Genomic DNA, 111,856 nt, shown 5'->3' on the forward strand with positions numbered 1-111,856 from the left:
ATAGCTAGTCGACGGCAAATTATTGTTATAATGTTGCTAGCTACAATGTCGCAATATTTAGCCACCAGCTTGCAATAGATTTGTCGTTTTGTAGTTTTTGGATAGATAGTTACAGTAGGGAGTTATTTGAATGTCGTAATGGTATCGCTGTGTAAAATAACTGCGGTATGTAACTATCGACTAGCTATAGATTTGTCGTTACCTTGTAGCTAGCTACAAAGCTACGATATTTAGCTATCGATGTTTTTTAATAATATTTTAATCGCTTCAAAGCAGTGGTATATAATTGTCAACAAGTCGTAATAAAATCGCAATGTTTAAAGTTGAATTATAATCTTAAATATACTTGAACCAACCATTTTACTTTATTCAAATACTTTAAATTTAAAACTTTGAATACTCTAAATTCAATTTTACATCATAAAAAGTTCAAATGTAAAAAAAAAACTTGCTCAAAAATCGCTAGAAAGCTAGCTAGTTCCTAGCTAGTCGCTTGCTCATTTCTCACCAGGACCATTTTTTAATTTAATTTCAATGACAACAGATGAGATTTTGTGATTATTTAACGGATGATAAAATAATATTTTCTAAAAAGCAAGACTAAGAATGTGCAAAATTAAACAATGAAATTGACTGAGTGATTTAACGTTATTTATAAATTTTACATCCAGACTAAGTAATATAAATTTAGAATTGCAAGGAAAAAACAAGACAATAAATGAAATGATCAATAGAAAATTATTATGCTAATAGAGAATCTTCAACATAACTATTCAAATCGCTTCCCAAATTTATTCGTTCACCAGCGAAAATAAATTCTATATTTAAACAATCATCTACTTTTAAAAATACATTGCAGAAATCATAAAGGCAATTAATGACATTAAGGTCAGATTTTGCAATTTAAAAAATCATAATCCAGTCTTTTTCTTTTGAAAATAATATTGAATACCGTAAAAAAATGCAGTTTTGCTAAATGACGCTCTTGCTGTCTTTAACACCCTCTCTACCCTTCACCTTTGTACGAGTTCGTACGTTTTTGGTTAATCTCTCCTCTTCCCATACCTACGGGCGTACTTTATGGAAGTCTTTCTTGTCATGTAGAGCAGGTCCAACTACAATCCATTGCAAAGCTAGCAACTTTAGCAGATGCTAGCTTTGCAATCAATTATGTGTCTGGATTCAATGAAAGGTCAGTAGTGAATGATTATCCAAGAAGACGTAAGGTATTGGACTCAGTGAGTGGAGGCGTACGGTAAAGGGCTCAGTGACGTTGCTCAGGAGACGTAAGGTAGAGGACTCAGTGGGTTGCTATTCACAAATATTAGAATATCAATAAAATTGCGATAGTTCTCCGCAGTAAATAAAAGTATTTTGCTAGAGTTAAAATTCCCTGGAGACCCCAAGCTGTTACAGAAGTGAGATTTGATTCAAGATCAGCTGCCTGTTTTAAACGAGGCAAGAGTATAAAGTTGATTCGTCAGCCACTTTAAATGTAAAATTGTAAGGAAGATGATTTATGTGGGTAAGAGACAATACAGGACCAAGGATTGGATTTGCCTACCTAGAAGATACTGGAAATGAAGAAGAGTGTTGGCCTTCAAGGATAACTTAAAAACTGCGATTAGAAAGAAATAAAACTTAATAATCTCAAAATCTTTTCCAGATGTACCATATGAAGTAAGTTATGGAGAAGACCACCATTCTAAACGTCATTGAGAACTTTCAATATGTCACAAGCAATAGCTGTTGCTTCGCCGTCTTCATTTAATGCCCGTCAGTGGTAGAACGAGATCAAAAACCGTATTTATTGTCCAAGATAAGTTATTACACTCTTGATGAGATGTTAGAAGTTTGTTGATTGAAGACACAAAGATAATGCTAATAATAGAAAGAAAACTTATTGGGAAATAGCTGGAGTGGTCAGAGTGTTCTCCAGAGTTTTTAAAAATTAAAACTACAGATGCTACTTTCCAGCAGACAGAAAACAAGATTCAGTCATATAGTTTATAAAAAATTGAAGTAAGTTCTAGAGAACATTTTTTTAAGACTATGAACGGAATATAGCCTGGGATACAAGCCATGCGAGAATTTATTTGAGAAATTACTTTAGCAACGAAAGCCGGAATGATTTAGATGTCAATGGGTTAACATGTTTAACTGGAATTGGAGGAAGAGTATCATCATTAGATTTAAGAGTCGAATTAATGGAAAAATTTTTTGCAAATAGTTTTCCCTTATCTTTGGGAGGCTAACTTGTGAGATAAGATACGAGATTTAGTAAAGTGAGAAAAATGGATCTTAGTTTCAGACAGCACCGTCTGTTCAAGACAGCACTGTCTTACAATGATTTCTTGCAATAATAAAAAGACGTTCACAAGATGTTCACAAGACGTTCACAAGACGTTCACAAGATGTTCACAAGATTTTTATTAGATATAGCCCAAAAAGGTAAAAACTCAATTTGCTTCTCAACTCGATTTTCAATCCGCTTGAAGGGGGAGGGGTTAGTGGTATCCTTCCCCCTCCCACTTAAAGCGTGGCGTAGTTTATAGGCAAGTTAATTAGTCATTTTGTTTTATAACATCGCAGCTTTTGTTTAAAAAAAAACAAGAACTAAGTTTTAGGAGAGATGGATAGTCAAGCTTATCCATCTCTCCTAAATCTTAGTTCTTGTTTTTTCAAGATAGTTAATGCATGCATAGTAATACAAATACTTCGAAAGTCATAAGAATACTTTCGAAAGAAGACTCTTTTTCTTATAACTATGATGCATGACATTTAGCAGCCAAGTCAAAATGTGATTGCAAAAGCTTGCTCCAGCAAGTTCAGGTGTAAATATAAATGTTCTTTTTAAGCAAATTTAGGAAAATATTTAAAAACCCATACTGAGAAGGAAACGTTCAAATTCAATTATAGTAAACATAAGTTTTCATTTGAATTAGTTCTTACAAAATGCCTTAAAATAGACTCTGGTAAGTAGCCATTTAAAAGCTTTTTTTTGTAAATATCATTACTCATTCAAATCAGATCTAACAAGACACCAGAAAAATACTCACTTGTGGAAAAACATTAAATTTTTATATATCCTACATACCTATATTTTGTATTGCAAATACAGGTATGCAGCTAAATCAGATTTAAGTGGACTCTAAAGTGTCTACTTAAATAGTATTAGGATAAAATTAAATGCTTTTATAACAAAATGTTTTTTTACTAGTGTGAGTTCTTTATTGTCTTTTTAATAAATGCATTTAAATGATTGAATGCATTTAACTTAAATGCATTAATTAAATTTTAAGTGATTGAATGCATTAATCATAAATGCACTAAAGAACTCAGGGAATAATTACTTTATGTTTATATTTTTTTACTGGTTTATTAGTTTATGTATTTAAATTAATTAACAAACTAAAAAATCATAAAAAAAATTAAGTAATTAAAATAATAAAAACAAAATTAATAGTAGTAAAATAACTTCAGGTACAATCAAAACTTTCAGAATATTTGGCATTAAAATATCACCTTTTTTTTTTGCGCTATATAAAGTCTTTTCTGTTCATAGTTTATCCAAGACATTCAAGTCAAGATGTGTTCACAAGAATGTGTCTAACATATACATATATTATAAACAAGAATGTGGTTATCTGAACATGAGTCTTTGACTAGAACAGATCATCTAAATGATGATGTGTTTAATAAACAAAACAAAGATGGCAAAAAATATTGAAATATATTGTAAAAGTATTTTTTGTTTTTGAATAGACAAAATTTAACTTTTAGAGGTAGCAACAAAATACTCTTTGAACTGAATAATGGTTGTCCATTATTATTTTGTATGTTAAATTAGCAGACCAAAAGTCATGTGTTAAAGAAAGTTTCTTAATTTTTATTTAAGAAACTTTCTTTAACACCTAACCAATTCAAGTTTTTTAAATATAATATAGTTATTAAGAGAAAATTATGCAAACTTCTTTATTGAGAAATTAAAAGAATTAGAAATTAAATTGTTTTCTGTTCTATGACAACCCCAGTAATATTAAGACTTTTTAAGTAAAATATTTAAAATTCAGTTTAAAAGCCAGTAACACTTAATAGGAATATTGCTTTGAAACTATATAAACTGTATAAACCCTAACCCTGAAATGCTATATTAAATAGATAAGTCTGAATTATGAATTTAATGTATTAACATCAATTCTGCATTAATTGTCACAAAAACTTTATAGATTAAAAAAACTTTTTAAATTCAGTGTTATTTAGATAGAACTTATAAAGAGCTCAGACAAGGCAATTTTTAAAAATTGTTTTTTAAAAATTGCCAAGCACCAGCATCCACCATATATAAAACTTATATAAGCATATTAAATCATATCGAAATTGTGATGAAAAAGCTGTGAAAAAGACAGAATGACAGCATTGAATGAAAGTTTAACAGCATTCATCAAAGTAAAAGCATTGCAAACTCGCTACTGAATACTTTTGTTATTTTAGCTCTGTAAGGGTCAACCAATTTGCATATTTATTATTTTTACGGTATAAGTATTTTCTAGACTATAGTAACAAATTTTAGTATTCAAGTTTGTTATTCTGGAGCCATTTATTCCATTGAATTATTTTGAATTAAAATATATATATATATATATATGTATATATATGTATATAAATATATATATATATATATATATATATATATATATATATATATATATATATATATATATATATATATTAGGGTGTCCCAAAAAACAACATTTAAAAAAAATATATGCAGAGACCCCCTAATGTGTTCTATCTAATACAAAAACACTAGATTTAAAATTTTTTTGAATAGAAAATATTTTAAGGGGTCCCTCAAGACCCTCGAATATTTAATGGGTCCCTAATATTTTCAAAAAAAAAGTTTTATAAAAGTATGTCAACCTGGTACTCAAATGAAGCAAAATTATATAAAAATTACAAAAATAATATTTAATTTGGAAAAATTTTAACTTATCAAAATTGTCATAAAAATACATAAAAACTGCATTTTTTTGTTTTTTGGTAAAAAACGTAATTTTTCATGTAATAAAACCAAAAATAACAATTCTATATTAGAAATCTATGTATATATATATATATATATATATATATATATATATATATATATATATATATATATATATATATATATATATATGTATATATATATATATATATATATATATATATATATATACTCTTGCTTGGTCATTTTTAAATTTTTTATTGTCAGGTTAGTTTTATGTTGTTTATTTTTAAAAAATTTTTTAAAGACCAGAAAAAGTTAAAAATTTTAAACCAACCCTCAGTCGATGTAGCAGCAGGCAATAAGATAGTCAACATAGTAACAGTACCTTGTAGCAACAGGCTATAAGGTAGTCAATGTAGCAGCACTTCCTTTCCAGCAGTAGGCTATAAGATGCAGCAACACTCCGTGCATGTTTTACAGTAAAAAATAAATATATAAACATTTAGAATGTTTTTATTAAAAAATAAAAAATAAAAACATTCGATATGTTTTAAAAACATTCCAGTCTTAATTTGTATTTTAGTGGGTTTTTTTAAAAAAAAAAATAAAAAGAATTTAATTAGTTTCCTCAATTAAATTAATGTGTTTTGTTATAAGCTTACCTTGATTTTGTCAAACTAAATGTCATAGAGTAGTTAAGTGCAGTTTTTTATACAAAAATGGTAAGTTTAAGACCTTTACGATAGGAATATATAATATATATATATATATATATATATATATATATATATATATATATATATATATATATATATATATATATATATATATATATATAAATTATAGAAGTACTTATATCCAAAAAACTTTTTAAGCACCAAAAATGTTAAATTGTTAATGTCTTGTTTATGAAAATAAACTTTTTTTTTTAAAAACATTAACTTCCAACAGGGCTGCAAGCAACCCCTATTATAGTCAGAAGTTGTTTAAAGAGAAAAGATGAACTTTATAAAGCAAGATAACAATTAACAGATGACTTCAAAGATTGTAAATTATATGAATCAGGGAAACAAGATAATGGGAGCAAATTCCAAATAACTAATGTGCGAGGAAATAAACTATACGAATAAGAATTTTTGGAGCACTTAGGAACAGTCACAGTAAAAAGATGACTCTTGATTGAATGATGAGTAACACGAGAATTTTAGTAGATTAGGCTGGGGTATATGAATTTGTAATGCATTTTCTCCAGTTTAGAATGTTGAATGCTGGATCTTCTTGACTCAATGCATGGCTTTTGCCTGTGTCTCTGTTTTTATGAATAGGCAACTCTTTCTGTTATCTCCTAATGAGGTACAGCTCTAAAACTCAGTTTTATGGTTTTGAAGTCGACTGGTAGTCAGGTTTCTCAACTTTGTAGTAGATCTCAGAGAGGCTGATTCCATCAACAGCTGTAAAGTATTATAGAGTTAAAAGTATTATAGTGTCATGTTGCACATAGATGGTTATTATGTGCAACATGACAATGTTTTTTTTATATTCCTCTCCTTCATCTCAAGACCGGACACTATTTGATGTTATTTCTGATCAAATTGGCTTAGCTCTTCTCTTTATCCTTTAGCCAATATCTTTGTTGTTGGTGACTTTGTTGCTCATCACACTGAATGTCTTGGCTCTAGTGTCAGTGGCTCTACAGGCATTAAGGCCCACAACTTTTGCCTTTCTCAATCTCTGACTCAATAAGTCAACTTTCCAACTTGCTTTCCAGACAATCCAAATCATTTGCCTTTTCTACCCGACTTATGTCTTGTTTCTGGTTCAAGTCAGCGCTCAGTTTCTCCACATCTCATTCTTCTTCATCATCAAAATCCCACTATCATCGTACCTCTTACAACTACCTTAAAGCTGATAAAGTTGATTGGGACTCTTTCCATGATTTACTTCGTGATGGCCCTTAGGTAGAAGTCTTTCATCTTCCTGCTGACAAATGTGCTTCTTTCATAACTTCTTGGATTCAGGCTGGCATGGAATCTTTTATTCTCTCTCAACGGTTCCAAGTCAAGTCTAACTCTTCTCCATGGTTTTCCTTTCATTGTGCTGCTGTAATTTCCAATCGTAACCATTACTTTCATATCTATCAGCAAAACACTTTTCCGAAAACAGACGTCTGTTTACTATTGCTAAAAATCATTGTAAAAAAGTTTCTTCTAACGCTAAAACTTGATATTCCTAGGTCATGAACTCTTGTATTTCATCTCAGAAATTAGGCTCTCCTAACTTCTAGATAATCTTTAAAAGTGTCTATAATAAGGGCAACTCTGTTATTTCACTTCTCTTGTATGGTTCAGATTTTGTCACCTCATCTAAAGACAAAGTTGAATTGTTTGCTAAGAACTTCTGATCAATATCATCTTTTAATTTTACTCATCGCCTTTTACCTGATATAGCCGACAAAAAGGTTATTTCATTGCCTCATGTTTGTATCACTCTAGCTTCTTTATCTAAAGCGATTTCCTGCTTAGACTCTTCTACAGTTTGTGGTTTGGACAGCAAATCTGTTATAGTCTTGCAGAAGTGTTGTCCGGAGTTTTCGTCTATACTTTTAAAACTATTTAACAAGTGTATATCTGAGTCTTGTTTTCCAGCTTGCTGGAAAGCGCCATCTGTTATCCTTATTTTCAAAGATTCCGGAGAGCGTTCTGACTCGTCTAACTATTGTCCCATTAGTCTTCTTACTATTATAAGCAAGGATTTTTAGTCTTTAACTTACTAAAACTTAATCTCTCGTCTTGAATCCAATAACTAACTTTCTGATCATCAATGTAAAATTTGACCTTCTTATTTTACTACTGATTTGTTAACGTTAATAGCTGATATGTTCTATCGTGTATTAGATAGATGTGTAGAGATATTAAGGCTATTGTTCTCAACATTTCTAAAGCCTTTGATAAAGTTTGGCATGTCACTCTCTTCCATATGTTCTCTTCTTACGGTGTATCAGGTAATTTGTTTTAGGTTATTGATTAATAAATCCTTCTTTACCAATTGTAGTTAAAGTTGTCCTCAATGGATAGCACTCTTCTTCCTATCCTTTAAGTTCAGAGATTCCTCAAGGTTCTATTCTTAACTCTATATATTTTTTTAATTTACATTAATGATCTTACAAAATTTCTCCTATTTAAAATGGCATTGTTTGCTGATGGTACAACCATTTATTCTTGTCTTGATAAGAAGCCAACACTCTCTGATTGCTTAGAGGGGCATTTGAGCCTGAAAAGAAGCTCACTTCTGCTACATTATGGTGCTTTTAGTGGCTGGTGGAATTTAACTAAGATAAAACCCATTTTTTTCAGCCAATCGTCACTGCAATAATTTAGATCTTCCTATATTTATGAATGATGATGTACTCGGCGAGTCATCTACCCTTTATCTTCTAGGATTAACTCTTATATCTGATCTTTTTTGGAAACTATATATGAAATCCATTCCAAAATTATGATCTTCTAAGGTTACATCTCTTTATCATTCTTGCTACTTTTTTACTCCGGATTCTATTCTTTATCTCTAAATCTCAAATCCATCCTTGTATGGAATACTGTTGCCCTATCTGGGGCAGATCTTCCAATGATGCCTTTTCTTCTTTTGACAAGGTGCAAAAATACATTGTAAACATAATTGCACCTGCTCTTGCAGCCAACCTCCAACTATTATCACATTTTTGTAATGTTGCTTTTTTTTCTCTTTTCTGTAAATACTATAATGGACACTACCATAAAGAGCTAGTGTCTCTTGTGCCATCTACCAAAGTTCATTTTTGTGTTACTCATCATTCAGTTATGTCTCATCCTTTTACTGTGACTTTTTCTAAGTGCTCTAAAGATTCTTGTTCCTCTAGTTTAATTCCAAAGAACATCTGTTCTTTGGAATTTGCTCCCTTCATTTTTTTTTCCTGATTCATATAATTTGCAATCCTTTAAGTTTTCTTTTAATCGTTTTCTTGCACTACAACTTTTGTCTTCTCTCTTCCAGTAACTTCCAACTCTAATAATGGTTGCTTTCAGCCTCCTTGAAAGTCAAGATAATGAAGGAAAAAAAAACAGGTGCTAGCTCTTTAGAGCAGCACCCATCATTGTATTATAAAAAAGAGAAAGAGAAGCAACATACGAGAGAAACATAAGAGAAGCAACATATGTATATATATGTGTGTGTGTTTGTGTGTGTGTGTGTGTGTGTGTGTGTGTGTGTGTGTGTGTGTACATAAATGTATATTTGTATGCATGTATGTATTTATGTATATATATTTATATGTGTAATTATTATTCACATGTTTTTTTAGTTTTTTATGGATATTAAAACATTCAGTATAATTTTGATGGTTTTATTTTCTTATTCGTGTCGTAAGAGTGATTACAAAAGGATAATATTCGGAGAAGATGTGAAAGAAAGAATGAAACAAAATTTTTTGATAGCATTGAATACAAGTAAAGCAGATGAAGTTGAATTGTATACTAAAATGCTTGAGGAACACAAGAATCAACACCTTATTCGACTTCAACCTGAAAATGTATAAATAAATTCATTTAATATTATTATTTTAAATATAAGCTCAATAATAAAACATCAGTTTTTTTTACATTTTATGTCAACTTCTTAGAAAGTTAATTGTCATTCAATTTAGTACTTATTAAATAAAATAAAAAGTAGGTATTGTTAGAAAAGTTAATTTTGTATAATATAAAAATGTGTAATATTTTTCATAAAAATATTTTCTTTTAATAAAATTAGTTAAAACTGTAGCACAGTTGAATATATTCTCTAACAATTATACCATATACTACTAATTTTATATTATATATTATTAGTTAGTTATACTACTAATTTTATATTATATATTATTAGAATACCTAGGGTGTTAGGGTTCGAAATAGGTGTCTGACATCATTGTCCTTTAGACCATTTCTAAGCGCCACTAGAGGGGAGCAACCAACCTTATTAATTTTTTTCAGAAAATATAAGCAATATTTAGTTACCCCCTCAGACAGTTTTTAAAAATGCTTCAGGAGGTATTGATAACTATTTTGACCTCTGATTACTATAAAATGACCTCTGATTACTATAAAATCATTAGTAATTCTGATTACCATAAAATCATGTTTTGCTAATGTCAAAACTTTGTCTATTAAAAATTTCATAATTAAACATCTACCTGAAACTTATTTCTCAATTGATATTTTTCAAAAAAATGTCTCGCAAAAAGAAGATTAAACAATTCTAATCAGAAAATTGATGAAATATCTGCAAAAAATTTTATTGCATATCTATTCAAGAATTAGTAAGTAGTTAAGTAAGCATTTGAGTAAGCAAGTAAATACTTGAGTAAGCAAGTTATTAAGTAATCTACCATCAAGTAAATTTATTAACTAATGTTTACTTAGAAGACTGCTTAAAAAATAAAACAAACTCAATATATATATAATAATATATATATTTCTATATTATTATGTATTTCTATATTCTATATATTTTTTCTGTATTTTTTTTATTAACGATATATATTCATATTATTATTTAGTTATTTTTTATTTATTTAGAAAGTCGGACAATCTCAAATTATTGAGATTGAAAACAATAGGAAAACATCTGTCAAGCTTACAACATTGTCAAAACGTCGTCCTTTGATTTTTCAGATAGATAATTTCTTATTTGATGATGAGTGTGATTATATTAAAGAATCAGCAGAAGCTAAAGGATTTATAAAAAGTAAAACATTAGGAGATTTTGATGAGGAGCTTTCGACAGAACCTACAGCATATGATCTTTTAGGAGATATACCTTTGGCAGACTGGGATAACAATAATGATTCATTTATAGACCATCTAGAGGTAATTTATCTACTATAAAAGTTTTATCTACTATAGTTTAAATATTCACTGCATTAAGTAATCTTTTTATGGGCAAGAATGCTTAAGAGGAAGCCAAAGAATGGTAAGTTCATGAATTTATCATTCTTTGGCTTCCTCTCAAGCATTCTTACCCATAAAAGTTTATAAATATTATAAATATTTAAGTTTTCTGTAATATAATTTAAATATTTATAACATTTGTAATATGTTTATTTAGCTTCAATCTGCAATAAAAAAAAATTTTGATGTCCGCTTAGGATCAATGATGATCAACGAAATGTAATTATATTTGATTATTTATCATGGCTTACAATATAACAGGCCTTGCCAACGCGCGGCTTGCGTAAAAAACTGGAGGCAAGATAGTTTTATATTTGAAAAACTAACAAGCAGTTTTACAAAATATATACGGGGGTGGTTTTTTTTTGTAACAATAATAATTATAAAACATTAATAAATAATTATTATAAAATTAACAAAATAATTTTCATTAAAAATTTTTTTTAATAAAATTAATTTAAGTTGAATATATATATATATATATATATATATATATATATATATATATATATATATATATATATATATATATATATATATATATATATATGCATAAGTTTAATATTTGCATAAAATTTACAATAACCAAACACCCGTAATCATTTTAACTAACTTCCAAATTAAAAAAAAAAGTTAGTTGAGAGGTGAAGGATTAAGCAAAGGATTTAATTTAGTATTTAAAAAATGGTTCGTTGATGTTGTGTAACAAATTGCAATGGCAATTATAATCCTCAGAATAGAGTTGAAACATTTAGACTTCCAAGAAACATTGAAGAACGAAACATTGGATTGTTATAATACCAAGAGATAATGTTCCTGATACTAATAACACCGTAGTGTGAAAGACATTAGCCAAAAAATTGAAAAATGTGAAAGACATTAGCCAAAAAATTATTCAACTGTTACTGATTATGGAAAGCTGAGACCTCGTGATGCTCCGTCAGTATTTGATTGTATAAACCCAAGCTTAGCTCTTACTGTACCCATGCCACTTAAAAAAACATCAAAAAGTCTTAATAGTGTTCGCTGGCAAGAAAAGGACGAGTTAGCAATATTTAATTCACAAGAAAAAATAGAAAGTATTAATGTTTTATATGAAAAGTTAAAAAGTAATGAATTTAATTTTGCTATTAATAATTATTTATGCAATGATATATTATATATTCAGTCTTCAGACTTTTTTAAAGGAAAGTGCTATTGCTAGATTTCTTCTTTGCATATATAAAGATCTCACTTTTGAAGCATTTCATTGTGGAGTTAAAATTAGTGTTATGACTTTATCATCTAACCGAGTTTATATTATGAACAAATTTTCTCATATCCAAGAAGCATTAAGATTTTTAAATTATTGTGAAATAACACCCAAAAAAGAAGTTGTATATCAACAAATTTTGTCAATGAATAAAATATGTATTGGGGAAAAAAAGTATCCAATTGAAACAATTGTGCAAGCATTTGAGTATTTTTCTCTTTCACGATCAGCCTACAATCGCATCAGAGAAGATTTTGAACTTCCAAGTTTACGTACTTTAGGAAGAATTACATCTAAATGTAAATCTTTAGATGATACCACTTATATCAGGCATATTTTCTCTAATCTTAGAGATGATAGACAAAAAACATGCATTTTACTTCTTGATGAGGTTTATGTTAAACCAATGTTGCAGTATCATGGTGGCATAGTATTTGGTAAATCAGTTAACAAACCTCATCTGTTAGCAAACACAGTACTGAGCTTTTTGGTTGTAACATTGTTTAATGGATCAAAATTTCTTTACAAAATGTTACCAGTCAGAGAACTTGATGCTGAGTTTCTTTTTGAACAGACAACCCTGATTTTTGATGCAATTAAAAATAATGGGAACAATGTTGTTGCTATTGTCTGTGATGGTAACAGAGTCAATCAGAAATTTTATAACTTTTTTGAAAAAAAAGAAGCATGGTGTACTAAAGACAATATTTTTCTTTTATTTGAATATGTTCATTTATTAAAAAGTATACGTAATAACTGGATCACAGAAAAAACTCAAGAACTTGAATTTTATATTGATGGAGAAAAAAAAGTAGCATGGTGGGTTGATATTATTAATTTGAACAAGCTTGAAACGAAAAACATTTTCAAAATGTCTAAATTAACAGAAGTTTCCGTTTATCCAAATCCAATTGAAAGACAAAAAATTATCACTTGTCTGCTAGTGTTTTGCGATGAAACATTGTCAGCATTAAAAAGTCATCCAGACCTGCATGAAAATGAAGGGACGATTATTTTCATCTCTAAAGTCGTTGAATTTTGGAAAATTTGTAATGTTCACAGTCCATATGCAGACATTTGTTTGAAAGATTCTAATCGAGCTGCTATTGCTTCTGCTAATAATGACAATTTAAGCAAATTTTCTGCAATGGGTGATTTTGCAATACAAATGAAAAAAATAGAAAAAGGAAAAAGAGTCAAATTACTAACAAGAGACACTGCTAATTGTTTAGCTCAGACCTGTTATGGTTTGGTTCAGTTGTCAAAATATCTTTTAGATACAACTCATCAGTATGTATTATTAGGCAACTTTACAACAGATCCATTAGAAAAGCTCTTTGGAAAATTAAGACAAGGCTCAGAAGGAACTTATTTTATTTCCGTTCAATAAGTTCTTGAAAAAGTAACTATATACCGTACTTAGTTGCTATTAAAGTTTGAGAAATGTATTCAGATGTGTTAGCCAATCAGTCAATCAATTCAGATCACTCTTGTCCAAAATGTAAATCAATCAATTCAGATCACTCTTGTCCAAAATGTAAATTTTTACCAAGCTAGGGTATTTGCAACGTTATTGACAATTTACCTGCTCTGTGTGATTCAATGACTGTTGATATTAAAATGTCATTAGTTTATATTGCTGGGTACATTATCCATGAAGATGAAAATCCAGATGACATATTTTATTTCTATGAAGCGTATGGAAATTTTGTAAAGGACATAAATCGAGGAGGTTTACAATTCCTGGTGACAAAGTCTGTCAATGGGCAACTTACTGTTACATTCTTTTTTATGAAGTATATAATGACACTTGTCGGTCATCACTGTGTAACCTCCTTATGATGCTATCAGAATTTTATTCATTAGGTATGCAAAGACATCATGGATTAACAATGACAAATATTTTATTTAATAATTATTGTCGACTCTATTCACCTCGTTCCCACAAGGAGCCAAAGCAGAAGTTGATAAAACTCAGCGCAAAGTAAAATTTTTGCAATGTTTTTAACAAAAACTGTAAAATAGTGTTTAGTAAAATATCTAAAAAGCTTGTATTTACTTTTTATTCTCTAAAGATTTTATCTCTTTTTTCTCAAAAGTTTATTTTTAATACTTAAAAAACCCATTAATAAATTTTGTGGTAAATGCTAATATGAAATTATTGCAAAATATAAATCTATATATACTAAATTGTTTAAACATAATTAGTTTTAGATACATTTAAGTTAATTTAAAATTTTTATAAATGTTATTCGTTAGTTATATTACAATCTTAGTTATAAACAAAATTAAAAAAAAAAAAGAATAATAAATTCATCTTTTCACTTTTTATGTTACTTTTAGTAGACAAATATTATATTCATGCGAAAATCATCTAACTGAAAATGTAAACTATTGCAAAGTAATATTTTTAATCTTGCCTCCAGTTTTTTACGCAAGCCGCGCATTGGCAAGGCCTGTTATATAGTAAGCCATGTTATTTATACTTAAATTATATGTAATTTTTATTTATTATATATACTTTAAAGATTATATTCATTTTACATTTAGTTTTTATCTAATATTTAATTGTTTGTAATTGTTTTAAAATTGAAAATTCTTATATATATATATATATACATACATATGCAGTTATATATAAATATATATATATATATATATATATATATATATATATATATATATATATATATATATATATATATATATATATATATATTTATATATATATATATAAATATATATATTTATATATATCCCTAAATCCCTATATGTGAATGTATCTAAAAAAATAACATTTAATTAGAAGGATACCTTAGTTACAATGTTACATCTCATTACGTGTTGTTATGTAATACGTTACGTCTTGGTTACATAAAAATAACTGACATTTTGCACGTAGCGTTACGTTACAGTGTTACGTAAAATTTTTCATCTTGGTTACATAACAATAATGGACATTTTGCACGTAACGTAACGAATCTCGTTTTTGTTACAATACATATAGTAACTTTAAAATGTTATAGAGGATATATACATATATATGCGTTTATATATATGTGTTTGTATATATATATATATACATATATATATATATATATATATATATATATATATATATATATATATATATATATATATATATATATATATATATGTATATATATATATATATATATATGTATATATATATATATATATGTATATATATATATATATATATATATATATATATATATATATATATATATATATATATATATATATATATATATATTGATATTTAAGGCTATTTTGTATTATAATAATAAAACAAAACTCATAGTCGTAAAAGAGTGCTCAATATTAAAAAGATACTTCAAATAGAGCGATATACATATATACACTTATACATATATACACGATATACATATATACACTTCGTCAAAAATTTTCAATCTTTGTTTATACGAAAAATTCCTTATTTTAACATATAAAGGTGATAACTTGTTAAATAAACGAAATGAGTTGATTTCAAAATGCAGACACAAAAATAAATTCCTCTTTATTTTTTTTGACACCGGTGATTAGCTAATATTTTTTTTTTTCTTAGCGACGTTAAGATCCCACTACACAGTATTTTGTAATTTTAGCGGTTTTTTTTGTTTTTGAATTTGTATTCAATGGCTGATGATTGCCGTATAGGCATGAAACTTAAAGTACCATAGATAAAGTTGTTCTTTCTTCGTTAATATATATGTATATATATATATATATATATATATATATATATATATATATATATATACACATTTATATATATATATATATATATATATATATTTAATATATTTTGTTGTTACCCTCAGTACCAGGAATTAGCTAAATGCTAATGTTTATAATATAATTTAATATTGCAACTCTGAGTTTCATGTGTTACCACAATCATCAAGCAAGGAGTAAAAGTTTAATTTTGCCACAATTTGTTTTGTGGACATTATGGTTTATATTTGTATTTTGGATCGTTACGGGACGGAAATTGATTAGTTGTTAGGTTAATAATATTATTAATTTGTTTTTTGTTAGCTAATAGTTGTAAAATAGTTATACATTTAATGTTGTTTAAAATATTTATGCGATAATGTGCATTATTAACATATTAAAAAAATTAAAATTGGTATTAAAATGTATATAACATTATGAAATATATTGCAATAGCTGTGTGAGTAATTTATTAGTTAGCCTAGAGATATAAGGAGTAAAATAATAATATATAAGTTATTTTTAGTTGTTAGTTAGGTTTGTAGCAAGCTTTGTAATTTTTTAATAAGAATTTGTTTTCGTGGCGGCACTTAGGTATAGTTGCGGTTCTTTTATTTAGTAGTTCCTCAAGTTTCGGATACGATATAATAGCAAATTTCTCATAAAGACATAGCGGGAACCTTTTGGAAATATTAGAGGTACAGACTTGAGAATAGACCATCTTAGTATAGGGGTTTCGTTAAAATTGTTTTTTAAATCCCAGACGTAGTTTGATAGAGTGGTAGACTTTTTGTATTTAATATTACTGAATGATAATTTGTGGTTGTTATATCTGGTTTTCCACTCACCTTCCGTTAATCTGATATAAACTTGGTTGGGTTGGTTTTTTGCTGGGATGATGCATTTATATTTAATATTTGTGGATTTGCACTTACCATTCAGGAGCTTTGTTTCAGAAATTACATTTTAGATCATTATTTTCAATTCTTGGGAAGATAATTTTTTTATTGTGGTTTTTTATTATTTTTTCTATATTTTCAGTCTAACTGTAGCTTACCTTAACAGTGTTTCTGTTTAAGATTTTGTGAAGTTTCTGTGTCTTAGGGAAGTTTTTTTCTAATAAATACAAGAACATTTTTGCATTATTTGTGGAGACGTATTAAATGGGGAGGGGGGGGGTTAAACCATATGATATTGCGTTTACGATTTTTTTGTGGTGTTTTTTGTTTGATCTGACATTTAAGGGAGTAGTTTTTGTATCCGTATTTGTATTATTTTTTATTAAATGGGGGGTTGAACCATATAATATTTCGTTTACAATTTTTTGGGGTGTTTTTTGTTTGATCTTATATTTAAGGAAGTAGTTTTTGTATCCGCTATTTTTTAGTGCTTGTTCGTATTCGTTTTTAGATTGATTAAATATAACTTCACTTGAGGAATTTTGTGAAAGTCTGTTGGATATTGAAGTAGGTAAGTGTTTGGTAATTTGGTCGTCTGTTATTGTGGTGTGTTGTTTTGCAAAGGAAATGGCTTTATTAAATATTTCAGTAGTTATAGATGGATAAAATTCATTTATGTCAAATTGGAAGAAGAAACAACTATTTTTGTCTTCTATGCCATTAAACCAAATAATAATGTTGGTGTTTTTCCATTGTTTACTTTTAGGCTTTTTCTTATGTGTTAGTAATGTTTTAGATTTTTTTGCTTATTATTCCGATTTCGCTTTTTGCCGGTTAATGAGATGGCAGACAGATTTTGATTTGAATTTTTCTTAATTGTCTTTCAAGGTGATAATTGCTGGAGATTTTGCTAGGTAATCTATTTGGTCACTCAAATTTAATTTCAAAGCTATTTGGTCAGCTCCTAGGTTGACTGATTTTTCTAAATTTTCCGGTGCTTTTTTATAGGTTTTTGTTACATTTTCATTCATCAGTTTATTGTGACTTTCAGCTGACATTTTATATAGATTATTGGTTTTATCAGCAAATACGTGAAGTTTTTTGCTGATTACAATTTTAAGAATATCTTTATTTATTTTTGTTTGAAATTGATCGTTTATATTTCTAAATTTAATAGATTTTACTAAATTTAAAAGGTCATTTTCAAAGTTGTTATGCTCGGTGTTGGTTTTTATTTAAAACCATAATTATCGTTTGTTTCATTGTTTTGTTCATTTTTTGGAAAGAAATAAGTTTTCCGACAAACTCTTTTTATGAAATTTTTTCTATTAATTTGAAATTATAATTTGTTTTTCCTGTTGTGGGTATGTTTTTAAGAGAATAATCAAACTGGATGTTATCCAATATTGAATTTTTTTTATCTTTTTTAAGGGTTATTCCATATCAAATCACCTAAAGGCTCCCAGGGTACCACCTCAGATTTGCTTTAAACTTGACCACACACAGATCTTATGAAAAAAATACAATCCAGAAAATTTCAGCTTGATTGACCAATTTGTTCAAAAGTTATGATTGAATTAAAAATGACCAAAATCCGAAAAATTTGTGTATCGGGAGCTTACAGCAGCTTTTTTCGATTTTTGACAAACCATAACTTTTAAAATAATGATAGTGATCATCTGAAATTTTGTAGGGTAATAGTTTTTCACCCAAATAATCCATTATTGCAGTTGTTTTTGACTGATTTTTTACAGTTTTTGAGTTATTGTACCTTAAAGTTGCTAAATATTGCAACATAAATATTTTTTCGAACCTTAACGTGTTACAGTTTAATACTTACTTACAGAAAGTGAATTTTTTTGTTACCTTTGTGTACTTAAGGTCACCACTTGTTAGAATAATCAAAATTATGCATTAAAAATTAATTTAGCACATGCAGCAGGGTATTGAAAAATCACTTTTTTTAAAAATTATGATAAATTAAATTGACTTTGCTGGCATAGAAAATAGCGTAAACAGTTGAAATAAATTATGAAACTTTTTAATGGTGAGGTTCTATATATAGACAATCACCAAAAAATTTAAAGACCTATACTCTATCTTATGACATGATTGTAGCTTTTTGAGAGTGATGATATTTTCAAAAGGAGAATGTTATTAGACTATAAGCTAGCCTTATTTCATAGTCTAATAATTAGTCATAGAGATGACAGTAGTATATTTTTTATTTATCTGTGAATGAATATATTCAGCTTTTTTTTTAATGACATAATGTCTTAATTTGTACTAATAATAATGACATAATCAGTGTCATAATCAGTGTCTGATATTTGTTAGTTTCTTTGAGATTTAATATGTTTATGTCTTTTTTAAACTTTTAATTAGTAATAAAAATAAAAAAATAGCAAAAAATGACAGAGAAATGTTGTGTGGGGAAAGTTTTAAATGAAGATTGCGACAAAACGTATTATTGTAGAATGATTGGAAGAATAAAACTAAAAGATATTGAGAACGCAGATGTTGAAGTTTTAATTCAAAGAATTGCACAAACTTTTGAACTAAATGAGGAGATATGTTTTCACCATGAAAAAGCCTATATTTCTAGATATGAAGCACTTCAAAAATACTGCTGTGATCCGTTTAAAGTCCACAAGAAAAAAATTATTAAGGGATTGTGTAAAGTCGATATTTTAACAGCCAACTTAAGATCAAACCTGGTCAAAAACTTTGCACTAACTGTTTGAATGAATTCAAACTTGAACAAATTATAGAAAAATTTAATCAAGAAGATGAAGACAAAGATGTTGATGATGAGGAGTTTAGTTCTTCAGACAGTTTTAAATGAGTGCTTCATTACTGAAAATATCACCTCAAAAAAAAATAAGTAAACATGACAAATTACAATATGGAAAGCAAAAAGTTAAAAAACTGGAAACAAGTATGACAAATCTAGTAGCATCAGCATTGGATATAGACCCAAAAGAAACAATATCTGAGAAAAAGCAAAATTGCATTAACTGTATTAGACAAACTGATAGATGCAATAAAAAATAAAATGAAAATAAGTTTAAAGGAAGATAAAGTTCAACTACTAACACTAACTCCTGATAGTTGGTCAGTTGAAAAAAATTGCAAAACATTTTCAGTTTCAGAACATCTTGTTATAAAAGCTTCAAAGTTGAAAAATGAAAAAGAAATACTTGCTAAACCTGAGACTAAAATAGGGCAACCTTTGGAAGATATTGTTAAATAAAAATTCATTGAAATTATGAATCTGTGTTTGAAAAGAATGGTTTTGATTTTGATGATCAGATCACATATAAACAATGTGTGTCAACTGACCGAACTGCACTTAATACAGTCCAAATCTTCTTTATCAAAGAAGCACAGTCTTCCTACTTATCAGAGGCAAAACAAACATTAGAACAATATACCTGCATTATTCTGATGGATTTTGCAGAAAACTATAGTTTTCTTATACAAGATGCTATACAAGGGTTTTACTGGCAAGCCGATCAAGCTACCTTACATCCATTTGCTGTTTATTAGAAAGATGAAAAAGATCATCTTAAATGTGAATGCTATTGTTTAATTTCTGACCATCTTTGTTATGACCAATCAGCAGTCCATTGTTTTCTCACAAAGTTGCTCCCTATGGTCAAAATCAAACTACCCACAGTGAACAAAGTTAAATACTTCAGTGATGGTGCTGTGTCACAGTATAAAAACTACATATGTCTAATAAACTTAATTTATCACATAGTAGATCACCAAATAAATGCTGAGCATCACTTCTTTGCTACGTCACATGGCAAAAGTCCATGTGATGGAATAGGAGGTACTATAAAAAGAAAAGCAGCAAAAGCTAGTCTACGAGCAGCAATTACAAATCTCTCAGCAATTCTCACACCACAAGATCGGTTTACAAAAAAACATCAAAGGTGTTAACATATTTTATCTTTCAAGTTATGATATCAATAACCATGAAACAACTTTTAACCTTTAGAAACGATATGAAAGGATGCGCACAGTTCAGGGAACAAGAAGCTATCACTGTTTTGTACCAGGTGGAGAGAAATTGTTTTTACGAAGAATCTCTAGTGATACTGTCTATGATACTCATGCGTTAAATGATGTTAGTTTGATTAAAAAAAAATCCTTCAAATTTTTAACCTGGTAAATATATTGCATGCTTTAACGATGAAGAATGGTACATAGGGCTTGTGGTTAATATATGTAATGAAAATCAAAACGTTAATGTGAAGTTTATGCAAAGAAACAAATTAAATATAAAATGGACAAACAATGCACGATCAAGTCAGTGTTGGGTTCCATTTGACAATATAATGTGTCAAATAAGTGTTCCATTGATTAAAAGTAAAAGTGCTCGTGACTATTCTTGCTAGTAATGACTATGACAGTATTATGAGTTATATAAATCAGAGATAAGCTAATTAGTTTCATGTATACATACTTTTTCTTTTAACTGATTATCTTACTCTTTGAATGCACTTTTTTACAGTATAGTTTGTATAAAATTTGAAGGATGAATTTTGTATCTGGTAAGCAGTATTTTTTTGTTCTCCTTTTGAAAATATCATCACTCTCAAAAGGCTACAGTCATGTCGCAAGATAGAGTATAGGTCTTTAAATTTTTTCTGGTGATTGTCTATATATAGAACCTCAACATTAAAAAGTTTCATAATTTATTTCAACTGTTTACGCTACTTTCTATGCCAACAAAGTTGATGTAATTTATCATAATTTAAAAAAAAAGTGATTTTTCAATACGCTGCTGCATGTGTTTAATTAATTTTTAATGCATAATTTTGATTATTCTAACAAGTGGTGACCTTAAGTACACAAAGGTAACAAAAAAATTCACTTTCTGTAAGTAAGTATTAAACTGTAACACGTTAAGGTTCAAAAAAATATTTATAATGTTGCAATATTTAGCAACTTTAAGGTACAATAACTCAAAAACTGTAAAAAATCAGTCAAAAACAACTGCAATAATGGATTATTTGGGTGAAAAACTATTACCCTACAAAATTTCAGATGATCACTATCATTATTTTAAAAGTTATAGTTTGTCAAAAATCGAAAAAAGCTGCTGTAAGCTCCCGATACACAAATTTTTCAGATTTTGGTCATTTTTAATTCAATCATAACTTTTAAATAAATTGGTCAATCAAGCTGAAATTTTCTGGATTGTATTTTTTTCATAAGATCTGTGTGTTGTCAAAGTTTAAAGCAAATCTGAGATGGTACCCTGGGGAACTTTTAAAAAACTAGGTAATTTGATATGGAATAACCCTTAACTTTTAAATTAGCGGTAAGATAAAAGAAGTAATTATTGTGTGTATATATATATATATATATATATATATATATTATATATATATATATATATTTATATATATATATATATATATATATTTATATATATATATATATATTTATATATATATATATATATATGTAAATTATGTTAGTGTATTTTACAAATAGAGTGCTCAATGTTCTTAAAGAACAGAGCAATAATTAATTAATTAGTAAAAAACACTTATCTAACTTTTATCTTCGACTTGAAGTTTCACCATTGCTGGATCATCAGGAAGAGTAACTCTTCCTGATGATCCAGCAATGGTGAAACTTCAAGTCGAAGATAAAAGTTAGATAAGTGTTTTTTACTAATTAATTATATATATATATATATATATATATATATATATATATATATATATATATATATATATATATATATATATATATATATATATATATATATATATATATATATATATATATATATATATATATATATATATATATATATATATATATATATAAATAAACCAAAAACAATCAAATGGCAATATACCCTATTAAAAACCCTTTTAAGCATCTTCATTCAATAATTAATAAGGAAAATATTGAATAAGAAAAATTTGAACTTCTACTTCAAAATTAAATTCAAAACTAAAATGTGGTTAAACTATAGTTTAAACTAGTGTTGTTACGACTTTTAAGAAGCTCAACTGTTGACTAAATTGACTAATATATTTTCAAAAGTTAACTAAAGCTGACTTATGAACTTATATTAAATTTTTTGAAATTATATTTTGAATGACTAACACTTTTATGAAATTTTTTGAAAACACTTTTATGAAATCGAATAAGTCTACTAAAAGTCGATTTAATCTAAATGTGAGGGGGGAGGGGGTAGTTAATAAAAGAAATCATGTAATTTATGTAAATTATATAACTTGTAAATTAATGAAACAAAACAATATGAATGCCACGCAAGATAAATTTTGCTAGGTCCCAATTATTTTATATTGTGAAAAAGTCCCTTTGATTTCTTGATAAATATAAAATAAGTATAAGTCTAAAATAGTAAAATAAAAGTAAATTTAAGTTTTAAAATAAACTTTTAAATTTAAATATGAAAGGTCTCACAATTTATTATCCTTAGAGCCCTAGTTAAAGAACGGATCGGCATTGTATGCAAATGTTTTTAATAATCACATGCAAAGACTGCAAAAAAAAAAAAACACTTAACTATAAAGTTTTTTAAGTATAATAATTATTGTCATATGTTATGAAGTTATTTAATAATCTAAGGTCGTCAAGAAAAATTTTTAGACCATAAAAAGGGAGATGCCAAAAAGCCTTTTTTAACAAATTTCGAATAAAGTATCTATGACAACGTTAGAGTTTTTTGAATACTCTATTATGTTTTATTTTATTTTAAAAGGGTTTTTAATAGGGTATATTGCCATTTGATTGTTTTTGGTTTATTTGTGCTGGAAGTACCTATGTGGTTTGAATGGTCTTAGGGAAAATTTATTAGCATTTTCTGTTTACACACTTTAGTTGTTTTTAGTTTTGTTTCTGGCGTTTTTATTTGAATTTTAATTTATTATTTGCTTTCTTTAATAAAAACTATTAAAAGTGGAAAAACCTTTTTTTGCAAACCGTCTTCAAATGATCAGTTGTAAACCCAGATATACAGAAGCTAACTAACAATATTTTGGATTTAAAATTAAGCGGGATATTAAAAAAAGAAATTTGTAATTTTGGTTATTTATTATTTATAAAAATACTAAAGAAATGAAAAAATATGTTAATATAGTGAAAATAGAGAAAAAGTATAGAAAAATTGTGTAAAATGAAAATAATATTATTTGTACAAACACACACCCAATGAATCTTTCCCAACCTCTTTTCAGGCCTGGTTGTTTGTATATTATTTTTTAAATACTATGTTAGAACTTTGATTCGGCTAGTTACTTACTGTTAACATTACGAATTGTTAACTTTGGCGGAATTTAATTCTAGTTACCATACATAATTACCAGAAGATGTTATGAAGCTATTTTCAGTATATTATAAGTTACTTTTGAGTTACGTTGAGTTTTAAGGTTACCACAGATACCGGTACCGGTAACTAAAAATAATTTTTTTGGAAATTGCTGAAATCCTTGAACCCTTAATAGAACTTCAAGAGAGTAAACAAAAAACTTAGTGCCAGATTAGGAGAGAGGTCGTTGGGATGGAGGGAGATACTATTTTTTTAATTTTTAATTTAATATGAAAGGAGGGGAGGGGGGATAAATATTTTATTCCGGCTTTGAAAAAACTACGCTCTACTCAACAGTCATACTTGCTTTTTGTTAACAAAATAAAATTAAAAAGATTTGTAATGTTTAATCAAATAAAAAGATATTAGAAATACATATATAAGTACTATTATTTGACTAAATCGACTTTTAGTCAATTAGTAGAAAATCCAAAGTCGATTAGATCGACTATTAGATTTTTCAAAGTTGACTAATTTCGACTTTTGAGTAGTCGACTTTTAGTCGATTTAGTCGAAGTCGATAACAACACTAGTTTAAACACTTTTTAGTTTTAAATTTGCATAACGTAAGTTTAAACTTTAGATTTAGAATTTAAGAAACATAAAAGTTTGTGCGCTTTTCCTAAATGATATAATTATGTTATTTAATAGTTATAATATGCAATTCCCTTAAGGCCTCTAACGCATGTATATGAAATCATTGTTGCAACGTAAACGGCTCATTACTCTCTAGTGGTTATTAAGATTAGATTTACAGCGCTTTCAAGCAATTATATTTATACCTTAGCAATCTATTTGTTACATAACTCTAAAATGTAACTAAAGTTATAATAATCTCCTTAATCGCTCGGTAACCTAAGTGAAGTAACATGTGTTACAAATTTACTAATAACATAAGTTACTAATTTATTAATTTTTGTTGTATGCGTACGAGTAAAAAAACTACTTGCTTTTTAGTTTGAATAAACATGTCAAAAACAAATAAATCCCTTATTAAGAAAGGAATAAGAAAACAAAGCTTCGTTTGGACATATTTTGAAATAGACTAATAGAATCAAACAAAGTGCAGCATATGTTGTAAGATTCTTCTTTACTACAGTTCAACCAGTTCGATGCAATCCCATTTATCAATTGATCATTGCATCAATTCAAAAATATCTAAAAAATCAACAATTTTACTCAACGATGACAATATATCCAATATTGAGAATGTAAGTAAGTAATAAGACAGGTCATAAAAAATTAAACAAGTTATTGGTGAACTTTATTGTTTGTGCTGATCAGCCGATTTCGATTGTACGTCATCCAGATTTTGTAAATTTAGGGAGTTAAACAAAAGCTAAAAATGCCATGCGTAAATACAGTGAGCAAGAAATTAATTTCATCAATTACGGACAATCTAAAATCAATTTTAATGCTAGAATTGAAGGGATGTCATTTCATTACAATTACTTGTGATGGTTGGTCATTATTGAGTAAAAACAGCCACCTCGGTGTGACTTGTCATTTTATTGACAAAAATATGATTCTAGTTGACCGAAACCTGGATCATAGGTTTATGTCTGAAGTGAAAACAGCTGAATATTTATTTAATACATTAAACAAAATCTTCATTACTGAATGGTCATTCAGTAATAAGATTTTTGCATTAGTTACTGACTCAGGTGTAAACATTTTCTCTGCAATAAATAAATTTGATGATAATGTTCTTAAGATTCCATGTGCTGGTCATTGTTTGAATGTTGTGGTTAACAATCTTCTAAACACGAGAGATATAAAAGTAAAAAAAATTAAAAAATGGGTCAAAGCGTTACAAAGTAAAAGATTACAACGGTAATGGAAAATTAATTAATAAAGAAATTATAGAAAGTGAAGTTAAAGAAATTAAAAAAATTAACCTAGGCAAATTAGAAATCACCTAGGTAATTTCATCCTGCAGGCACATTATTGGCTCATTTAAGCATTCGGAGATGTTACAAAAAAAGTTAAGAGAAGTTCAAGAAACACTTTGATATAAAACTAAAATAAAGTTAGTACAGGATATAGCTATTCGCTGGAATAGCCAATTCGATCTGATTGAATGTATATTATCTAATAAAACTGCGTTGGATATGATAAGCATCGAATACCAAAATATAAAATCTTTCCACTGCTGATGAATTTAAGGTGCTGGAGGATTTATGTGATTTGTTACACCCAATTAAAAAGCTAAAAAAAACTTTTTACTGGAAAGAAACATATTATAGTAACATTTCTGTTTCTAACATTGTATTCTCTACTAAATGTAATACTTGAATCGCAACCCATTTTTATAGAACTAGTTAAGACTTTTCAAAAGGAATTATTAAGGTCTCTAAAAGGGTATTTTAAATACATTTTTGCTAATGATTTTTTCTTAGTTGTTACTTTTCTTGATTTCAAATTTTGTAAATTTGAGTTTATCAAAAAATATATCCATAGATATGAATGCATTACAAAGACAAATATGTTTATAAAAACATTTTATGAAATGCATCTAAAAGAATCCAAAGAGATCGATATAACAATTGAAACAAATTGTTTAAATAACACTTTAAACTCATCAAACAGCTCAACTGACATAAAAACATTTTAGCAATCGTCAATGCCACTGTTTGTAAAATATTACTATTTTAGTTAACAACAAAAAACGAAAGCCAATCAACTTAATTGAACTAGTAACAGATAAATCGTGTTGTAATTTAATTGAAAACAATGATAAACTTGAAAAAGAAATAAACGATTACAGTCTGCAATGCTTTCTGAGCTACAAAATAGTGCCATCAAATTTTTCTAAGCTAATCAAAAATTGTTCCCGGTTTTGACACAAATTGCTCGGGTAATATTTTCAGTTCCAGCGACATCGGTGCCATCAGAATGCCTAATTAGTTCAACCGGTTTAATAGATCCGGAGCTACAGAACCGGCTTGCGCCGAGATTATTAAAGCAGTTAGTTTTTATTAAAGAAAGCAAGTAATAAAAAACATTTCTTTATCAAATAATGTTTTGTTAAAAGAGTTCGAATTGAACTGAAATTTGTTTTCACTTATAATTCTTAGTAACTTAAAACACTTGTATTCTTTTTTGTTTATCTGATGAATTTTTTTACAAACAGCTTAATGAAAAGTTGTTTTCTTTCAAGTCTTTATTTTCTTTTCCAGTCTGGAAAAAACACCAGTATTCAATCATTGAGCTGCCACCAGGGCAGGCGCTACTAGGTGTCATGTGGTGGGGTGCAATTAAAATACTTGCTAAGTAAAAAGTAATGTCCTTGTTTTTTGAAATTCGACGACTGACTGCTCTAAAAGGTCTACACTTGCTGGCTTCTTTAAAAGGGTAAATTTTTCTGACTAAATGCACAAAAAATGCATTTAGAAGGAAAGGGATGTGAATAATTTTAAATTTAAGTAATCTTTTCCTGTCACTGAATGATTTAGAATTTGTAACTAAAGAGAGACTAATTTCATAGCATGCAACAGTAGCTGTAGCAACTGTTGCAACAGTAACAGTAGCAACTGTTAAGATGTTGCCTCTTTTTAACAAATCTTGTTGTCCAACGAACTAATTATAAATTTGTTTTTTGTTTTTTTCCCTAATTTGTTGAGAAACTGGTTCAGTTTTTTAGATGTTTTGAATCATGGTGCCTCCTTAAATTATACAGGGTGCGGAAGAAGTTCCTGTACAAAAGTATAATTTGAAAAATTATCTGTATGGTATTTTCTTTCAATATATAGTGTGTTTTTAGTATTCTTTTAGTATTTTTTAGTATTATTTTGTTTTAAATTAAAGTGTAATTTGTTTCTCGTCTTTTGGAGCTTTTTGCTGTTTATATTTTTGCATGCGAACTTTTTCCGCACCCTGTATTCTTTGCATACTAAAACAGATTCATTACATACTAAACATACTGGCACCAAATTAAATTTACCAAAATAGTATTATTTTGCCATTTAACTTTCTAAAATTCTTTTTTTTTCTTCCTGAAGTTAATTAAACTTTTTGAAATTTAAATTTTTTTTCAAAATTAATTTAGCTTATCAAATATTGTTTGGTTTTTTTCGAAATTAATTGCACATTTCAAAATTATTATTTTTCTTATGAAATTAATTTCACTTTTCTATATCCTTTGTTTTTTTTCGAAATTAATTTCACATTTCAAAATTCTTTTTATTCTTTCGAAATTAATTTCACTTTTTGAAATCCTTTTTTTATTTTCAAAATTAATTTCATATTTCAAAATTCTTTTTTTTCTTTCGAAATTAATTTCACTTTTCGAAATCCACTTTTTTTTTTTTAAGTTAATTTCACATTTCAAAACTCTGTTTTTTCTTCCATTTTTTTCAATTTAATTTCACATTTCAAAATTCTGTTTTTTCTTTCAGTTTTTTCTTTCTGTTTTATAATCTCAGTTTTCGAAATCTATTTTTTTTCTAAATCCTTTGTTTTTTTTCGAAATTAATTTCACATTTCAAAATTCTTTTTTTTCTTTTGAAGTTAATTTCACTTTTCAATATCCTTTTTTTATTTTCGAAATTAATTTCATATTTCGAAATTCTGTTTTTATTTCCAAAATTAATTTGGCTAGTTCAATTATTTTCATAAGTTTTTATAGATTTCACATATACACACATATATATATATATATATTAGGGTAGGTCGATTTTTCACTTTTTTTTTTTAAATCGTAACGGCTAAGGTACTGAAAGTTGTATTTATATATATAAAACAAAAAAATCAAAATTTAAATGAAACCCTCATCAACATTTGCTATAAAAATATTAACTTTTTATATGTGGTTTCATACTTTTCAATACGTTCAGATAAAATTTCAATCAAAAAAGTTTGGCACACCAAGGAATAACTCAAATATTTGTATTTAAAATCATTGATACAGTTTATCGTTTTGTTTGATTAAGTAAAAATGTTACCAGTCCAATTCATATTTAAGTATAAATTTTTTACTTGTTGTGTTACATCAATTATCTAATTAAACGCTCAATAAAATCCAAAAAATAATCAGTCATTTAAAAAGCAATATTAAACTAAAAATAAATTTATTTCAAGAATGTAACAAGCAAGTTAAGCAAATAAATCATTGTATGACCGAGAATAATGTCCTTTTGACAAAAACCTTTGAGGTATTTTTCCGCTTAGCAGTTTTGTTAGTATATTTTTATGCCTGGCTTCAAATCCATATACTGTGTTAGTAGCTTCAGAAACTAATTTGACACATCTCTTAACGCTCTGGGAATGAGAGGGGAGGTCTTGAATATTAGGCTTTCTTTTGTTTTTAATGAATGTGTAAATATCTTCATCAAAAAACTGTTTTGTAGTTGGTGGCTCCATTTCAATATAAGTAAGGTCAGCAATATCAATAAGAGATATCCAGCTCGTAGCATTCCAATTTAGTTGAGGGATTTTCTTTTCTATTCCATAACTGCTTTTGTTTCTAAAAATAAAAACATTGTTACTTTTAAAAAACTTGCGAAAAACAAAAAAAATTAATAACCTTAATTAAAACCTAATATTATACAATACAGCACAAAACATTTTTAAAAAAGCTTTGTATACAGATGCCTGATAAATTATAAATAGAAAAACTAATTTTAAAAAGTTTACTGTTTCCTGAAAGTGAGTATTGTCTCAAATCTGAGAATCCTGATCTGCTCATCTTTAATTTGCAGGTATCAAACAGAAAGCATTACCTTGAATGTTTTTTTTTTACAATTTATTTTACATCATCAAACTTAATAAAATTCAATTGATTAATATTGAAAATCAGAATCTGAGGGGAATCTTGCAATTTGGAAGATTTCTTTATTTGAAACCACGACGGAGCATAAACTTTAACAATGTAATGGGTAAGCTTTTCCAGACTTGCGTTTGGAGAAATATCTTGAGTGTATAAACAAAGAATTCGTATAGAAAGGGTTAACCATTAAGCATGATTCATTGGACCTATTTATACAATTAGCTTATTTGTCGTCTACTTTACTTAATCCAATACCTTTACAATATTCGTAAAGAAACCTTTGATCATGACTAATATCTTTTAATACCTCATATGAAATATATCCTTCAGTGATATAAGTTTGAATTGCTTCAAACTCTACTTGAGGTTGTCTATGAATTTCTTCAGAGCATTTATTTCCAATTAATCCACTAAAATTTTGTGGACCGGTTGTTTTTCCATCTAACTTTTTAAAAAAGGCTTTTAGTGGGAGTTCATTCTGATGAAGGCTACAACCTATTGTGTGAAGTTTCCTACCTATCAACTCTTCTAGAATAACCACCAAGCCACTCCTCCAACCTGTGTTTGATGCAGTATTGTCTAAAAGAATAGCACAGATGGTCACCAGACTGTCATGTTCTTCAAGTACACTAAATGTCTCAAGAGCAAGAACATCCCCAGTAGCACCATAACAGGTATTGTTCTGTGTGTCAAGTAGATCCCGTGAGATTTGCCATCCTCATGTGTAAAAGTAAGGTGATGCTCTGCAGCAACATATTTTGTTATAAAATTTTTTCTTGTAGAACTATTTGCTTTTAAGTACATTTTCGTGTTCTTATCTATCTTCCCATCTAAACCAATGCAAAACAGTTAAATAGTTATGTCATCTCTTCTGAATCTGCATTTTTTGAAATTGTTTTTACTTTTGACTTAGCTGTCTAATTTCCACTTATCCATTAGAATATTATTGATGTCAACTTCCGGTAGCAATAGATGCTTGATATCGTGGAGTAAGGCGTTTCCAAGAGCTGCGCCGAGATTTGAAGAACATCCGCTCCAGCTCCATTGCATATCTTGGAAACTTTTGAATACTATAATCTGCCTGAGTTCTTTTATTTAGTTTCCATTCATCCTGTTCCTTAAGTAAAAAGTTAAAAATACTTATGATAAGTGATTTTATTATTAATAAACGTTAAATATATACTTAACAAATTAAAATTTTAAGGCCACGCAAATAAAAATACCTGAGATGTTATTATTTCAGATATACATTCTGGGGGATCTGGTAATAAACTTGAAAACTCATTATTAATATGTTTGTGATGTGATATATTTCCTTCCTTTTGTTTAATCCTGTTGTTTTGTTTTAAAGCAGATGTATCTACCGAATAAATATTACTTAAAATACCGTGTATTTTAAGTAATATTTATTTGCCCCTTACAAATTTGATTTTTTGGCATTGAGTTAAAAGCAGTCAGAGACTTTACTAAAGACTACGAAACTACGAAGTTAAATATTGTTTACAAACAAAATACAATACTTGCATGCTTTAAAAAATGAAGAAAAACAAATTTGTAAACTACTTTTCGCTGTTTTAAAAACAGCGAAAAGTAGTTTACAAAGTATGCAAACCCACTAACTCCATCGAAGTTCCACAAAAAAATATTCAGTTTAAACACTTAAGTTTGCTATTTTTGTTACTTACATATAGATATCCAACTTTATATTGTTTAGCGGTATTTACATAGCAAAATCGACCTACCCTAATATATATATATATATATATATATATATATATATATATATATATATATATATATATATATATATATATATATATATATATATATATATATATATATATATATATATATATATACAACCCTCGGAATTAGGGTCGGCATTCGGCAATGCTGACCTAACTGCCGAGCTTAAAATATTTGAGGTCGGCAAAAAATTACCGACCTCGTTTTTATGTTATATGGTAAGACCTTTGTATCAAACTTTTGCCGACCTGATGCCAACCTTTAAAAGATTGAGGTCGGCAAATTATTGCCGACCTCATTTTTCCTAATTCCGAGGGTTGTATATATATATATGTGTGTGTATATATATATATATATATATATATATATATATATATATATATATATATATATATATATATATATATATATATATATATATATATATATATATATATATATATATATATATATATATATATATATATATATATATATATATATATATATATATATACATATATATATATATATATATATATATATATATATATATATATATATATATATATATATATATATATATATATATGTATAGATATCGATATATAGAATATATATTCGAGGTTAAGTATTTTGATGTAATAATACGAAGTCTCTTGTACGTGTTACAGTGCTCAATATTACTGAATAATAGAGCTATATATAATTATATTTAGATGAATAAAAACAACTGATTAGCGGGACTTAAAGTTTCATGCCCGAAGGCAATCATCAGCCGTTAATACCGGTATTAACGGCTATTAACGGTATTAACGGTAAGCCGGTATTAACGGTATTAACGGTATTAACGGTAAGCCGGTATTAACGGCTGATGATTGCCTTCGGGCATGAAACTTTAAGTCCCGCTAATCAGTTGTTTTTATTCATCTAAATATAATTATATATATATATATATATATATATATATATATATATATATATATATATATATATATATGTATATATATAGACATATATATATGTATGTATATTTTTTTATATATATATATGTATGTATGTATATATATATGTATGTCTATGTATGTATATTTTTTTTTATTTTATTTTTTTTATAATTCACCTCCCCAAAGCCGAGAAGGCCACTACAGATGAGGAGGCTACTTGTGGTTATCACCCTCTCTCAACTCTATAACTCTGAAACACGAACTTTGACAAACAAAGCCGCTGTGCGGAGAAACAAGTTGAGCGCGTATGTATATATATATATATATATGTATATATATATATATATATATATATATATATATATATATATATATGTGTATATATATATATATATATATATATATATATATATATATATATATATATATATATATATATATATATATAAACGCTGATGTGATCAAATCGCAGTCAAGTCATTATTTTTATATATATATTGTCTAAGAAGCACTTAGACAATATATATATAATAATATATTGTCTAAGTGCTTCTTAGACAATATATATATAAAAATAATGTAATAATTTTCAAATAACAATTTTTAAAAATTTTTGACATGTTTCATTAATAACAATTGACATCATCAGGTATAAAAAAATTTGTTGCATACAGAAATTTCACATTAATATATTTTTTATACCTGATGATGTCAATTGTTATTGATGAAACCTGTTGTTTTAAAAAAATTGTTATTTATTTGAAAATTATATATATATATATATATATATATATATATATATATATATATATATATATATATATAATTTGTTTATTCTAGAATGAAAAAAACATTTATGGATTTTAATTCAAATGGTAAGATTAATTTTTAATACTACAGCAGGCCTTGTTTTAAAGCATTACGCGTAGAGCAATTTACGTATGCCTTGAGCGATTTTTATGTACGTCTTTATCATTTTTTTTTAATTAATTAAACGAAAAACCACATTAACTTCTGAATGATAATATTTAAAAATAATTGTTACAAAAGTTTGAAATAAGTTACGTTAAAAATAATTGTTGTAACTTTTTATTGCGATGATATTCAACGTAATTTTATGCTAACCTTTGTATCTAAATATTTAGCAACATGAAAAATATTCGTCAATCCTTAACTACAAATTGTTTGCAGATGTTTTTAATAAAAGTTCAGTAAAAAACTCTACAAAAATCTATATTATAAAAAACATTTGTATTCTGTAATCTCTGATGAAATTTTTTCGAGATATTAAAAAAAATGTGCCAATATATGAACAATTTATTTTTATTAGACTAAAAATTACTTCTTCATTAATTATTACTCTTTACTTTTCTTATTAGTTAAAGGTATATAGATACCTTTAACTTTAAGATGTAATGGAGGAGGGGGGCCAGCATAGAAGAAAAAAAAATTACCTGTTAGGGGAGGGAGGGGAGCATTGGGCAGTCGGGAGGTTTGGGCACCCCCTCATTTCTCATAATCTATTCTAGATATTTTTTGTTTTCTACCATAGCATTATAGTTTTATAACTGGTAACACCGCTCACCAAAAGTGTCTCTGTCATTTCACTTGGTTGTCAAGTTACATGCGCTTAATGGTTTGTTGTGTACAAAAGTAAATATTTTGTTTGGGATTTGAAGAAAGATAACAAAGAAATCTGCAAGAAAGTGTAAGTATCTGTGTTAACTTTTTCTTTTGCATTTAATAAACATTATATTTACCTGGCAATTAGGATTTAACATTTGATAAAAATAAACTTATTCAAATCTATTTGAAAAGTGAGGTTATAGGGAGCATTGGGCACGCAGGTAGGAGGGAGGTTTGGGCATGCCCAATGCTCCCCCTTTTTTATAGTTTGTTTTGGTGTCATACGTTTGTAGTTTTTTGCTATGCATATTGAATTGAATATTTAATCATTTCTTTTCAGGACAATGCCGTTTTCATTTAAAAAAAGAAATAAACGACGTGAAATACCTAGAGATGTTATTTTGCGCGCATTGGAAGAGGTTTCTAAAGGAGGAAAAATTAAAACTACTGCGATTAAATATGATATACCCAGGTCTAACCTTCAAAGATACATAAAACAGGGTGGCGTTGTGAAAGATATTTCTTCTAAATTTATATCATCCCAAATATTCATGAAAGATGAAGAAGAAAAAATTTCAGAATATCTTGTAACATTATTTAAACTAAACCATGGAATGTCAAAACTGAAGGCACGTGAATTGGTTTATGAATACGCCACTGCTATTAATAAAAAAATACCAGACAACTGGACAGAGAAGAAACTTGCATCCAATGATTGGCTAAGGGGATTTTTTAAAAGACAACCTCATCTTTCGATAAGGACACCAGAAGCTACCAGTCTCTCACGTGCCACAAGTTTCAATAAGAAAAATGTCAGAGATTTTTTTGAAAATCTTAAAACTGTATATGAACGGCATTGCTTCGGCCCTGAGTCTATTTACAATATAGACGAAACTGGATTATCAACAGTACAACGAACCCAGAAAGTGATTGCTCTCAGAGGCACTAAGCAAGTTGGGCAAGTAACGTCAGCTGAAAGAGGGACACTTGTAACGGTTTGCTGCGGTATTAATGCATTGGGTAACTCAATACCACCCTTTTTCATATTCCCACGGGTTAATTTCAAAACATATATGCTAAATGATGCACCTGTTGGTTCAGATGGAGCAGCACATCCTTCAGGGTGGATGACAGCACCATGTTTTTTAAAATATATACACCATTTTGCAAAACACGCAAAACCAACGCCTTCCTCACCAGTTCTATTGCTGCTGGACAATCACGAGAGCCATATTTCAGTACCAGTTCTTGATTTTTGTAAAGAATCAGGCATTGTTTTAATGACTTTCCCACCGCACTGCAGCCATAAACTGCAACCCCTAGACCTGACTGTCTATGGGCCACTCAAAACTTATTATAACACTGTTGTAACAGATTGGATGGTAAGCAATCCTGGCAAAACCGTAACAATTTATGAAATCCCAAAATTAGCAGCAAAAGCCATCCCACTTGCATTCAAGTTGCAAAATATTCAAACAGGATTTAAAAAACCTGGCATTTGGCCATTCAATTCAAACATTTTCTCTGATGAAGATTGTGTTTGTTCTTCTATAACTGATCGCTGCTTGCCGGAAGAGAATAATGTTGCTACAGAAAAATCGATTTTAGAACAACCTATCATGGAACAGCCTTCAACAGAAGAAAATCTGAGTCTGGAGGATCGTACAAGTTCAAATGTGGAAGCCACTGGGCCATCTCAACTGGAATCTTTATCTAAAAACCAGACTAGGGGCACTGTCAATGTAACACCTGATTTAGTAAGACCATTTCCGAAAGCCGGCCCCAGAAAATTGGATGGCATGAAACGGAAGAAAGGAAAAACTAGAATATTGACAGACACACCCGAGAAAAGAATTATAGAAATGGAAGAAAAAGAAAGAAAAAGAAAAGATAAGATCAAAGAGCTCAATAAAAATCGAAAATGCTCTAGAAACGAGAAAAGCACGAAGATTAGCAGTGATGATGAAATAAAAAATGCTTCTGTTTCTGATGTAGACCTTGTTGAAATTGATTCATCGGAAGAAGATTTTGATGTAGACGATGTAATTGTTATGGATAGAAAATTCCAAATCAATGACTTTGTGTTAGTTAAATTTGACACCAAAAAAACTGTTTATCATTATGTTGGAATAGTCGAAGAGGTTAATCACTCCATGGCAACTGTCAAATTCATGAGAGCGAGTAAGATAAGAAATACGTTTATGTTTCCTGACATCGAGGACGTAGCCAGCGTCCCCCTGGAGGATATAAAGACAAAATTGCCTACACCAACAACATGGATAAAACGTGGCAGTCTAAAATATAAATTTGACAAGCCTCTTTGGGTTATACCAAATTTAAGATAAGTCTTATTAAGTCCTACATCGTGCAGTATTGATTCCAAGTGACATTGTTTAATTTTTTGTAAAGTTTATGATAAGAAAAAATGTTTGTATTACAAGTTGGATTACAATTTTTTATAGCAATGCTATATAATACTTAAGCATAGTAGTATATTAAAACAATATCGTGCATATTAATTACAGTGCCCAAACCTCCCCACAGGGGTGCCCAAACCTCCCAACCACAGGGAGGTTTGGGCACTTTGGACATGTGTTAGAAAATTGTATGTAACTTTGCGAGTAATTTTAATACTAAAACTCTTTTTAGCAATAATTACAGCCAAATATGTGTGCTAGATATATTTGAAATAAAATTTTGATTATAATAAAAAATAACAGTTTTATTAGCATTTATGTGAAAAAGTGCCCAATGCTCCCCACTCTCCCCTACTTGTAATTTTTGAATGAAGACAATTTGCTAAATTTCTTCTGCATGCGATTCAATAATTTTTTTTTTTCATAAATCAAGTTATATTATAAAGTTAAAGAAATCTTAAGTAGACTATAACATCTGTTGATGACACTAATATTATGTTAAATATAATTATATAACAGAGGTTTCGTTGTGCACGCACGCATTACAGACTCTGTTAAATTGATACTAAGGCACAATTTAGTTTAATGACATTCAAACAAGTATATAAAAACCCAGTATATTTCTATTCTCTCCAAATTCTTTAAAGTTCGATTATGGATTGTATTTTGAAGGACAAAAGAGTTACTTTGAAAACTTTTAAGTCCTGGGACTTTGTTGATGCTTTTTGAATTGAAACTATCACAGAAAAATAGAAGAGTTATGTTATTAAAATCATATGTAGTTTGTGTGATCTTCATCAAAATAAAATTTTATCCAAAACCAAAGGTGCTGTAAGGGCAGCTATGGTTTATAAATGGCACAAGTCATGTTAAAATTTTTTAACATCTTAGTATATTATATTTAAGTTGGTATACAAATAAAATTAAATATCGTTCAATAAATAAATTAAATTTTTCTTATCAAAAATTACCTAAAGATTACCTCATGTTTATTCTCCTTCTATTTATTTTCTTACTCTAAATTAAATTGCTTGCAAACAAAAAAAAAAAGAGTTTTGTTATTATACGTAGAATAAAAATACTTTTGAGTTTGTTTATAGTTTAAGGAACTTAAATTTTAATGAGCAATTTTTAACAAATGTTTATTATAAACAGATATGACTCAATGTATTAAATACACTTATATTGTTTTAGTAGAGTATTTTTTAAGTTTGCACAATTAAAATATTGCGTATAATATTTTAAAAGTTTTTTGTTTTGAGAATAATTAACAAAAGAGTTTGCATAATACTGACTTTTATATTTAATTTAATTTTTTTTTTGCTTGATAAAATTTAAAAAAAATTAAATAAATTAAGAATTTAATTGTAAAAACAATTAAATTTAATTTTAGTTTATCTAATTAATTTAATTCTTCTCTATAGCTCTGTGTATCTTTATAATTTGTTTAAATGTAAAACATTAATACGATAACGTAAAACATTTATTCATTAAATTCCTGGCGAACACATTCTAACTATGTATCAAAAATATGCTCAAACAGACATTAAACTTTTTTATATTTTCATATAGCGCAAGTGAAAACGCTAAGCAACATAAATTTAAAAAATATGCTTAAAAACCTAAACTATTCTTTGCTAATCGAAGCAAAATCACTGTTCAAGTAATTAACAAGGATTTGTGTTTATCAATGTTATATTCTTTGTTTACTCCCGAAATTTTGAAAAATAAAAAATCATAATTTTTTTTATCCAATAACGCAATTAATAATTTCAGAAATAATGAATAAATATTTTTTTTTTACTAAATAATATTTAACTAACATTAATATTAAAATAACAATTGAAAACATATCAAATTTTTCATATTATTATATGGTACTATTGTCATTGATAAAACATAAATTGCTAGTACCTTAAATGACTATTTTAATTCTGTTTATATATCTGAATGTTTGGAGACACTACCAGAATTCAAAAATAGATGTCAAACTATGTTAGAAGAAATATATATCTCTGAAGAACTAGTACGAAAATATATGCTAAAAACAGATATTAGAAAATCTATGGGTCCTGACTGTGTTCATCCATATGTATTGAAGCACGCTGCAAACAGTATGAGTTTACCTTTATATCTTATTTATAAGAAATCAATTTTAAGTGGTTTTATCCCAGACAAATGGAAAAAAGCTAATGTAACTCCTCTTTTCAAAAAAAGAAGTAAACTTAAACCTTGTAACTATTGTCCCATATCTTTAACTTCTATCCCCTGCAAAATTATAGAACGAATTATAGCTGACAAAATTATTAATCATTTAAATTCTAATAAATTTTTGACTATTCATCAACATGGCTTTAGAAATTTAGAAGTTGTACAACTAATCTTTTAGAGTACTTAGACATTTTAACTAGCAGCATAGATGCAGGAAAAACAATTGACATATTATATACTGATTTTGCAAAGGCTTTTGACCGTGTTTCACATAAACGTCTGTTAATAAAGTTATCCTCTTATGGCATCAAATCTAACTTATTAGATTGGATTAAATTGTTTCTATCTGAAAGACAACAAAGAGTAGTCCTGGGTGACATAACTTCATCATGGCAAAATGTTGTGAGTGGATCGGTATCAAGGATCGGTATTAGGTCCATTATTATTTTTAATTTTTGTAAACAATTTACCAGAACAAGCAGTTAATACTTCAAAATTGTATGCCGATGATAACAAACTTATTGCACCGGTTAATTCATTAATAGTCGTGGTGTTATTCAAAATGATATTAAAAGTTAGTAAAATGAGCATAAGTTAGTAAATGGGCACAAATGGGACATGGATTTCAATATTGTAAAATGTAAAATAATGCACTTTGGTATACATAATCAAAACTTTGATTATTACATGACTGATAATGATATTAAGATTATTAACAACAAGCATTGAAAGAGATTTTGGAGTTTTGATGTCAGACAACTTAAAATGGACAATGCAAATCAGAGCAGCAGCTTCGAGAGCAAATAGTAAATTAGATATTATTGGCAAAGCTTTTAATTATATAACTTTTGACTCTTTCAAGAAGCTCTATTGTGCGTATGTGAGAAATTTGCTGTTCAGGTATGGAATCCGTTCTTAAAGAATGACATTGATATAATGACATAGTTGCACGTGCAAACACGTGCAACTATGATGATACCTAAAATTAAACATCTTTCATACGAAGAAAGGTTAATCTAACTGAATTTAACAACACTAACCGAAAGAAGAAAATGTGGTGATTTAATTCAATTCTATAAATTTTTCCATCATATTGAAGATATCTGGCACAATCCGCCTAAATTTTGTGAATCGTTATTGTTGTCTGGACCAGCTGCTAATACAAGATGTAATCAGTTTAAACACAGTTTATACACTCAACAGGTCAAAAGTCAAATTCAAAAACATTTCTTCACTAACTAAATGTAAAGACATGGAATATTTTGCCACATTTAACCATTGAAGCATTAATGGTGAACAATTTCAAGAGCAAAATAGATAATTTATCTAGTATTATGTCGACTACTAACTAACTTCTAGAAACAACATAAATAACTATTATTTGTTGATTATATTGTTAGTTATAAAATTATTATTGTTAAAGGCCGTCACAGATTTAACATGGCGTTAAGTCTCAACAGCAATAATTATTATTATTATTTACATTTACAACGTTTATGCATTGTCTTAGTTACTTGAGTTAATTGTTACATTGAACTAGTTTGCAGTTATTTATTGCGGCAGTTATAACACTTAACGTCTATAAAAAAAAATAATTTAATGTTGTCAATTATTGCGTTAAGCTAATGCGTTAAACACTTTTTATTTAAAACAAGGCCTGCTACAGTATTTCAGAATTTAACTTTTCACATTTTGGTTTTTAGTCATTGTTTATAAATATTGTGTTGTATTTAACTGAAATCTCTAAACAAAGTTTTATTATTTACATGGTTCACTTGTCTAATAAACAAGTGAACCATGTAAATAATAAAACTTTTAATTTATTATCTCAATTTCTATTCCTCAAGGTTCACTTTTAGGGGCGATTTTTTTTTTACTTTTAATGGCTTACACGACGCAGTAATATTTTTATTAAAACTAAATGCCAATTGTAAATTGCTTTAATTGACAATGAATCATATAGAAAGACAGACAAAGCTTTAATACAATATTTTATCAATGCAACCATGTGCAAATATATGGTTTATGTGTTTCAGTTTTAATAAATGAAATCCAGATTAAGTACTCTAAGCCTTATCTCATGTTTCACATCTTTTAAAGAAGTGAAATATGAGAGAAAGCTTAGAGTACTTAATCTAGAATCATTAGGAAAAAGAAAGGCTTGTGTTGATCTTATACAAACTGATTCTTATTGTAGAGAATATTATGTTGTTTAGATAAAATTTTATTGCAAAAATCAATTACATTTACCACTAATAAGTTATTGGGCAATAACAGTATTAGATATCATAATTATAATTTTAGCCTTGCAAGTGAATGAACTCTAAAATGTTCTACTAGACATAACTTTTTTCAAAATGCTTTACAAAAAATGAAGACAAAAATGTTATACAAGGCATAACTTCTTTCTTAATGCTATACTAGACATGTTATAGAAAAAAAAGTCATTGTTTTTAAAAAAAACATGGTGCACATTTTGGTACTGTTTTTAAATTTTAAATTAATCACATACTTGGGACATTATGTTGAGACATGTTATATAATCAAGGGTTGATAGCAACCTTAAAAATAATATTTATAAGTAAATTTTTATTTATTAGTTTTTAAAGAAAAAAAAACTTTAATTGTGCGTGTAGATTCACTAATATATGTTTTTTGAATCACCATGTTGTGGGGCTTGCTCTAATATAATATTTTTAAATATTTTTTTAGGACTAATAGAGGACTGGGAATGGAACATAAAAAACATAACTACATTAGTTTTGATGTTGAAGGAAGCAAAAAGAGTTAGCCCGTCTTCATCAGCTAGATTTAGTGAGTCGCAGTGGCTCTCGTATGTAAATGATAGCATTCTTTTATCAATACAAGATAGGTAATAGCAGCATTCTTTTATCAGTTCTAGATTTTAATTTTTATAGATGATTAAAAAATAAACTTTTTTAAAATTTAGATTGCACAAAGTTACCAAACTTCCTTTGGAAATGATAAAAAATAGTGAACCTTTACAAGTCAGTTGTTTTTTAGCCTCCCACTCTTATGGTCTACTGACTCATTTTTGACAGATCTGTCAAAAAAGAATCAGCAGGGTATTTCTCTAATGGTTCTTTATTATCTTTTAAATTTAAATAATTTTTAGGTAGTCAAATATCAACCTGGTGGTCATTATGATTGTCATTTAGATAGTGATCCACAATATTTTTCTGATAGTGCTAATACCTGCTGTCATACTCTTTCTGCTGATAGTGGTTCTGATGAGAGTGATTTATGCTCACCATGTAGGTTAGTATTTTTTTAGCTCTCAGTTTATTCCATGTGTTTAAAAAAATAATATTAAATAAATTTAATACTATTTAATAATATTAAATAAATTTATTATTATTACCGGTAAATTCTGCACCCAGGTATTCAAGTTGTGAAATTGTCTTATCTTGGAATCTTGGCATAAATTTATATTTTTAATTTTAACTAAAATCGTAGTTCAAATATAACAAATAAACTGTTTCTGGCACAAATTTATAATAGCACTAATCTAAATTTTTTTTTTTTTAAATTTGATATTTTAAAAAGCATAAGCAACAGTTTGATTTATCACTTGATTGTAAAAAAACTTTTCTCATAAATAGTTCTGCAGAATAAGCTGATTCAATTGATGTCGGTTTGATGGACTTTTATGTTGAGTATATATTATTCCGTGATTTTTTTGTGTTGATTTTTCCTGGGCTGATAGCTTTTTTCTCTCTGCTTATAAATGTGCCTCCTACATAACCTCCTGGATCTAGACAGAAATGGAAGCTTTTATTCTTTCTTGTTGGTTCTAAGTATGTCAGATCAGGTTTTCCTACTACTGGTAACATGTAACCCAGTATAACCTTTTTCATATCCTGCTGCCTTGTCGGATACGCTTTTTTAAGCAAAGGTTCAGAGAAACCAACTCTAACTTATAACACCCCCTGCCTTGGAGCTGGTTGAGTAAAGGCTAGAGATGGTGTCTCTATAAAATAACTAATCTTGTTATACTCATCATCAGAATCCCCCTATCATCGTACCTCTTACATCTACCTTAAAGCTGTCTGGGACTCTTTCACAGTATCTATAATAAGGCCAAATCTGTTATTCTGCCTCTCTTGTATGGCTCACGTTTTGTCACCTCACCTAAAGACAAAGTTGAATTGTTTGCTAAGAACTTTTCATCAATATTATCTCTTAATTACACGTGTTTTATCTGATATAACCAACTAGCAAGGGGATCCATTACCTGACCATCAAATCTTTCCGGCTTCTGCATCTAAAGTGATTTCCTGCTTAGACTCTTTTACAGCTTGTGGTCCAGACAACATACCTGTTAAGTCTTGCAGAAGTGTTCTCCGGAGTTGTTGTCTATACTTTCAAAACCATTTTAAAAGTGCTTAGCAGAGTCTTGTTTTCCATCCTGCTGGAAAGCTGCATCTGTTATCCTTATTTTCAAAAATTTTGGAGAGCATTCTGACTTGTCTAACTACTGTCCCATTAGTCTTCTTACTATTATAAGCAAGGATTTTGAGTCTTTATTTAACAAAAATTTAATCTCTCATCTTCAATCTAAGAACTTACTTACATATTATCAATACGGAGATCCATCTTCTCGTTCTACTGCTGATTTTTTAATGGTAATAACTGATAGGTTTTGTCATGCATTAGATAGATGCGGAGAGGCTAAGGCTATCACTCTCAACATTTCTAAAGCCTTTTGTTAAAGTTTGGCATGCTGATTTTCTCCATAAGTTTTCTTCTTACTGTGTATCAGATAACATCTTTAAGATTATTGAATCCTCTCTTTCCAATCATAGTATAAAAGTTATCCTCAATGGACAGCACTCTTCTTCATATCCTATAACTTCAGGTGTTCCTCAAGGTTCTATCCTTGGCCCTATACTCTTTTTAATTTACATTAACGATCTTCCAGATATTCTCAGATTTAAGGTGGCATTGTTCGCCAATAATACTACCATTTATTCTTGTCTTGATAAGAAGCCAACACTCTCTGATTGCTTGGAAGGGGCATTTGAGCTCCTTCCAAGCAATCAGGATCTTACTTCTGCTACAGCATGGGCTCGCAGTGGCTGGTGAACTTTAACTCAGATAAAACTCATTTTTTTTCAGCTAATCGTTATCGCAATAATATAGCTTTTTTTCTAAATTTATAAATGTTCTCGATGAGTCATCTGCACTTCATATTTACAAAATTAGCATCTTCTTAGACTCTTTATTGTGCTCTCCACTTTTTTACTCCCAATTCTATTCTTTATCTCTATAATTCTCAAATTCGTCCTTGTATGAAATACTGTTGCCATATCTGGGGTAGATGCCCTTTCTCTTCTAAACAAGGTGCAAAAATACATTGTAAACAAAGTTGGACCAGCTCTTGCAGCCGACTTCCAACCATTATCAAATTGTCCTAATAATGCTTCATTCACTCTTTTCTATAAATATTATAATGGGCACTGCTCTAGAGCTAATGTCTCTTGTGTCATCTAATAAAATTCATTCTCGTGTTACTTGTCATTAAATTAAATGTCATCCTTTTAATGTGTCAGTTCCTAAGTGCTCGAAAAGTTCTTACTTGTATAGTTTTTTCCTTGAACATTAGTTCTTTGGCTTCCTTCATATTGTTTTCCTGATTCGTATAATTTTAAATCTTTTAAGTCCTCTGTCAATCGTTATCTTGCTCTATAGGTAGTAAGCGACCAGGGCCAGGGCCGGGGCTAGTTTTGATAACACATAGCCATGACCAGGGCCAGGTTTATGATCAGGAGTGCATTAATGTTGATAGATCCTATAAAAATGTTATCTTTAATTAAAATTTATGATATGAATTTTATTTAAAAACAATATTTTATAGGATCTATCAATTTTAATGCAGCCCCGGCCGGGTTTATGATCAGGGTTGCATTTATATTGATAGATCCTATAAAAGTATTGTTTTTAATTATAACTCATATCATAAATTTCAATAAAAATAACATTTTTATAGGATCTATCAATATTAATGCAGCACTGATCATAAACTCATCCCCGGTCACGGCTATGTGTTATCAAACCTGGCCCTGGTCGTTTACTATCTATAGGTGTTATCTTTTCTACTCCAGTAACTTCCAACTCTAATAGTGGTTGCTTGTAGCCTTCTTGAAAGTGAAGATGTAGGAAAAAAGAAAAAAAATCAAGTCTCAATCTACATTCTACAACTCTTTTGTGAACAAACTCCTATTTATTAATGCAAGAAATCAATGCAAAAAGGTGCTGCCTGATGCGAGGCTCCTTTATTCTTAGCTCAGTAAACCTTGCATCTAATCTCAGAAGTTAAGCTCTAGAGACTTTTAGGAAATCTACAACAGCGTCTTTATCTAAGGTAGGGTAAAGTTGCTGTCAAAGATTAACAATCTATCTCTTATTTATGGGGTTGATCTTATTACCTCTCTCAAGGATAAGGCAAAACTATTTGCAAAGAACTTTTCTTCTAATTCAACTCTTGAATCCTATGGCCATACTCTTCCTTCCATTCCAGTTAAACAGGTTAACCCATTGTTAGACAATCACTCCTGCTTCTGTTGCTAAAGTCACTTCTCAATTAAACTCTTCTATAGCTTGTAGTCCAAACAACATTCCTGCCATAATCTTACAAAAGTGTTCTTCGAAACTCTCTTCAAACTTCTCTAAACTATTTAATAAGTGCTTGACTGAATCTTGTTTTCCTGTCTGCTGGAAAATGGCATGTGTGGTTCTAATTTTTAAAAACTCAAGTGAAGATCTGTTATTAGCAATAATAACTATCTGTTATTAACAAGGTCTTTGAGTCTTTGATCAACAATTTTCTAACATCCTGTCTCAAGTCAAATAACTTACTGTCAGACAATCAATACGGTTTTTTATTTTCTCACTCTATGGCTGATTTGCTAACTGCTGTGACTGAAAAGTTGTTATTGTGCATTAGATGGAAGCGGGGAGGCTGGGGCTATATCTCTTGATATATCTAAAGCTTTTGATAAAGTTTGGCATAGTGGTCTTCTTCATAAGCTTGCTTCATATGGTATATCTGGGAAAGTTTTTGAGATTATCAATTTTTTTCTTTTTTAAGCACTTTATTAAAGTCATCCTCAAAGGCCAACACTCTTCGTTATTTCCAGTAACTTCTGGGGTACGTCAAAGTTCTATATTTGGTTCTGTTTTGTTTCTTATCTACATCAATGATCTTCCTGACAACCTTACATCTAAAGTGGCTCTATTTGCTGATGACTCAACTTCATACTCCTGTCTTGACAAAAAGTCTTCTCTTTTCAAAATCTTGAATCTGACTTCTGTAACACATTGAGGTTTGCAGTTCACTTATAAATTTTAACTCCAATAAAATTCGGTTATTTACTGCAAACAACTTCACAATACTGTTGACATTCCTATATTGATTAATGACTACCCTTTCACTTTGTTCTTTTCTTTATGTCTTCCAGGATTATCGTTCACTACAGACCTCTCATGGAAACCATATATGTAACCAATTGCTAAGTTAGCATCTGCCAAGTTTGCTTCTCTTTGACATGAACGTCGTTATCTTACTCCTTATTCCATGCTCTACCTCTACAAATCTCTTATTCTTCACTGTATGGAATACTGTTGTCATATTTGGGCTGGTTCTTCTAATGATGCTCTTTCTCTTCTAGACAAGGTCTAAAATCTGTAAATGTAGTTGGACTTGCTTTATCTACCTAGCTTGAGCCTCTCTCCCATCATCAAGAAGTTGCATCTCTTTCTCTTTTTTACAAATATTATCATGGTTGCTGCTCAAAGGAGCTATCATCTCTAGTTCCATCAACCAAAGTTCATTCTCACTTGACTTGTCATGCAGCAAAGTCTCATTCTTTTAACTGCATTAATTTCCCTGAATGCTCTAAAAACTTTTATTTATCTATTTTTTTCCCCGCTTTTCAACCCTTTGGAACTCTCTCTCTCATATCTAGAGATGGTCGGACATGGGCCAAATTGTGTCTGATGTGCGACCGAGTCAAAAATATTTTACAAGATGATTGATCGGTTTGAATTGAAAAATTTTCAACGGTGTCCGTGATCGAAATGTTTGGTTCTGATTGAAGAATGTTTTGTCCAATGTCCGCCATTGTCCGACTTTTTTATGGCCGCCACGTTCGGCGTCCGACCGGGCCGGCATTTCTGGGCCAAATCGATTAAAATTGATTGACTTTTCCGAAAGTGTTCGGCTGTTCGGTTGTACGACTTGTTCAGCATTATTACCTCTCTTGAATTTATTCCATTTTAATCCAAATTATTCACCACAGCTTTAAATTATTTCAAGACTTTTGCTATTGTTTTGCAGTGGAAGCTATTAAAGTTCCACCACTTATTTGGAACACATCAGGCCGTTGTAGTTCTGAGGGAAGAGAAGAGATATTTTACATAAGTGCTAGAGCGTGCAAGGTAAATTACCATATTCTGACAGGTGTCCAGTATTGAGAAGTGAATTTCAAAGGGGAATATGATTCAGTGTCCAGTTCTGTGTACAGTAAGTGTCCTTTAAGTGTTCTGTACGTTGTTTTGATTATTGTGTTTTGACGTTTCTGGGGTGATTATTTAGTTGACATTTACCGGAAAATAAATGCGTTACAATTAATAGTTAATTGTTATAGTGAAAATATTCATTTTTTCTGGAGATTCCAAGTTATGGTTACTGTATATTTTAGTTTATAGTTGATATCATTTAAACCTTTGTTTTATCCTAGTTTAAGTTTTTTTATTAAAAATCACGATGTATGCGAAACTATGCTACGGTTGTACTCTTGCTTGTGAACAGATATCTGAAGAGCATGAAACGTGCGCACATATAAATGTTAAATATTTTGTTTATTTCGATTCTATTGTTATCTTGTTGTAAACTTTTAATGGTCTATTGTTCTATATACGCATCATAGCTTTGTATGTGATCGCAGTAAAGTTGACTAATTCGCCAGGTGTGTTTTTCATGCTTTTTATTCATGGGAATTATTTTTTGTTTGTGGTTTTGTTTTCGATTATTCACCACAGCTTTAAATTATTTCAAGACTTTTAAAAGTTTCATTCTCCTTGGACTACAGGATATTGGTGAATATTAGTTACACATTTTCGAGAACTTATTACACAAAAATACAAAATGGCGCATGTTATAAAAGATATCTATGAGACTTCAGATGAAGTCATTGAACTTAATGCAATTTTAAATGAACAAATTTCCAGTGGTTCTGTTCTTTTGAAAGCGAAAACTACTGGTGTAGGCAAGTCAGAAGTTTGGATGAATTTTTCTTTGCTCTTCAAATTACATGCCACCAAATCTGTCAAAAATATTGCAGTTTGTAACATTTGTAAAAAAGCTGTTCACCAAAAGCTAAGTAGCACTACTACTTTGATCAGACATTTAAAAACACATGCCCCAACAGCTCAAGATCCTTCACAGTCTATTTTGCCAGTAATAAAAAAAGAAAATTCTACCTTCAAAACATCTGTGCAAGTTCATAAAAACCACAAGAATGCGATGTTGAATAGTTGTCTTGCGTTATTTAGTACTGATCTTCGTCCATTTGTAACAATTTATTGGGAAGGATTTGAATCTGTCATAAACACTGCTATTCATCTTGGTGCTACTTATTGGGGACATATTACTGCTAAAGACATTCTTCCTTCCAAACACAAAGTTGCTGAAGCCATGAAAACTACTGTTTCAAAGTCTAGAATTACAATTAGCCGAATACTCAAAGCGAAACTAGAAAGAAGTGGTGTAGGCATAACTACTGACATTTGGACTGATGATTTTCACAGAAACTCATATCTATCGATGACGCTGCATTGGATTGAAAATAATCAAGTACAGGAGGCGGCAATGGCTTTTTCTGTGTTACCTCCTATTTCAAAAACTGCCACTGTCGTCTCTCAATATCTCATTGACAATTTTAAAAAGGTAGATGCCTATACTGCTGGCGGACTGAGATGAATAATTTTCACTACTGATCAAGGTTCTAATATTTTGAGTGCTTTCAAAGATAGTGGCTTTGTAGTAGCAATAGAAGATATAGACATTCGTCCAGAAATCTTGCAATCGACAAGAATTTCATGTCGCAGCCACATCTTGAACAATGTTTTGACAAAACTTTTTAAACCATCTGAACTGAAAATTCACTGCTTATCTTTGCATGATCTTCTTCACAATTGTTATCAAGTTGTTACATTCGTGAAGAGTGGAAATGTGAATGCAAAATTAAGCCGGACTCTAAAAAAATATGTAGCTACACGTTGGAATTCACATCTGGCACTCTTTAAAGGAGACCTTCTAATGTATGATGAATTGTTGATTCATTTACGAGGAACTAATAAAATGGTAGCAATTGAGACAATCGACAAAAATCAGTTGGAGGTTTTGGTTAAATTTTTAAAAGTTTTTAAAGCTGCAAGTGATGATTTGGAAGGGTCAACCTATCCAACAATTTATATACCAATTTTGTTAAATTTTAGTATGCAAGATTACTTCAAGTCTTTCTCCTCATCTTTTGCACAGATTCCTTTGAACATTACTCCTGAATCAGACAATCCTGAGTCTTATGTAATTGATGATGACACTGACTTGGCAAACACTCTTCCAGTTGAAAACTTCTTGCGTTGGGTTAATGATTCTGACTTTGAAACTCAATATGATTCTCAGGTCTTCACACAGGACTATGAAAACCAAAGAGATATTATTACGTACTTGTCAAGTTTTGCAACTGACATTTTGTCTGATAAATTCAAAATAAATCATATTCATTGCATTGGTTTGTTTCCTATTCCTTTTTGCAAGTCTTTCAAAGTCTTCGGACAAAATGCTTCTGCCAAGCTTATAGAAACAAAGGAAAACCTGCGACGTCTTATACAATATTGTAATTTTGAAAAGACAAACTCATCACCGACCAATTCTCCACCTCAGAAAAAGCAGCACTCCTCTACCAAGCCTTTTTCTAACCACATTTTGCCTTCACTTTCTTCCTTTATTGACACAACAACCCCTGTTGAGAATAATGAAATTGAACAATATAGTAGAACTGAAGTTGTGGCACCAAATGTTCAAGATTTAAAAAAATTGGGGAATGAAGCACTAAAGTATTGGGGAAAAAATAAAGAGACATTTCCAGTATTGTTCGTTGTATCTAGCTTTGTTCTTGCCATTCCTGCTACCTCAGCCCCAAGTGAACGAATGAATTCCATTGCATAGCTGATTACTAATAACAGGAGAGCCAATCTTGCACCAGAAACAATTGAAGCCTTGATGCTACTTCGAATGGACAAGTAACTGCAAAATTCCCATTTCAATGCCAAGGACAAACACTAAGAAAACTGTTTGAAAACTTACTCAACTTTTTTTTTTAATTTACTACCGATATATACTTCACTTAAATCTGTACTAGAAATTACTACGAACCTGTAAATATGAAATACCAATAAATATGAAGAATTACAACAACAACAAAAAATTGTCCGATTCTTGTGTCATTTTTTTATTTTTCATTTTTTTGCATGTTCGACGTCCGACCGCGTTCAAGATTTTTAGTTCAATGACTGTTCGGTGATTGATCGGTGTTCGGTTCGACATTAGTTTTTCTGTTCGGTGTTTTGGGTGTCCAAGTTGTCCGGGTTGTTTGACAAAATTATTGTTGCTCGTGTTCGACCGGTTCGTTGGTTCGGACCGTTATAACACTGGCGAACAGAAAAACGTCAATCAGTCCGAACATCTCTACTCATATCTTCACTTTTTCCTGACTCATACAACTTACAACTTTTCAAGTCTTCTGTCAACTGTTTCCTTGCTCTTTAACTCTATTCTTTGTTTTCTAGCAACTCCTAACTTAATAGTGGTTGCTTACAACCTTCTTATGAGTGAAACTGAATATAAAAAAATATGAACTTTTGTTAAGGTTTTTAAAAATGTTAATTTTTTTTTTGAGGTTTGTGAAGGTTTTTTAGAGCCTCTAATGAGTTTCTACTCATTTGACATTAAAAATAGTAACATTTAATCTTTACGCTTGTCCTAGATCACTTTTTCTGTCTATTTTCTTTAAAAAATTATTTTTAATTGGATATTTATTGGAATCAACATTCAAGGAAAGTCATACATTTTTGAACTGATACTTAATAATGATTGTTTATTTTGTGGCAGTTTAAGTAGCTCATCTATTAACTTATCAAAACAAGTTTATCCAGCTTTGTATCCCAATTAAGTTCTAACACTCTCCTATGTCGATCAGTGTTACAACTATATATCAACCTGTGACTTTAATAAATTCATTAATTCTTCTGAGTTAGATGCTCACTTTTCTAATTCAAAGCCACCTTCTTTCGTCACATTGTGAGCTCAAAGGCATCAGCAACATTATCAAATCCAGTCGTATAATCATCCACAAACAAATCACAAAAAATTGTGAAACAAACTTTAAAATTCTTTAAAATTTTTTAAATGCTCTGGTATAGTCCAAAAACAACACGTTTTAAGCAAAATTTTATTTTTTCTGGGTTTTATGAATACAAATACTAATATTCAAAAATTCTTGTTTAATATCTGATATAAAAACAATCTTTTGGAATCAAGTTATTATATTAAATAACAAGGTCATCAAACAGAATACAGAGTCATTTAGTAAAGGACTTATCAATTTTAGAAGGTTCATCGAATACTATTCTCACTTTAGAAGGTTCATCGAACACTATTCTCACTTTCGTTGTCTTTATACCAATAATATAACAGCTGTATGAGGTATGTAATAAATTTTTTTTGGCAAGCCAGAGTCTGTAACCTTCTGAATAATTCCATCATTTAAGTATATGATTTTATTTTTTGACGACTTGACCACAACTGTTTAGATAATTTTTAAACATTTTAGAGGTGCGCTGAAAAAAGAAGCACTTGCTAAACTTAAACTAGGAAGAAAATTAAAAAAATAATAATAATGCAAAAAAAAAACAATTCCTTACAAAAAAGAAAATATATAAGCACTAAAATAAAACTTAATAAACTCAAAATTGAAGCCAAAATTACTTTTTGTTATGTTTTTAATTGCGTTTAAAATAAATTACTATAAAACTTATCTTTTGAAACGTTTTATTAAAGTTAGGGGCCATCCATAAAGTATGTACGCCGTACACGGTTTGACTATCTCTCCTAAACTTGATTTTATTTTTTTTTAAACACTGAATTTCAGGTGTGTAAAAAATCAGAATTGTGTTTTTTTTCTGACTTCAGTCACAATTTCTTTTTTTAATTTCTTTATAAATAATGAGGGGAGAAAAAAAAATTGAGTTAATTTAAAAAAAAAAATGATGCGTACCTACGCAGAGGAGGTCTTCCAAAGCCTACAGGTTCGCACAAGGGAGAGGGGGTCCTAAATCAGTGGTTTTACTACGTACGTACTTTATGGATGCCCCCTTACCCAAAACGCTTTTTTTTATTTACCCAAACTTTATTTAAATTATTAAAAAGTGTTATATATATATATATATATATATATATATATATATATATATATATATTATTTTTAAACATTTTAGAGAAAGTTGCACACACAAAAAAAAAAAATTTAACAAAGTAACGTACTCTATTTAAAATAGTAATTTTTAATCATTATATGCTCTGATTACTTACTCAAGTTTTAAAAAATTCTTTGTAAAAATAGAAACATAAAAATAAAGCAATTAAATCATTCGATTGCAATGGAAGATTGAGTTCAACTTATTTATATAAAAGTTTTGGAAAAGATCAATAATTAAAAGTTATTTATAATGTAACAACTTTTTTTACAGTATTTAAATTGTAAAAACATCAAAACTGCCGTGGTCAATTGTAAAGAAAAATATATATAAGCATGGTCAGTTACAGCGTGCAATCGCACACCATTCCTGTCCAAGCCTGCATCTTATGTTTTCAGAACTTCTTCATCTGAAGAAAATTGTTTCATTAAAACAGTTTCTTGTCATAATACTTAATTTCTTTCTAATGCTTTAGTACAATATGTTCACTGACTACAACAATCAAATAGTTTAGTTTATTTTAGTGATCAATAATTTAAAATATTTACAATAATCCATAATAAATTTATAGACTTTTAAAAAATCATAAATGTTCGCTATTTTTAAATTACCAACGAAGATGTGCTGCATCAGGCACCTCTATACTAACAGTCTTAAGATACTTGTGCACAAATGCGACACAAGTACCATACTTTTAGAACATAATAAAGTTCTGGAAACTTATGTGAAGAGAGTTTATTTCTAGTTATCTTTTAAAATTCTCTTTTAACTGATTTAAATGTTATTCTAGTTGATTTTTGAACATGTTCAAATGTCGATGTTGCGTCAATTACTGTTTGCAGCAGGGTATTTCACTGAAAGCAATATGCTTTGTGAAAAATTTTTCTCTTGGCATGCAATTTAGTACTTTTTGCTGTGCAAAGTATATTATGCGTGTAACCATGCATGATATACTTCGACGATAAAGGATAATTGAATGCTACATGAAAGTTTATTTCATCGATTTAACGCATGAACTTGAACATCAGAATCACTTCTCATTCTTCTTTCTTGAAGTGTCATAAGACCTAACATGACTCTTTGCTGCTGGGATCTCAGAAATGGTTTTTGTAGCACAGTTTTGAACTTTTTCTGGCGCTTCTATGTCTGCCCATTGGTATGCTGACTACGCTTAGATTGCATACTCTAGGTGAGGACAAACATATGTGGTATACAGTTCTTCACAGTGAAAAACTTTGGCTGTAAAAAGTTTTTTTCAGTCTCCCTAAGGAGCGGTTAGCATTCACCGCAGCTGCTAAAACTTGAGCATTAAGTTTAAGATCCATTTGAGATAAGAACTCCAATATCTTTCTCTAAATGAGTTACTTCGATTACAAGTGGCAGGCCGTCTGGTTCTGGCATGAAATAGTCTCGTTTTGATACTTATTTTCTTCCGCCAGTATGCATGACTTTACACTTTTCAGTATTGAAGGTCATGAGCCAGCAATGTGACCATTCAATGCCTTTGTCTAAGTCTGCTTGCAGACTCTCAGCATCCCGCTCAGATTTTATGACGCCGATAATTTTGCTGTCATCAGCATAGAGTTTGATCTGATGTTTCAATTTGTCTGGAAGATCATTAATATACAAAACAAACAGTAATGGACCCAAGACCGAACCTTGCAGTATGCTGTTAATAACCTTTTTCCAATCTTATGTGTGCTCTCCAATTATGACTCTCTGCCATGAGGGCCATACTTTAATCCATGCGTGAAGCTCCTCTTTGACTTCGTAGTTTTGAATTTTGTTGAGTTGAGTCTGTGTGGAACTCTGTCAAAGGCTTTTGCCAGATCCGTGAAGGTTGCATCTGTATCGTATCCCTGGTACATAGCTTTTGTTAAAAGATCAAGTGTTTCCAGAAGGTTTATCAAGCATGACTTTTTGAAAACACAACCGTGTTGGTTTTTTGATATAAGACCATTAATAATACAATGAATTAAAATCTGGTCTCGAACAAAATGCCCCATAATTTTACAAGGGACACTAGTGAGCGATACTGTTATTAGATGCTTTTAGTTTGAAGCCCTTCTTGATTATCGGTGTTATGTTGGAGCGCTTCCAGTTGTCTGGCACCTCACCTTTAGAAAGTGAAGTCTGAAAAATAAGGGTAAGTGGAATGGAAAACGCTGCTGCACACATTTTGAATAACCTTAGATAGACGCCGTCAATGCCCATCGTCTTGTTCCCATCAAGTTTTTCAAATCTTTTTTGTACTTCATCATGTGTGATAAACTGTGTCGTACATGTCACTTTCATCCTTGGTTTGAAACCTTACGGCTCGATTACAAAAACTGATTGAAAGTAGTCATTTAAAATTCTACATATTTCCTCCTTATCAACTGTGCTTACACCTGCACTGTCCTCTAAAACTCGTATTTTGTGTTTATTTTTTTGCATTTTGTTAATATAGGCATGAATCAATTTTGGTTTATTCTTTGAGGCTTGAACTAATGTTGATTCATAATCTAGCACTGCTTTTTTAACTTCTTTTGCAACCTGTTCGCATGATTCGTTTCACAAAGGATTTCGTCCGTAAAGTGCCCAGCAGCTTGGTACTTTGCCCACAGAGTTCTTTTTTTATTTATTTATTGCCTCTTTAACTGTCTGTTACCCATGGGTTGGCAACTTCAACAGAAGTAGTGTTTGTAGTTAGTATATAAAGCTTGCAAGCATGTTCTCTATTTTGACAAAAAACATGGTAACATTCTTTTGTTGAGAAGCCACTAAATAAAGTTTTCCAGTCAAGCGATTCAATGCATTTTGATATTTCCTTGTACTCTGCTTTATTCCATAAATAGCGTGTCCGCATAGTTAATTGATGTCTTTTTTCAACTTTGGTGGTCTTAAAAATGCCTGAAATTAAGCTGTGTACTTGTCCTTGTGCTGTTGCCCCCAATGGTGTTTCCTCTTTGAAGTCGACAGTTACAATCTGGTTTGTCACTGATGATTAGATTTAGAGTACTTTTTGGTGCGCTTAGCAGAGAGTATCTCTATGTCGGAAAAGTTATTACTTGTGATAATTGATTATCTGCAAAGCATGCCTGAATAGCTGTATCACTAGGCCAGTTTTCAGAAACATGACCTACTGTGGATACTCCTCCACCCATGTCTATTTGTTTGTAATTTATGTGTGTGAAATTAAAATCACCATAAACCAGCATTGTTGCGCATCCAATAGTGTTCAATACCGCCTTCAATTTAGCTAGTGGCGCTATTGTCCCAAGGAGCACCGTGTTGTTCAGATCATGGGGTTGGTACATTGATCCAAAAAGAATATTCTCCTCGCCAAAAACTTGTTCAACTTTTTTTGAGTTTAGTTGGCTAATTTTGAGTTCTTGAGCACTGATACTATTCTTGATGTATAAAGCCACACCACCTCCGCGAGATCCTTGATCTTCTTGATACAGGTTATAAACTGCCAGTTCTGCTTGTGAAAACTCATCAAACCAAGCAGGGCTTGTGATGAAGAAAATCGTCAAGCGTGTTAAATCGCGCTCGTAAAATTAGAATATGTTTTCATCGAGCGTGATTATGTGCGCTCGAGAAAATTGATTTAGTATTGAAGTATAATTTAGTGACTTAGTTTTGCTTCGTTGATTTGATATATGCATTTTAAAATGTTGCGCTGTAAACTTAATTAACGGTTAATGGTTGTTATATTTCTTGATATTTTTTATTCAAATTAATTATTTAATTTCTTTTGTAAATTACGTTTTTTTATCTTAAAAAAATAACACAAGAATAATTTGAAATAATAATAAATAAGAATAATAACTTTCCATTTAATAAATATTGACATCATTACTTTGTTTCCTTTTCAAATGTCCTTGATTGCGAACATTCTAAACAACAGAATCGTTTTAAATTTGAGCTAAAATAAAAAATAGTTAATAAAAAACCTATACTATGAACAAAAACTAATTTTAAAAATTACTTTATTGTTAAATAAAGTAATTTTTAAAATAAATCTTGTGAAAATACCAAATAATTCTTACTTGATATTTTCACAAGATTAAAAATACTCTGCAGTTTCAATTTTCTTATATTAGTTTTCTAATTTTCTATTCTTTTTTTATTTGCGCATTTTTCTATTCACATTGTGTTTCCACGTGCACATTCCATTATTGAAATTAGTGACTATTAACGACTTCAAACTGCTCGTTCATTACGTTAGTGCAAAAGAAATCGACGTAGTGCTTTTTATATTTTATATTAGTGCTTTGATAATAGAATATCTTTAATACAAAATCTTTTTTAAATATTTTATGAAAATAAAAAAATAATCCCGAGCTATTGGGCGAGCGTTATTTTATACGCTCGTTGTAAGCTGAACGAGCGTTGTTTATCGCGCCTAGAATGTTTGAAAATACCGTTTACGGGCGCATTTTACGAGCGGAGCGCGATCGCGCTCGCTTCATCACAAGTCCTGCCAAGTCTCTGCGACAAAAATTATATCCAGGATTGTTTATTTAGATGTTGCTTTTAATATAGCAGCTAATTCATCAAGTTTTTATCTTATTTTAATCTGGCAGCTAATTCATCAAGTTTTTATCTGTTGAGTGAGCATGGATTATAAGCCCAAAAGTGTAGGTATCCATCATGAAGAGCTGTTGATGTATTTATGCCATTGAGCTTAGGTTGATAGACTTTAAGCAACAAGTGTTGCGGTTGCATTCATCAAGATGGTATTAGCAGTACTGGTGGTGGTGTTGGTAGTCTTGATAGCCGCTTTGACAAAAGAATAGCTGTTGTGTTGGTAGCAATGGTGCCGGTTATGTTGGTGATAGCGTTTTTCGAGATCATATTGGTGAGACTGGAAACGCTTACAGTAGTGGATTTTGAGGCATTGGTATTTGTAGACCAATTGATTTTTTGTACTAATTTTTTTTTTTATTTAAAAGTAGCAAAGATACTTTTTTTATGTTTGACCGATTTGATGGCATCAATGCATCGTACTGAACCGGACAGTCGATGGACGATGAAACAAAAGGGTTTGTCAAGAAGATTAACTGCCTCTAATTCGCAGCTATTCTTCTTTCTCTCCTTGTTGAGTTTTGTAAGCTCAAGTTGCTGTGCGGGCGTCCTATCCTCGCTTATATATATCCCTTTGAATTCTTCAGCTTTGTAATGGCTTCCTATTTTTAGCACCAGGATTCGCTTGGCTGGGCTATAAAGACAGACTTGAAGAAAACTAGGTGAATTGTTGTTGAAATTTTTACCTTTTTTTAGATGACATACTTAATCATAATCCAAGTTATTCTGATTGCTTTAAAAACCTCATTGACTTTTGTATAATCAGCTTTTTCCGATTCAAGGGCGCCAAATAAAAGGATGTTGCTCTTCCTCGCTTGTTGATCTTTAGAGTTGTTGAAAGCTTTGAAAAGTTTATGTTGCTCTAGAACTTCTTTTTGCGATTTACCAAATATGCTTGAGTAAGATGTATCCGCTTGTTGAATTTATGTGTCGTTAATAGACGTGTTTCTCTCCATAGCCTTCTTTAAGACTTCAATTTTGTTATTGAAAAGTTTTTTTTTGCTCATCTAATTGATTTTTTACTGCTTCAAGTACTCTGGTTAAAGCTGCAGAGAGCATACAGGTGAAGAGGCCTTTAGCCATTTCAAGGTTCTTAGGTTTCTGAGCTATCCATGAACTAGATGCAGCTTCTAGCGAAGATGTAAATAGCAATGGAAAAAAGGGTATTAGAAAAAATGCAGAGAACTAAAATGTTTAAAATAAAAACTACAGAAAAACAATTGTCTGTAGAAAAAAATCAAGTTGAACACTTACGATTAAACAAAAAAATTTTTATATGATACTATCATAAGGTAGTAAAATTTGTATTTTTGATCTTAATCTTGAATTTACTTCTTTTTTAGTACTTTTAGTTAAAGCAGTTGCTGTTTTTAGCAGTATTGTTTGTTGTGAACAATTAACATTATTTGTAACTGTTTCATTTGGCTTGAAATCACTAAGACATTGCTTATTTCTTTTTTCTTTACTAAAGCTTTTAAATATGCTTATATCAAGTTTTTCATTACATTTCACACATTTATATAATACATTACAACTTTCAGAAATGTGCCCTTTTTCCATGCAAATGAAACAGCATCCTTGTTTTCTTAGCATATTTATCCTCCTTTCTCTTTCTCAATAGCATATAAGCATTTGTTAGAAAAAGGATTCATTTGACAAATATAGCAAACTAAAGATTTCTTTGTGTCTTCATGAAGTGTTTGAGCTGTGAATATTTTGAAAATCAACTTCATCACTATCCGGTATCCTATCTACTGCTAAACAATGTTTACAAGCATAAAGTTCCTCATTAAAAAATTTCAATAAGTTCATTTAATTTCCAATTTTTATGTTTGAATTCCCCTTGATATAATAATTTTCAATTCTGTTGGAATTTGATCAGGCAAAATATTTATTAGCATTGATCCATTTGTAGCAGCCTTTACTCCAAGACCATTTGTAGCAGCCTCTACTCCAAGATCATTTGTTGCAGCCTTTATAATTTGTATAAAACTAATAACAATTTAAAAGTTTTTGTTATAATTTCACAACCGAGTGATTCAGATGGAAATACGTTAAGGTTTATTAAGAATGACCTTAGTGTTACTTATAATATTGCCTTACATATAAATAAATCTTTTCAACATGAATTATTGGTTATGAATCATAGAAAGCAGTTTCCAATAGCAAGCTTGATGTAGATCTCTAGATATCTAGATCATTGATTTTATGTTTTTTATTTTCAGGTAGAGTTTCTGTTATAAAAATAATTTAAAGTTTTAAATTGCCTACAATTTGTTTGAGCTTACAGCGATTATTTATTAGTGAGACAATGTTCGTGTAAATAGCTTTTATGGATTTAAATGAGTAATTTTTAAATGGTTTATAAATTCATTTAATTTTTTCAAGTTTTATACTTTTTGTTTACTAAAATTGAGTATGATGGCTTAGTTGCACATGATGTACCATCAAAAGGGTGACTGATTCACTTTCTAGTAGTTGTTGGGGTTTTTTTATTATTTTTTTTCTAAGTTGAGAATGGATTAGCCTTTTGGCGAAGGTTATATTGTATTTATGTAGACATTTGTATAATTATGTTTTTGTTTAATTCCCTTGCTGCAAGTAAAACATAATTACATTTATAGTTTTTAGGAAGTATAGCAATAATAGGCCGAGGAGGAGTTTTCAATTCTTTATCGTTTCTTATTATTTTATTTAGTTATCTTATTATTTTAATTGGTTTTTCGTTTTTCATTTTTTCTTTACCAATAACCTCAAATGTATGAGCAACTATTTTTTTATTGTTGTTGTTTTCAAGTTCATGTTAATTATTTGATTTTGGAATTCCAAAAATGATAATATTTTTTTCATTTTTTTTTTCTGTGTTATGAAAAAAGAATCACTGAAAACTGAAGAACTTCACTATTTCTTGCTCAAAACTCTAATTTAATAAAAAACAAGACTTACTTAAATGTTTTTGATTGCATCAAAAAAGAAATGGCTGAATTTGAAAGATCAAACCGTCCAAAAATGCTTAAAAAATTGCACTGTACTTTAAAGTTTTGAACTCTAAAATCTTAAAACTTAGTAAAATCGTTGCCTTTAACTTGCAATATAGATGCAATATAAACAATTGTCGCCTTAATTGCCATTTTCTTCATTCTCATTGATATACCGATCTAAACTTAGTGCTTATTTTCCTCTAAAAATATATAATAAATAAAACTACCATACATAGATTAAAAACATGTTAAATAGATTTTATGTTTGCCGTTGTTTTAAAATATGCAAAGCGTGGGAAGGAGTCAATAGTTTAACATAAAAATTAAAGGTGATGCAGTTTTATAGCCTTTAAATTTATGTCAACTTTATTGCACAATTTTTTATACTAGGTGTTGAATTAACCGGCACAAATTTATATATATATATATATATATATATATATATATATATATATATATATATATATATATATATATATATATATATCATGCAAATTCATGTTCACACAAACACACATACATATATTATAAATTCTGTTCATAGATTCATGACTGTGTTGTACTTCTTAGAAGACACAAAAAATGGTGGTGAAACAGCTTTTCCTGTTGCTGGGCTTGATCCCTATTTAAATGATTTAACATCTGATGTAAGATTTTTTATCCAAGAAAAGTTTTTACGCATATATTTTATAATCCGTTATAAAATAATTTATAATCAACAAAACATAATTCATTATAGTTTTTAACTTTGCTTTTATTTTTTTCATCATCTTTTTAAAACTTTCATTAAAATTTAATTTTTTAATAGATTAGTTATGAAGATAAGTGTGACCTGTCAATTTATTGCTCAACTGCAAAGATTGTTGTGAAACCACAGAAAGGTCGTGCAATCTTATGGTATAATCACTTTATCAATCCTGACACAGAATGGACTGGTGCTGTAGATCGGAACAGTCTACATGGTGGTTGTGCAGTTAAAGAAGGTCACAAGTGGATTGCTAATAACTGGATTAATGCAGGTAATATTACTAAAAATTATTATTGTTATATGTATAATTTATCATTAAAATAATATGTAAATAGAATATTTATCATTGTAATAATAATTTATTAATGAAAAATTTATATTTAATTTATATTTATCAGGTCAACTCAAAGAGCACGATGTATTGAGCTGGACAAAAAAACAGTTTCCAGGTGTGTTTTATTTTAATTTTATTTTAGTGGTTCTTAATTTTTATTGTTAACTTATGTTTTCCTGCTATCAGTTTTTATCATTTTTCTTTAAGAATCAAACACTGATTTAAAGTGGTCCTTAAACTATTACAACCTACTATTAAATGTCACAACCTAAATGTGACCTATTGATTTTGAAGTAGTCTTTGAACCATTACAACCTGCAATTAAATGTCACAACTTAAATGTGACCTATTGTTAGGAATTTAGATGCATTTAGTCCAATTTTAAAACCATGGTCAAATATAGTCATTGTAAATAATGGACACATGTATAATGTTAATACTAAATGACTAAATTTTTTGATATCTTTTATCAGTATCTATGGAAACAATATTTTTTGGTTAATTTGTAAATAACTGATTAAAATTAAAGGAAGTTACAATCGTTTAATAATAAATTTTCATTACTTTTATTTTACAATTAGTATTACTAATAGTATTTACAATACTAATTTACAATTAGTATTACTATTGATAATTAATAAATCCCTTTTATGGATGCAACAGAACTGCTGGTAAGTCAAAGTGTCCCATAGTAAAAGCAGCCCTAGCACAGTGGTAAGCATGCTTGCCTCAGAAGCTAGAGATTTGTGATTCAACGTCACCTCTAGGCAAATTTTATAACATCGGTACAGATGATCATTTATACACAGTTTAAAAAATGAAATTCCAATTTTAGAGCTTCTAAGTGTCTCAGTAGTTTATCTCATCACATAACAAACTTTAGTTCCTATTAATTTTTGTAATTTTCTATTTTTCTATTTCTTTCACAATAAATAAAATTTATTACTTTTTGTGTAATCTGCAGTTGATTGATGTTATTTCTGAACTCTTAACTTAAGGCTCAAATCTATGGCTCACAAATAAACTGAATCTAAAAGATATTTTAAAATTGTGTTAGGTTTCAATTTTTAATTTTTGATTGTCAAAATTTATAAAAGTGAGCCACTTTTTTTAAACAGTTATTCCAAAGTGAAGTAAAGGAGCCCAAGGTAGCTTTGTGTATTGTGTTTCTAATAGTACCTTCTGGCAAAATAATGAGCCCGCATATGCAAAACTTTAGTTCGTAATTTTACCATTTTTGTCGAGTCATACTATGACTTTTTTTGTATTTCATGAAACACATTGTTTGATTTATAAGGTGCATATATATTCATCAAAAAATCTTTGTGTTTATTATTATTTCCGATTTACCTAAAAATATTTATTTTAGAAATGAAGTCGTCAGTTTTGACACTTGACTATCTTTTTAAAGCAGGTCATAAAGACCTAAAGTCTTTGATGAAATTAACTGGGATACCTAAGGCATTAGTTGCAAGATATTAAAAGAAAATAAGAGAAGGAATGAGCTTGGAGAGAAAGAAAGGTAGTGGTAGACCAAGAAAGCCTAATTTAAAAGATCAACAATGATTGATTCAATTAGCTCGAAAAGATGACACACAATTCGCCCAAGATATTCAAATTGAATTAATCAAAAAAGGCAGTCCCAAGGTTATTCCCAGAACCATTACTCGTTATCTTAACCGAAGTGGGTACTTCAGTTTCGTTCCTTTCGTTCGACTCCTGTTCAACAAGAAAATAGGGTAAAATGGTGTGAAGAACACATAAGAAAAAGATGGAATCAATGGGTATTTAGTGACGAGAGTCTTAGGTCTCGAGAAGGTTAATGAGCAAAGAAATGACTGAGAATTGGCAAACCAAAGTTTAAACGGAGTCTCATGGTTTGGGGTGCGATTAGTTCCAAAGGTAAAGCATCATCGCTTATAATCAAAGGCACTGTAAATAGTGAAAAATACAAAGAAATACTTTACAAAGCTGTGCCAACTCTAAAAAATCGTTTCCCAAGGATTTACATTTCAACAGGATGGGGCGACATGCCACACTTCAAAATCAGTTTCTGAGTGGTTTACAGAACATAAATGGAATGTTTCTTCTTGGCCTGCTAATTCACCGGATCTAAACCCCATTGAAAATGTGTGGCGGTTAATGAAAAAAGCATTAGAAAAGAAAAAACCGAAAAATTTAGATGATTTAGAGGTTGCAATTCAAGAAGTTTTGAACAGACTTTCCTTGGATTATTTAAAGTCATTAATTGACAGTATGAATTGTCGTGTTCAAAAATGCATAGAAGTCAAAGGATATTGATCAATATATTATTTTAAAAATTAAGCTTTACTCTTTATTTTCTATTGAAAGGTAATAAAAGAAATATCAAAATATATCCAGATTCAAATAGACATTAAAAATAATTCAGGTGTTCCTACTGGTTCACTCCTACCCATACATGGATAGGAGTGAAACAAACAATGGGTAGGAGTAAGCCATTACCTGAAAATTTAAGTTAGGTATTGTCTTGAGCTGATTAAATGAATAAGAAACAAATACTTTACCACTAAGCATAACAATTAAGTAATAATGTAATTAATAAATTTTAACATTATTTATAGGTGGATGGTACTGGTGTATGATATTGTCCAAAGGCCCTGATTGTTACACAATTTGTGACAAGAGTTACTGCTTCAGCACTTTGCAGACATTTTTTAAGTCATTATTTTCAAGAACCAAGTAGTTGTAGAAATAAAAAATTACATTTATAAAAATTTATTTATTAAAGATTACCATACTTTTAGTGGGTCAAAAATCTAGGTTACATTAGAGAATATAGGCGATCTTGCAAGAACTTCTTTAAATTTATGAAAAAATATATATATATTATGGGCATTGAATGATATTACTTAAGAAACATCCTTAGAACATCCTTCAGGTGTTTTTTAAAGGAATCTGGATGTTGTTTTCTAAAATTATTCATCCATTCAATATCTGCCATGGAGTTCTTGTACCACTTGTGGAATATTTGAACTTTGAACTTTGTTAATATCTGTCATCTCAAAAGCATCAACCTTCTTTTATTGGAAAGTCATAGAACATTCTTGAGCAAGTCAAAATATATATCTTCAGTTTTAACTTTTGCTTGTCTGTGAATATTCTTTTAATATAGTAGTTTGGAGTCAGTCTAATATTTTCATCAACTAGCATTTTTATGCAAAACTTACACTAAGTACAAGTAAACTGCAGCTCTACTTCAGAATAGTCAGCGATATGTGAAATCTGATTCGCTGGTTTTGAAAGATAAGCATGTATGCGCAATTATTAAAAATTGAACTAAAAAATCAGAGCAAATTAAAATGCAAAAATTGAATAATAAAAGTGGAGTAGAATAATTTAAAAAAAAAAAAAAAAGAAGCTATGGTTTTTCTATCAATATAGTTGTACATTAAAGTACATATACTTTTACAAAACTTTATCATTTGAAACAACAGTGATTTTCGAACATTATTTTAAAAGTAAAGATTTTAAAGAAAGTAGTTAGATTTCCTAACGGTTTTTATAACTCTAGACATAAACAAGACAACAATTATTTAAAAACTGATGGCAATAATGGACTGTGCTGTGGTTCTCCTACAATTGATTTTCCAACAGGGTTAACGACACCTGGGGAGCACATGCCTTAACCACCACAACCCCCACCCCTTATCCCTCCCTCCATTTTTTTTTGAAGGACATTTTTTTATATAGAAAATTCTAGATTTGGAGGACTTTTTTTAGAAATTGACGATTGTGCCCTTCCACTTCGATTCCCGTGTTGTTGGCCATGCCCAATACAGTTTAATATCTGATCTAATAATATCAATAGAATATAAATAATTTGGTATTATTTTTTTCACATTAAATTCCCATCAATACTATCATTAAGGTAAATTAGGAAAATAATAATAAAACAATGTCTAATTGATTTTAAGAACTTTAACCTAATTGTCCCATGTATAAGTTATTGGCCTTACTGAAACTTCTCAAGTTCAAGAATTCTTTTCATTTATTATTATAGCTAGCCAAGTAAATCCGTAACATTGTTGAATTGTAAACAACTTTAAGTGAGAACTCTAATTGGTAATGCCCCAGTATTGAAATAACATTTTCAGCTTTAAATGCGAGATCATCAGTTGTATAAAATGAGAGTTCTGCGCCAAGTCCTTTTTTAACCATCATCTCGTCATCCATTCCTACCATTAAGCCAACCATCATCTCGTCATCCATTTCAACCATTAAGCCAACCATCATCTTGTCATCCATTTCAACCATTAAGCCAACCATCATCTCGTCATCCATTTCAACCATTAAGCCAACCATCATCTTGTCATCCATTCCTACCATTAAGCCAACCATCATCTCGTCATCCATTCCTACAAATTAAACCATCCATCATCTCATCATCCATTTGAACCATTAAGCTAACCATTATCTCGTCATCATCTCGCCATCCATTTCAACCATTAAGCCAACCATAGTCTAGTCATCCATTCCAACCATATTCCTTACCATAATCTCATATCATCTCGTCATCCATTTCAACCATAAACCCAACCATAATCTCATATCATATTTCAACCATAAACCCTATCATAATCTCATATGATCTCCATATCATATTTCAACCATAAACCTAACCATAATATCTTAACTCATTTCAACCAAAACCCATCCATAATCTTTTTACTTATTTCAACCATATCCTAACCATAATCTCTTCATCTATTTCAACTATTTATACCATCCATAATTTAAAGAAATAATATAAAGAAAAAAATATAAAGAAAACAATTTCAAAATTATAAAATTAATTTTATAACTTTTATTTGCCAACTTTACATCATAACTAGATCATAAATAGATCATAGATCATAAATAGATCATAGATCATAAAAATTGTGTGTAATTAAAAAGTTACGCGTTTTCTATTTTTATATAGTAAGTCATTTATTACAACTGGAATCTACGCATTAATGTAATCTAGCTATAGCTCATGGATTTCACAAGTGAAATCTAAGCGTAAATGTAATATAGCTACGCATAATAGTAAGCACCTATTAAAGCAGACTTATCAATTCTTTATTATCAACCCATGAGTTGAATGACTCAGGATATCCATACCACTTTACTAATAACTTGTTTTATAGGTTGGTGGATCTGTAAACTGAACCTGTGACACTGTAAAAACCTCTTTAGTCCATCTCGGTGTGTATCCTTTTTCAAATGTTCCTTTCTTTTTAACTATCCTAACTCTATTACCAATTAAAAACTTTGGTTTTACAGACTCTGATCGTGCATTTCTATTTAGATTTAACCTAACAATATTCTCATTCTTTTTATCACTAGCTGCAACCGGTGTCATTTTAATTGAAGAATGTTTCGTATTGTTGTTTTTATTTACCATTTCATCTAAAACATCAATATATTTTCTTGTAGAATTAGCTGAAAAATATTTAAACATTTTATCTTTCATTGTTCTATTCCAACGTTCAACTACGCAACTTTTTTCTTCGTTTTCAGTTGAATACAACTCAACACCCAGCGCTTTAACATCCTTATTATAAAATTCTAAGCCTTTATCTACCCATATTTTTTGACACCTTCTTTCTTTAAAGATTTTACTTAATGCATTAGCAACATCAACTGCAGTTTTACTCTTCAATGGAACAATCCATCCATACTTTGGAAAAACATCTATCACCATTAATAAGTATTTTATATCATCATTGAATTTGGAAAAAGATTTCATGTCAACTAAATCAGCAGCATTTCATCAATTCTTTTTACAATAACTTTTCTTTTTCTGAAATGATTTACAACTGGTCTATGAAGTTCGTTTGCAAGTCTGTCAGTCTATTTCAATTCTTTATCGTCTTTTTTACTGATCATTGGTAGTTTTTTTCAACACCCAACCCAAACTTTGCTTTAGATGATATAATAGGTTTTATAATACCTTTTTCAATTCTTTCACGTATAGTATGATTTTTTATAGCATCCATTTCTTCGATCATAGTTTTATCAGCTAAATTTCTTTTTGCTGTATCATCAAAGTATTTATAAGCAAGATCGTGGTGGTAAGCTGCATTATCAACTCTATCTACAGGTTTACTCCATTCTTTATATGCGTCAGTAGAAGTTAATTGTTCATCTAAATTAGTACCAGGACCTGCAAAGTTCATACCAGGTAAATGCATCTCACCTGGAAACTTTGACCATGGTAGTTTTATTTTACTTGTTGCTGAATTAATTGAGTCAACTAAATCACCTCCTGTTTTTGCTGATACGAATTTAGTTTTTGTTGCTCCACAAATAGCACAAGTTCCGCATTGCATATTTCTATTGTTTTTACTTACAACATTTTTTAATTTTAGTGTATCTGTTTTGTTTCTACATTTGACACAGTACATTTTTTATTTACTATATATAAAAAATGGACATTATAGATTTATCATGGAATGTATATAACAATAAGCGAAGTAAACAAGTTGTTACCTAAAAGTATAAGAGGAATTATTGTTAGAAAGTCAGGTTGCAGACAAACTACTTTATTATTGAATTTACTTTTGAGACCTAAAAGAGATCTATATAGAAGGAAAATATAGAAAATGATATATGGAAAATATAGAAGTGGATTAAATTGCTTTTATATTCCATGTGAATTTTCTAAAAAATAACTTTTTTTCTTGTATATAAAAAAATGTATATAATATTGAATGTGAAAAGTAGTCACATAAAAATTAATTTTGCTCTTATTATACAACTAAGTAAAGATAAAGATTATGATACATTCTACAGTTTTTCAAATGTTGATTCTTCAAATAACAATTTTAGATATAGTCCAGATAATGGAGCAACTTGGATAGATATAAACATTCCAGAAGGTAGTTATGAGATTGATGATATAAATAATTATATTGTGGAAAAAATTACTGAAAATAGTAAAATTATGAATGGAGTTGAAACTAGTATTATATTTTCAGCAGATAATAACACGTTGAAAACAACTTTAAATATTGAAGCTGGTTATAAAGTTGATTTTACGCCTATTAATTAAATTAGACTTATTCTTGGTTTTAACAGTCAAGTATATTTAACGGGATCTCATAAATCAGATAATATCGTAAACATATTAAGTATTAATAGTGTAAATGTAAGAAATGATATAATAGAATCATCATATGTAAATGGAGCAACAGAAAACGTTATATATTCATTTTTCCAAGAATCGTTAAACTTAATTTACTTACCAATAATACTAAAAACAATTTCAAAAATGGAAACTAAATTGGTTGATCAAGATGGGAATCTGATAAATTTACAAGGAGAAAAATTAGCAATTAGATTTCATATAAGAGAAAAAAAAATACTCTATAACAAAATGAGTAAATATACTAATATTAAAGTAAAAATTTCACAGGGGCAATTAGGAAAAATTAAAAAAGCTCATCATCATCAGCTCTCTATACCCATCCTATCATATTGTAAAAGAGGCTAAAAATAAATGCTACCCTGAAAACATTCAGGTTAGTGACTACTCTGCAGAGATTCCATTAGAAGCTCTTCTTTTTCATACTGCATCAAGAATATGTTCAGCTTATAGTGTTGAGAGTTGATGAAGATGGTTATGGAGCTAGTATTAAATTATGGCATTCAGATCTTAATGGTAATCATGTATTAGCAGTAACAAAAAGACAATTGAATAAAATTACAAAAGCATATGAAAATGGTACGGGTGTAATAATTAATTTAAGTAAAGCACAACTAGTACACAATTCTAAAATAGAGGGTGGATTTATTGGTGCACTTTTACCTTTACTTGGCACTGTTCCATAATTTGGGGGTGAGTCATCAATGAAAACACCCAGAAAAATCCTTTGGAGGGATCAAAGTACATACCCATGGGATATCAAAACAAGTGATTTTAAAATCAACGATTTCCGTCCATGAGAGAAATTTGCATTTTAAGTTTTTTCCTATTCCGGCTAAATTTGAGAGATGGGTTTTTGACGAAATTTCAACTTTGGCTATAATTCATTACTTTTTATTCTTTAAAAATGTAGTTTTTTATTTTGATAACAAAAATAACATTATTATTTTACAGGAATTTCTAAGCAATAGTATGTAAAATTAAAAATTTTAATTTAATGCATTTCTCAAAATTAGAGTTGCCACATCCCTACTCTGCTCTACTCTACTTTTGTTTTGATTTCCAGTTAATCCTAAACATTTGATAATTTTTACCATTTTTACTTTGTTTTCACATTAGGAGACATAAATATTTCATAAAAAACTTTTAAATTTATTGAAAATGCCGAATTTTGCAAAAACTCATTCTGAATGTCGTAACTCTGTTTGCATTCTCTGCATGTCAAAGAGTGATCGCTGCTTAACACCTTTCCTGATCAACAGATTAACAAAACATAGCCCTATACCCTTAAACTTTGCAGATGATTGCTTTCTATATGGCATGTGTACAAACTTGCAAAAAATAGACAAAGGAACATCAACAAAGCCATTTCCCAAGCTCTATGATTTTAACTCAATCATTGTGAAGCAACAAACAAGAAACTCTCTGCCTTGTGATTGTATCATTTGTCAAATTGGCAAAACATTGGCAGTTGATACAAATCATGAAAAGTCAACTAAAACTGAAAAAAGATGTGCAAAATGTCTAACATTACTTGGGCCAGGATTACCCCATAAATGCACTGCTGGAGCCAGAAGCTCAAATCTGATTGCCCTAACAAAAGCAAAAACAAAAACTGCTGAAATTGTGGCATCTTCAGTGTGAGGGACTCAAGATGCATCACCAAATGGAACAGTTCAACTCAGCCAATCAGGTGGAGGTCCTAAATTACCATTAAGACTTGGTAAGTTTCTTATATGTGCCAATATTCATTAAAACTCAAGCTTAAATTCTAATTTCAGAAAGAATTAACTCTTAGATAAGATAGCACTTATTATTTTGTGCAAGGTTTACCTATATGATGATTTCTCCTTGCATTAATGGAATTAATTAAATGCACATGCTTTAGATTATGCACTAAGTCTCTTAAAATTTCAGGCAAAGCTACTCCAACTCGACTGTTCAGAGATCCTCTTCCAGTTGAAAGCCTTGCAACTGTGCAACTTAATACAGGACTGTCCAATAATAAGATGACACAGCTTGTCTCAACCCTCAATTTTATTGTCCCTCAAAGACTAGTTGAGCCAAATTTTGCTAAGAAGTTTGCACAACACAGACAGATGCTCAAGGATCATTTTACTGTTTCTAAAATAAAATGTTCAACCAATGAGACTCAAAGAGATGTTGTGTATTGTAAAAATGTTGGTCACCTATTGCAATTTGTTTTATCAGCACAAGCTGTTCCTGAAGAACACATTGTGAAGGTTGGATTAGATGGTGGAGGTGACTTTCTAAAGATGAGTTTGGGTGTTCTTCAGATACCTGCAGCACCAAACAGTCCTGTTTTGAAGTCTCCTAGGCTTTGCAGCTCTTTATTAAAGGATTCTGGAGTAAAGAAACATCTAATAATAGCTATATCAGAAGGAATGCCTGAGACATATGAGACTATCAAAAACCTTTTGATGCTGACAGGTGCTAATTCTATTTCCTATATCTTGTCATGTGACATGAAAGTAGCTAACATTGTCTGTGGTCTTCAATCCCATGCCACCAGACATCCTTGCTGTTGGTGTGATGCTGACTCCTCAAACCTTGGCACTTGTGGTTCCTTGAGAACTTTTGGAAGTATCAGAAAGGCTTATCAAGCATTTGTTAAGAAAGGAAGTGACTTAAAGAGTGCGAAGCATTTTGCAAATGTCATTAACACACCTCTGCTCAATGCAACATATGAGACACTAATTTTGAAAGCAATTCCATATATGGAGTTATATTTGTTGTTGGGAGTTGTCAACCATCTGTACAAGAATCTGACCAACATTTGGCCAGATGGGAAGGATTGACCTATGGAATTAAATATACCTCTTCAACCCTTTCATGGTGGTCATTTTCATGGACAACACTGTCACAAGCTTTTGAAAAATGTTGATATTCTAAAACAAAAAATTCAAATAGCAGCTGTAGATGCACTTCCATTTGTTGAAGCATTTCAACAATTTGAAAAGGTAGTCACAGCTTTTTTTTGGAACAGAACTGGATGACAATTTTCAAGAGCACATTGACAAATTCAAAGATGCTTATCTGGCACTTCCAATCTCAATCACTCCAAAGGCCCACATTGTGTTCTTCCATGTGTCTCTGTTCATCTCTATTAGCAATCAAGCTCTTGGACTTTACAGTAAGCAGGCCACTGAAGCTCTGCATTCAAACTTCAAGCCTCAATGGCAGCGGTACAAGAGAGACAGGACTCACCCAGAATATGGATCTCATTTGACTAACTGTGTTGTAGATTATAACAGTAAACATGTTTAGAAATATTTAAAACAATGACTTTTTTGCTATTAGAGTAAAGGATTCTAAGAAGTCATTCTTGAAGTAAAGATAATTTTTATGTTTTGATCTGTTCTTGTTCCTTTGTTATTTATTCAGAAAATAAACATTTTGAAAGAAAACATCTGCAGGATCTGGTTTATATTTGAGACCATGGAGTAAAGGAGGTTCTTTAGGTGATAGTTTGATATTAATTGTTACTAAATTATTGTAAATAATTCTTATTCTGATGTGTTAATAAAATAAGGAGATTGTTTTTGTTCTGTTAATCTATTGTGTTGATTTTTTTTATTTTTTATTTTAAAATAGAATACAATAACAAAATGTACAATAGCATTTATTCAACCCTTCCAAATGCACCTGAAGAAAAATCTAATATTTAAAACCAAGATCAATCATATCGCTTACAAAAAATTAGCAAGATTCAAAAAGAAATAGAGTGTGAGAGAGAAAAGAGAATAACGCTAAGTAAAAAGTATCATAGAACTGGAAAAATAATTTCTGCAATTGATAATGCATTACTAGCTAGCACTATGGCACTTGGAACTATTGGAATTGGTTTTTTATCAACAATAATTGCAGCACCAGTAGTTATTGCATGTGAAGGTGCAGCATTAGGAGCAGGTGTGTTATCAATAATAAGAGGACAAATTAATAAAAAAATGAATTTAAAAGCAGAAAAGCATGAAAAGATACAAGTGCTTGCTGATTCAAAACTAAATACAATAAGCAATTATATTTCTAACGCTTTAGTAGATGGACATATAGATGACAAGGAATTTGAGTTAATACTTGGTGAACTCGAAAAATTTCAGACAATGATGGAACAAATTAGAGCAAAAGTTAAAAATGAAATTGATGAACAAACTAAAGAAGCATTAATTAAACAAGGAATAGATTAGGCAATTAATATACTCGAAAGTAGATTTAGTAAAAATGTAAACGTCAAAACAAAAAATAATTTATTAAAATAAAACGTAAACACAACATAAATTGTTATGTTGTGTTTTTTAATCTTTTTTATATAAAAACAAAAATGTCATTTTTAAAAATTACAGATCCTGAAAAAAGAGATCAAATTGTAAAAGAATACTTGGATAGAAAAAAAAGAATACAACAGAATGATTTTAATGAAAGAATAGGTGATTCTAATTTACAGATAGACTTGACAAAATTGTACAAACCATTAATTGATAGTTAATCTGGAATAAAGGAGGACATATCTAAACTGCAAGATCAAGCTAATCATTTTGCACTCACTTTTTCAAATGCTTATCCTGAAATAATAGCTGAACATGTTAAAGAAATAATGCCTTCTGATGAGGAAAAATTTTTAAAGTTGGGAAAAATTGCAACAGACAATCTAGCAATGCATACTATTAGTTATACTAATAGTAAAAAAATTGCAGATATTACATTTGGAATATATTCTAAAGATGGTATATTTTAAATTGGAAAAAAACCAATACATATTAATGATGATGGTATAACTATTGATGGTGAAACATATCATGGTACTCCTGGTTTTTGGAAATTGATAACAAAGTTTAATCCTAGTGAAGATGACCTTAAAAAATATAGAGATCTATTAATACAAACAGATGCAATAACTACTGATACAGGCAAACCAAAGTCATCTTGGAGTGGAAAATATAAAGAAATAATAGCCCCCATTTGGAGAGATATAAAGAGAACAAGAAAGCTTGAGTATCAAAGAGAATCAAAGGGAACAGGACCGATAATTCTTCCTAGTGATCCTAATGTGTTAATTGAAATGCTTGAATTACGTATAGCTGCATGGAAAGCAGGTAACACAGGAGCAAGAAATGAAGCTGTTGCAATTTGCGATGAATTATTACAGCAAGGCGTTATAAATAGTGGAGAGTATAAAGCAATACAAAATCTTTTATAATTTCATATCTATAAAAAAAAATATACTATACATAAAAATGTTAATTGTACAGAATAAAAGATATGTGAAAAAACATGTTGTTGGAGGTAGTGGAATATTTGATACTATTAAAAGCTTATTTAAACGGGCAGCAGCATCAAAAGTAACAAGAGTATCATCAGCAGTTATTGCAGTTTTTCCTAAACCACTGCTAGTGGTTTAGGAAAAACTGCAATAACTGCTGCTAAATCAGCAGGTAAAGAACGTTCAACATCAGCAATAGAAGCTGCTAGAGATGTTGCAGTTGAAAAAGGAAAACAATAAATTAGAAAATCATTTTCAAAAGTAGTTTCATCACCAAATACTGTCCTTAATAATAAAAGTAAAGAAATATTATCAAATTTAATGAAATCTGGATCTAATGATCTAATAAATAATGGAACCGATGAAGTAGCAACAAATAAAAATAAAATTATGATGAGGTCAGCAATAAAATCAACAGCTATAAGAATAGAAGATCTAGTAAAAAAAGGTCGTGGTCTCACTTGCCGTGATCTCAGACTTGCATAATTATTTCTATTAAAAAATTTTTTTTATGTATTTAAAAAAATAGCAACTTCTAATGTACTAAATTTTACAGAAATTCCAACTGTGGATGATGGAATTGAAAGAATTCCATGAATATGAACCAGTAGCTCGCACAAATTTAAATAGCGCTGAAGAAATAAGAATAACATTGAGCAACAAGATTTGTTCCCACTTCCATCTGAGGCTTATCTCTTGTTTGATGGAAGACTTCTTAAACTTGATGGAACATTTTTTGTTAATGCAGATGTAGTGGCGTTTACAAATAATGGTATTATGCACTTATTTAGTCAAATATCAATTCTCAAACCAAGAAGTAGGGTCAGTTTATTATCCAGGTCAAGCAACAACAATGTTAGGAATGCTCAAATACCCAAATGACTTTCAATTAGTACAAGGATTAAATCAATTGTGGTATAAAGATTCTTCAATGACAACAGTTGATAACCCAGGGTTTACAGTAAGACAAGCATATATAATTCAGAAACCCACTACAAAGGGAACATTTTAATTTTGTATACCTTTAAAGCACATTTTTGGATTCTGTGATGATTACAACAAATTTATTTACGGATTTAAACATACTCTTGTTAGAAAAGGTGATACCAAAGCAATTTTTTAGAAATGCTACTGCAGCTGCAGGAAAAGTTTATCTTGATAAAATATCATTGTTTATACCGCATGTGATTCCATCAGATGTGGAGAGAGTTAATCTTTATAAAAGTATTGAATCAAAAGTGACACTTCCTGTAACTTTTCACGCAAAACAGTGCGATACTATAACTTTTCCACAATCTACAACATTTTCTTGGAGGCTTAGCATAAAGACATCTCCTGAAACACCAAGATACATCATTGTTGGATTCCAAACAAATAAGGATGAAAATTAAGAAGTTAATTCCTCGAAATTTGATCATTGTGACTTGAAAAATATGTACATTATGCTTAATCAGGAAAGAACCCAGCTGTTGACTATAATTTATCATTTCCAAATCATCAATTTTCAAGAGCATATAGAGATGCATCTGTATTTAGTGAAAAATTTTATGGAATGAACGATTTGATAACACAAAGTAACTCTTTCAGACTATAAAGATTTATACCCTCTTATGGTTTTTGATGTTAGTAAACAATCAGAAAGATTAAAATCATCAGTAGTAGATGCACAAATTAAAGCAACATATAATGCATCTGTTCCAGCAGATACTGAAGCGTTTGCTGTTGTAATATCTGATAAATTTTTACACTTTCAATCAGACGGAAATAAAATGAATATTGTATATTAGTTATTATTAAAAAATTATTGAAAATTAGTTAAAAAATTTTTTACTTTATATAATAAAATAATGAAATACACAAAGAAAAGTTTAAAAAGCCTATTAGAAGAAAATAATATTTCTAAGACATCTGACGCTATTGCCACATTACTAATGATTGCTATAGATAATGGGTTATTAGATAAAGAATGAATATGACTGAAGTGAAAAAAGCAAAAGAGAAAAAACCAGTTGGAAGACCTAAAGCATATAAAGACGCAAAAGAGAAAAAAAAAGTTGGAAGACCAAGATTGCATCCAGTAAAAGAAGTAGATGAGAACAAAGAAATAGATTCAAAATATGAAAGATTAAAAACAATTAAGAAAAACCCAATATCTGTTAAATTGACAAACATGGAAACTGAAGAAGTAACAATATATAATTCTTTATATAGAGCTATGCGGGAAACTGGACATGGATGGAGATATCTTGAATTACGTGATGGAAAAGTTGATAATAGAGTTAAAATTGAAATATTAAATTCAGAAAAAAAATTGAAGGGAGAATGCTTATAAAATATTTACATGTGCTTTGTAAATATTTTAAAATATAATTACAAGATTTTTTATTATTTGAAAAATTATTTTAAAAAAATGAAAATTAAAAAAAATTAATCTTGTTATATATATATAAAAATGGAAAATAAAATCCAGAAAATTAAAACTAATCGCTAAAGAGCGAAGAATTAAATATTATTATAATATGAAAAAAAGTGATATCATAAGATCACTAGCGAGTACACTAGTACAAACTACATCAGCTAAACCTATAAATATAATAGACGAATTAATTAAAGTAAAAGAATTGAGACGAATCACTAAAGAAAGAAGAATAAAATATTATTATAGATTGCAAAAAAGTGATCTATTAAAGGCGTTAGTGAGCACACCAGTACAATCTACATCAGTTGAACCTAGAAAAAAAATAAGAGTTATAAAACCAGAATTTAAATTAACACAAGCAGCTGTTAAGAATGTGACGAAACAATTTACAGCTAAAGGAATAGAAGGTTATGATGCTTTATCATTTATGAATGCTGCTAAAAATAATGCAATTAAAGTACTAAAAGTAAATAAAATTCAAAGGTTTATGTAGTTCTAACTAAAATAAAGAAATAATATTTCAACAGAAGAATCTATAACTCAAATTTTTTCATTTTCAACTAATAGTCAAGTTATATTAGAGTTAACAGATTTAAATGAATTATATGAAACAGCAAAGTCTGTAATTTTAGAAAAATTATCAAATTTTCAACAGCTAGGATCAAATTGGAGATTTGTTTCTACCCAAAAGATGGATTTAAAAATTATAGAGTCTTAATCCTCTTAAAGCTAAATCTTATATTCCACTCGATAAAAATTTAGAAGCTAAAAAAGCAATTATAAATATAAAAAATAAAGATAATGAATGCTTTAAGTAGTGTATTGTAAGATTTTTAAATCCCACAGATAATCATCCTGAAAGAGTTAATGAAGAGCTTAAAAATCAAGCTGGAAAAATAAACTGGGATAAGATAAAATTTCCAGTTTCATTAGATCAAATTAAACAATTTGAGAATAATAATAAAGACATTAGTGTCAATGTATATGGATATGAGAATTTATCAGTTTATCCTTTACGGATATCTGAAAAAAAAAAGCTTCAACATTTAATAGATTTATTATTAATTTCAAATAGTGAAACTAACCACTATTGTTTAATAAAAAATTTAAGCAGATTGCTATCAGCGCAAACATCTAAGAGAAATGGTACTATTCACTATTGTAAAAATTGCTTTCTTGGATTCAATTCTGAAGAATCATTATCAATGCACAAATTGTACTGTAATACACATGATTCAGTACGTGTTGAGCTTCATAAATAATGCAATTTAATCATTACAATCATTACAATATTGAAATACAATTTAATCATTACAATATTGAAGTTCAATCACGTGTTGAACTTCAATAATGCAATTTAATCATTACAATAGATCAATGAGAGTGCCATTTTTAGTATATGCAGACTTTGAAAGTTTCATTAAACCTATCAATACTTGTGCACCAAATCCAAATGATTCATTTACTGATCAGTATCAAAAGCATATCCCTAGCTCATTCTGCTACTACATTAAGTGCTTTGATGAAAATTTTTATAAAAGCAGTTCAGTAACATTTACTGCAAATAGTGAAGATGACGTTGCGCAAATGTTTGTTGATTTATTAGAAAAAGATATTAAGAATATCTATAATAGGACTAAATATAAAAAGGTGATACATACACCTGAAAAAAAAAAAGGTGATATATACACCTGAAAAAAAAAAAGGTGATATATACACCTGGAAAAAAAAAAGGTGATATATACACCTGAAAAAAAAAAAAGGTGATATATACACCTGAAAAAAAAAAAAGGTGATATATACACCTGAAAAAAAAAAAGGTGATATATACACCTGAAAAAAAAAAAGGTGATATATACACCTGAAAAAAAAAAAAGGTGATATATACACCTGAAAAAAAAAAAAGGTGATATATACACCTGAAAAAAAAAAAGGTGATATATACACCTGAAAAAAAAAAAAAGTGATATATACACCTGAAAATAAGAATGTTTTGATGTAGCAACTAAATGCCACATTTGTGAAGAAAATCTCGATGATGACAAAGTACATAATCACTGTCATATTACTGGAAAGTATAGAGGTCCTGCTCATAATAGTTGTAATTTAAAATCTCAAATTCCAAAATTCTTTCCAGTACTATTTCACAATTTATCTGGTTATGATAGCCACTTATTTATAAAGAAATTATCTGGAGGAAAATTGAGCTGTATACCGAATAATGAAGAAAAGTATATTAGTTTTTCGAAAGAAACTAAACTTGGTGAGTTTATTAATAAAGAGAATAAGAAAGTTGAAATTAAACGTGAAATCCGTTTCTTAGATAGTTTTATATTTATTTCTGATAGTTTATGCGCTTTATCGAAGAGTTTAGCAATAGACAAATGGAAAATTATTGGAAAATTTTATTTAGGTAGAAAATTAGATTTGCTATTAAGAAAAGGTGTATATCCATATGATTGGGTAGATAATAAATTTAATGAAACACAACTACCACCAAAAGAACGATTCTTTTCCAAATTAAACGATGAAGATATAAGCGATGATGATTACTCTCATGTGCAAACTGTAAGGAACAAATTTAAATGCAAAACATTTAGAGATTATCATGACTTATACAATGTTTAAGATGTATTACTACTAGCTGACGTCTTTGAAAATTTTAGAGATGTCTGCATGAATTGTTATAAATTAGATCCAGCTTGGTATTATACAGCTCCAGGATTAGCTTTGGATGCAGCTCTGAAGATAACAAAAGTAGAAATAGAATTACTTAGCGATTACGATATGATACTAATGATAAAGAAAGGAATAAGAGGTGGAATCAGTATGATATCGAATAGATTAGGAACATCTAACAATAATACATGGGTGATGCATATGATCAAACAAAACAATCAACATTCATCCAATATCTGGACGATTATAATTTATATGGGTGGGCGATGAGTAAACCACTTCCAACACATGGATTTAAATGGATGAATGAATATGAATTGAAAAACTGGAAATCGACTCCATGTATACTAGAGGCAGATTTAGATTACCCTGAAAATATTCATGATGCACATAGTGATTATCCACTTGCTCCTGAAAGAGTAAAAGTTGGTATAGTTGAAAAATTAATTCCCAACTTGGAAAATAAAAAAAATTATGTGATACATTATGAAAATCTAAAACTTTATGAAAGATTAGGATTGATTATCACAAAAGTTTATAGAGGTGTAAAATTTGAAGAAAAGGCATGGTTAAGTAATTACATTAAATTAAATACAAAAATGAGAACAAAAGCAAGGAATTATTTTGAAAAAGACTTTTTTAAACTTAAGAACAATTCAGTATTTGGAAAAACAATGGAGAATATTAAAAAAAGAGTCGATGTTAGGTTATTAACTGACAGAGATGAAGCTGTTAAATTAGCATCAAAACCAAACTTTGAAAAGAGAATGATATTTGATGAAAATTTAATAGCAATACACATGAAAAGAACGAGTTTGATGTATAACAAACCAATTTACTTGTGTGTTTTAGATTTAAGTAAGACACTTATGTATGAATTTCATTATGATTACATAAAAAATAAGTATTCTGATAGAGCAAAACTATTATTCACAGATACTGATTCTTTAGCATATGAAATAAAAACTGAAGACTTTTACACAGATATTTCTAAAGATATTGAAAGTAAGTTTGACACTAGTGAATTTGACGAAGAGCATGCAGCAATTAATAATGTAAGTTTTAAAGTTGGTGTAAATAATAAAGTATTAGGAATGTTTAAAGATGAGGCAAAAGGAACTCAAATTGAACAATTTGTAGGACTCCGATCAAAATTATATTCCTACAAAGTACACGGAAAAGAAAGCAAAAAAAAATGTAAAGGTGTAAAGACAAATGTAGTAAAAAAATATATAACACATGAAGATTGCAAAGATTGTTTATTAAATAAAAAAGAACATATTAGGAAAATGAATTTAATAAGATCACATTAACATGAAGTTTATACAGAAGAGAATAATAAAATAGCATTATGCCCAAATGATAAAAGAGTTATTTTAGAAGATAGAATTCATACATTACTAATTAAAAGAACAAAAGAAACAGGCTGCAGGCCATAAGCAACAGGTAAGTAAATGATGTAGTCAATTAAATATTTAAATAAAAGTTTATTTAAATATATTAGTAAGTAAAAAATGGACAAACTTATCAATGTTGAAGGAATAACTTTACCAAATGAACCACTTACAAATTTTCAATTGATCAAACCAGCAAAAAAATTAAAAATAAAACATTTTAAAGGTGTATTTGTAAGAAATGAATCACCTAATTCTTATGGATCCAAAGGATCTAAAAATACACAAAAAAAAGAATGTGGAATATTAAATACAGGAGATTCAAGTACGCAGGGAATTCACTGGATTTGCTGGTACAAAGACGAAGATAAAAAACTAAGTATTGACTCTTATGGACTACCAGCAACAGTTGAAGTTGTTAATTATTTAAAAAGTCCTGTTTATTATAATAGTGATAGAGTTCAACTTGGGAATACCTCATTCTGTGGACACTTGTGTTTATATGTTTTAAAAAAATTAGATGAAAGATGTGATTTTCAGAATATTATGAATAATATATGGTAATTATTTTTATAATCTATATAAAAATGCCTGTTGATAAATTCGGACGTACAACAATTAATTCAACTACAAGTCGAGTAATTTCAAATGGATTAACAACATTTCAAGCTAATAGTTTGTTTATAAGAAGAGATGGACAAAATAATGCAACTAGTGATATTGATATGAATACATATAAATTATTAAATATAGCAGAACCTACAAATCCAAATGATGCTGCAACAAAGTATTATGTTGACACAATAATACCTAATCCTAGCAGTTTAGTACCAAATTCAAGTTTAACATGCATGGGAGTAAATTCACAGACTCTTGAACCAAATACAGGTACTGATGGAACAGCAATTTTTATTCAAAATAGTGGTCCTGGTATTCTCAGAAAACTATGGTTAGCATTTAAAGGAACAAATCCTAATGGAAGTGTACCAAGTAACGTATTTATTAGAATATATGCAGATAATACACTATTCATAGGAAATATTGGAATAAATACTATAGTTTTAGCTTGTGATTTATTATTTGCTCCACTTGGTGGACCATTTTATACAAACTCTTTACAAAGTTGTAATATGCATTCTAATATTGAATTAGGATCATACTTTACACTTGATTTACCATTTAAAACCAATCTAGCAATTGAATTGCTCAATAAAACTGGTAATCCACTTACATATTGGTTGCAACCTTTTGTTACAATAAGTTCAACACAACAAGCAAAGATTAATTCATTAATACCTCCATTTATTTCAGATCTTAAACTATACTCACCAACATTTAGATATTTGAACACAACTTATGGTTGTGAATATATATTATTGAACACTGCAGGTAATAGAAATAAAGTGTTTATTTAAAATATATTAGAATGCATATTATCGGCAGATCTGGAGATTGGCAAGAATCAAGAGTACGCATGTATGATGCAATCAATCCTCTTGTAAACAATAACTCAGTTATTCATCCTTGGACACTATATAACTATAGTAATTATACAATATTTCCTGGATATGACAATAATAGCAGATGTATAAACTGTTCATCTGGTTTAGAAGATTTTTATCTTTCTTCGTGGAACAGCTCTCATATTACCCCATTTAATAATAGATCATCTAAACTATTGTATCAATTAAAACCAATAAATGATTCTACAACTACTATCTCTTTTTACAGAAATTTTGGTAAAAATGATTCCATTCCCAGCGTTACTAACGTTAGAAGATTAGTAGTGACATTAAACTCTGGTGATGCACAAGTTGGACAATCTGGAAATTTTGCTGCTTTAATAGGTGTAGCTTACTATTATGCGTAGCTATATTACATTTACGCTTAGATTTCACTTGTGAAATCCATGAGTTATAGCTAGATTATATTTATGCGTAGATTGCAGTTGTAATAAATGACTTTAAAAAAATCTTACTATATAAAAATAGAAAATACGTAACTTTTTAATTACACACAATTTTTATGATCTATGATCTATTTATGATCTATGATCTATTTATTATCTATGATCTATTTATGATCTAGTTATAATGTAAAGTTAGCAAATAAAAATTATAAAATTAATTTTATAACTTTGAAATTGTTTTCTTTATATTTTTTTTCTTTATATTATTAGCTCAAAAATTATGGATGGTATAATGTTTGAAATAGATGAAAAGATTATGGTTAGGGATATGGTTGAAATGAGTTAAAAGATTATGGATGGGTTTATGGTTGAAATGAGTTAAGAAATTATGGTTAGGTTTATGGTTGAAATATGATATGGAGATCATATGAGATTATGGTAGGGTTTATGGTTGAAATATGATATGAGATTATGGTTGGGTTTATGGTTGAAATGGATGACGAGATGATGGTTGGATTAATGGTTGAAATGGATGGCGAGATGATGGTTAGCTTAATGGTTGAAATGGATGACGAGATGATGGTTGGCTTAATGGTTGAAATGGATGACGAGATGATGGTTGGCTTAATAGTTGAAATGGATGACAAGATGATGGTTGGCTTAATGGTGGGAATGGATGACAAGATGATGGTTAAAAAAGGACTTCGTGCAGAACTCTCATTTTATACTACTATCATCTAGTAATAAAGAGATTATCAAAACGTTGTAGCATGATAAAAATTTAATTCTTTAATTGGTAAACGATTGTAATAACAGCTGATATTTTGCTTTATTAAATAAAAAACTTTGATAAATTTTATGTTTATTATTTTATCATAAAATATTATTTTATATTAAATAATTCTAAAGAAGAAAAATAAACATCTGTTACCTCTGGAAAAATAAAAAATGTATTCCGTATATCTAAATTTTATCAATAGTTTCAATATGTAGTGATTTTTTGATATAATCATTAAAATTAGATGTTTGTTTTTTTTTCGGATTTTTGGGTACCTCACGTGGATACCTCTTAGATAATATTAATATAATAGAAATGTGTTTTTTTGTTTTTGCTTTTTTAAGTAAAAATTTCCTTTTCCAAGTAGATTTTAAAACTCTGAAATATACTAAAATAACATGGATTTCCTTAATTGATAATAACACAAATGTATCGATTGCTTCGATAATTCAAAAATCTGCTTGTTTTGATTTAAATTCCATTTTTTAACAAATGCGCAGGTGCATTTCTCTCAAAATTAGCGAATCAAATTGTACATATCTCTGGCTGTTCTGAGTCTGTATAGGATTTCAAAATATGCAACTCGTGGCTCACTTCTGTCCATCCCCCCCCCCCTCCTCCATCCCTACAGCTGATGTGTTGTATGTGGGAAATATTTGTTCTGTTGTTAGTTCCAATTACTGCATCTAAAATCTTAAAAGTATATGTTTCAATGTTTATCTTTGAAGCAAAAAATCTTTTAAAGGAATAAAAAAAATTTTTCCTTCTCTAGAAGGTTTCCGTTTAAACGAGCTAGAGCTAAACATTTTTTTAGGTGTAAATGCAATAAAAATTTGACCTGTCTGATAGAGTGAATGCAATTTAAAATTTCATTTTTTTAACACCTGATAGAGAGAATACTACTTTGTATTCTCTCTATCAGGTGTTTGTACTTTGAGAATTTACTTTGAATAGTAAGTTGTTTTACTTTTTTTTATTTTAGCCAATATTGAAGAAAGAGAAAAAACTAGTAGTTAAAGAAAGTTCAATAACATTTTATTGTTTTAGATGAATAAATTTATACATACACTGATATATATACACACACACACCAACACACACACACACACACGAACATATAAATAAATGTACATAGACTTACGCGTGCGTACTTATATTTTATAAGAAATTGAATTTTATAAGCGTTTATATTATAGTAATTCAAAAATTATTTTTAATATTTTTAAAAGAGTATTATAATTTGTATTACTGTGTTTTTAAGTTGTAATTTTTTTTTTCATATTCATAGTTCATACAATGTAAATAAATGACTTTATTTTTTATTTGTTTGTTTTTTTGTTTTGTTTTCCTTTAGCTTCAAAAATAAATTGTAATTTTAAAGATAAACGTTGCTTAGTTCTAAATATATAGAACTTCCTATTTTTCATTCGAAATAGATTGAATCTTCTTGAACATTCGCATTTAAAATACATTAAATCTCCTAGAACACTATCATTTAAATTACTTTAATCTCCTTGAATATTTAAATACATTACATTGCACTTAAAATACATAAAAAACCTCCATAAAAACTAAGTAGTTTACGATCTTTTATTGTTGTAATTCATGATGAAATCTTTTATAAAATCAATTATAACTAAACCAACTGATTCGGCATCGCTTACTTTTTGTTTGTTCAGATATCAAAGAATAAAATTCTTTTGTTAAATATTCATTAATCAGGACAGATTTAATCGTGCATATGTGAAACATCATGTTTGCTGATGATACAAATCTTTTTTTTACTAAAAATAATATTAAGAAACACTTATAGAGGTTGTACGACAAAAATAAGTTAATTTTTGAAAAGTTTTGAATTTTCATACGATTTTTTGAATGCCAATCTTGTTTGTCCAAAGAAAAATGTCGTTTGAGGGAGTTGGTCACAGAGATTGGTGTCTTGTCTCAGAGGTTGAGGTCTTGTCACAGAGCACCGCGGAATTGCATTTAACCAAGAAGTTCACGCCTCCTTACCGTAACGCGAAAATATGTCCAGAGCTTGTTATAATCCTGGATATCCTGCTTCTAAATCAAGCACTCTAACCACTGAGCCACGGCCGCACTAATTGCAATTAATATAATTTTATCTACAAATGCATGTTTCTGTTTTTTGTTTTATGAATTTGAATTGCAGTTGAATCGGATAGTTTAAGGGAATTTTTTTGGCCGTTGGAATCGGTTGATGGTTCTCAGAGGTGATTCTTGGAATAAAATACTCCTCAAAAATAAAAATCACCCGAATCAAATGTGTCAAATACCCGACTAACTGACTGAATTCCCCAAAAAACAGACTTGAAAAATGCCTTCATTAAGGAGTATGACACCCCCACTAGGGTGAGTTACTTTTGAAAAATTTTTAAACTTAGATTCGATTGGGCAATTTTCTTATGTTTTGACCATATGATACTAAGAACCAATTCTCGTTTTTATTTGCATTTAATGTTTAGTCAGGTAATTTTCTGCCTGAAAATTTAAGTTTTATCATAAATATATAGTTTATGTGAAGTTATGAAAAATGCTTTACTACTACTCAACAAAAAAAAGTCTAAAAAGATTCCTTAGCCTTAGTTAACCTAGTTATATCAATAATATATTAAAGTTACATCATAAGTTACAATTTTATGGTATATTAAGTCTATACGCGTAATAAGACATTAAAACATTGATTACAGAGTTTTCCACATATCTTTCTAAAATAAATTGTTTACTCATAATAAAAAGTTAAAATACTGATAACAAAATTTTCAGCAGAGCTTTCTTTGATTGGCACACAGGCATCAGCTCTCTATAAGCCATTGTAGCCCTTATGAACCCGTCTCTTCTCTCGGCACCACACACCGTCATTGAAGCCCTGGTGACCTCTTTCACAATGCGTTCAATAGCTTGACCGTGAATAAGGAAGTTTGGTACAATCATTGGATTATTAATAAACTGTATAATATCATCTTTCACCAAACATCAAGTAAGAACCGATTCACTGATTTCCTTTGTTTCCCAAATATAGAATCTTGCAAGATTCAATCATTCAAGATGATTGAATCTTGCAAGATTCAATCATCTTGAATGATTGAGAGGGCCAATTTGAATCTCATTTAAGTCATAAGGAAAAACGCCTAATGCTATTGCATTATATATTCTGTATAAATACTTCTGATCTCTAGACAATGAACCTACACACGGCTGTTTCACTCAATTTAAATTTCCGCATAAAAAGTATAAAAATTCACAAACTTTAAATTAATAGTAACTTTTTTATATAAATGCTTTCATCTTGCAATTAAAAAAATATAAAAGATCTATCTTTCCTTGTTAAATAAATATTTACATTAATTGGTATAAAAATAAATATTGCCAAAATATTTTTAATAATTTAGAACCACTTTTATAATTTTCGCATATTTTCCGGAAAACATGAGTTGGCCCAACTAAGATTTCATAACATAGCTTTGTGCTTGATATTTAAAATTTGGAACACTTAACCCTAAATGTCCATTCTATCAGATTCCTGCGTTATCCTAGAGAATTTTTTACAAAAAGACTGTTTTTAAAGCATTTATATTTTTTAATTGATCGTTTTTAAATGCAAAACGTAACTTTTTTGATGGATGACGTAAGTTAATGAAGTTTCAACCTTTTATGCAAATGAAAATAAAAAAAATTTTTTACGTGCCTTCAGCTATGTTATGAAATATGTATTCAAAAATGTCATGTTTTACAACTAATCTTGTTAGTTTTAGGCGTACATTTGTGTTGACGTTTTTTTGCGATGATGTAACCTTTATGCGTTACGTCCCAAACTATTTATTAACGAATATTCTCCAAACAACTGTTTCGGCGAGTCAATTTTTGAAGCATAAAAGTAAACAAAGTTACGCGGAATTTTTCTCTTTAGATTATCAAATTAATATCAGATAAGTTGTTAAATCCACTTTTATCTAGTGCATATATTTGTTAATTAATATTATTTTATTTGTTTTTATTATATTTATTAATAAGTCAATATTATTTTGATAACAATGTATTCAACTGAGAGGGAAATTCTAAAACAACATATTGGATGGAAAAATGGTTGGGAAGATAGGTGTAACTTTCCTTTTGTTAAGCGATTAATTAGGACAGATAAGATCAGTAACAATGTCAATTTCATTTTAATGACAGTCTTTAAAATAAGAGGTGACTTATTTAGTTTTATGAGTTTTCTTTTGCCAATTGATTTTGATATGCCTAGTAATGACGAGTTTGATAAAATGTGCCTAAAGTTAACACGCCAAAAAAAGAAATATAAAAAAAATTTTAAAACTATAAAAAACGAAGAATTTTTTAAATTGCAACTGTCGCAAGCTCCACCCAAAAAAAAAATCAGCAGATGCAGATGACTTTTTCAATTTAAATAACAGTCAGGAGCTACTGAATCAAATTGATCAATTAACTTCTGAAAATAAAACAAATATGGAGCAAATAGAAAAATTTTAAATGCAAGGTAGGTAGGTGCCCATTCTGTTCCTATCTTCAGAAGTTATTTATACCTATGCAATACCTTCGCTCAGGTTAAAGAATGGAATACTAGTCTTGCATCAAATGTATGTAAAAATCTAGCTTTTATATATTAACTTGTGATCAGAGCAACTGGTATGTTGGTTGGGTATGATCTTGTATGTTTGTGTATTTAATTTAAAAAATGTATTGTCCTTCATTATATGTAACATTTTTTTATAGATATATTACATATCCATTCGATGTTTATCACCAGAAGTTAGTTCTACCTTTGCAGTACCTCTGCTCTACATACCTTCTCGCTGGTTAAAGAATGGAATATAAATCTCATATCAAGTTGGTGTAAAAATTTAGTTCAATAAATTAAGAATTTGTAAACGTTATCAAAATTTTGAGTGGAGCAATTGTTTTTCTGGTTTAGCATGAGTATGAATCTGATATCAATTGGATATACAAAGATAGTTTACTACTTAAAGAACCTATCAGTAAACCAACTGATTATAAAACAGTTTTTAATGGGAATAAAAACAAATTTTCAAAAGATTTCAATTAGCTATTTGTATATTCAAACACTTTATTTACTGAGAGAAGAGACTATAGATTCAAGTGCTATAAAATAATTCTACAACCAAAAGCGAGGTTAATTCAAAAACTTAAACTCAAATTTAGTCATGAATTATTTTATTAGACTTGGTGAGTGTTTATTTATTAACAACTTAACACCATATTATTAGAACTGTATGCACAGAAAAAAATAAATGCTTAAGCTTTAAATGTTTTGACTAAATATTCCAAAATCGAAATCTGGCTTTATTTTGCAATGCAATGAATTTATTGGCTTAGGAAAATAAGTTTCTAAAACAAGAACTCCTAGGTATAAAAATGTACTCTTTTAACAGCTAATCCCCCTTTTAACTACGTTTTTCATAATTTTGCTAAAAGTGCGGTTTGCTTTCAGACCTCAATAAAGTCTGTTTTAGCTATCCTTAAACAATTAAGTAAGGTTTTTTTGTTTTTATAATGGTCAAACAATGGGTATATTTGAGAATAACTATCAGAAATAAACTTTTCTGATTTTTTTTTGATAAAAAGTAACATCAAATTACTTGAATTCAGCCAACTTCATCATTTGTCGCGTTTTTTTTAAACTTAAAGAAGTTTATTTACTAATGCATTAAATGTCGTAAGATGAAACATTTTATTGGTGTTTTAATTCTTTTTACAAAACAAAATTATCTTTAATATTTTAAAAGTTATAGAAGTTTTAGTAACACCCCTTAAGTCAATATTTTCAAAAAATAACAAGAAGCCGTTAAGCTCGGTTTGAAACAGCCGTGTACAACTTCCTTTTCAAGAATTAGGTCTACAACAAAATCAAGGTGAGGAATGAATGTCAAAATAGGAAGATTTGTTGCTATGTTAATAAATTTTCCGATGTTTCCTGAAAATCTATTTTCAGATAACGCTTTTCCATCAAAAGCTAACATTAAATTCCTAAGTGGCAATTCGTTGGTATGTAGCGCACAAATAATCCAGATAAGTTTGTATCCTAGTTTCTTCTCTAAAAATTGAATTACTCCACCCTTCCAACCTATAATAATTTTTTATTTTCAGTAAAAAAAATAAGTACATAAAATTTTAAATTACCATTCAAAGAAATAGAAATAAAACCTGTGCTTAGGTTGGTTGAATCTCCTCCAATTACAACTAATTGATTTTCAACGACATGTGCTATTATCCAATCATACAGTTGTTCAGCAATATGTTCAGCAGGTGTTTGAGCTTCTCTCTCCTCTGAATTATTTACAAAGTGAAATAAATATTTTCCACCAGGTTCAGAACAGACACTATAATGATCTTCTTTTTGATCTCCCTAGGGTAAGATTTACCATCATTGCTATATACAACTGTTTTTGTAAGGTCTTTTCTACCATCGAACATTATAAATGGTATCCCCTCTTCCTTTAATTCCTTGTTATGTTTCTCTTTACAGCCTTTTACTACTCTTTGCTTTGATCTCAATTTTTTTATGTCTAGAGCTAGGCTTTTATCAGGTATATTATCTTTCAAAAAAACTGCATCAATTGGCACTGCATGTTGCAGTGCCTATTGATGCAGTTGCACTTACTTGTACCAAATCTTAAGCCTACAAAGCAATATGATTTACATTTAAGCTATTTAGCTCAAAACCTTTTTGTATTTCTGGTAAATAAACATGCTGAGAATGCAATATTATTCCTGTTTGGTATTTCAGCTACTTATATATTAATTTTCAAGTATATTCCCAAAATATATTACAAAACTATAATTGTGAACAAAAATAAAGTTAGTAAACTCAAGCTTCAGAAAAACACATAATTATCAATCTTATTTACGGATTATTAGGGGCTTAGCGATAAGAAAAATTTTGTTTTCTTCTTGCCCTTGCCATTTGTATATTTTACAAAAGAAAAGAAATTATTTATAACGACAAATTTAGAAAAAAAAATTATAAAAATCAAAAATCAGCCATTGAACTAAAGAATATCTTATGCAATAAAAAATACAATAATCAATGACCAACTTTGAAAAAAAATTGACTAAAAATTGACCAAAAAAAACTTTGAAAAAAAAAGTTAATTTGATGATATCATTTGAAAAATACAAATAATCTTAATAAGTCTTATAGACTGAATTCACTTATAAAAACTCAATTTTCTTTGCTATACTTCAATAAATTTTAAAGATGAAGTCCGGCGTCATTAGTTTATTTATTCACAAAAAAAGTGTTAAATTAACTTTCACTCCAAACTTTTGAATGAGGAACAGAACTCGGTTGTCAGACAAACTTACAACTTAATTAAAGAAAATAATTTTTGAACAGTAAGAGATTATTGAATGACATTAAAGACTTGTTTATGAACTTATATTTAGCCTAAAATTTAAAAAAAAAAACATGTATATTTTGTATATAACACTTTCTCTTTAAAACGACAAATAAAATTGGATCTCCTTAATTACTGACATATATGTAAGTATGTTTGCATAAGTGTGTGTGTTTATGTGTAGGGGAAAAAAACGGGGCAAGTTAGCGAATGGGGCAAGATAACTTTTCATATAACAACTCAACAAAAAAACCTAAAATGGGTGAACACGAAATTATATTTACATCTTCTATTTTAAAACTCAAATCAGTTTTTTTTAATATTATTAACGCAATTTTATACGCAAAAGTTTACTTTTTGCGCTTAAAAAAAATACCTCGGTTTCGGTTATTCATAATAAATGGTGTAACTTTTTTTAAATCATTTTTTTGCAACACGTGTTTATTTTGTATTACTTTAGTTAGAGTAGTTGATAGTTTTAAAAATTTTATAAAGTTGGAGGTATAAATCGCATAATAAGTCATCTTGTCCCGGTCACATGACAAGTTTGTTCCAAAGCATTATTTTAATTGAATAATATTTTATTTTTCTAATCTTTCTTGTGCGGGTTGAACACCAACGCAATAAAAAGAAGGTTATTAGGGTGCCCACACCCTATAGTAGAAGATTAACCGGCTTTCCTTAACATCTTTTTTCAAATAGATTATAAATGATAAAACGCAATAAAAGATTATATCTGATAAACACTTCTTTTATCATATAGATTATATGAGATAGCTTAAATGAAAAGTAATTTTTTGAATACTGTTTTAGCAGTCAATGTCATAGCGGATACCAAAAATGTTATATTGCGTCATATTACCATAACGAAATATTTGATTGAAAAGACAAATACAAAGAAAAAAAACTTTAGCAGGTTTGCATGCATGGGTAGCATCCAGTAGCTTAGCAAGAAATTATGCCCCGCCTCCCCCCTCCCTCCCCGTCAAAGTTTCATTATGGCCACTAACCTATTTCTGCTCAATAATTTTTTTTTGTTGAAATAAAAAAACAATGATTATTTAGCAGCCCTATTAGCACTATTGGTCTCATGCGGCAGGAAGCCCGTCTCTATTATACTGGTATATCCGCATGTTGACTATATTTTCTCCTAATTATGATAGAATCACCTTTATGATATACGTGAAATGAAATCCTTTCACAATGCCTAACCACAAACACTGTCCACATACATCAGAGTATTAACTGAATTACGCAATTATTACACACAAACAGGCAATGAATTTAAATACGCTACTCAAAATTTATGTTAAATCAATATGAAATGGCTGTTCTTTGAGTAAGTAAATAATATAACTTACATTTTACTTGCTTACAAAGTGAAGTAAGAAATTTCACGACGACACAATTTCAGACAAGATTTATTTTTATATGTAATTGTAAATAACAATTTTTTTTCCAATTACTTTCATGTAAGCTGTTTTTTTTTTTGTTTTTTTTTCTTTTATTTCTTCATAATAACTATTACAATAAAATAAATTAAAGAAGAATGCATATAAATAAAAAATCACAAGTTTTGTTACATATAAAATTAGAATGCAGAGACTTGCAGATGATCCTGTCATCAAGAACCGCTTACAATCGTTACGTGTTTAAAACAATTTTATAATGTGTATAAAATAAATAAGGCAGTCAAATAAAGTTAATAAAACGAAAGTTAGAAGTAAAAATTAAAGTTTTGTATAAATACCTAAAATACAAGACATGATAGGTATAAAATTTATAAATTAAATTAACATGATACTCAAAATAAAATTAACAAAACAAATTTAAGTATAACAGTATATAGTCAAATAATAATACTTTGTTTTGTATTTTTATTATTGACATTTTTATTTAAAGGGGCTTGGTGATAAGACAGAACTTGTCTTCTTCTTGCCCCAGCCTTGTATTTATATATTTGTATTGCATAAACTTGTAAACTTTTCTTATCCGCGAAATACATAATAATAATAATAATAATAATAATAATAATAATAAATAAATATTTTTTTATATAAGAATTCGTAAAAACATTATAAATAAATCAAAATAATTAAATTTAAAAATATCTAAGTATGTTTTCAATAGAAAGAATGATATTTTTTAATTTCCTTTTAAATGCGGAAAAGTTCCAGTCTTGAGAAAAATCAATATGTTTATTTAACATGCCTTCTGCTTTATATAATATACCTATACTTTTCGAAATTTTGCAGGTAATGTTTTCGATATGTTTTTTCCATGCGAGATTTTCATCAATTGAAACTCCTAAAAAGTTTGTACATGTTGCTCTCTTAATTAGAACGTCATCAATAAGAAGAGGAGGAAGCTCGATTGGAAGTAGACGTTTTTTAGAGTGAGAATGAAAAAGAGACCATTTTGTTTTTTCAATATTCAGAGAATGTTTGTTTGATTTAAACCTTTGAAAAACTTTCATTAGTTCATTGTCCATACAAAAAAATAGTGTCGCTAGGTCGCTATGAGATAAAAAAAACATTTGCTAATTAGTTACTTTTACACGTAAAACTAACTTGGTTTTATGATGTAGCTTTATTTTACTTTGTTTAATAAGTGTTTTAACATAATTATAACCAAAATTACTTTTCAAAGTAAATTACTTTACACGACTTACAATTAAAAATAAGTTATAGGTATAGTGCCTTTAAAAAGGCAGTGTCCTTAAAAAGACAGTGCCCTTAAAAAGACAACAAAGTTATATTACTGATAACTATTGTTAACCGAAAGTTTGAATATTTCAAAATATGAACAAGTCATATAACTTATGTTATATATCAACTTAAGTTATGTTATAGTGCAGAAATTCGAAAATTTTTCTAATTTTTAGATAGTGTTTTAAAAAATTTGAGAACCACAATTCACTAAAATTTAATATAAAAACGAAAAATATTTAATTTAAGTCCGTAAACAAAAGTCTAGAAAGAAGCTGTGAGTAGGGTCTTTATAAGAAAAGTAATTGTTTTTCACTTGTTTGATACAAACATATAGTTTTGATTGCTTAAAATGCAATTTGAAAATGTTAATATTTTTGTCTTTTTAAGGCACCGTTTCTTTTTTAACTTTTTTCCCTTTTTGTTTTTCCTTCTAAAAGAAAAAAACTTCAAAATAACAAACAAAACACACTTTTTAATGTTAACTGCAATTTTTTAATCAACAATAACAAAGATTTTAATCAACAATAACAAAGATCACTTTTTTCTTTTTTTTTGTCTTTTTTCTCCTGCGCTTTTTTCTCCTTTGAGTTGAATCGATGTATACAAAAACGTTTTAAGTCATAAAAACTATTTTTAAGTCAGACAACTTTAACTATGTATAACACATATATATATATCGCAAATTTTGATATATATTTTAACAAATCTACTATTTAAAGATGTCAAAAAGCATCCAGATTTTTTTTTTTGAATTCATTAAAGTAATAATTTTGGATTTAATAAGTTTTTTCTCGTTCCCCGAAAAAATAGTTTTTATGAACGTTTTTGTATACATCGATTCAGTTGTTAACCGACTCTACAAGTTTTAGCACATCTTGACCTTTCATGGTGCCATGGACTTACTTTTTGTCGACTTAATTTTTTGAATTTTCAATAGACCTGGTATTTCATTAAGATTAATTCTTTTTTTCGTCGTCATCATGGTCAGTGACAAACTTTTACAATTTGAAGCTTTCTCTTTCCAATAAAATTTGGATATTTTTTCGTTTCAAAGATACAGGAGAACTTTTGTCCTTTAGAACTGATGAAATATCAGTAACATTAGGTGAAGCAGCTGATAAACACACTGTTGTATATTGTTGAGGTGCTTTTTTAGAGAATTGTTTTTTCGAACTTCCTCTACTAGCATTGCATTATGTTGGAATTTATCTATTTGCATTAATGCAACATTTCATAACTAATGATATAAATGAACATAATTAATGCGGCCTTTCATTACTAATACTGACCTTTACTCAAGCTTTTCGTATCGTTTCTGGTGTGGCCCACTTCTCCAACATGCTTGAAAGAGATAACATAAAAGCCTCGCTAATAATTGTTCTCCCTACTATTTGATGTTGACTAAACAAATTTTCTTTTGCATTTGCATAATGTTCATGAAGCGCCTTGTTGATTTGATTGAGAAGTTGCGTTACCCCAGTAGTGTCTAGAGGTAATATATATAAATGTATTTGCTACTCTCTAATAAATCAAAGTAAGGTTTAATTGAAGCGAAAACTGTGACCATTGCTCAGTACAACAACAAGGCAAAGTATTCCTTTTTTAATTAAATGTCTATCAAACAATTTATAAAATGCAAGTAAGGACTTGTGATCTTGTGATCCATTCTGTTGTCAAAATCGACAAGTTTTGAATACTTCAAACAGCACCTAGTGGTGCCATCTGGCTAGTCACTCCTTGAATACCAAATATTACATGGCAGATGCATTTTTCACCTAAATAATAATTTTACCAGTGAAAATGTGTCTGAAATTTTAAATATAAATTGTATGAGTTGTCCTAAAATATATTTATTTTCAAATTTATAATTTTTTGACTATATCTTTATATAAAGAAAATAAAGTTTATAAAATAAGTTTCAATATCTAGTATTATATTGCATAATATAATGATAGATAATATAGAAACTTACAATTTCTATATTTAATAATACAACAGAAGATCTTTTCTTCAAACAAAATCAGCAGAAATTTTTTTCAATAAAATCAACAGAAAACCTTTTCTTCAAAAGAGCTTTCCTTCCATTTGCAGTCAAAGCAATAAACTTTCTTCCTCCTTTCATCTTTTTTTTGGCATGATCTCGAATTTTTAACACATCCATAATAAGATTTGTTAGCTTCTTTTCTGTTCATACCTTGCTAAGATCGATTTTTACAGCGCACATCCTCAACAATAGTATTTTCTTCTTCAGTGGTTAGTATCATTACATGGTTTTTTTTATTTCCTGTAAGAACTAGGTTATCTAATCGTTTATCAATCACAATTTTGCTTTTTATTAATGGAAACTGACCTGCTGATAAGGCAGAATATCCTCGTTTTCCACTAATTTTGCACCACTTCACAGGTTTTTTTATCTGTTTGTTTCTTTCATCTTTGTTAAATTGCTTTACAGCTGCTTCAGATTTATTCCTTGGCTTTTTAAATACAGAATTTTCATTCGCTGCTACTCTTACGCTAAATTTTGGTTTCATCTTTGTTTATATCAATAATAACGAACATTTTAAACTATTACAACAATTACTGTACAATTAAAAGTAATTTAAAAACACGAAACAATTTACTTATTTTAAGTCTTTTTTTAATGTTGCAAAACAAGAAGTAGCTCTTAAAAGAAATTGAACTGTTATAAGAAGATGCGGTAGTGGAGTATTGGTTAAGCGCTCGCTTCATAAGCGAGAGGTTCCGTCAAAGTTCGTGTTTTGGAGTTATTTTTTTTTGGTTGTAATTTCAATCGTTAAAACCTCTTTATCGCCATCGGAAATACTCATGTCAGGCCTGATAATAAATCGCAAGCTTGTGGTTAAGTAAATAAGAACACCACCGCCTCGTTTATTTGTTTTACACGCCAGTGGGATCATATTAAAGCCTGAAAGGTAGAGATTTGCGTTTGACGTAGCGTCATCAGAACTGCACCACGTTTCTGTGGTGCAGTTCTGATGACGCTACGTCAAACGCAAATCTCCACCTACGATCCCGCTCCAGAAATTCTTTTATTTTATTGTTATAAAAATAAAAAGGGTTGCTTTGTTGAGCACCTGTATTAAAAAAATTGTTTAGATCTTGATCAAATTTTTCGTCAGTTTCAAAATTATTTGTATGAGAAAAATTAAAAAATTTTGATTCAAAATTGTTTGAATCCATTTTAAAAGTATTATTAGCATAAAAATATAAAAAAAAAAAAATTCTGTTTAAATTTAAAAATCTCGTGAAACTAGTTTATTATAAATGACTTTGGCAAACTTACCCTTTGATCGTAGTTCTTTTGCTTCTATAAAAAGTCTCTTTCTTGTTTCATTCGTTTGCTCGCTAAAATCTTCGTTTATGTATAGGTGTTGATTCCATAATTTTCTCTTCACGTAGTTTTCCAGTATCATGCTTTTGTCTTTGTAGTTCAAAAACTTAACGTTATAGAGTTATAGAGTTATAGAGTTGAGAGAGGGTTATAACCACAATTAAGTTGTCTCCTCGTCTGTAGTGGCTTCCTCGGCCTTGGGGAGGTGATTTAACAAAAAATTTGATTACTGTTTTCAACCGCCAGGAAGAAATTATATGGCTTTCAACTAAATTAAAAAAAAATAACTTTTGAAAAAATAGGCTTCCCAAAATAACTAAAGCCAATTTAAATTTGTTTTCTTTTTAAGGTGACTTTGTTTCGAATACTTGATTTTAAATACTTGATACGTAAAAAAAAACAGGTTTGTTTAAATGTTAAGAAATTCTAAACAAATAAAAGTTATAAGCAGCGATTTAGCAAAAGTTAGGAGCACTGAGATTGTTTAAAAGATTTTAATAATCAGGTTTCAAGCATAAATAATATTAAACATTTGGGTAATCAAGTATTTTGATTTCCATTGTATAAGTCTTTGAACGCTTTGACTAAAAATTCTGTAATTCTACTGCCTGTTCCCTAGTTGTTCATGATTGTTTTGGATATCCTCCTCATACTTTCTGACTCAATTAAAAAGAAAAATTTTTCCAAGTGTTGATAGATAGATTCACATTCCCTCCATGCATGAATAAAAAGCAAATGACCATTGACTTAGCAATTTTACATTACAGCCACTCTATATCATTATCCACCATTCTTGAAGAATCTTATCAGCTTTAAAAACTTATGGAATCAACTTTTGTTTCAGCATCTTCTTTCACGTAAATGAACCGTATCATCATGAGGTTTGCTGCAAAGAACACAATCAGTTGCTCCTAATTCTCGTTTGAATTAACAAAAAAAATTTTGAATGTTTTTATAATCGTTAATTGACTCGTGAACCTCATCTCCAGATGGTGCTTACTAGTTTCAAATTAAATACATGTAAAGCTTGTAAGCAGCTATGTAACTAATACCTAAAATCCATAGGAATCATACATTATTTACAAGACCACAGTTTTTTGTTAAACCGCTGTTAGTTTGAAAGAAATGCATCAATGTTTGTTCACAAGATCCAGTCAATTTTTGAACTGCGCGATGACTATGCTTACAACTTTTTGGTAATCTGTTTCCGGTATGAAAAATAGACGAATATTGGTTTTCAAGCATTATAAAATTATTGGTTTTATTTAATTGTTGAAAAAGGTTACCTGCATTTTTCTCATTACCTTTCATTTTATTTTATATTTTTATTGTTTTCAGGTATGCCATATATAAATACATTTTTTATTGTAAAAACATATATATATATAAAGTTACATTTATACAAATATACATAAAGTTACATATATATAAAGTTACAAGTTAAAAAAAACATTGATCTAAATTTGAATATAAATTTTTGTAAAATAACTATTATACATATTTATATTTCCAAGTTGCAAAATATATGTTTAATTTCTAAAAAAAGAATACCATAAGAGATTCAGCATTTTTGGGTGTAAAGTACCAAAATAAATCTTTTCGCAGATTCCCTAAACAGAGCTATTATTCCGGATTTGCCGGAATTGTTAATAAATTGTGGCCGGAACAAGAATTAAATTTATGTAATTTTTTACCTTTCAAGATTAAAAGTGACAGTCTGCATCTCAGCATCATGGCTATATAATATATAGTTATAACCTATTATATATATATATATATATATATATATATATATATATATATATATATATATATATATATATATATATATATATATATATATATATATATATATATATATATATATATATATATACAGTGCCGGATTTAGCACTACCAGCGCCCTGGGCGAGATTTAACCCAATTCAAAAAAAAGGCAAAGGGTAAAATAACCAATTAGCTTCGCCTCTTTATATTCGGCGCCCTGGGCCATCGCCCAACCAGGCCTTACCCTAACGCCGCCACTGTATATATGTATATATATATATATATATATATATATATATATATATACATATATATATATATATATATATATATATATATATATATATATATATATATATATATATATATATATATATATATATATATATATATATATATATATATATATATATATATATATATATATATATATATATATATATGTAAATTATGTTAGTGTATTTTACAAATAGAGTGCTCAATGTTCTTAAAGAACAGAGCAATAAATAAATTAGTAAAAAGAACTTATCTAACTTTTATTTTCTACTTGAAGTTTCACCATTGCTCTTCCTGATGATCTAGCAATGGTGAAACTTCAAGTAGAAGATAAAAGTTAGATAAGTGTTTTTTACTAATTTATATATATATATATATATATATATATATATATATATATATATATATATATATATATATATATATATATATATATATATATATATATATATATATAATCTGTTTTATTAATTTGATTCTTGTTCCGTTAAATTTTAACATGTTGTTTAAATTTGTTCCTTATAATTTTATTTATTGAAAGTTTTAACCTGCATAATTTTTGTTTCCTATTTTTCCATTTAGGTTAAAATTGAAATATTTACTGTATCCATCCAATATTTTTTAACTATTTAAAATTTAAGCAAAATTTAAAATGAGACAATTCTTAGAGACAAATAACATTTTTGATGAAAGAGCTAGTTTGTTGCCCAAAACTGGGTAGCAATTCTTTTTGCACCATAATATTCCTAAACATTTTTTTAAATTATTAGATAATTGGTTATAGCAAACAAAATTACATTGTATTTGTTAAGAAATTTGTGTTTTTCACTTAGGTTTACCAATAGTTCTTCATTGCCCTCAAGAATTACAGGTTTACGGATTTTATATGCTGTAAAGGATTTTATTATGTAATATGAACACAAAAATATTTTTAAAAAAATTTCAGTAAGTCAGACATTTTTATAAAGTTCGATATAATGAGAGATTGGCCTAATTCGGATATTCGCTAAGCCGTGCAATATATACCCCTTCAGAGTCTGAGCTAACGGGATTCTACTGTTTAAGATAAATTGCCTAAATTTTATATCCAAGCAGTCTAACAAAAAACATTTTTCAAAAAGAACAATAAATTTTCAACAAAATTTCTCCTAAAAAGAAATGTTCATCACTGAACTTTTTTACATAATAATTTTTTTAACTCAATTAGACAACATCTTAATCAGCATTAAATTATCTTTCTAAGGATTTATCATTCTTAGAAAGTTTTTTTTAATATGACGTCATAATTCCCACTTCGAGCAGCTTTACTCACGAATCTGTTAGAAAACTTTGCGTAAGCAAGCTTTTCATTCAGCATTAAATAATCTTTCAAATAAACATATGGTTTTAACAACATGTGAAATTTAGTCACTTTTTCTGATGTGTTGAAAATTTATTGTTCTTGAAATCAAACAGCTTTTTTATATAATGAAGATAGGAAGCATTGCTTCTAAAAATATTAAAAATGAAAACAGAGTAAATTAATTCTCAAAAAAAAAATTATTTCTTCAATTAAGTTTATGGGTTCATATTTTTTTATTAGGCGATTAAATTAAAAGAACTTGAGAAATTATTTTTAAAAACTCTTAAATATTAAAAACCACACATGTTGCCTTTTTTACTTTTTGATTTTATTGCAAAAAATATTCCTTATGTGCGTATTTATGGCTAATTTTTTAATCGAGTTGGGCTTTCATTTAATATTGGTTGTATTAGTTTTACTAAGTAATTTGAGATTCCGTAGTTTGGTGTGCCTATTGTGGAGACTACAATTCGCATTGGGTAAGATTGTTCAGGCTTATGTGTCTTTACTACAACATGCATACGAGGTGGTATTGGGTCACTGGGATAAATTTGCTGATATTCATCTTTTGTGAACCAATCTTTTTTTATTTAACTTTGATAGTTGGACTTTGATTTTCATTGCGTAACTTTGTGTCGGATCCTCATTGATAATTTTAGTTGGTCCAATTTGTTCTTGAATCTTTCTTATTGCTTTATCATGAGGGATCGTTACAAAGCCCATTCCTTTATCAAATGGGTATATATCAATATTTTTATCTTTTTTTAATTGTGTAAGTGCTTTCCTTTGTTCACGAGTCAGGTTGTCATTTTCATTATTTTTGTTTAGTTTTAAATCTCTTAAAACTTCTCCCTTCAGCGTTTGCGCGGCTGCATCTTTTTTGTTGTATTCAAATTTTAGAGCTGATGACTCAATTATTGAGATGATGTCAAGATATGGAAGAGATTTTATTGTTGGTACAAATTTTGGGTCAAGGTTAAGGAGACTTTTTTGCTTTTCTGGAATTTCTGTGTCACATAAATTTTAAACAGCTTCTTTAGTATAGATTGTCGAATGGAATGTTCGCTTAACGCGTTGATCTTGAAGAAGTTTGAATTTTTTGATTAATCTGTCTCTTGATTTCATGAACATATTTTCTCGTGCTTTTTCAGTGATTCTTTTTACGGCTTCATATTCCATCGTTTCAAGTATTTAAACACAAACTCATCCCAAAGTCATTACAAATTAACTGTTCTATTAATAACAATAAAAGTAAAGTCATTTTTCAACGTTGCAGGTTTGAACTACTTATTTCTCTGAAAAATGGTTTAGGAACACGGTTCTTTAAACAAACCAATGCAGTTAAATTCATTGAAAAGGAACTCATGAAAATACTTGAAACGATGGATTATGAAGCCGTCAAAAGAATCACTGAAAAAGCACAAGAAAATAATTTACATACTCTCATACATGATGTCTACATTCAAGAACCGGCGTTAAAATAATGAAAACCCTGAAAAAAGATATTAGTGAAAACTTTTGAAAATCACAAAGTTTTGTACAAACGATCGATAGCATGTCGTTATATGAATACTGCGATAAACTAGATTTTGAGGCGTTAGAAAGATATATTAAAAAGTTGGAATTACTTGGTATAAAGCAGTGCCCATACAAGTTTGCTGCTGACAAATGGAAAGATGACCCAACAGAGTGGCCTTCTATACAGTACCATGATCTGTATATTTATTTAATTAAAAGTCCGAAAGTTTTTTATCCAGGAGCAATGGAAAACTATAGGGCGTTGGAAGCACCTGTAAGTACTTTGTTTCTGGTTGGGTACAGCCTTTATATCATATTGTTTTAAATTTTGGTCATGTTCTTTTGAAAGGCGAAGTAAAGCCCTCCTACAAAACCAACAATTCTCCATATACTGCATGGGTTGCTCTTACAAAAAATAGATCAGTAGTTTCTAGCCAATGTAATTGCATGGCAGGGTTAGTAAATGTGATATACTTAAATATTTTTATTTACAGTTTGAAAGCTACTACTATTTATCTTTATGCTCTATTAAAACAGTAGAATTTTAGTAAAATTCTTTTACAACATCTAGTAGGTTTCTTCAAGAGTTTGTCATAATATAGTTAAATTCTACAAGAGTTCTACTGTTCTAGAACATAGCAAAACAATAATCAGTTAAACTTTTAATGATTATTTGTACAAGTTCTAATATTTATCTATACTTATTAATACAATTTTTTAGACTCGGTGAAACATGCTCACATGTGGCTGCAATTTTTTTTAAAATCGTTGTAATAAGTTGTTTCAAACATACCAGAACTAAAATGTTTTGAACAGACATAATGAAATCTTGACTTTGGTGACCATAGATTGTTTTTAATAATATTCCCTTCTTTGTCAATGTCATTACGACTACTTGCTTCAATCCAAAGTTTACGACGTAATTGACCTTTGGTATCAAATAATATTTTAGCTCTGGAGAAGTTTTAATATGGTTGAACATCCAAAAGCACAGCAACTCTTCGGCATTTTTAAAAACTTAGTGTTTTTTTATTTTAGAGCCGGGTTTAGGCATAAAACAAAACGCGCTAATAACGCGTTTTGCTCAATATTTTCCCCCTACAAAGATGGTAACACGTTTTGTGACGCGATCGTGACCCCAAGGATATATATATATATATATATATATATATATATATATATATATATATATATATATATATATATATATATATGTATATATATATATATATATATACATATTTTTAGTTTTTAGGGAGTTCTTTTATTATTAGTTTTTTTTTTTTTTTTTTTTAAAAGGTATCGGCTTTAAATTAGTCTTGCACTATTTGCATTGTCCCTTTACAAAAAAGGTATAATATTGTAATATTTATACTATATTGTAAACACTATTTATTTTTGTAAAACATAAATCGATTTATTGATATAAATAAATAAAATATATTTCAGACAACAGACATGTACAAATTAGGTGCCAGGTCCATAGTTTTTTAAAAGAAAAGTATTATTTTAAACTTTGATTAACTGAATGCATAGAGTGATTCACCAAGGTACAAGCCATCAACTGTTTACGAAAAGCATGTCTATAGTTTAGGATAATTGTATGAAAAGATGGTAATATGAACTCTAAAAGCATGTAAGATATACTATCATATTTGTTGTATCCGAAAAACATTTTAGCACATTGGTTGTAGCAATACTGAAAGCGTGCCATTGTTTTATCATTATAATTTTGCCACAAAGAAACACCATATAAACAAATGCAATATGCTTTAAGCAGTTTAACTTTCACTCTGGTAGAGCATAAATGAAAGCGTCTAATTAAGATATTTGTACGTGTGTAAAGGCTCTTCACCTCTTTGATTATATCAAGATCATCGGTAAGGTCATTTTTAATTATATGACCAAGGTATTTAGAAGATTCAACAAAAGCAATTTCACATCCTGACACGCATAATTCTGGGAAGGAGTTTGATTTTCACTTTTGGTATTAAAGGACATGTTAATTAAGGAAGATTCCTAATTTGTAAAGCTAATTAGTTTTTGAAGAGTAAACCTTATTAAAGTCTATGAAGCAAGCAAATACATGGCTTCCTCTAGATGTGTAGTACTGCACAGTCTTTTTAAAATAGTTTGAGCATGATGTTGTTGAGTGATTATGTTTAAAGCCAAATTGGTAATCATCATTTTTATTAATGTTGTACAAATTGATTTTCTGCAATAAAAGACTCTCAAAAATTTTTGACATAGCAGAGGACACAGCTATGGCTCTATAGTTGTTCACATCTGTTAAATCAGCCATTTTAGATTTTACTAATGGAATAATCGTGGCCTCACAAAACGTGGATGGTAAATAACCAAATTTAATGCATATATAAAAAAAAATACTAATAAAAAACTGCAATCTACTTCCACCATACATATAAGATTCCATACAAAGGTTATCAGGTACAGCTGCTTTTCCTAGTTTCTGAGTTTTTACTGCAGTGGATATGTCAATGCAACTCATAATAATATCAGAGTTTTCAGTGGAAAATTCCATTTCCTTTATGAAACTGAGGAAGTATTTTTCATTGTTAGTTGAATTATACAAATTTTGAAAGTGCTCTTTCCACATATTAGCAATAAGACAATCACCTGTGGCACCTCCAACACTAGCAACAAAGTTCGCTGCATTACTGTTACTGATCTTTCGCACATTATTCCAGAACTTTCTCGAATCTGTGTTGTTCCTATTTTTTGCACATAAATCGGCTTAAATTTGTTCATTATGATGTCTGCAATATCTAAGAGCTAATTTAAAAGTAGCAAGAGAGCGCTTCATGTTTTCAAAAATGTCACCCTGTTTCTTCTTTCCTTGAAAAATCCATTGCTTGAAGGCATCTCTTGCAATATCGTGTTTATCTTTGACATAGCCATTCCAACCTGGAGTAATATATTCATGATTTTTATGTTTAAAATTACAATGAGGTATGGTATCAGATACAGAAGATTGCATAGTATTTATGACGCTATTATAGAATAAATCAATATCGTGAGTTGTATTGTAGCCATTTGGAATATTTTCAGTAAGTAGATAGAGGGGTACATGTACGAATTTTAGTCAAGAATCTACTTTTTCTGCATAACGTGTTAAGGTAGCTTTGTCACAAATTTGCCAGTTAGAAGATCTAGTTGTCATATTAAAATAAGGTTTATTATTATATATTTTGGATGAGTTTGCTAATGAGCATGAGATCAGAAACACAAATGGTTTATGGTCTGATGCAATAACATTGTTTAAAACCGAAATAGATATAATTAGATTATCAGTAATTGGACTGCATAGAATGTGGTCCAACCACGAAGAAATATCACGATTGTCACTGACATATGTACAGATATTGTCAAGGCGATTTATATCAGATTTAATCAATTTATTTTCTAAAGCAAGATTAGAAAATTCTTCATAGAATCTTGACCCATTATAACAATTAAAATCGCCAGCAATAACTATGTTCACAGCATCAGTTTCCAGTATAAGTGATTTTATTTTTGAGCATATATCCATATAATTATGAAGACAATTTTCGTCATTATAACTCGTTGGCATGTACACACTTATTAGCGAAATTGGCCCTATATTGGCAGATACTTTTAAACAAGTGATTCTGGATTCTAAAGATTTAATGATTGTAATATTATTTGCCAAATTCTTTCAATAAAGGATAGCAGTCCCTCCAAAGGGTCTACCAATTAATATATCAGATGATATGTTTACTGCTGATATACCAGTACCATAAAAGTCAGGTTGTACATTGTTTAATAATTCAAGCTCATAAGGTAATAACCAATGCCCTTGTAATAAAACAAAATCGTATGTAAGACACAATTCTTTAATTGCAAAAATACTGTTTTTAAAAGAACGACAGTTAAATGTACAAAAAGATATGCTGTTGCTATTCGCCATTTTTGGGTTTAAAATATCTTCGTACCAGTAGACCCATAGGCCAAGCTTCAGTAGACATTAAACAAACAACTTTATTTTTTAACTGGGAGGAATCTACAAATAAAGATATATAATACGAGGAATAACCACTCAATTTGGATTTTAATTTTTCGCACTTTACAGAGTCATCATTATCAATTTTTAAAATATCATAAGTGCAATCGATTACCTCATTTTCTGTTGTAGAAGGATCTAATCTTGAGACAAATATATCAATACTACGCTTGGGCAGTTTATCTAAAGAGATTGGTTTTAGTCTATTGTTGGAGTCTGATGTACCTAAAATGTGATTTTTTGTATGGACAACTTTTTTGGTTGCAGGTAGATTATGTACGCACTTCTTACCAATTTCTGACATCAGTGGTCGCCCTGTAAAGTTAATAGGTTTATCACTAGTAGAAGAAGGGCTTTCAGTATTATCAATTACATCAAGGCTAATAGAACGATAGGATCATTTTGGAATTTAGTACTAGAAGGTTCTTTATTGCTCATTGCACTCATTAAATGTCTCATTTCATTCTGAAATTTTGTAAATTGTTTTACTTCAGATCGGAGATAGATAACCTCCTGAAGCAAAGCACTGATATCAATGTGCTCCGTACCAACAGGAGAAAGACGAGATAAATTGAGAGCATAAAAATTTGGTAATTTATTATCGGGTCTAGAAGCAACTTTAGCATATCCTCAACAGTTTTTTTGCATTTATCATTTCCACTTCTTTTTACCAGGCGCTTATCTGGAAGTAGTTTAATAATTATGGCTTTAGCATCAAATATTTCCTCTTCCTTGTAAAAGTCACATATAATTTGAACATTGTCGTCAAAACTTAAGACATCTGATTTATTCTTCAAGAAACATAGTAACTCATTTCTCACAGCAATTTCATTGGCGTCAGTATCATCTGCATATACCATAGTTGTACAAATTTTGGTGGGAGGGTTACCACGCTAAATAACAGTGGATTACCTCCCTTCACTTCTGATGATTTTGTATATGTATATATCTTATTACACAGGGATTAAAAAGTTTCAGTATGTGTTTTTTTCCGTGTATATATATATATATATATATATATATATATATATATATATATTTATATATATATATATATTAGTAGAAAATCACTTAACAAAATTTTTTTCCATTTAACACTGTGTTTCATCAACAAAGATTCATCAGAAAATCCAGAATATATATATATATATATATATATATATATATATATATAATATATATATATATATATATATATATATATATATATATATATTCTTGTAACATTAAAAAAAATGTAAAGGAAAAAATGTAAACAAAACCCTTTAGTTCAGATTATTTGTAGACAGTTTGAATGTAATGCTGTAGTAAATGAGTTTTTACCTGATCAAAAAATTAAATTTTAAACCGACATAACAAAAATTAAATTTTAAACCGACAGGGACCTACCCTGACTTTTTAAGATTTTTCATACACTATAATGATGTTTACTTACCGAATTTTAAAATTGAATTAACATGTGGCAGTTATTGTGTTAGACAATGAAGTTTGTTTTGTGAAAAATATTTGTATTTTTGAAAAGACTACCTATATTGTGTACTATGACAAAATCAAACTTTTTTACGTATCCTTATGATTTAAGTCTGTTAAGAATATTTTTAGCATCAAATTTAGAAAAAGTCGAACATGTTGCAATTTTAAATGATAATTTTCTCACTTGTTATAGTTTGTTGAAGTTTGTTCATAGTTTTTTTTTATTCTTGATAACAAAAGTGCTCATAATTTATTATATTTTTTATTATTTTGTGTCCAAGTGTTTTCTTTGAATAATACATGGATATGGAGATGCATCAATGGCTACTTTAAGAGATTGTTTTGTAATGGTTGATATGTTTTCATTTTCTTTATTCATTTTTCTATATGTGGTAGACTGACTGCTTTTAACTTCTTTAAGGTCAACACCTGATTGATATAGAATTAGATTTGTTACCTTCTGTAAAACATTTGGCGATATATCACAGGCTGTGGCAGTAAGAGAAACATTACCAGCAAAAATATCTTTTGGAATTTTTGCAATTACTGTGTCTGGGTTTTTAGAAACTTCTATGTGATTAATTTTAGAATTAGTGGAAAAGAGAATACAGTAATAGAGGTTAAACCAGAGCTAAAGTAGTTAATTAAAAGCATTGAATACCTTTACTCTATACTTAATATCTTCTGAACCAATAACAAACTTTCTTTGACCTTCCTGATCTTCAAGAAATTTCAATCTTGTCTTTTAGGGATCTTTTTTTTATCTTTACTAATCGTGTCTTTGAGATTAGAATTACTTGCCCAAAAAAGTTTTTTTATTTCAATCTTAAACTTGTATATTTATATTTTGGTACAACTTCTGAAAATTTAAAATTTTATATTTTTCTAATAATTTCAGATTAGTACATAAAATAAACATATTAGAAATGAGTGCAACTTAACTAAGGTCAATGAAAAAGGAACTTTTTATTATAAAAGAGGCAAAAAATTTTTTTTAACCAAATCGCCTCTAGTTCCTCGTTTTGCATTTTTTTTCAAGTTGGAATAAGACTTGCAAATTAAATTGGAATAAGACTGCAAATTGGAATAAAACTGCAAGACTGCAAATTAAATTGGAATAAGACTGCAAATTAAAAAGTTTTTTAAATAAAACTAAATCAGTTAACACATCAAATCCAGCTTTAATTCAGGATCTCTTGATTTTAGACGAAATACATTCAAAGCAACAGAGCATCTTGAAAATATTTTTTTAAGGAGACAAGCAATTATATTTGATATTGATGCAGATCAACATTTCTAATCATATATAAAGTGTTGAAGAATATCCAAGCCCGTTGGAAGCTGTATATCTAAATAAAAAGATTTTAAATTATCAATGAACCATTTGAAAAAGGTCTCATTAATAATTCGAAAAAAGGTTCATTACTAATTCCAGTATTAACAAAAATGTTTACAAACCTGATATAGCTGGTTTTGCCTCTTTTATAATAAAAAGTTCCTTTTTCATTGACCATAGTTAAGTTGCACTCATTTCTAATATGTTTATTTTATGTACTAATCTGAAATTATTAGAAAAATATAAAATTTTAAATTTTCAGAAGTTGTACCAAAATATAAATATACAACAGGCGTAACAGAAGAAACACTTCATTGCACTGTTAATTCTTACAATTTATACTTAGAGTTGTTTTTATAATGCTCATTATTTTTATTCTAATTTTTTTTTAAATTGTATAAATAAAAAATTTGTTTAAAGTTTTCACAGCAGTTGAAAATGAGCTGCTTATTTTTGGAGGAAAACTTAAATAAAAAGTTGGATACTAATAATTCACCAATTAGTCAACTTAAATAAAAAGTTGGATACTAATAATTCACCAATTAGTCAACTTAAATAAAAAGTTGGATACTAATAATTCACCAATTAGTCAACTTAAATAAAAAGTTGGATACTAATAATTCACCAATTAGTCAACTTAAATAAAAAGTTGGATACTAATAATTCACCAATTAGTCAACTTAAATAAAAAGTTGGATACTAATAATTCACCAATTAGTCAACTTAAATAAAAAGTTGGATACTAATAATTCACCAATTAGTCAACTTAAATAAAAAGTTGGATACTAATAATTCACCAATTAGTCAACTTAAATAAAAAGTTAGATACTAATAATTCACCAATTAGTCAACTTAAATAAAAAGTTGGATACTAATAATTCACCAATTAGTCAACTTAAATAAAAAGTTGGATACTAATAATTCACCAATTAGTCAACTTAAATAAAAAGTTAGATACTAATAATTCACCAATTAGTCAACTTAAATAAAAAGTTGGATACTAATAATTCACCAATTAGTCAACTTAAATAAAAAGTTGGATACTAATAATTCACCAATTAGTCAACTTAAATAAAAAGTTGGATACTAATAATTCACCAATTAGTCAACTTAAATAAAAAGTTGGATACTAATAATTCACCAATTAGTCAACTTAAATAAAAAGTTGGATACTAATAATTCACCAATTAGTCAACTTAAATAAAAAGTTAGATACTAATAATTCACCAATTAGTCAACTTAAATAAAAAGTTGGATACTAATAATTCACCAATTAGTCAACTTAAATAAAAAGTTGGATACTAATAATTCACCAATTAGTCAACTTAAATAAAAAGTTAGATACTAATAATTCACCAATTAGTCAACTTAAATAAAAAGTTGGATACTAATAATTCACCAATTAGTCAACTTAAATAAAAAGTTGGATACTAATAATTCAACAATTAGTCAACTTAAATAAAAAGTTGGATACTAATAATTCACCAATTAGTCAACTTAAATAAAAAGTTAGATACTAATAATTCACCAATTAGTCAACTTAAATAAAAAGTTGGATACTAATAATTCACCAATTAGTCAACTTAAATAAAAAGTTGGATACTAATAATTCACCAATTAGTCAACTTAAATAAAAAGTTAGATACTAATAATTCACCAATTAGTCAACTTAAATAAAAAGTTGGATACTAATAATTCACCAATTAGTCAACTTAAATAAAAAGTTGGATACTAATAATTCACCAATTAGTCAACTTAAATAAAAAGTTGGATACTAATAATTCACCAATTAGTCAACTTAAATAAAAAGTTGGATACTAATAATTCACCAATTAGTCAACTTAAATAAAAAGTTAGATACTAATAATTCACCAATTAGTCAACTTAAATAAAAAGTTGGATACTAATAATTCACCAATTAGTCAACTTAAATAAAAAGTTGGATACTAATAATTCACCAATTAGTCAACTTAAATAAAAAGTTAGATACTAATAATTCACCAATTAGTCAACTTAAATAAAAAGTTGGATACTAATAATTCACCAATTAGTCAACTTAAATAAAAAGTTGGATACTAATAATTCACCAATTAGTCAACTTAAATAAAAAGTTGGATACTAATAATTCACCAATTAGTCAACTTAAATAAAAAGTTGGATACTAATAATTCACCAATTAGTCAACTTAAATAAAAAGTTGGATACTAATAATTCACCAATTAGTCAACTTAAATAAAAAGTTAGATACTAATAATTCACCAATTAGTCAACTTAAATAAAAAGTTGGATACTAATAATTCACCAATTAGTCAACTTAAATAAAAAGTTGGATACTAATAATTCACCAATTAGTCAACTTAAATAAAAAGTTAGATACTAATAATTCACCAATTAGTCAACTTAAATAAAAAGTTGGATACTAATAATTCACCAATTAGTCAACTTAAATAAAAAGTTGGATACTAATAATTCAACAATTAGTCAACTTAAATAAAAAGTTGGATACTAATAATTCACCAATTAGTCAACTTAAATAAAAAGTTAGATACTAATAATTCACCAATTAGTCAACTTAAATAAAAAGTTGGATACTAATAATTCACCAATTAGTCAACTTAAATAAAAAGTTGGATACTAATAATTCACCAATTAGTCAACTTAAATAAAAAGTTAGATACTAATAATTCACCAATTAGTCAACTTAAATAAAAAGTTGGATACTAATAATTCACCAATTAGTCAACTTAAATAAAAAGTTGGATACTAATAATTCACCAATTAGTCAACTTAAATAAAAAGTTGGATACTAATAATTCACCAATTAGTCAACTTAAATAAAAAGTTGGATACTAATAATTCACCAATTAGTCAACTTAAATAAAAAGTTGGATACTAATAATTCACCAATTAGTCAACTTAAATAAAAAGTTAGATACTAATAATTCACCAATTAGTCAACTTAAATAAAAAGTTGGATACTAATAATTCACCAATTAGTCAACTTAAATAAAAAGTTGGATACTAATAATTCACCAATTAGTCAACTTAAATAAAAAGTTGGATACTAATAATTCACCAATTAGTCAACTTAAATAAAAAGTTAGATACTAATAATTCACCAATTAGTCAACTTAAATAAAAAGTTGGATACTAATAATTCACCAATTAGTCAACTTAAATAAAAAGTTAGATACTAATAATTCACCAATTAGTCAACTTAAATAAAAAGTTGGATACTAATAATTCACCAATTAGTCAACTTAAATAAAAAGTTGGATACTAATAATTCACCAATTAGTCAACTTAAATAAAAAGTTAGATACTAATAATTCACCAATTAGTCAACTTAAATAAAAAGTTGGATACTAATAATTCACCAATTAGTCAACTTAAATAAAAAGTTGGATACTAATAATTCACCAATTAGTCAACTTAAATAAAAAGTTAGATACTAATAATTCACCAATTAGTCAACTTAAATAAAAAGTTGGATACTAATAATTCACCAATTAGTCAACTTAAATAAAAAGTTGGATACTAATAATTCACCAATTAGTCAACTTAAATAAAAAGTTAGATACTAATAATTCACCAATTAGTCAACTTAAATAAAAAGTTAGATACTAATAATTCACCAATTAGTCAACTTAAATAAAAAGTTGGATACTAATAATTCACCAATTAGTCAACTTAAATAAAAAGTTGGATACTAATAATTCACCAATTAGTCAACTTAAATAAAAAGTTAGATACTAATAATTCACCAATTAGTCAACTTAAATAAAAAGTTGGATACTAATAATTCACCAATTAGTCAACTTAAATAAAAAGTTGGATACTAATAATTCAACAATTAGTCAACTTAAATAAAAAGTTGGATACTAATAATTCACCAATTAGTCAACTTAAATA

The 111,856-nt window shown here is 28.8% G+C and overlaps 1 protein-coding gene and 1 long non-coding RNA gene across 2 annotated transcripts; both read left to right on the top strand.

Moving 5' to 3' along the window:
• The first annotated feature begins 9,321 nt into the window (after window positions 1-9,321).
• On the top strand, window positions 9,322-84,052 carry LOC100210060 (transmembrane prolyl 4-hydroxylase). Its single transcript, XM_065814876.1, has 11 exons — window positions 9,322-9,554; window positions 10,582-10,872; window positions 11,111-11,172; window positions 33,491-33,525; window positions 41,617-41,776; window positions 41,855-41,912; window positions 42,041-42,183; window positions 60,562-60,664; window positions 60,826-61,036; window positions 61,164-61,214; window positions 83,713-84,052. The coding sequence occupies exons 1-11, from the start codon at window positions 9,333-9,335 to the stop codon at window positions 83,745-83,747; spliced, it is 1,371 nt and encodes a 456-aa protein (XP_065670948.1). The 5' UTR covers window positions 9,322-9,332; the 3' UTR covers window positions 83,748-84,052.
• Window positions 84,053-86,660: 2,608 nt separating this feature from the next.
• LOC136089181 (uncharacterized) lies at window positions 86,661-87,806 on the top strand. Its single transcript, XR_010642838.1, has 3 exons — window positions 86,661-86,942; window positions 87,254-87,349; window positions 87,486-87,806. It is a non-coding gene; the product is annotated as an uncharacterized LOC136089181 (long non-coding RNA).
• The last annotated feature ends 24,050 nt before the right edge of the window (window positions 87,807-111,856 follow it).

The sequence above is a fragment of the Hydra vulgaris genome, chromosome 13, assembly GCF_038396675.1.
Source record: "Hydra vulgaris chromosome 13, alternate assembly HydraT2T_AEP".
In the NCBI taxonomy this organism is placed as follows: Eukaryota; Metazoa; Cnidaria; class Hydrozoa; order Anthoathecata; family Hydridae; genus Hydra; species Hydra vulgaris.

What these genes read in the sequence shown, in the direction of transcription:
- LOC100210060 (XM_065814876.1), top strand. Translation starts at nt 9,333, where the DNA reads ATGGATATTAAAACATTCAGTATAATTTTGATGGTTTTATTTTCTTAT. An exon ending in TCAATGATGATCAACGAAAT is followed by an intron (nt 11,173 to 33,490) that starts GTAATTATATTT and finishes TGTTTATTCTAG; the next exon opens with AATGAAAAAAACATTTATGG. An exon ending in TATGGATTTTAATTCAAATG is followed by an intron (nt 33,526 to 41,616) that starts GTAAGATTAATT and finishes ATATTTTTTTAG; the next exon opens with GACTAATAGAGGACTGGGAA.